The sequence below is a fragment of the Calonectris borealis genome, chromosome 12 (assembly GCF_964195595.1).
Source record: "Calonectris borealis chromosome 12, bCalBor7.hap1.2, whole genome shotgun sequence".
NCBI classification, from domain to species: Eukaryota; Metazoa; Chordata; class Aves; order Procellariiformes; family Procellariidae; genus Calonectris; species Calonectris borealis.
Window position 1 is genome coordinate 13,333,449 of NC_134323.1, and position 144,179 is coordinate 13,477,627.

At 39.0% G+C, this 144,179-nt stretch overlaps 2 protein-coding genes and 2 long non-coding RNA genes across 8 annotated transcripts; 1 reads left to right on the forward strand and 3 right to left on the reverse strand.

Moving 5' to 3' along the window:
* Window positions 1-1,364: 1,364 nt before the first annotated feature.
* Window positions 1,365-65,661, reverse strand: BEAN1 (brain expressed associated with NEDD4 1). Of its 4 annotated transcripts, XM_075161446.1 has the most exons (7): window positions 64,300-64,375; window positions 63,520-63,612; window positions 54,488-54,838; window positions 52,263-52,397; window positions 21,331-21,540; window positions 18,571-18,712; window positions 1,365-5,026 (listed from the first exon to the last, which is right to left on the reverse strand). In XM_075161446.1, the coding sequence occupies exons 4-7, from the start codon at window positions 52,285-52,287 to the stop codon at window positions 4,678-4,680; spliced, it is 726 nt and encodes a 241-aa protein (XP_075017547.1). In that variant the 5' UTR covers window positions 52,288-52,397; window positions 54,488-54,838; window positions 63,520-63,612; window positions 64,300-64,375; the 3' UTR covers window positions 1,365-4,677. The 4 variants fall into 4 exon arrangements, with proteins under 4 accessions (XP_075017547.1, XP_075017545.1, XP_075017548.1 ...); XM_075161444.1 differs by lacking the exons at window positions 54,488-54,838; window positions 63,520-63,612 and adding an exon at window positions 65,454-65,661 and having other exon boundaries at window positions 64,300-64,374; XM_075161447.1 differs by lacking the exon at window positions 63,520-63,612.
* On the reverse strand, window positions 23,917-30,631 carry LOC142087321 (uncharacterized). 2 transcript variants are annotated; one of them, XR_012675414.1, is made up of 3 exons: window positions 30,508-30,631; window positions 29,128-29,313; window positions 23,917-24,397 (listed from the first exon to the last, which is right to left on the reverse strand). It is a non-coding gene; the product is annotated as an uncharacterized LOC142087321 (long non-coding RNA). The 2 variants fall into 2 exon arrangements; XR_012675413.1 differs by lacking the exon at window positions 30,508-30,631 and adding an exon at window positions 29,907-30,276.
* LOC142087322 (uncharacterized) lies at window positions 46,544-90,313 on the forward strand. Its single transcript, XR_012675415.1, has 2 exons — window positions 46,544-46,660; window positions 88,063-90,313. It is a non-coding gene; the product is annotated as an uncharacterized LOC142087322 (long non-coding RNA).
* On the reverse strand, window positions 88,730-120,478 carry CDH5 (cadherin 5). Its single transcript, XM_075161443.1, has 12 exons — window positions 120,306-120,478; window positions 102,764-102,965; window positions 100,144-100,432; window positions 99,938-100,054; window positions 98,995-99,159; window positions 97,577-97,764; window positions 95,554-95,807; window positions 94,842-94,984; window positions 93,889-94,013; window positions 92,711-92,819; window positions 92,187-92,432; window positions 88,730-91,390 (listed from the first exon to the last, which is right to left on the reverse strand). Exons 2-12 carry the CDS (start codon window positions 102,950-102,952, stop codon window positions 90,897-90,899), a joined length of 2,319 nt encoding a protein of 772 aa, XP_075017544.1. The 5' UTR covers window positions 102,953-102,965; window positions 120,306-120,478; the 3' UTR covers window positions 88,730-90,896.
* Between the last annotated feature and the right edge of the window lie 23,701 nt (window positions 120,479-144,179).

Consider the following 144,179-nt stretch of genomic DNA (forward strand, 5'->3'; position numbering starts at 1 on the left):
CCGTTGTGAAGATATTAGGTTCATTTGGAATGTAACAGAAGACAGAATCTATAAAAAAAAAATTTTTTTAGAAGACTATGGCAAGGCAAAAGCCTGGTCATTAGTCCTAGGAGGGAAGAGGAATTCAGTAGAAAGGAATGGCCGCTTCCAGCTGTACATGCAAACTGCTGCTATTTCCCTGGAGTTCAAAAGACACAATGCTAATACCGATGAATTGCATCAGGCTATATACCTGACTCTTTTTTTCATTGCAGTTGGGCTGATTTAGGCAGAGGAGGGTTATTGAAACAATATCGATAGGAGCTGCAGGAGAACAAATAAAAGAATCAAGGCATTGGACCCAAAACATGAACGGACCACCATGGATACTTCTAGGTTCCTTAAAGCTTTAACTTTGTTTGTGCTTCTGCTGGACATGGAAGCTATTTTGCTTGTTACTTTTTCTTGCTTTGATGGAAGTGAGAATATATATGCATATGGACCTGTCTGAAATCCAAGCTGTGAATTTATCGTATGAGTTCAGTAGCCAGTGTTCAAGCATACATTACTGTGAGCTGCGGAAGAGGGAAATGAATATGAACTTTGCTAGCTGAGAAGAAGTTTTAATGCATGAGATGCTGTTGGGGATTCAGAAAACATGGATTTAGTTTCTGATTTATTTACAATTCCCACTTCACATGTAGCGCATCACTTCAGTGCAGTTAGAGCTGGAGGTGCTTGGATATAATTGTGGTGATGAGTATTTTCACTGAAAGCTTTTTGCTGTGACAATAATATGGTGTTAGAAATCATGTAGTTCTCAGTGTCACTAATGTGGTCTGGGCTAAGAGAATCCTCTTTTCCCAGAGGGTATTGGCAGAACATCTAGGGTTTGGAAAGCTGCTAATATTAAGTGACAAAAGTACAACTGCCAATTCCCAGGCTGTGAGGCAGCGTCAGACACTGTCAGACAATGATAAAGAGAGGACATGGAAAGCTCCATCTGACCTTAGTAATTTTTAGAGGTACCTATGAATGTGTTTGTGAGGGTTTCTGATGCTTCTTGAAATCCCTGAGAGTATTTCAAGGGTAACAATTTTCACTGCAGCAGTATTGCAGACTCTTCCCTTCCTGCTCTTGCAGAACTGGGCTGATCCTGGCTGCGCACACACTGACTCGTCTCCCTAAGCAGGAGAGACCTGACTGCTCTGATGGCTGCTCATTCCTGTCATCTCTGACAAATATAAAATCCAAATGTAAGTGGCTGAAGCACGGTATTGCTTAGTCAACAGTTGCTTCGTTGCCTGATTAACAGGAGGCTAAAGGCTGTAGGTAGCACCAAAGTGATACTGACGCAATAAAAAGCACAGAAGCTGTATCGAATACATGTATGTTCTTTACTAAAAGTTTCGTGTAAAGATCAGTACACTAAAAATCGAAGCAAAAGAGATGACTACAGAAATACAGTATTGTTATCACATAGCAAGAAACAGCGTGTCCAAACAGTTTCTTTCTGATACTAATCATGTAATACATGAAAGGCCTGTCTTAAGCCTGTTTTGGGACTGGCATTAAAATTATGCGAGAGTTTAGGATAAAATCTGATAAGACAATATGAATTTCTTAAGAGGAGCATCAGGAGACACTCTGTCAACTTTGCTGAGATTTATCCGGGATCTTAAATATCCTCCAAGAAATGAAAACATGTTCTTACTGCATCATTACAAGAAATCTCAACACTGTTCCAGTAGTAGCAGTGGAAGCTTTTAGAGCAGCTTTAGAGCTATAAACTTCTCTTTCTAGTATTTTCTGTTTGCAGAGGTATATGGGTTGGATTTATAAGCTTTTTTCCCACAACTTTGTTGGATATAATTTAGTTAAAAAGATGAACGAGTAGAAAATTCTAAGCCATTCTTGCAAGTGATCGTGGTAAGGTATCACTGAAGGTAGCATACTCTACTTTTAATTCACAGTTTGTTTTTCAAAGATATTTGTTTATAATGAATGACATAACCTATTTAGTGGTAACTTAGAAAAATGCTACAGTGTGGAAATGTATGTTTTGGTTGGCTTCCATGTCCGTGTGACGAAGAAGCTGGGATTATTTTGATGGATGAGTCCCTCATTGTGAACTCTGTGTAGCGTGGTAACTGGATGACTTGACTTTATAAAGCAATATACCACAAGAGGGAGTAAACAGCTATTTCTAAGTAACGCTGCTACATACAATCCAGATCGCAATGCTAAGGATGTGTAACTGTTATCAAAAGAAGACAGACTTTCATTAGTTTTCTATAACCTTAGTAATGCATTTCTATCGTGAAGTAAAATACAAATCTCCCATTTTCATCGGAGGCCTACTTAAAATTAGTTTATTTTGTAAACCACAGATAGAAAGTTAGTGGAAGGTCATGAAATCCCTGACAGGTTAAAAGCCAAGCAGGTTGAAAGGATTTCCCAAAATGCCCAGAAACTGGAAGCATCTGTAACAGAGTAGGGGCTTGCCTGCCAGATGTGAAAAGCCCTCATTGCTTGTCTTCAGAAGAACCTTGAGGTTTGCCATGTTACAGGTAAGAAAGATTCGCTTTCAGGAAAAAAAAAAAAAATCACATTTGCCTTCTAATATTTGTTTATGAGATTTCCCCCTTCACCTCCCCAGTAGTAGCCTGAAGTAAGCAGGTCTGGTCCCAGTGCCTTACCCTGTTCTAGGCAGGTCTCCAAGAGCTGCAGGAAGACACAGCTATGAAAGCATGTCCTATTCTGCATAAATAAACCTCTGTGCTTTCCTTCACTTTTTATTTTCCTGCCAGTAAAACTGACTGGTACGTTTCTGTGTTTGTTTTCGTTTCTGGCCCCTAATAGATGGTGTAGAGTTCTTCTCTTATTGCAGGATACTTTGCATACCACAAAACTGTTTACACTAGTACTTTATACAGAGGAATAGTTCTGTCTGTTAAAAATTCAAATGTGAAATATAGCCTACATTCTGGCAATGCTTGCCAACAGTTTGGCTATGCAAAATTGTGAATTTTTGTTGTTTGGGTATAGTATAGTGACAATATTGAAAATCTTGCAGAAGAATTCTGTTATTTTAGCAAAATACATACTTACTCTCATCTACTTAGCAAAAAATGCATACTTACCTTATCTCATCATGTGCATATGACTCAGTAATGGTGTAATTTATACAGCAGTAAGAACCATATAATTACTTCCCATCTAAGTATTAATTATAATTGTGTCAATCTTTGGAGTGTTGAATGATGATTACAGTTGAAAATTATTTAGTATTTACAGAAAATCTAAGTGCAATTTTAATAATTTGGATGCTGCCTTCTTTTAAACACAATTATATATTTACTATACTCATTTTTACATATCCTTCAGTGGGAGTAGTAAATTGAAGTCCATTTTATCAGTGTAAAAAATTTTTTTTTTTTTTTTTTAGTGAAAATACCTCTAAGAGATGTAGTGGAGATGAGCCTCTGATAACTCTCCTAACTAGTACTGGTTGAAGATGTAGTTTAGTCCTTATGTGGAGATAGCGTGCTTGTGTGCCATGTAAGATTAAACTCTCACATCTGCAGTTTACCTCTGCTGTTCCTGCTAGTGTGCATCTCCAACTTGTATGGATTTATCATATGAATGTATGAGAAGTCCAGGTATATGAACAAAGGCTAGATTTGTGGGTGGCAAAATTTCAGTGAAAAGGATCGTGCCTAATAAAAGAGGTTTCTGCACAAAGTGAGGTTCTTTGTTACTGTGCATGCCAAGTCCAGCATCTATTACTTACATCACATTAATGCAATTACTAGAGGTCAAGGTCCTTTGTAACACTACAGGTTCCTTACTGAAGGAAGAGATCAGTTAGTGCTTTAAAATGCAGTCATGCGTGGGAATTGGCATGAAGCATCTTCTGGAATTCCAGACACTACCCTTCCCTTGGCTGTATCAAGTCCCCGTGAAGGGCATGCAGCTCCCAGCCCTGCACACAGCTGTAGTACAGCTTCCATAGGTAAAGCCAATTGCTATTTGGGGATCCATTGCCACCTCTCCATCACTTGCTGCTGGTTTCTTTTGAGGAAGACTTACAGCAGGCTTTGCAATGGTCTGGTAAGCCTGGTACTGGCCAAGCTTTCCAAAGGAAAAATGTGACTATCAAAATATTATTCTCCTTTTTCTTTCGCCCCTATGTGGTACTGATAGTCATGTTTTGCAGGCAGTGTTCTGTCTCTGTCTACTGAAATACTATTTAGACAAAGAATTATTTAAAAATGCTTTGTTGCCAAGACACTGAATGAAATGTACTAGTGACACCTACAAGGACAACAAAATGCTCTTCTTTTTCCTTCTGCTCTAAAACATGCAAAGTATCATAAAATCAACAAGTAGGCTTGACTAGATAACATGTATCTACATTAAGAGTGGCTGATTTCAATGTGTTTTGAAATGCTTCAAAAGGTCAGATGCACTGCTTGTCACTGCTGCTTTTTTATGTTGTGTGATGTCATGGAACACTTTGAAGCACAAAGAGGGAAGTTTAGGTAAACTTTCAAAATTCACTGTAAAAAATAAAATCCCATTACATCCCTGTTTAAAGATATAAAATAGGTAAAACTCAGAGGTTTTATTCTTCCATTTAAATGTTTTTGTCGGTCTGAGTTCTTCAGAAGAATTGAAGGAAGGAGCCACTTTTATTCACATGATTTGGTTCAGAAGGGTCTGATAGTCAGTGGAAGAATTTTTCAGTACTTCCATTGGAACAAGTGGGATGGGGATATTCTGTTCACACACCACCGTCTCGTACAGGGGAGCAGCCTCCAGAGTGAGAGACGACAAAGAGATGGATGAAATGGGCTGCTGCAAGTCCTGCAACCTGACTGCATAATTGGCAGCCTGTCCTGTAGTCCCAGATGCTGCTTCCTCTTCCAGGCTAATATTTATAGATATTTCACTTCTTTGACAAGGGTCCGTAAGAGAATATGGGGGGGGATCATCAGTGGGAATATATATTTGAGTTGCTCCTGGCCCCACGCATTCATCGTAGCTGAAAGAAAAAAAGAATTTTTGATTAGATTCCTGTGAAAAAATGCCACAGTACATTATTTTCAGCATAACAGGGGCAGATAAAGTGACAAGAAAAGGATTGTCTGGTGTTTTGTTCCTCAGCCCACATCCTTGCTTACCCTGCCATGTGAGACACTCGAGAGCATAATACTTAAAATCACATCTCCATATACCTAAAGATAATCCCAGAGGTCTCAGTGAAAGTTCAGACCCCATCCTCGTGCATGAAAGTAACATGTGGCAGCACCGTTCAGCTGAGGTGCCTGGGGATAAGCCCAGCTCCTTACAGCCGGTTATGTAGGAGCGGGAGGAATAACACTGCTGACTCACACAAAGCTGTGCACGCTGCACCAGTTGCCATAGGTGCAGCACAGCAGGGCTTCATTCCTGCTCTCAGCTGCTTGTAAGTAGGTAAATTAGAAAATGGCTGGGGAAAAAGGAAGTGGTGTTGCCATTTTACAGTTATGAAACAAGGTATAGAGAGCTTTAGATGGAAGTAGAGGATCACATCAAATGCTGTCCTCCTGACTCACGGGTCTCTGGTGCTCAGCCAGCAGTTACATGCAGTGGGTTGTCTGGGTTGCAGATCTGTACTGGCAGGGGCAGCAGGATTTCTTGCTGAGGTGCAGAGCTGTGATGAATAATCTTGACAGACTCATGATGGTCATTCTGAGACTCGGCAGACTACCCATCACGTTCCTCCCAAAAAGGAGGAATGCAGGACAGACCGATTTGTGGGGTTTCCGTGAGGAGCCAGCTCAGGTCTATCCAGGCTTCGTAGTTCTGTCTGTGCCACCAAGCTAGAGCCAGGGGAGACTATTACCTCCTCACTTCACTACCATGCTCCGTGCTTGCTGTCCCGTGTGAATGCAGACAGGCACCTTAGATTGGAGCTTGGACTGCACAGCCTAGGGAGGCCCACGAGGGGTAAATAATGAGCCTGGATAGACCAGTGTGTCTTTGTGCTTGTGTTTTGTTTTCTGTTGCAGGAAGAGGATGGGAACGGACAGAATGGACATGAGCAGGCTCCACGCATTTGTACCGTGCTGCGCTGGCATTGCCCAGCCCTCTGCTAAGGGCTCTGCAAAGATTGCACTGTGGCCCCAAGGAGGTCTGAACCAGAACGGGTGAATCTGATTTGTTATCTGGGTGGTCCACTGTCTGGCTATACTAGCATCACCTGTTTGTCCACAAACTGAAGCTGACTCCACTTTTGCTATCAAACCAGCCCAGGTCTAGTGATCTGAAGGAAGGTCCTGTTTTCCTGGCTCACTGGCTACAGGCAAAAGTGAGGAAGAGTCATAATATCATGATCTTAAATGTTGGACCTGCTTTGTTTGTGGCTGCCTTGTTTAACTGTTTCAGGATCATTTTAAATCCAATTCTGAAGGAGGGAATGTTTCCTGTAAAAAACCTTCACCTACTTAGTTAACCTGAAAAACAATTCTGCTGGAGCCAGACAAATTAAGAACCCATTTCCTCAACCACACTAACTGCAGAGCTATTAAGATCTAGGATATTTCCTGAAACTTAGGATATTTAGCATGTATCTTCCCAGTAGACTGCAGGCAGTCATTCTGCCCCCTGTAATTGCATTACTGCCAGGCTAAATCCAAGCTAATAAACCCTACTTGTAGATTATAAGTGGCTTGCAGCAGGGCAGCTTGCATTGGTTAGAGTGAGCTCAAATCTACTGCAATCAACCATGGAGGCCCTGCCTTAGAAAAATACTTGGTTCTGCTGCACTCATTCATACCTTTCCCTCAGAGTGCTCCTGATGATTTTGATGGTATTGTTCCTAGTCCAGGTGAAGGAAGTGGTTTTTGAGGAAGGGAAAGGTAAGAAGGTGAAATCTTAGTACTAGGTTACTAAATAACTCAAATATCCACAGGTGTTTTTATTTTTACCTCCCTTTTATCTTATTCCTATATTCATGAGGACAATGGTTTTAAATTCAAACTAGAAAATTTTGATTTCCCTATCAGAAAGAATGGTATTTAAAAACATAACTCTGTTCTGAAGATCCTGAATAGGGCTGCTAGATACTTCAGAAACAAGTCCCAGCACGTAGGAGGTCAAATTGGTTTTGTATAGCATGTGGAAAAGATTTCAGTCAAGCCTTCACTAAGCCCACTGAAGCTTTCAAGCATACCCGATATTCTTTTAAAAGATCTTAGACCTCTGTCAGAGATCAAGGACCTGATGTCCTCAACTCTTCATGAACTCAGCGAAAGTAAAGGAAGAGCCACTCTTTGCAGGATTACTTACTATGAGCGGCATCTTTACTTAATTTACATTTTGCTTACTCAAAGCCCAGTGAATTTATTTAAAATCTTTCCACAGATTTTGACTGACTTAATCAGGCTAATGAAGAGCACCTACTGGGTCCTGTTACCATAGTAGAAGTGTTTCAGTTTCGAAAAGCCCACAGTAATGTGAGTTTCAAGGTGGAAAATTTTGAATCCTTTTGCTGAGACACAAAAGGGAAGAAGTTTCTCTGTCTCCTGGTTCTGGGCCTGGGCCCAGTGCAAAGGAAATCTGCTACAGATCTAAAGGAGAAATGGGCACAGTATCAACCTTCTACATACTGTTGTTATCTGATCATCTGCGTTTCTTTCCCTTGGACTTAATTTAATATCTTTCATGGACTGTAGCTCAGCTGTGTAGAACTAAAATGCTTAGTGGGATAAATAGCAAAATGATCTTTTGTGAAGGAAACTTTTGAAAATCAAGACAAATGGGTAGCAAATCATAGTATTCAGACCTGGCATTTTAGTGTTCAGGTCCAAATATCAATATATTAGTGTTAGGGCACTTTTTCTCCAAACTCCAGTGCAAGTAATGTTGCCCCTCTCATTTTTGGCAATTAAGTTCACATTTTAAAAATTGAATAGGGCAGTAAGGAACACATGCCAGATTTTCAATTAAGTAACTTTTTGGCACCTTCACAATTGTACCTACAGGTTGTTACGGCCAAGGAGGCAACTACAAATAATTCAAATAGCTTTTTTTTTTTTTAAAATAACTTCTTGTATTTCATTAGCAATTTATGATCTTGATACTCAGTTTCCCATATTCTCTTCTAAGCATGGTATCTTTGCTTGTAACGCTGACACTGCAAACAGCTATTGCTATGATACTAGTAATGGAGGCTACAGATAAGGTTCCTAGCGTTTTCTGTTGAGGATAGAAAGGAGATGAATTAGGGTCATACAAGCAACTTTAACTTTGTATTTTTTTCCCTAGCTTCTGAGTGTTTTGTGGTTGGGTTTGTTTTTTTGGGTTGGTTTGTTTGTTTGTTTTTCCTCTCCGTTTAACAGGCTCAGTAATTTGGTTGTGCTTTCAGAGTGCTGTTATAGAGGTATTCCTGTAGTATAACTAATGAATTATCAACACTACAAGCATGAATTTTATTTTGCAGACAGGAAAGCACAGTCTCTCCTTCAAAGAGACCATAATATGTAAACTTATGCATCTAGTATTTACCAGATCTTTTTTTATTAAAGGATTCTAAGCAAGTATTATAAGAAGTAATACATAGTTTGACAGACACCCACTGTCCATGTATGTTGGTGGTTGGAAAATCATTCCTCAAAAGATTTAAAGGATTACTTATAAAAAATTGTAATAGCAATCATTTCTTGCAGTTGATTACTGTGTATTGATGTGAGTGATACTGAACTAAATCCTTACTGTTGTCTTAAACCAAAGCTTCACGTTTGAGGAGAAGAGGCAAATGGATTCTTGCATTTTACTGCAGTGAGGTGTGTATCACAAACTAAGTGGTACTGCTAAGTTGTCCTGCAGTGTGAGGTCTGCGCCTTTGACACATCTTTTAGGTTTCTTTCTTTTTACTTGCAAACCGTGCAAACTAGAATAGAACGAAGGAGCTGCTTTCTCATCAGCTAGTATGGAGGCCTCAATACCAGAGGAGCCAAGATGTACTATGTAATGATGGCTACCACTAAAAAGAACCAGTGCATCTATAACAATCAGGAATGATGATTCCTGATATTAAAATTATACTCTTACATGCAAGTCACTTAAGTATGGTAACTAATGCTGTTGATTTCATCTGAAAAGGTGGCAGCTGTAAAGCTGTGGTTTCAATATGAGCCAATGTCCATATCATTGAAAGGAAGTGTCCCTTGCCCTGTTGCGTACTTCCACTGTATTCCTTGCGCTTCTTCCTCCAAACCATGATCCCCAATCTGGAGCTGAATAGGCAAAAAGGTTGTGTGTGTGCTGGTTTTTTGTCTGTGTGTGGCTTTTTTGGAGGTTTTTGTTGGTTTGTTTTGGTTGGGTGTGGGGTTTTTTTTTGTGTGTGTGTTTTTTCTGGCCTGGATTTCTACTGATTTAGCTACCTTCGTTGGAAGCTCACAGCAGTCAGATGGGCATCAATGCAACACAAGAGACGTATAAGACATGAAGTGAGGCAGGTCTTAGACCACCGCTCACAGGCAGAACGTCTTAGCCATATCATAAAAGTGCAACCTCAGTAACTGCTAGCTACAGGTATTTGTGTGTGTATATATATATATATATGTTTTGCAACTGAAAATGCAGGAGCATGGAGCTTGCATAAGTGGAAAAACAAAACTACTTGCTAGTCTCTTGCAAAAAATACAATGATAGTTGTTTTATCTGAGAGATTCAGTTCTGTGAAGTTATTGTACATGTAAAAAGTAGCTGATGCTTGAAGTTCAGTATGGCAGTCACAGGAGAATCCTTTTAAACAAGAAAGCAAATGCTTTTGAAAAGTATTATCTTACCATAACTTAATAATGGACCACAGGAACTCATTACACTGCATCTCATTAATATCATGCGTCTCTTTTTCATCTCTGAAACAAATCCTTGGTTGCATCCCTGGTTGCAGTACTTGTAGTGAGTTCACTTTAATCCATTATTTTTTTAAAAAATTGTATTATCTTAAGGTTCAGTGTATCTTACAGGGGTTACTGACCATGAAATGTGCTGTTGTCTACTTTTTTTTTTTTTTGGCCTTGTTTCTTGTCAGAATAACTTCATTGTCATTGTAGATGACGCTATTGAGTTTTTAAGAGATAATTATACTAGGAAAGGCAGGGAGGGCTGATGTCTATTAACATCATCTTACCGCATGTAAACGTTATCTGCAAAGAGAAGAATGCTGCTTAAAAAATACAGCAGCTCTTCAAGCTGACCTTGTTGACTCAGAGGGGTGGTGGTGGTGGGGAATAACTTCATGAATTTGTCAGGTCTTATTGCAGTAAGTATTAGGATAGGTTTGTTGCTAAGGAAACCCAAAAGAGCTTGTTTAACTAGCTATCATTCATAAATTATGACCTACTCTCTGGGCAAAGAAGGTGGTTCTACTTACAGAATTTTTTAAGATGCAAACAATAGCTAGTGAAAAAAAGGCAAATCTGCGGAATGAAGAATTCTTCTTTGTGAAATAGATGTCTCTTTGTTTACTTCGTTCATTTGTTATATGTTATGACTCTACTAAAATTCCTCCTGTTGCATTGTTTCCATTTTGCTGATGACCTACTGTCTTCTTTTAATAATGGTAAACAGAATCACTAAATCTGGAAAATACATGTGCTGACAGGTTTAAGCTATGATGAAAACAACACAAAGGATGTTTACATGATGTTGTTACTTAATAAAGAAAAGCTGACATTAGAAAAAATATACTGTAACTCTCTAAAGGATCAAAGGAAAAAAATAATAATGTGTTTGATGACCAGGTAAGTAGTTCAGCTGATGATAGTATCTCTGATTATGCAATCTACTAACAGCTGGGTTTGTAGGACAGCAGCTTGGAAATCTGTCAGTGTTTCCTTTGAGATGTTTTTTCTTAGAATACATATATTCTTTGGTGATATATAACTATCATGAGGAAATGTATCATTTTTGACAGAACTGATCTTATAGTGACATATGTCATGAGACAGGATATTTTTCTAGGTTTACTTTTGACACTGACAGCTTCCATTTGAGATACTAGGTGCATTTACTAACTATATTTTGACTTTTCTTTTGTGTGCTTTGTCAGTGATTTATTAAGCATTAGTTTAATATTTTCATATAATAACCATCCATTCCATATTACTGATTATCTCAGTCATTCACTGAGTTTAATTCTTGAACAATGACTTAGAATGAAGAGCCAAAACATCTTTCTTTATTAAAAAAGAAACACCCTGAACTGTTGGGCCATAGTAATTAGGAGAACGATGGTGCAAGAATAAGCAAATGTAGTTAAGTGGCACCTCCTATGTAGTTTCAGTCCTCCTAGTTACTGTGTTAGTATGAAATCAGAATCCCTCTGTCTCTGGGCCTGGATAATATTACATGACAATTTTTTACTATGACTGATCCCAAATTACAGTGGGTGAAGGGGTAAGCAACAAACATGTAACACCTAGAGATAACAGCCCGCAGTGTCAGCCGAGACAGGGCCCTGAAGGAATGATCCAATGCTCTATAAAATCACTGCAGTATTTTCTGGGAATGTTTTGTCACATATGTTTGAAATGCGGCTATTTAAACAAGGGGGAGACTCCCTCTTAAGGTACTCTGGAGGAACCTCTCTCTTTTTATTACCTGTAGAGTAACACTGATCTCCTAACTTAATTGACTTTTAAGCTCCCAGAGGTGTGGTAAATGCACCTCCAAGGTGCCTGCCTGATCTTGGAGTAGGTAAGCATGAAAAATAATACTGTTATTTTCTATTTTAATGTTTTTAAATAGTAAAAAATGTAACCCAAGGTATTGTTCAGGGAAACATCTAAGGCTTAAGTAACTTAATCCTTGAAGAGACAGGAAACTGGAATTAATTTTTTTTCTGCCTTTTTTCTGTTCATAGTTATTTATGGAATTTCCCATTCCCTGCAACTACAATAGAAATATTTGTGTTAATAAGCACTAAAAGTCTGGATCTTTATTCTGCACTATGCGTCAAGATAATCTTGAGGAAGTTGTGACTCTTTGATGAATAAATATTCCAGATGAAAAATGAAATTAAATGTAGTGTTTTCATGAGAACATATACCAGATAGCATTTGAAACTGATATAATACAGTTTCAACATAATTGTGCAGCTTTAAACAATTAAAATAAATGTTTTAAATAAAACAAGTCATTCTGTGATGAATATTTTATATGATACATTTCAGCCTGGCATTAATTTTATATTTAATAAGAACCACTTGATCATAAGCAGTGTTTAGTCTCTGGATTTCTGTAACCATTATACAGTAAATGACAGTGAAGCTATGGGCACTGGTTGAGTAATAATAATCAGTTAAGACAAATTTATTTCAGAACAATCTCTTGTAGTCTCCCTAGCCATGGAGTTAATCCACAAACAGGGTTCTAAACAACAATACCAATTTTTGCTTGTCAGCAGGAATGCTTAGGACCTACTAATATTTGAGGAAGTTTGCCATGTGACATGCTTTAGGATCATATCCCTAGAAAGGGTTTTGTTTTAATTATTCTAGGAATGAATTCTGAGCAGGTGAAGGAAATACTAGCTGCAGTATGCAACAGAAAGTCTAACTACTGGGAAATTAGGGAAAAATACTCCTTTTTTTCAGTACAGTTATCAATGACTTAACAGCTTTAAGTTGTGATTGTTCTGCATGGTGCAATAAATTTCTGGTTAGAAATGCTTGGTGCCTCTCTTTCATCAGATTTTTCTGCTTTCACTGCTGCAGGTTTTTTTTTTTAATATGCAGCAATAGTTTGCACTTCTAGAGTGAAACTGTGACAGCTGTATGGCTTCCTGAAGGATGATCCGTTAGTAGAAAATTGCAAGATGAAGGCAGCTTGAGGGAAAACCTGTCCATACAGCAGATATAACTTAATGGTGCTGCTACTGGTGTGGTGGCATTCACATCAGCTGAGAACCTCACTAGGGCAGGGCTCTGTTTAGAGATATACGAGAGACGTCTGAAATACTAGTCTAGATAGACTTGTTGGGATCTCACTTGCAGACTGACCTCTCAAGGGCTGGCTTAATGTTGGGCACTAAGGCAATCTCCCTGTGCTTATCAGATGGGCTGTGAAATGTGGGTGTCACGTAAAAATCCCTTCACAGCAGCGAGCAACTAACTGATCAAAAAGCAATTAACCTGTTTCTATATTTAATATTAATTAGGAATAGCATGAGGATGTGGAGGGAGGGGCTTTTGAGGGTCTAGTTGCTCAGAATTTGGAGTTGAAAGAATTGAGAGTTTCACCTCATGTCATGATTTCCAGTGGATTTAATACTGTCATATTTCCAATGGTATTTTTTACTTCACTGACTGAAAATCTCAATGAGGGTATTGAAGTGAGATCTGAACTTAACCACAAATGTCCATCTCATGCTTTGCCAACTGTCATTGTAATTGTAGCCAAAAGCTACTTACCTTGCATGCTTGCAGGAGAAGTGGCCTTGGCAAAGGAATACAGCACAATATATCAAGTTTTTATGTTAGTTTCCTGCAAGCCTAATTCTGTTTTCCAAGAAAATCTAGGAAGCTGGTTCAAGCCTTCTTTCTTCTGATACAGCTAACTTGCTTCCTCAGAAGTGGGAGATGGAAAACAATGTCTTAGGAAAGAAAGTACCTTAAGTAGTTTGATTTTTTTTGGTTTTCATATTTAGAGGGAAATTAGGGTCTGTCTTTAAGACATGCGCATTTCCTTTTGCCACAAAAAGTAATTTTAAAATGGATTTGCCCATTTAAACAATGCAGACTGAACATGGGTATTAAGAGTACTGGAATTTATCAAGCCTAAACAAGACAATTTTCTCTAGAATTGATCCTATATAGATTAGGCAAGGTGACCAAATGAGGTAGAGTGAGCACACTTAAAACAAATAAACAAAAAAACCCCCAGTGTGTTCTAATGTGAATTCTAGGATAATGGGTGACTAACAGGTTTTTATCATAGTGCGCCCTGCAGGACACATTTCAATGTGCAATACAGAGAGGACTTTTGTGGCTTCCATTAAAACTATTCCTGAAGGTAAATCCCTCCATCTCTCTCAAGAGTCATTCCTCAGTGATGTTCTGTGTTAGACAGTCATGAGTCACAGATGAAAAAGGCGATAACCTTGGTTGCCTAAAGCTCTGTACATACCATTAATATCCAATCACTAAGGAGTGAAAAAGCACTTAGTCGAGTAGGGTGAAATGCATTTCCTCTGGCCAAAAGGTGAAAAGTTCATAAAATTTCTTTCATGCAGGGAACCTCAAATCTCCTCATTGTTAGGATTTTAGAGACTCATCAAGAAAACGCAATTGTTTTTAATTTACTTGGTCCTTGATTGGTACTGTACTTCAAGCCATTTAAAACATATAAGCTCAAATTATTTTTCAACAGCTTTCTTATTACATATATATAAAAAAAAAATTAGGAAAGCTCACCATAAGTGCCTGTGTTACAAACAACTCTGGGCGCAGTGAACATGAGCACGAACTCGTGATTTCTATCTATAAAGGTATTATGCACACAGTGTCAACAGCATGGCTTTGGGATATGTAAAATGACAACTACAGCCATCTTGATCAAACTCCAGAAGACTTTTTTGATTAAAGGTCTGCTGCCTACCATATAATTCCAAATAATATTCCTGATTTTTTTTTTGATTCTTCTTAAAAGTTTAAAGATACTAAAAATTCAATTAGATTATTTTACTCATACCATCACAGTGAATATTGAACAAATTGGCAAATATTGTATTTACAGGCTTTCCAGTATTTCTTTCAAAGTCATGTTTACTATGATGATAGTTAAATTGTGGCAGGGAGATTGTTCTTGTATTTTTCCTCGTTGAATTTGTTCAAGTTTCCTTAGTTGGGGGGAGTGGAATTCTGTGGTTTAGAATTGTTGCTAGATCACCTGGATCATCTTTCTCAGATGACTGAAGTTTCTTAGAAACAAATACTTTGCCATCTCTGGTAACACAGACTATGGAACATTAACTTAACTTCCAGCACTGCTACAGGTATCTGTACGTGTTAGAAACAGGCTCTAAAATACAGACCCTTAATACCTTGAAACTGCTTAGTTCATACACACTGTGTTTTGTTTTTATATTTCCCTTCTACACCTCATGTAAAATCAATCTGACAGATGCTGACACGGATCTGAGATTCATTAGAAAGTCATTAATTATCCTAAAGGCATGTTTATGGATAGGAGCACTGTATATTTCGGGCTGTCAAGACAAATTGACTAAGTGGCTTCTCTGTAATCACCCTGCAACTATGGCAGGCTAATGATGGTATTCCTCTAAATCTAACGTAAAATCTAATGTAAGAAAGTGGTTAGTGGAAGTGTTAATGGTGATGATCAAATTGAGCCTCAAATGAAATTTGTGATTTAGATATCAAAGCAATTAAATTATTAACATCCCAAGGCATTTTTCATAAATTAATTTCCAATTAAAGCTTTTCTATAAATAGTATTTTGTATTGGGCTTTCAACTGGAGAGCCGAGAGTGGGCAGTCCTGAAGAGTTAGCTCTCCCTCAGCCATAGAAATGGGTACTCTTAACTCCGACTCTTTTGTTTCATCAGCCTTCCCCTAAAATTCCTTTTCCACTCATTTTGTGGTTTAAAGCCCAACTGTAAAATCTAATGAAAACATTTTAGACTGATTATAGTCACCCCCTTGGCCAAATAGAGGTGTTGTGCTTTCTACTGAAATAATTTCAGAAAGTATGGTTTTAGCAAAAATGGTATGTTCAAGAACACTCAGCTCCACAGCACTTAGTATGCAGTGATGTAATGCTGCTGCCTCTTGCAGGCTGTTTTAGAACAATGTAGTTAAATGAAGCTAATGCCTTGGTATCTGCCTGTGGCAGCAGGACACTAGTTTTCACTCACTGAATTCTTTCACTTCAAATATGCGTAGAGAGTTAATTTGCCAATGCAGTTGCTTTCCTCGCTGCTCTTCATTTCTGTTCTGTTTATGCTACAGTTGCGTTATTAGCTTTTGGGTATGCTAGTTTAGCTTTAAATTACATCTTTCACTGCGTGAAGTAGAAGGAGGCATTGCATTAATTTAGCCAATGCAAATTTCAATAAACCTACTCTTCAAAACATTATCATATGTAACAGGATTGATCCCAGTGAGTTAATATTTTAAATGCACAAGGTCAAGCATGTCTTGTTTATGTTTCATGGCCATGTCTGACAGTCAGTTTTCCTGCTGTTAGCACCCATCAGTCCAAATAATCTCCATGTTCTACTAATTAGAAAAAATACACTTTAGGGTTATGCCGTGGAGGAGAGTGTAAAGGTAACTATACAGAAATTTTTCAGGCTCTTACATAATGCAATGTACTCATACAATGCTTCTCAACCAATGCTTTTCTGAACAGAAAGTTACAATGGACTATATAACATATTAATAGTAAGTTTAAATGTCTCTTTACGTAGTTTTGCTTTCACTGTCTGCTAAGCTCTACTTTTCCTGAAGTTTTCTCCAAGTTGTGTTGCTAAGATGTAAAACTTAGTAAGATTTTAATGATTTGCCAAAGCTACTTTTTAAAAAATATTTAACTATGGTAGCAGTGAGAAAACAGCAAAACCATTAACAATAATCTTTACTTTTGACCTGTGATGCAGAACGGCAATTAATAGGATGAGCAGTGTTCCCTTGTGTATGCAGAGTCAGATCTGGGGCCCCTCAGGGACCCAGTCCACTCAGCCCAGAAGGGAATCTTGAGGAGGCAGTGGTTGGACACCTTTACGTCTCTCTAATCCTAGCATTGATGTCCCAGAATAGTTTCTTAGAACAAGGCAGGACACAAAACAGTTAACTTGTGCAAGGCTTATTACAGAAGTAGCTGGAGAATTTACAGGAAAGCACAGATCATCTAGTGCTATGCTGTATCACTCATATCTCCTTCCAAACAGAGAACTCCATAGAGGTTGAAAATCCTTCTTTGGGCCTGTTTCAAACTGGAAACGGAAGCAACCTTTGGTTTAATCTTAGGAGACCTGTCTGTTAAAGAAATATGTTCTCAGAGCTTGTTCACAGGAGTCTGAGCTTGCTCTCAGAAATCTGGCCAACTGCCCAGTCAAGTTGTTGCTTGCGTGTCAACTGTCTGGCTTTTATTAGTAAAGACTCGTGGGTGTGGGTCCAAAAACCAGTCTAAATTTTTAAGTGGATTTATATGAAGTTCTACAAATTTAGATGTCAGGCTCAGAATAATTTTTCACATGTCAGCTTTCTGGTAAAATATTTACACCATCTCTAAAAGCCCATTTATTATATAGTATGACTTTGTAATTCATAAAGGGTTGCTTGTAGAACACGCATAGAAAAGAAAAAGCAAAGATCTATATTTTGTGTGTTCATACTACTGACTTGCTCTGTATTGCATATGTATACAAGCAGTTGGAAAAGGGCTGGTCTTATATTGGTTTAACTCAAAACAGAGTCTGCTTAAAAGGTAGAAAAGTAAAAAAAAAGAAAGGGGGAACACGGCTGTTCAACCATTATTTGCTGTTTGTAAGATACAGCACTACAGAAAGCTTGAAGTGATGTTCTGCTTAAAATAATTTCTGTTGGCTCATTAGAGTAACTGAATTCCTTCATTTGTTAACCTCAAGATGCATGAGGCACACAGAGGAGATATAGATGGCCTAAAGTGCCACTCTTGTCACTTGTGATGGCTGTTCTTATATCCTGTGAATGCAGGCACACAAATGTGGAAGGAGCTGCTATATAATTTCTGGAATAACTGTTTTTGGAATGATGTTACCTCCCCAGGAAGTTAGAACTGCCTGATATTTGAAGGAAGCTCTTCTCCAAAGATGCTACTACAATCCAGACAACTATGGCTCTCCAGAGCAGGTTTGGGTTAAACAGCTAAAACGGTAGTCGTCGTCCTTCACAGATTACTGATAAAAGATAAACAATCCCAAACAATTTTCTACCTATCCTAAATTAGGAGGTTAAGTACAATTACTAGGTATGTCAGAATGATATGTTTTCTTCAGTTCTGCTTTCTGATAGAATACTGGGGTTAAGAAAGCTGAGAAGTGAGACTTGCTGAAAAACATGGAAAGGTTTAAAGATTTTTTGCACCACTTCTTCTCTCCCCCCCTCCCCCCTTTCTATTTACTCTGATCTGAACAGTTTCAAGGTCAGTAATAAATGTAACCTGAAAGTTCTTGAAAAAAGTATATATTTTTCTCCTGGAAGTGAAACTTTGACCTGTAAAATCATTTCTTTCAAAGAAAGATGTTCATAAGTAATTTAACTTGTGTGTTTCATTAGTATGCCATCAATATGATAAATTTTAATGTGAATATTAGTAAATAAGAATTGGCTGTACACATGCCTTTATTTAGTAAAGATATATTCTGCTAAGGAAAACTTAAACTTAAACTAAACAAAGTCTGTCTCTGTACTTAGAGTTTGTGTGACCTGTGTTTTTGTAGAGGGTATAGATCTAGCAGTTTTATTTTTTTCTTTAACAGCCTTTGCAAGTGCAGAACTGTAACACTCAGAGTCTTAGAAAAGTGCTTACCATGGAGGTGAATCGGGATACATGACGTTGACCTGAGAAAGTGTATCCAGATAGGAACCAAAATCAAAAGCTGGGGGAAACTCCTCCATGCAGGTGGATCTCAGCTCTCCAAAAGAGCCACCAAAAGAGAAGCCATCTGGAGCTGGAAAACAAGCAATTAATACTTGCTGCTCTTTTCCTCCATGGTGGATTCTCTGAGACAATATCACTGTTTATAACACTACCATAAATCAGAAAATAAAACCTATCTGAGGCAGAGGAATTACTGGTATTCTGGAACAATCAGGTTTCACAAGACATTTCTATTCCTTTAAGAGCAAGTTAGCGTCATCTGTAGGTGAACTGTGGTGTTTCAGGCTATGGCACAGGGACTATATATTTAGTGCTGCCCTACAAGATGCACGTGTCTAAAGCTCTTCTTGTGCCTCAAAGGTTGAAAAGGAGTGGCAGTTCTGCTGCATGCAGCTTCAAACATTATCAGGATTGCTGAAGTTCCCAGGAGTTGCGTACATTGAAACCTTGCCAATTCTGTGAAGGTTTTTAACGGGAGGCTTAGGTGTTTGATTGTAGGTGTGTGTCTTGAGAAAATGCTGTTCTCAATAAAACACTCACAAAAAGGGGAAAAACTTTAAAATAATAGAGAAAATCATCTTGCTGTCTGCTCCAGGGCTTTCTTAATGCTTTCACACAAGAGTTTCATAGCTCCAGAAATACCAACAAGTTAGTGCTATTTTTTGTCTTTGAGGATAGTTAGTTAATGCTCAACATTCCGGGGTAAATTCCCATAAGAATGTCCCAAATTGTGGAAATGCATCAATCCCTTCACCCCTGCCCCTGCAATTGTCTTCCAAATGAAGTGATCCCTCCTTTTCACTCCACGCATTAAAATAGCACCTGGAGAGAAAGGCTGGCTTCTAAAGTGACATCAAAGTAGTGCCTCTCTCAACAGAGTGTAAAGGGCTGGACTTATTTGAACTGCCTGTTCCTCCTTCTGGCAATTTTCACCTCTGCCAATTTATTCTCGAGGAATTTACCAGGACTAATCCAGTCTATCATGCACTGTGCTTTCCTTTTGCTTGATAAGTGAAGGAAGCCAACTTCACGGTGACTCCTGCTGCTCCCATGCTGGCCAGTGGAAGCATGCTGAGATACTAGGATGGTGTGTGCTAATATAAAATTTTCACTTGGGTAGACTGGCATAATTTAGTTTAAGATTATTCTTTTGAATTTCTCTGAAAATATCACCATGCCTTTCTTTTTCCACTTCTCTAGCATTGTTATTTCTAACAAGCAGTTTGAAAATTGTCCTTTATGGTTTTGCCTGTCTTCAGGGTTTTTAAAGGTCCTGAAATTAACATAGCAGTAGATTTAAATGTAGTGATTGAATCTTAATGGTCAGTATTTTATCATGCCAAAATATTGCTGTTCATGGGTAAACAGTAACTCCAATTTGGGTTTAACTATTTAATCCCAAATTTAGCTGCTGAAAAGTAGGAAAAACAGATGTTAGAATAATAGCAGACACTAGTGTTTTGGATTATTTTTTTCCTTTTTCCCCTCTGTACGTTACCATGCATTTCACTTGGAGTCTAAAATTTATTCCCAAAACATAGATGTTATTCACTTATCTGGATAGATGTTTCTGGGAAAGCCAAAAATAATTATTCCTGGCTCCAGGTGGACAAACTGATCCTAGGCAATGTGTTTCTTTTAGACATGAAAATTCCTGGTCCAAATAATTAAATGAAGTCCAACTGACTTCAGTGGATACTTGATTTAGCTCAGTGAAATCAAGATTTGAGCCAATGCATTTTTATGTGGCTCACTATTACTCTCTTTTCTATATAAAGAAGAAAACCTCAACAATATGCAAGGAACTGTACTCTCATAACAAACTGCAGATATAGGAGCCTAACGATAGATGACAAACATTGTTGATGCTCCACTCAATTCATTAATCCATTTATCATTTGAATTTTTACTAGCTGAAAACTTAAAATACTTTCTGTAACTGTTTTTTCCTTAAATATAGAAATGATCAGATTCTGTCATTTACTCGACGAAGTGGCTTTTAACATCTGGTCAGCAAACCCCAAATTGGCCAAAAATATAATTCTACAATTAACTCCTTCATATTCCCAAATCCTTTTAAAGGGGATTTTTGTCAGGGGGTAAGGGGATAGGAATTGGCACTTTTTTGATAGCAAATCAGTCTCTTTAATGATGATGACAGTTGTAATGACATTGATGTCATTAATGACACCATTAATGATGATGACAGTTGTAATGATATTTTGATGCCCTGTTGTTCTGTTTATATCCAGTTATTAACTTCTGTGGTTAGAAAAGAAGTAGTTGCCCAGTCATTGTTGTAAGTTGGTGCACACTGCAGAAGTGAAAAGATTCCTGGCTTTCCAACAAATAGAAACTACATTATATGCTATACCAAGGCTATAATGGGATATGAAAATAAACTATCAGGAGTCTAGTGATGGAGAAGAAATCTTATACCATATCAAGGGAAAATAAGCTCTTTAAGAAATGCTGTTGGCATTGGGATTGTTTATGTTAACCACTATGGAGCTTGTACTATGTCAATTCAGTGCCAGGATCTTTGTGCTACAAAGCTGCCTGTGACCTACTCATCCTATTTTAAATTTTTTTTTTTATCCCTTGCACAGCAGCCAGATGCTTTTTGTTGCCTGCAGCACCAGATATTAATAAAGTTAAGCATTATCTTGCTATAACTAGCTATCTTACCATAAACAGCATCTCTCCTCAGATGTGGGTGTCTTAACCGTCCGTCCTTTCGCAGACTGCCAACAATGATTGTAACACAGGATAGAAATAGCACAAGTCCGATGACTACTCCAGCTACCAGAAGGGGTGAGACAAGTAAACTCGTATCGTTTCCGTTTTCACCGTAGCTGGGGAATTCACTGGTTGGGCTGCTCTGGTTCAAGTAAACTTCTGTACAGCAGAGAGAGAAAGAATGTGTCAATTGTGAACAGAGACATTTACAAAGTGTGGTTATACAGATGCCAAAACTAAGGGCTTTCAAAGTCCTAAGAGAGAGCCTGAGACAGATCCATTGTAAGAATTCATGCTTTTATGGTCTACCTATTTATTAGACCAATTTCTGGAGCTGTTAGTAACTGACTCTGGGGGAGTCACTCGGCAATTGTTTCCCTGTTATTGGGGAATATCCTGCTGGAGTCAATGATGTATGTTGCCTAATGGTAACTTTGATTGCTTATTCCTGCAAAGATTCTTTGCATCATTAATTGATTGATGCTGAAGGAACTTCAGTGCACAAGGAGGAATGTGAAAACTCAAAAATTTGGGCTCCGAGTGGAACAGAAGAATCGTGTCTTGTTACTAGGTGTGAAAAGACTCCAAAGTTTTGCAGAGAAAGTTTTGGGCAAGAATGAGACAGAGGAGCATGCTTTTGTAGCATAGGGCATGCTTTAGTTTGTGGGATGAGTCAGCACCCTAAGAAACTGATTTGGAGCAGAGGGGGGAAGAGACTCATTCAGAGTGGGATTCTTAGCGAGGCACTGGATTTTCATCAAAGACATGGCTTTTTAGTAGGCAGAAGCTTGGGCAATATGGCGGTCCTGTTGGCCTTAACATCTAATAAATTGTTGAAATAGAAAACCATCACAATGAACACTTAAAATTTACTCATTAAAAATCTGAAAGTAAATAAACTTAATTTATTGCTTTTTGGGCTCCCCCGTATGTTTAAACAGTAACCTAAGGATGGTGCCAAACCTGTGCTTTAGTCCAGGCTTTCCTAGTGTTCAGGCTGGCTACATGCCTTGTGGAGAGGTTAGGTTTGGTGCAGTCATTCTCATTTCATCCTCCCTAGTTTGGCCTGATAGTGTGTAAGGAAGGAGCTGTGTGGGCAGGCAGACCTCACCTTAAAACAGTGTGGAAGTATTGTGGTGCAGTAGGTACGCTCTGTGCTTCACCAGATGACTGCAGACTGAGCTGAGCTCTATCTGGCTTGTACGCCTTTGTTCCAGGCAAGCAGTTCTACACAGCAATATTACTATTCTTACTTCCACCCCATTTTGATTTTTCAGTCAAAATGCATTCATATTGTATGTGGCAAAAACTGTAACTGCTTTCCTCTGTGTTAAAAAAAAAACCAAAAAACAAAACACCAAACCCAAAAAACTCTCTAGATGTATTATTTAAGTTCAATAATAAATCTGCTTAAGGGAGAGAAATGGAAACTGCAAGAATATCCAAACTATGAAAAGTCAGAATAACTCCAGTAATTTATTCCCAAGTCAAATATCCTTTTGAGACAAGCTAGAGTATCAAAAGTTAAACAATAAGTTTCCTCTAGAGAATCAACTGGTGACATATGATTATATGTGAATTAATTGCCCATAGACGTATTTATGGGGGATTGTACTGCTAATGGAGGGGAGGTAAATGTTTGAAATGATGGGATAAAGGATTCAGGATTTCAGCAGATAGAATCCCTGCTTAAGTAAAAGGCTCTGTATGTTTATTTGTGGACAAAAGCTTGGGCATGCAGTAAAGGTAAGCAAATTTGGCTTGAAATTAGGCCTTGAAAATAAGTTGCAATAAGCACCCACTTTTCTATCCTTAATCCACAGCTGATTAAAAAACAAACAAACAAACACACACCCACCCCCAAATTAAAAAGAAATCTCCCATTAGCTGCTCAGGATCAGATTATGTACTGAGTAAACCAGAATTTTTTTGATGCAAGAAATTATTGGAGATGCATATATACCAAGACTAGCTTTCAAATATGGCATGGATATATTTTTTAATCTGGCTCTATGCCAGTTGAACAGATAAATTATTTGTTTCCTACAGAAACTAAGGCTAACAAAATTTTGCTCTTTTGAATGTTCTGTAAAGTGAGTATGTGCTTTTGGAAGTGCAAGTGCTTTTTAAATGGATAGATGTTAGCAGATAGTTTTCAGCAATGTTTTCCCCACTCTCTTCCTTTGGGATATACCACTTAGTGTCTTGCAGTCACAATAAGCTTAAAAAGAAGATGATGGCTTCAAGCCAATGTATATTATCATTGGCTAATGCGTGACATTGAGAGAACTGACTAGAAATATAAAAAACCTGGGGAATTAGGATGTAGTATGTTCTCTTTTTTTTGTTAATTTTTTAGAAGCACTTGACTGTTGGCTGAGAATCTTTATGAGCAATTAAGATAGACGGCCAAGAAATGTGCTGAGCTTTTACAAAGCATTTTATGCCAAAAGAGAAAACTGAATTTTCTGAAAATTAAACTGATTCTGTAGCATTAAATCAAAAGGGTATGGAAAACTGTCTGTCTTAATACTCTTAGCGCAAAGACTTTTTGGGTGTGGGATATATGTTTGAAGGGTAGATTCTGCTGGTCTTACCACCATTGCACTAGAACTAAACTTCCTCAAAATTTACAAAATTCTAATTGTGTTTCTCATTTGTACCATTTCTTTAACTATCTCTGTTGGTAATGTGTCCAACAAGTGTGTACTCCTGCTGGCTTTTCATAGCCTTGTTTATTCAGACTTTTGCAAATTCTGTCTTTGAAAGATGCAAATATCACAGCAGTGCCAGTTAATTTAAATATCAATCACAGGGAATTGACATGTGAACTAAAAGTAGTGGTGGATACTTTATTGGTAATTTTGGCTGATTTGCAAAGATAAAAGGGAAGAATCAACTTTGTTGCCATCATGATGAGAACATGAGCCTTGGGTGCGTGGTTGCTCCATGCACTATCAGGCTTGTGGTCTTCAAATTGAAGACAAGTAGTACTGAAACTGGAGTTGGTGATAAACTTACTGTCAAGTTCAGAGAGAAAGAAAAGAGGCCGCAGTGAGTGCTTTCAAGATCTTTTGAAACTTGGACAACTTCTAAATGATCCTCTTACCAGGAAGGTACTGTCTAAAGAAAAGAAGAGTAGACTAGATTTTTTTTTTTTGGTTGTTGTTGTGTATTGTTCAGCTGTGGAAGCCAGCTGGTATCTTAACACGTTGACTATTTTGGAGATTCCTGTGGTGCCACTCAGTGTGAGCACCAATAGTTGGTCCTATTTTGCTTTATAGGAATTTAACATGTGACTTCAAATAGAAAGTACTCTCTTACAGTCTCCACTTGTACTTGAGGTGTTATTTTTTATTTCAAGACAGCCCATTTATCTAGCACGTTTTCAGGGCTTCCGTAGCTGTTTCAGATCTCGTCTATTTTATCTCTTGTTTCTTACCATCATGAATCTTTCTCTTTTTTTATGCTCTTAATCTAATTGAACCCAGTCTCTGGTAAAGACAAGATATATTGCAATATTGCTTTTGTTAGAAGGAATGAATAACTCCCCTTAGCCTAGATCCTAAAACAATATGTAGCTGATAAACTTCTCTTATGGTATTATTTTCAATTTGACACTGTGAGTCTAGTCCCCCAGACTTTACAGACTGACTTACTGCTATGGGAATTGCTCAGGTAACTAACAACTACAGAATGAGATGCTATGTTGATATAAATTCTTTGGTTTTGAATTTTTTGGGGGCAAAAGATGTTTACATTACTTTTGGCAAAGGAACATCTTACAGATTTTTCTCCTCTTATCCAAATACATCTTCTTTTGATAACCTGTACATTTCTATATGTAAAAATGCTATGTTTTTTCATTCAGAATAGAAGTATCTGGAAATTTATGTAAAACCCATAAATATAACAGCAATAGCAGAGTGCTAACTTTTTTTTTTGAGGTAAGTTGTATTTTTTCCATGAAACTGCAAATTGTAAACAATTCATCAAGTATGAATATTTTATATCTAATCCTCTAAATATGAATTATATTGGATGCACAAACCATTGCTTTTATCCAGTGATGGGAGCTGTGTAACTAACCAGACACGCACAAATGGAACATGCTGGCTGTTGCAGCCATGAATACAATGAAAGGGGCACATATGGCTGAGCGAACACTTAATTTAGAATGAGCGTACTAGTGGAAAATTGCCTACGCTATCCATTCAGTGTTAGACAATAAATTATCAACCTGCAAAATCCCTTAAATATCACATATTTTATCTTACCCATTGCTCCTGCATCTCAACAGACCAACTTGTAAAGTAACTCCACGTAACTGAAGGAGGTGTAGTACAACTCGACTTTTTTGGTGTATGTTGTGCTTTCTCCTTCTCATTAACCTGTCTTTGGAGGGACACTTCTTATCCCTTTCTAACTTGGCAGTAAGTAATGTTGAAGTTTCAGTTGGGTCAGATCCTGTCAGAGTGAAATGTCTTGGTGTGCAGATGTGTCATGGGAGCTTGGTTCATCCAAGATATAGCCCCCCTTTATTAGGAGTGGCTTCTCTCTTCTTCACTGCCTTTTACCTGCTTGTATCCCAGATGAGACAGAAGGGAAAAAGAAAATTGCTTCTCTCCATACTGAAATAGGTGTGGGTTTTTTGGTTTTGTTTTTTTTTTCTGAAGGCATATCAGCTCTAGTGAAACCACAACAGTCCCTGTAATTGATAGGGTTTTCTTTGTTCCCTTTAAAAATCAAGACATGATTTTAAGGCTGGATCTTACAAAGATAACCAAATCTCTTCCCCTGGTTTAAAATCTCTCTATAATCTTAAGAAAGATGATAATTCGTGTTATCACTGGTGGAGAGGATGAGACATGGAGTGGTTTTGTTTCCCAGACTGAAATGTACATGAACAGCTCATGAAGAAGTGCTGATGTGTACTGGAAGGTTTTTATGTGCAGAATCACAGACCTCTACATCCCTGCCAGCCTCAGTTAAGCCTTGCCTGAGGACAGATGGGCTTAGTGATTATTTGCTGAACTAGAGCTGAACCACACTGGTTGAACAATGTTGTGTTACATGTACGCCCTGGGTTACACAAGTTGTTTGGGGTTGGTGATCTAGTACCTCCTATTACCTTTAAACAGGACTGGAAATGAGTAGGAGGAAGTATAGGACAGTGCGTAGTATGTGTCTCAAACACCGAAGCAACTTAAAGCATGGTTCTGATATCCTTACTTTTTTAATACCTAGTTGGGACAGTGTTGGAATATGCAGTCTCTTTATCAAGGGGAGGAGACTGACAGATGGCCAGAAGGAGTTGAGAGGTCCCAGTGAGGCACACAGATAAGCTAAATTAGTGGAATTGATGAGGATTTTGTTGATTCTGCCTTTATGAACAGTTCCTGTTCAAAGATGATTTAGTCTGGCCAAGAGTGACCAATTGGATTCTGCACTTGCTGCTGTGCTGTGAAATGAGCCTCTGGCTGCAGCTGCTATCAGGCTGCTATCACACTGCTTATTTCTGTAGCTCCCAGGCAGGAGTTCATAAAATGCGTAAGGTAGGTGCATTACAAAAACAAGCTGAAAAAGGTTTTGGATCACAGGCGCCGGCTTTGTGCAGGGCATCACTGTAGCAAGGGAGAGAGGGATATTATTCAAGTAATTGAATGCAAAGGCCCCATAGGAGCTAAATCTTTTTAGGAAAAAAAAGTGTCTCTGTTGGATTCAACACTATTCCATCTGGATCCTGAGGAAGGCTGGAACCTCTCACGCTAGATAAATGCCGGATGTCATCTGCTTATGGGACTTACCTTGGTTATCCCAAGTATACATCAGGAGTGGCTTCAGATTGAAATCTGGCTTGTATTTGATTTACATTTATACTTTGTTCAACTCTCCTATTTTTGTGCAAACAACCTGCCAGTTTTAAACGGAATGGCAATTTAACAAGTTTGATTTTATTTTTTTAACCTTTCCAATCCCTAGGTTTAGTGAAAGTATTAAAAAAATTTCAGTAATTCCATAAAAGGAAAAGCTTTTCAGATATGATATTGAAATCAGCACATTTTCCATGGGACACTGCATAGATCTATGCTTTCTTCTGACTCCCTAGTTAAGAGTCCCACTTAATGATAAAACTGGAACCGAATGCTCCTCCCCACCCCCCTCATTATAAAAAAGAGGAAAATGCTGTGCTTTTTCTAGTTCTGACCAGTTTAGATAGGGAAGAAACTATGTTCTCCTCAAATAGCTTCTTGCAATCTACTTTTTGTCTTCTTGCAAGACTACCTTCTGTGCCTCTGGTGAAAGATTAATCTTGGCACACCTTTTGTTGAGTGCTCCATCACATAAGATGTACAGCAGCTGTGGCAACTTATTAAGGCAGGAATAACTAGGGACCCAGAAAGACTTAAAAACTGAGTAAGTACAGGGAGTTTGTAGCTATCATTAAAGTATGGAAGATGGAAAATTGGTCACTGAAGAAAGGGTTTTGTAGGTCTGGCTATGGCAATGGCTTGTGTCAAGTGTAATGAATTAGGTGGCACTGCCTTAACATTTGAATGCATTGAATGTTTGGGTTCTTGCTCTCTAAAGCAGCTATACAGTAGTGCAGACTGTCATGCTACAATGCAAACTCACATCTGTGTGTGTTTAACATCAAAAGAATAAAACCATTCAGCTCACCAGTTGTACTCGTTCAGCTATGGGAACACTGTGCATCAGATTCTTCCTATATTCTAGAAAGATACAGGAGGCAGGTAAGAACTGCTACCTTAGTATGTTTAATGTTAAATAGTGTTTAAAAGGAACATGATGATGCTAAGATCAGGCAAGGCTATTGGTGCTTTTGCATTTATCTTATTCTCTTGTAGCGAAGTTGAGCAAGTGAATGGAAGACTAGAATAATCTGGGAAACATCCTCTATAAATCAGTTTTACAAGAGCCATACAAATAGTACGGGGAAAGGAGTTTTCAGTCAGGAGGCCCAGGAGCATATTTAATTCTCTTACACTGCTTGCCTCTGCTACCTGCAGCCTAGGAGCCAGTCACGTGTTGTCTTCCTGTTCTGTTTTTCTGATTTGCACACATAAAATTAAACAGCCTCTTAAGCTACAATTGATATTCAATAATAACTGCATAGGGATTGCTTCAAACTTTTACCTTAATGTGGCTTGTGAAGGGCATCGTATGGTGTACATACTCATGGATTAAAGATTGGTTGATCTAGTTTAGCTCATGTATATTGCAGCTCAAACTTTCATCCATTTACTGCTTATAAGAGCCCATTAACTTGTGCTTGATGGTAGCTTGTCTTCTGGAACGGTACTTACCAGTTATTTGACAAAGTTGATGTATGAATAAATTTTTGCTGTCAGTTGCTGCAACTGTGACATTTAAACAGTTCCCAAAACCAGATGATATTCATTATTATTTTTAAATTTGAGGTGAAAATCTTTCTATGGTTAACTAGTCTTGCCTGATTATTGTTACTGTGGGAGATAGTTCAGCATAATCCAAATCCATATGAATGCCATTAACCAGGCAGGACCCATAAATTTAGACTAAGTTTCTCTGCAGCTCACATTGCCTCTTTGATCTTTCTCACTGCGTATATATGTTTTAATTATAATTAAAACTTTTCCCTGATTAATAGTAAAAAATCAAAACCTTATTCAGACATGAGACTCTGTGATAGGGACATTTCAGTTTTATCTGATGCACTCAGTTTAAAGTAAATTTGGAGCATACTTACAGGTACAAAAGCCGCCCATGACCTTGAGAAGCTCATCCAAGGCAGAAAGGGTGGCCTTTCCTCTGAGATATCTGACTCTGCCTTTTTATCATGTCTGCTGGCTATCAGATAATGACTTTTCTCTTCTTGCATTGACATCCTTATTATAGAGCCAGAATGAATAAGATTGGATCACCAGCAGCCTGCAAATTGAGAATGTCAGAAGCAACGAGAATGTGGCTGTATAAGGGCTCAGAAAATAAATCTTTTCAGATGCTGTGGCTTTAGGGTATTATGTTGATGTCACAGCAGCATGTATAGGTGCTGTTTCAAATTAACAGGAAAAATCTTCCAATTTTAAGATCCACGGTCTATTTGATCAACATGATAAATACCACTGCAGTGAAACAAATCACTCTGGAAGTATAACAGTCCACTTTGTGATGGACAATATATTTCTTCCCCTATTTTCTCATAAACAAAGAACTTTGAATGAATACAATTTTATAAGCAGGACCCAAACCTATTACTTTTTTCAGAAACTCTGTGTTAGGGCTTGGAAATAAGTATGATGAGAATCCTATTTTACCCATTAAAGTAAAGTTACTTTCATAGGCGCAGATCCAGCTTAGGGGCAAAAGCAGTAATTTTTTTTACTGTGATAAATTCTGGTATTTTGGCACATAAGCTTCTCGTATAGAATTTGGAAAAAATGTAGCAATATAATAATTTTTCTTTTTATTCTGAGAGGGAAAGGTTTGAAAAAATGTCATTGGCAAATAATTCTGTATTTTACCTCAGCAGTCTGCTTGAACTGTGATCTAGATGTCTCATGTCTTCTCTTTGGGAGGTTGAGCTCTGACTGAACTACATCTAATGTGACCTAAAGAGGTAGCTATAGGGCAGATGACAGCTCATGGAAGATGTAGCCCAGGCAGGAAACCTGATCTATATTGGGGGGAAAAAAACACTAAAAAGCCAAAACTTTCCTCAGAAAAGTTCCATTCTTTACAAACTTTACTTTCTACTTCCACAGAGAAAATGAGAAAGTAATGATGAAATTCTTGCTAGCTCTAACAGTAACAACTGGTGAGCAGCTGACTTGTGTTCTGTTGCCTACTATATGCGTTTATGAATCTGTAAATCAGCTATCCACTTCTGATTATTATTAAATTGGCTCAAATTTATGAGACTTTTTAAATTATGAAGTTTTGTATTTTCCTTAAGTTGCATTGAACTATTCAATAGGCTCTATTAACCAGCATCTTTCAGCAATCATTAAGCTGCTCACATCATTTGAAACTCTGTAAAAGAGCTAATAAAGATGATATCTGCAACAAAATTCTGAAATTGAACTACTAACTGAGCTGCAGGAATCATATCCACCTTATATATACCTCGAACATTCCTTCTAGAGTGCTTGTGGCTATGTGCTGCTGCTTATTTAGGACTTTTCCTATTGAAATAATCCTATTTCTTTTTCCATCCTCATCTCCAGTCTTCAATAGTAGTAATCTACTAAGAAAAAAAATATGTAGAGGAATGATTGATGTTTACTGCTTAGAAAATAATGACAACTGAAATACTGATCTAGCTAGTTATGTAAGGAAGTGGGCGCGAAGATAGAAACCTGTTAACAAATGCTGGAATCCAAAGATCTTTCTTTAAGAGGTGGTAGCATATGTGATATATTTCGGCCTTTCTTTCAAGGTGACTTGAATTTTTTTAAATAATTGAAATGGTTTTGCAGTGTTGTTATGCACTTCCATATGAATTATGGTGTTGATGTCATACACCATGGTATGACTTACATTATCATTTGTATCTGTAAAAGCGACAGCAGTATGTGCCTGCATAAATCAAGGAGTTTTCTCATACCATTAAGAAGCAATTTCATTCCCTCAGATTTTGTCTGAATAGGACTAGGACTTCTGCTTAGACAGCTGCAGGAATGTCAATAATAGCAAAACAGATATTGATTCTTGGGAAGATTTCAATCACCTAGTTTCTTTGTTGCTAAAGGAGCCACCAAAATTCAAGGACACTGAAAGATCTATAGAAATTAAATTACTCAAACATTACTATTTGAAAAACTGGGGGGGGGGAGATCCCTTTCTTTAAAATCCCTGTTGCTTACTATAGAAGAACCATTTGGTTAGAGCATTGGTAAATCGGAGTGCAGGACTTGCCATACAGCCAAGCACCATTCCATACCTATGCTGTGCAGTGTCTAGGGGCTGCTTGGTACACATCGTGTATTCTGCCCTCTCCCGTATTTATCTTTGGCCGGCAGGGCTGAGTCAGGCGTAAAGAGGAGACTCACACCACTGAAGGGCTGGAAAAAGTAACTTCCCCCCAGCAGATAGGCGGTGGTGTTTCTCCTGGAGTAGCATAACGTTCTGCTACCTTGCATATATAGCTTATTTTATAGGTTCCACATAGTTCCTTCTTATAAATAATATGTTGGTTGCTCTTCCATTTGAGATGGCAGAGGAAGGACTTTAAAAACAAACAAACAAACAAAACCCCCCCAAAACAAGTGTAGCCTCTAGGAAAGCTCATTTATTCATCTTTCTATATAAACTGTAGTGTGTATATGTGTGTATTTTAAATATAAAATGTAGTTTCCACTTCAAAGCTAGTTTCAGCATAGGGTAAACATCGATAGCTGCTAGAGATGAGGTAGCTACACCTTCCTATCTGCTGGGAAGTCGGAAGAGGTCTTGGGTTGTTCCCCAAACAGAAGACATACGCTAAGAAGGACTGATATTTACAGATGTCCTGAGAAACATCTGTGTATGCTGCACCATTTTCTCTCCAGGCAATTAGAAGTCTAGGCTGTGGGTATTCCTCCCTGTTCTTAAAACTAAGCTATTTATTATTTTCAAAGAGGATTAAAAAAAAAAAATACTTCTAAAGGAAACAGAAATTGCAGTGTGCCTTGTTCTACATTGTTACCGAATGAGATTGAGTGAGAGTAATAATAGAAAGATGCAGAGTAAGGCTAGAACAAGAACTTTGGCTTTTTCTGTGAGCACTGTTTCTTAGATTAGGCTCCATTTAAATAACTATATGTTATGGGAAAGTTGATTACATTTTGAATTACAAAGCTTTTATAAATTCCTTTGTAATGAATGGTGTTGCATGTAGGTTAGAATCTCTGCAATGCCCACAGAGCACCCTTGACAATGTCTGAACCTGGAATACTGACTGTTTTTAAGGCTGGCTAGTTTTTGTGGCCTTTTGAACAAAAGGGACCAGAAAATGGTTCAGTCCCAGAAAATAAGTGTGCCCTGCAGGGGTGGTTCTAATAAGACTACTTAAATGAAAGCTCTTTTAGAGATACTGCCTGGAACAACAGGGAGAGAGAAATACCATCCAGCTTCCACCTTCTCGCAGCAGCACTGTTCACATCAAAGACACGTGCTTTGTATGTTCAGTTTAATGTTAAAGGTCACCAACTGTTGTTCTTGCAGTTTATCAGATAACTGTGATTTAATCTCTGGACACAATTCGCTATTTCAGATGAGGCAGAATGATCTTCCTTTGACTATTAACCCACCACTGCAGCACAAACTGACCCTTGATTGTTTCCTGAGCCCTGCTGTTAACTCCTAACATGCCTGTACGCCAACCATCCTACCTCTCTTTCTTCTATTAATATTCATAGTGGAAATGTGTCTGTTGAATTGTTCCCATTTACCCACTGGAGGAAAAAAAAAGAATTTTTGAAAAAAGCTATGGGATTCTTGGTGGAGAAACTAGTATCTAGGCTGATATAAAATCCTCTTCTATTCCCTTTCAAGTGCATAGGCAAATATATGGAGACAGATATAAACAACTTGGTAATAGAAAAGGAAGTTATTTCTGTCCCTGGTTATCCAGATCACACAACTGCAAAAGGATTTTCATCTACATATTTGCTAACAGCAAGGACTTTTACAATTGTTGACTAACAAATTAAAAAAGAATCACAAAAAAAATGGAACCCCTTCTTCAGTTTCCTTTTATCTGCTTTAATTATTCATGTTAACCACGTGCTGGCAGATAAGAATTACATTGTTAGGCTCATAGTGAGGCCAAGAGGATTCACATGGTGTGGCCAGTTAAGGTGCTTCCATTCAAATTAACTAAACAGACTTCTTTCCTACCAAAAAGGTATATATTACATTATAGTCTTGCAATACAGGAGAACTCAGAATGTCCTTCAGTATGAGGGCGATGTAAGGAGTTCACATCAGAAGAATTTATCACCATCTCAAAGAGATTGCTAAACTTAGACATGTGAATTGTATGCACCTGCTCTTATGTGGAGTAATATTTGCATGAGATACCTGGATACATTGCTACTTCAATTCTGGTGTGAATATATGAACATCTTCAGTTTCTTATGCATGAACAGTCAGATTAAAAGACATTCAAAGATTAAAAGCAAGTTAAAATTTTATATCCTTTGCATTAGTAGACAATGAATTTTTTTGTGAAGAAACTGACAGCATGAAAATAGCTCCTATATTATACAACACAGTAGAAATACAATGCGTGAGCTGGAGAAAAGTGAATGCTATTCTGAAAAAGGCTTATTCATGAAAGTGATGTAGCACTAAAAGTAATAAAAGGGGAAAAATGATGCTCCAGAGTTACTAGAGAAATACCAAATCCTAGCAAAATACAATGGGATATGTGTCGTCTGTGCTGGATGCTATCTTCGTAATGACCTTGCATTTAAAGACTTGGGGAAAATCCCTTCCAACAGCGGTAGAGTCACAGAGCTTTGAAGAGCAGTAAAACTTGGTCCTTTCCTGTGAAAAAGTGCTATGGGTTTTGGAGGGGACCAAGTAACAACCATGATTGAATCCCAGGGCTGGAATTCACATTTACCCCCAGTGATCTCCACAGGTCACCTGTCCAAAGTCTGGTGAGGCACACGGCTGAAATCTGAGGCCTCCACCAAAGGCCACCAGTCTGCGTGAGTGTTAGCTGAATGAGTGAACCAAGTGAATGCCAAGACAATACGGAAGCCTTGAACTTCAATTGCTTAAAGGAGGAGCAATGCAGTGACTGATTAATTTGCTGAAATTCAACAAAAATAAGCTTAGAAAAGGTGGCTGTTTTCTCTTTAAAGCTCTTGTGCTTTAATGTAAGCATGAACTGATGGTTATCGTAACTGGAAAGTAAAATATTTAAAAAGCTGAGATGAGCCTCATTAATTATTAAAAAGCTAACAGTAAGTTTTTGATCTGCTGTAGAGACAAGATGTAAACTCAGAATTACCCTATTGCCTCAAAGCAATTTGGAAATACTACGTTACCTTGGAGTAGCAGGTGAACAGCTATTTCTCAGAATTTGTAAAACCATGGACATCACAGCATATCCTAAATATAATTGTACTGGCAAATTGCCCAGTTAGAATGGCAATGGAAAGTGGATATTTTTTTGATTGTTTTAATTATTTTTTTTTTTAATCCGAAATGCCCACTGTCCTGAAGCTTGAGGAAAAACATTAAATAGGAAAGGTTTGAAATCTCTGCATGTGTCAAATAGATCCTTTAGCGCCTCATTCTTGTGCATCACAAGGTATCTTTTGAGGGATCTTAATCAAGAGTGGGGGTGTCTTGAAACTGTACTACAGTGATATGTTGTTCATGATGTGGAGAAGGGAGAGGTCCTGCCTTCCATTGTAAATTGGTAAGAGAATGTGGTCTGAAGCTAGGTGTGGTTTTTTTGGTTTGGTGGTTTGTGTGGGTGCGTTGTTTGTTTGTTTGTGTGTGTTTTTGATTTGTAGTTTTTGTTGCTTGGGGGGGGGTTGTTGTTTTGTTTTTTTTCTCGCTACTGGAGATAAGGGACAGATTGCAATTCTTTACCAAGGAAGGTATGAACGTTATACAAAAATAAAATCCTGTTTGAACCCTTGCCGCCTTCTAGATAGCTTCTGCATGGGTATTAATTGCAGAAATGTGCTAGAAATGTTAACAAGGATAACCACTATGTTTTATGGAGCTATACCTACAGCTTCATAATGTTCAGCCTGTGCATGTTGACCTACTACGATTTGTGCTACAGGCTGTACTGAATATCATATAGTGCAGGGACTTTCACTTCAGATCATCTGATCTCCCGTGTGCTGACAGCATATGATACAAGAAATATCATGCTATTTGGATTATTAAAAGAATTGATGTATTCATATTTACTGTGTTACACGTTAATACTATCTTGTTAAGTCCTTCTGGGGATAAGATCACAGATTTTTTTCTAACTAGCAGCTGCTGCATAGTTTCCTAAAATACCAGATTTTAGGGTTGGGCCAAGGAAGACAGGGCTGATGATAAAAACAGATGGCCTCATTGCTAACAATATACCTGAGCTTGCAAGCACTGAATGCTTGTGAAGGTGTGTGCAACCTTGTTGATTCAGGAAGTGCTAAGACTGTTCAGTGAGCTTTTTCGTTCTGAAAGGAAAATCACTGCTCCTGTTAATCTCCTATGTTCCTTGGAGATAAACCCTGTCTGAAGAAAGATTAGAGACAGCCTAATAATGCGTATGTTTATTCCTCATGTTGCCCTTTATCAGTGTTTGATTACCCAAAAACTCTGCAGAGAGAAGCATATACATATCAACCTTAGAAAACTACTGTGACTGAGATAAAAAGTAATGAACAATGTATAATGCATTAATTGACAATATTTGTCAAGATGATTACTGACTGTATGAATTATGGTCCTATTTGCTCTGATTAATTTAGCACAAGGTTTCTTTTTTTATTCTCTCACTGACGAAGCACGGGTACTCTGTAATTTCTTTTGCATGACTACTACTCTATCCGAACAAGTCGTCATCATCACCAGTTCCTGAATCGTTATAGGAGGAATCAATACAGTGTCCAGTCAAATTATCTTATGCACTGGGTCAGTTACCTGCTCATCTCTCAAGTATTCCCAAACATGAAATTACGAAGAAGCAGACACTTCACCAAGGTAGGATTCCAAATGCGCAGGATGTCAGTAAAATGTGCTGCGGGAATGCTGTCTTTTTCAAAATGGCATTCATACCAGTTTTACATGTGCAGGTTTAATGTACATGCATAATAATCATTGTATGAGATCAGATTAATTATTCATCCATGCAAGCATCTATACGTTAGGAACATAACTATAATCATTATTTGCAAGCTTATTGAATTAGATTTGAAATACACTTTTTTGTTATAGTTGTGTTTTTTTCAATGAAGTTTTTATTTTTCTCCATTGGAATTTTGGCAAATTGTTTTTGATCTTAGTAATTTTTTTTTTGTAAACTCTGAAATCAATTTTAAGCCGAGAAATCAAACTTCAAGGTTTTGCCTCATCTTGAAAAAACAATTTTTAATTCTAATGAATATGTTCCTGTAAAGACAGTATACTTAATCTTCATTATTGGTACTGAATTACAAGAATAAATGTGGGAGAAGGGTGGTGCTTGAACCTTGGAATAACATGTAGTTGGTCTGTCACATTTGCTTTATATGTGGTTTCTTTAGGGTGACAATACCTTCCTGAGTAGAAGGAAGAAATCATGGAGGAGATGGTAAGGAGACGGTAATCTCATCTGTGAGAATGGGATCTTTCTTTTCAAAAACCATTTGTACCAGCTGTTCCATTAAGCTTTGTCCAAATAAAAATACATTCAACTTATTTGTCCTAGTAGTTAACACTGAAGAGCCAATGAAAACAATAACACCTCTTCCTTCTGCTCCAGCACCTTGTCTCTGCTCCTTGCACAGAACAGCTTGTTTAGAGTGGACAGGAAAAAGATGCAGCAAGTTCAGTCACTAGCCTGTTCAGTTAGGTCAAAGACTGGGTTAAAAGGATTAGTTGCCTTATCACAAAAAGCAGTCCTGGCTGCAGTGTGCGATCTGGGGCTCAGAGGCCTGGGGAGGGAGGAATTCGTTGCAGCCATGGGCCCCATCAGTATGTATGTAACATTTGTATGGAACCTCTTTCTATGGTAGGGATGTGATGACATTTGTGATGGATGTCTTTGCATTAATGGAATATTTCACTAGTCTTATTTACTCTATAAACACTGTCCTTTGGATTCTTACTCAAGATAATTTAATATGAATACATCAAACCCATAAAACCTGTGTGTCTGCCTCCTGCAAATGTGTATATACATATATTATCACAAATAGTTGCTGTGCTATGATCCCAAATCAAGATTAATATTAAATCAGTTTGCCTAATGTCAGCCTTAATCTTAGCTTCCACTTACCATTCTTTATTAAAGAGCTCTTCTCATTCTTGTTGGCAATTTCTACTGATAAAATTAGGCTTTTTTCACTGCAACTTAGCAGACTGAAGCAAGGTTTTCCTGTTTCCAAAAAGTGGTAGGAGAGATGCTGCCTTTAAGGCATGTTTTATTTCCATTTGGTGAATGCCACTTTGCCTGTCCTTCATAACTGTGGAGAAGACAGAGGAGGCAAGCTTCTCGCCCATCTGTTCCCTTCTGACTTGGATGAAACAACTGCTAAAGGGAGTGCACCAAGAACAGAACTATCCCGATATAACTCTGATGCTGCATGTGCCCCATTTTTCACATAGAATCATAGAATCATAGAATCATACAGGTTGGAAAAGACCTCTAAGATCATTGAGTCCAACCGTCAACCCAACACACCATGTCCACTACACCATGTCCCTAAGGGCCTCATCTACACGTCTTTTAAATACCTCCAGGGATGGTGACTCCACCACTTCCCTGGGCAGCCTGTTCCAAGGCCTGACCAGTCTTTCAGTAAAGAAATTTCTCCTAATGTTCAATCTAAACCTCCCTTGGTGCAACTTGAGGCCATTTCCTGGCCTCATTTCCTGTGGCAGGGCATTGCGGTTCCCTATGTAATAGGTCCCATGGCTTTTGATGGGTTACAGAAGGAAAATCTGTGGACTTATTTTGCATTGTGTTAACTCCCTGTTAGGATAACATAGTGTCCTACACAGTGGGGAGGATGTGGTGCTTGTTGGACTTTGCCATGCAATGGACAGCTACATGACTGGAAACCTACCGCCTATATATCCAAAATAGATTTTTCTGTCCTGGCAGAAAAGATGATGTATCAGGACTTGGCATCCAAAGTCTAAATGCTTGCTCCCTTTTCAAAGGGAAGGCATGGTATTAGTGCTAAAGAGTAGCATGTTACCTAACACCAAATCATTAGGATGTTAGCATCTCTCATGAGACAAGTTCATTTCTCAAGCACCAAACAATAAACTAAATGTGCACGATTTTAGCACGTCGAGACTGTGACCCTTTTTTTGGCTTGTTCAGTCACAAAATCCCATGCTGACCTCTATTAGTACAGTATGATCCAATTTTGTTAGAAGAACACTTTATTGTCTCCCTACTGAAAGGGCCAGCAGTGTTCAAATTTGCATTGCAGTCTTCTGAGGACAGATGGTTGCACTGAGGCTGTGAATTGACACACCAATGCATTTGAGTAGAGTGGCGCTTTAACTGAATGTGTTTCGTAAGTCGGCAACCAGCAACTCTGCTCTTCCTTGAACTGACTTGTGATTTAAATTAAACCCCACTGACACTTTCTGTGGCACATGACCTATGTCTTATGCTCGGTGTTAAGTCACGTTCTAATTCTGCATATTTTTACTGCACTTTCTATGACTTGTGGAAGAGGGATGAATTAGCAGCACACTGTTTCCTTAAGCTGAGCAATTACCTCTAATCAATATTACATGGGTTATGTGAAGATAGAAAATAGGAAAAAAGAGGCTTGCTATGGAAACATGGTTTGTGTGGGTGTTGTTTTTTTTTTCCTTGATGCTATCATCTCTTCTGCAGTGGGGATTACTGTGCTATTTATTCTTTATGGTGAAAGTATGGCACTTATGTCTGTTAGATTTTTTTAATATTTTGCTTTATATTCCTTAAAAAGTGGTAAATGTAAGTAACATTCCTTACTATCTTTGTGTATTTGTTTTTACCCTGATGATGTTTCCTTTCTCCAGACAACAAAAATTAAGATGTTGCATTATACCTGCCTCGTTCATGCATTTTTATCATCAGGTAAACTTCCTGTCCTTCTTGTTAACTCATGTTCCACAGAGTATTTCCAGAATGGGGTTTCTGTAGTACTTTGCGAAGCCCGTGCTGACTACTATCTCCAGTGTAGTACTCAGGGCAAGAAAACATTTGGAGTCCAACAAAAGCTTGTGGACTTACTTCACTGTATCTAATTGACGTGATGAATCTGTCTTGTATTTTCATTGACTGACCTCTTTGTCTCTGTACCAATTATGTACTTTTACATGTTTCTGCTGTACTGTATCATATACTATACTCCTAGTATTGAGAATCAGGATTCCTGCAGCAAAGTATGTATGAAAAAGAGCTAGCTGACAAGCACAGGAGTACACACTTTATTCTCTTGGTATTAAACTAGTTTCAAGAAAGAAAAATGCATCTCTGCACTGCTGACACTGAGCCAACAGTTTCAGTCTGAGGAGGAGAGAGAACAATGATATTTGTAATCCCCTGCTAAATGCAAATAAATTCTGCGTCTCTTTCTTCTGGAGATTGCTTCCCTGAGTCAGTGGAGTTAATTTACATTTTGGTGACATCTACAAGAATTTTGCCAACACAGCTTATTACTGCAAACATTGTGTCAGTTCTGACATTTCTCTTTCCTGGGAGAATCCCCAGAATGGCTGTTTTTGTTCTTAGTAGCAGACTTGTGGCTTCACTAGTGGAGACACGCAGAAAGCAACGCCAGCCTTAACCATTCCTGTCCCTCATCTGGTAGAGCACCACAGAGTTAAGCCACCACAACTTTTTATTGCCACAGTGTGAAGCACACTGTGTGAATGAAAACCTTCCCCACAACAATTTTATTCTGGAAGCAGAATCGGCACCCTGACCTTGCTCCTAGAGCAGACACAGGATTGGTCCCCCAGGCCTTGTTTCTAGAGCAGATGCAGAAACAACGATGTTGACACAACTCAGGAGAGCCACACTGTGTAGTACCTACAAACACCAAGCAGATCCAACTCCCAAACAGGCACATAATTCAACTTCAAATTAATCCAGCATTCCTGGGGCCAAACAACTGAATCCATGGGAAACAAAGGCTATCCCTGTAATTGCACTAACAGTTTTTATAAAAGGATGCTTAATTCCCAGCAAAGAATCTTTTTTCCCACGTAACTGTTATGGCAAATGCAGTGTTACAAAGATGGTGAAGGACTTATTAGCGCTTTAGGCCTAAGAAGCATCATCTAAGTTAGACCCTGAACTCTTTAGTCTTCCTTTCACTTGTCACTGGTTTGTGCATTTCTCTGGCTCTCCCATGCAGAAGAATTGAGGGGATTACTTCTCTTCTCAGAGAAAAATGTCATCAGGGTTTCATTCATTTATAAACATAATTTACTAGTTCTGTGAATTACTGTTGTTTATGAGAGTCTCCAGTGATGCTTAGTAAGATAGATCAGGAAAATATTTTGTTGTCTACCATTACATTTTTTTTCCCCTACCCTGCTTATGTACTTATATGTAATATGCATTTATTTGCCAGTTTTCTCTCTGGAACAAAGCCTGGCAGCTATAAACACTTCTCTTGCAATGTAATGATATGAACAAGCCTGTTCTGTTAGCCACTCAGATGAAACCAACCAAATTATTTCAGTCATGACTTAAGGCATATTTGAATTTAGGATTTCAAGGAGGCTTTATGCCCCCTGGCCCTGCTGACTGTTTTCTATTTGCTCTGTATTTTTCATCTTATTCTCAATTCTACTGCATATAGAGTTCCCACTATCTCATGTTTCTAAAGCTAATGTGCCAAAAAGCTGGATTCTGCTATTTATTTATAAAGAGTCTGCGGACAAAGAAGTTAGGCCTCAATTCAGGAAAGCGCTTATGTGCATACTTTACACACTGTAAATGCATTCTTGATTTTATTCATACAAAATTTTCCAATTCAGGGAGCACTGAGATGCATGTTCAAGAACTGTCACTGTTTTACCTATTTACATTGTGGGAACAGTATCTACCTAGCTGATGGACTCTTTTTGTTGTCTTGTCATTTTGAAAGTTTGTATTATAGAAGTGTTATAATAAAATTACTGAAATGTTTTAAAATAGCTTTTCCTAAAATTCGTAGACTTCATATTACAGATGAAGGAAAAGGCATATCAAGATAACTCTTGAACTAGATTAGTTTCTTGTCTGTGTTTGCGGGTTTACGGAGCAGCCTTTGGCAGGCTGCCTTGATAGAAACTCCCCTTTTAAACCTTAGCTTCTCTTCCTGAAAAAATGCAACCATACAAAGAAATATTCTACTATAAAGAAACTGAACTAGTCATTCTTTATATCCTATCAAATAATTTAGTATTTTTATCTCTACCTTGAAAATAGCTGTATTTAGCAGAATTGAGCATTTTCTAAGTTCACAGGGCAAGGGGGGTCATCATCAGAATGACTGTCCCATTTCAGGAAGACCTGGCACTGGCATCTTTGCTTGATAGTACCTGATGATACTCCTTTCTTGAGACTACTGATTTCCATTAGCCATTGCTAATTTCTCTAGCTAGGAGACAAAGGGTGCTAGAGCCATGCATGCTTGCCTTTTATGTTTATTGTATGCCAGAATTCTATGCTTAGTTATTATTTTCTAAACCCTCTATTCTTTTTAGCTACGTGCTTATGAAAAGATAAGTTGTCAAATTAAAGATGCATAATACAGATAAAAGTTCGGCTCTAATTAACAGTTACTTGAGGGCAATTTCAATTACGTCAATTGTTCATTTCTGCTTACAAAAGTTGGTAGTATGTGAGTAGGATTTTTATATCAGGCAAGATTAACAAATACTGACCCTCAGCAGGCGGTACCGTAGGCATTAAATAAAAAGTCAGCAAATAAAAGAGAAAAATAGGCTGAATAAACATAACAGCACTGGAAGAAGCAGTCTTTCAAATTAATCCTTAGAAAGGATAAATAAAAGTTGTAAGAGAAGAGGATATTGTTGTCATTAGTTTTGATAATCCAGACTAAGGTAGTACCTGAAATTTATAAACAAGTCCAGCAACAGCATTTTTGTATGCAATAGGCTGCATATTGTTGTAACAGGGAAAGAGTAGATAGTAATTTCCACAACAATCTAAATTCTCCTAATAAAATAGAAATAAATTTCATGAATGTTCCAAACTGAAATCTAACTGGAGGCCAAAGCATCTTCTTGTGACTAAGCAAGCAAAGAAGAGTAAGAAGTAGCAGTGAATTCAGAACTTGCACGATCGAGACTGTTTAAACTACCATTACAAGAAACAATTTGGTATCTTACAAACCCTGAAATTAGTCAGCAAGATTATAAGAACCGATTTACTAAAGTGCCCCCAAATTAGATGCAGACAGGTTTTTTTCCTTCCCCCCCCCCCCCCTTATCTTTTTTTTTTGGGATGCTGAAGTCTTTTTCCTAATAGAGAAGCTTGTATTGTGAAGATATTCCTGAATATAAGGAATATCATTCTGTTGCTTCATAAAAGTGCTAGGGTGCTTATAATACAGCAATTTTCAAAGCTGACAAGTACAGTTAGGTACATTTGCTAGGTGAAGTTAAAGGAAGATGAAGTGACTTCTCAGGAGGCAGTTGGCAGACACAGGACAGACTGGGTCTCTTGAGTTTGGAGTTCTCTCCTGTAAGACAGTGCCACCAGCATGCCTTCCATTTGTGTTTCCTTCAATGATCACTAAAACTAGGTTTTCCTGTTACAGTGGTGCGTAACAATATCACACAGATTAAGAGCAAGTATTCACCCACTTTTAGAACTTCACTTTGGCGCTTATTTTAGGAATCAATGCTTTCTCCCATTTGGGCAGTAAGAAGAGACTGGAATCATCTACAGGGCAGGTTGAACCCCTGTGAAATCACCTTCCTGAGTACCTGTCCATCTCTACTGACAATCTAAAGTATGTAAACCTGTACTCAGAGGGTCTGTATACCTTCCCTGAGACTGTTTGCAAGGACTAGGAGAAGCCTGGATACAAATTTGCAAGGAGATTGTGAAATGCCAAATTCCTTTTCTTCAGTTGGAGTAACTTTAAAAGGACATCTAATGGACTTAGAATGAATGGAAACAAAAGAATGCATTCATTAGGTTAAAATTTAATATTTTCAATGACTGTCACTCTATTATCTCAAGCGCTGTTATGCTCATGTAATAGTTGTTTAAATAACAGTACCATGCCTCCCTTGAAATCTGCTTTTCTGACAAGAACTGTCCAAAATCAACATCTGGATAGTATTCAAACATACTTTCATCAACAGTTTTATGAGCAGATTATGTTAACCATCCTGGTTGACTCGAGGCAAGGTTATCTAGAGAGAACTTTCCATAGGCGGGATTACCTGCGTGCCTCTATATAAAGCTGCATAGAGTCTGATGGAAATTATTAATCCAAATGGCCTGTGGTACTTAATAGAAAGGCAATCTGGTATAGAAGCAGCTTTTAGAACAAACATAAACCTGGCCCCTGTTATTATGAACCTTAAGTAAAGTCTTCATGACAGAGTTATCTTACGTTTTTGTGCAGTGTTTAATTACTTCAATAATAAAAAGAGAAGTATCAAGTGACAAAAAGACATTTAATTTCTTTGGTACAAAAGACTCCAGTCATGTAACCCTTGGAAGTGGGAGAATGATCGCACAGGTTATGACTATCTTTGGCTTCAGTGGGGCAAATTCTTTCGTTCCCATGAAATTATATGTTTAAATCTGAAGCAGAACTTTGGCCTTCAATACTACTTTCTTATGGTTTCAGAAAAGTCTTTAGATAGATAATACAGCCTTCAAAAAAAGGCACATAGGTAATTTGAGACACTAAAAGATAGCTAAAATCTTTGTGTGCGTGTAAGCTTCTATGCTAAATGGTTGGCTAGAGGACAGGAAAAAGAGTAGGTGAAGGCAAGTACATCTTAAGAGCTACAGGTCAACACTATTTTGCTGAGTGTATTTTCTGAGAAACGTATGGTTAACCCTTGAGCAAAGATTAGACATTTGATTTCCTGTTACAGCAAGGGAAATATTAGCTTGTTTTCTCAACTGGAACAAATCCATGTATTGCTTCTCAGGGCAGCTTCCCTTGAGTACATGCAGTACAATGCTTTTGTTAAGACTTAGCAGTGGTTCTACTTCTGATTCAAGAGGATTTAACAGTGAAAAATCACTGTCAGTCAAGTTAAGAAAAGAGAGCCCGAGAAAGAGCGAGGAAGAAAGATACAAGAATGCATTTTTGCATGTGGTGATTCTGGTTGACTGATACAGGAAGGAATAGGCAAATACGTTCATACTTGAAATACACTTTAAATAGTTCATGTTCTTTCCCATTAGGCTGAATTTCATGGTAGCTGCACATTAAATGAAATACTTTTATATCAGTGTTTTGCTTCTTAAATGCTAAAATTAAACTCTCAGAGTAAGCTAAGGAAGTAACTATTTTGTCTCTGAAAGCCAAGATAATTATGGAGGGTAAAAATTAACTGAATTGTGGGGACTTATAATCCTGCAATATGAAATTAATTCCTGTTTTATTTTTTCTTTCTACATTAAGGCACCTCTTTTACAGAGCTGTGTTTATATATGTGTATGCACACATCACCTGTTGGTAAGCATGCAGTGTTGGCTGTGTAAGAATCATCTCTATGAATACACACACATAGCTTGTCAAGCTGTTACTGATTATTGTGATGCCATAAACAGTCTTTTAGGAATATCAGAGCTATGGCTCCACACACCGACTGGTACTGTTATTCTTTACTTATCTTACCATAATGCCTAGAAGCCATAGTTAGGAAACTGGATGTGTGAGGTGCTACAAAAAGAACAAAGATTCCCTCCTCTCAAAAGAACTTCTCCTGCATTCTTCTTGTTCGATCCACCACTTTGTGAGGCTTTTCCTGCCAGAACTAGACTATGGTTTGCGGCAATAGCACGGACGTTTTCCATCTTGTAGCAATATGCTAAACGTATGATGGAAATCCCTCCTGGAATATAGCCTCACTGGAAAGACCGCTCTTACTTTCAGCAGATACTGTGGATGTTGGTTGTGAGGACCCAAGATTTTCCCGATTCCCTTCCCTTTCCTTTCCTGAAAATTCACTTTACCATGGCTAGCTGCAAAGCTTTTCCCGTACATGCCTAGGTCTGAAAGGATGTGTAAAATACTATAGCCTGTCTTTTCTTTATAACCACCATTCTGTGTGTAAGCCCTTTGGAATCTTTCTCACTGTCTCAGATAGGAAACGTTGAATGTCTCTGCCATTTGCTCATAACTGGACAAGTAACAATGTCAAGAGTTCCTGTGTGACTGGACTGCCCACAATAGTGGTGGATATCCTCAAAATACCATGGCCTCATTCTTGTCTTACAGCAGTGGGCCACAAGAGATTTCAGTGAGCTACATGATAGTAAAACTGGTGTAATATGGTTGAGAAAGAGCTATCAGTTTTGGTTTTCCCCTCTCCTATGTATTTATTTCTGAACTCCTTTCTTAGCTTCTCTTTTTCCTTTGCCCTTGCTGTTTCTGAGATCCTGCTTACCTGCATAGCTGATACAAAGCAATCTCTTATTCTAAATGAGTACTGAGACCACATGGTAGTGGTTACTGGTACAGAGAGCCCCCATTATAGACACTATTGTATCTGATTTTATAAATGCTAGAACTAAAGATTCTCATTTTATTCCCTCCCAACGCCTAAGAACGTGAATCTGGAATGTTAGGTTAGGCATTAGTGACACAGTGGGCAGGAGGTGATTTGAAAGTCATTTCCCTTTCACTCTATCATTAGTCTGCTTCCGTGGTTGATGTACGGCCGATGTTTTAAGAATTGGATCTCATGCATTCCCCTTAGCTACTGACAAATCCAAAATCCCCTGGAGTGAATGTACGTGCATAGTGAGCACATATAACAGACTGAGGAACTTGGCCATTTATTTCTCTAAAGAAAAAAGGCTTTCTCAGACCACAAAAGAAAACTGTTGGACAAATAAACTTCTAACAGGTATACAATGGAAGAGCTTTTTGTTTTTAAACCTGCACAAAGCTCAACCTTCCATGCTTTTGGATTCTATAATCTGAAGTTGTGTGTTTGTTTAAAGGCCTGAATATTCATACCAGAGCTCCTAGTTTAAACCTAACTACCTTTAGAGAGGATCTAATCCAGTCCAAAGCAAAAAACCACCATGCTTCTGTGATGCATTTTTAAGAACTCTAGTGTTGATAAGAATGATTGACCAGTTTTCAGATTGATGGGATAATTTTCTTGGGGCAATAGGAAAGAAATCCCTTCCTTTTACTTTGGTGGCTATATTTTATCCCGGTTTGTCTGGGTGACTGTTCTATTATATTAGTTGATAGCTGAGACGGAATTGCTGTTTTATTCCAGCTTTGCCAAATGAAGTTGCATGTGATCAGCTTCCCTGGGAATCCCTGTACAGCTGTAGTCCACCAAAAATTCCGTGGTCTCAAAAGCTGATGACAGACTTGCCTGTGAGTGGAAACAAGTAAGTACCTTAGTCCTGACTGTAGGGATTTACTGGGGAGTGAACTGTACTGCTTTTCAGAAGCACCTGAAAAGGTTCTCATTTTCCAGTTTGATGCACGTTGATGTATGTTTGAAAGTAAAATTATTGTACAGAGTTTTCAACATGGTTCCAAAAGATATGTGTGTTCTTTATGGTATATGTGCTGCGTAACCACTAGTTGTCATATAGAAACAGTATTATTACTGCTGTTTCAGTTTTACTAAAAGGTATCTTGGGTTTCTAGAAAGCCAGAGGTGGGGGAAGGAAGCGGAACAAAATTAAAATAGAAAGAGCAAAACAAAATAGCACAGTAAAGCATGTTATCAGCATTGAAAGTCTTTTTGGACTTTGATAAACATTCCATATAATGAATTTAAGAAACAGACCTCTGCACGCTATGTGACAGTATCACCAGCCACTTGGCAATGTAATTAATTGATCTTATCACAAAAGTGCTGTGCTAATTAAATAGAAAAGAGTCTTGTGAGTAGTACTCAGAGGGTTTATTTGGTGTCCTTTTGAGTGTTGTGCAATATGCTTGTATGTTCAGTCCTTCCATTAGAAGCAGAGATTGTGATCCAGCATTTATGGATACTTCCCTCTATATATAGTATAATATGTGGACCTCCTGTACTCAGGAATTTTTAGGCTCGGGAAGTAATCTTGAGTCTACTTCCTCAGGGTTAAGCTTTCAACAAGCTTCAACCAGAACAGACACTTGTGAAGATACTACCATCTTCTCTGTGATAGTTTTTCTCCTTTTGCTAGGGGTTACTCTCCCCATAATTCTTGAGGTTCACAGGAAACTTCCTAATAAGCTGCTGGCAAAATCTGAGGAGCTGATTCAACCCCCCTATTTAAATATAAAGCTTCCTAGCTGGTGTTGTCTTCAGCACAGATTAGGGAGCACTTATGTTAAGTACTCCATCAACTGGTTTATGAGGATGATTCCTTCTAGTTAGTGTGATGGCATGATCTTTAACTGACAGAGCTTGATCTGGAGAAGAGAGCTGGTCTACAGCTGCAGGATACAAATGCTAGATGAAGAACTGTACACCGTGGAAGACCCTCTCAAATCTTAGTAAGATTTAATGCTAAGTGCTGCTTAAGCTTTTCACTGCCCTCTGCATAATTTCAGGCTGTAAGCATAAAATCATCGATGATAAAAACACTACTCCAACAACTTACTTTCAGCAATAGAAAGGGATTTAAATTCCAGCATATCATGATTTTCAGTTTCTGTAACTAAGAATAATTTTGCAAGAGCTGTTTTCACAGACAACTCAAAAGGTGGAATATGGCTTTATTCTGTTATTTTTTTTTTATGCTGAAATTATTCATTTGTAACATGATAAAAATGGAAATTTTAACCTGTCTATATACTAGTTTTACATTATGATTTATTTCCACCCCAATGGAAACTCATTTCAAAACATCTGCTTAGCATCCATTGAGGCATTTTCAGTCAAGGAATACCATATTGCATGGCAGAAATTTGGACTATAGCTTTTGTTTGGGTTTAAAAAAAGCCCAGACAACAGCTGTCTTTTTCCTCCTTCTTTCCAGTTAATTCACCATAACTACAGGTAGTAATAGGCTCTATTGCACGCTAGTAATGTGCATTCATAAATACACAGACTAGTGATGACACTGCTGACTACCAGCATTTTGACTCAGAAAATATTACGTCAGCTTTTGTCCTTGAAGAAATAGAAATTTAGCAGCAGGTCAAAATTTTCACTGGGAATTTGTGTGCGTGAGTGTTGGGGGAATGCAGATGTGGCCTCTAAACATATGTAGGGAAATGATGGCCATACATTTTTTACTAGTGATAGTTTGATAGCTGTAGCTCTATAGTACACTACACTTGCCTGTTGTTAAAAAACAAGTTTAAGTGACTTAATGCCACTTATCAAAAGGTTTTTAGGTTGTTGAAATGATCATGAGAGTAAATTTCTGTTTTTTTTTAAAATACATACATATAAAAAATAGAAATCCTTTTCAATTACAAAAAAAAAAGTGACAATCTCCATGTCTCTGAAAACATCAAAACAAGAAAACAGCATTCTTATGTGATAGATCTATTTGCATTTTTAATCAGTTTCCTTAAAGAGCATGACAAATTGTCCAAGGACACACAAAGTAAGTAATGGATAGGTTATATGATTGAGACAAGCTTTAAAGATGTCTATTACTAGTGCTTTAACAGAAAAACATGCAATAAGAGAACTACACTTCCTTCTTGTTACCTGTTTTTTTACTATGTATGGGTTTCATATGAAGTAGATGAAGTTTTTCTTGGCCAAAATAAAAAGAAAATTAAATTTCTGAATGGAGATGCCATTAACTGTAAAGTAAATGTAACAAATTTAAGATGAGAAAGAATAATGGTAACTAATATGTAAAAGCCTGGTATTTTTAGTCATGCTTTATGGCTCAAGGGTGTAGTACTTTAAATGACCATTGCCTTCAGTGGGCATCATGGGTTTTTGGATCCTGCCAGGAAATTCTAAAATGTATTAGGATGAAACAGACTGAATGAACAAAAGTATTTTCTAACCTATGGGCTAAATGTTTAGATGTTAGTATTACAAAAGCAGAAAGTTAGAAGTAAGAACAATAAATAATTCAAGTGGAGTGCCTCTATCTTGCACATATATAAAAAGACAAAGAATACAGATGATACATACATATTTATATATATACACACACCCTTATATATGTATTATATAATGTTACCTATAGATTAGTCACAAAAGGATTTTTTTTTATACACAAGCACTTTTTTCATGTGCTCATTTAGCCACATGTTCAGACATGACTTCCCGATGTGAATGCTAACTGCATATGGAAATCTATCTGTCAGCTTTTGAATTCCATCTAGCTCTGTCTCTGCCTTGTCCTTTGTTACTAGGTAGTGCTATTCTGGACAGTATGAGACTGAAGGAGATGGTACACCAGATTTAATTGCATAGTCGTTCTGTGTAGATTTTCTGTTAGTGCTGATCTAACAGGTCTTGCCGTTCTTCAGCAAAACCAACATATACAGAGGTGCTTTGGCACTTGTCTTGTCTGAAATGTTTCTGTGTCTGTGAAGTATATATGAAGTGACAGATGTTAGTGCCTCGCTGAATGACACTCTGCTCTCAGGTTCATCTGTGAACAGCAAATCAGTCTTTCCATTGAAAAATAATGAATTTTTCCTCTAGGCAATTTCTGATTTGTGTGCGCTTCTGTAACCATTGCAAATGATCTGTTGGTTTTGTGTTTTTGAACTCTTGACTACTGTAATTTGTTCAGAGCAAACCTGTGACTATTTGACTCTGTTTTGTCAGTTGTCATTGTTGTAGTTTTTTCTTATTAGCACTGAACTGACAGCTTTGCAATTAGAAAAAATACATATTTACATATATTAAAAAGAGTTTGTTGCCACTCACTACTTACTTTATGCACACCTTTATAGAAGGGCAGAAAATAATGCATACTTATGTGCGATGTAAGTTGCTTGACCCCAGCTGGCAACTGAGCACCACAGAACTGCTCGCTCACTCGCCCCCAGTGGGATGAGGGAGAGAATCGGAAGGGTAAAAGTGAGAAAACTCGTGGGTTGAGATAAAGACAGCTTAATAGGTAAAGCAAAAGCCGTGCACGCAAGCAAAGCAAAACAAGGAATTTATTCACTCCTTTCCATCGGCAGGCAGGTGTTCAGCCATCTCCAGGAAAGCAGGGCTCCATCACGCCTAACGGTTACTTGGGAAGACAAACGCCATCACTCTGAACGTCCCCCCCCTTCCTTCTTCTTCCCCCAGCCTTATATGCTGAGTGTGACGTCATATGGTATGGAATACCCCATTGGCCAGGTTGGGTCAGCTGTCCTGGCTATGCTCCCTCCCAGCTTCTTGTGCACCTGGCAGAGCACGGGAAGCTGAGAAGTCCTTGACTCGTGTAAACACTACTTAGCAACAACTAAAGCACCAGTGTGTTACCAACATTATTCTCATACTAAATCCAAAACACAGCACTATACCAGCTACTAGGAAGAAAATTAACTCTATCCCAGCCGAAACCAGGACATTGCTGAAAGGTTTTCATGTGATCCAGGCAAGATGCAAGATTATCAAAACTGATGTGTTCCCATTAAACCTTTCACAACTACACCCAATATGTTTTCTCAGAGAAAAAAACAAACCACATGTCTAGCTCTAATCTCTGTTGATTAGATTAGGAATTAAGAGCATAAGAACCTGAGGTCTTGCCTAAATTCAGGTCTTGTGTGTCCTCCCGTGCATGTTAACTGTAGCCCTTCTGAATTCTCAGTTATAAACTCATAACCTGTCATGCTCCATGGATCTGACCCGAATCCTGCTCTACTTAATGGACTATGATGAATTCTACAGCGTGCTTATGTTGCATGAGTGCTTGAACTCCACCATAAAGCCAGGTAGCGGGTTTTGACAAGCACAGATCTGTAGACTAAACAGTTGGTGTTGAGGGCCTGCTCTCCATACTATGCATGTTTCAGAGGGTTTTACTTTGGATTAGCTCTATCTTGCCTCCATGCATCTGAACGCCCATTAGAGGATGCAGTGTACTAGGCTCACTCCTGAAACTCATTTTTTGGTTTACTTTCATCTGAAGTGTATTGCTAGTAGCTGTCAATCTGCTCTCCCTGTTGTAACTTCTGGTCTTTTTGCAAAATTGTGGCTATGTTCTTCTGTGTACAATGTTGTGTTAACTAAAAACCCCAAGTCTGCAAATACTTCCGGCAAGTAATTAGTGAAAACAGTATGTGATCTGTTCTATTTATGCTGTGTAGAATAGAGGTCTAAAAGTAATTTGCCCTCTTAGATGTTGCTAGTTACAAAATGGGTATGTTAAAAGGAAGGTTTCAGAGTTAAAACTGTAGCTTGAAATTAAGAAGTAAACATAACGAGCAAAAAGCAGGAACAGAAAAAGCTGAGATGGTTACATCACTAAGTTTGCTAATAAACAGCAATTGCTGAGATTACAACACACTTTTGTTCATCAGAAATCCTCCAATGCATCTTTCCATGCAACAAATGCATTTTGCAACAAATCTGGTTCTAAAACAAATGGCTAAAACGATCTGCACTGTTTACAAAAGTTACCTTATGACTCCTTTAAATAGACTGGATATCTCTGACTTGACAGTAATTCTTACCTCTCCCCTGCCCAAGTATTATTTTAATCAGCTGGCAGTTTGTTTGTTTATTCACATCAACATTTTTTTTTCCTTCTTCTCCCTGCTCAACTGGCATTTCAGAGCAGCAGCCTGCACAATACGTTAGTTTAATCTTAATGCATCTTGAGCTCGAACAAATCTTCCATTCCCACTACTGCTGATGTTTGTCTACTATTCTACTTGAAATCAGCATGCACTATAAATGATTTAGACATATGAATAAATAAACCTTTAAATATCCACATCCTTGCAACAGCAAAACCAGATTAAATCTAATGTTTAGAACAGAGTATTGCTACAAACACCAATTCGATGAGCAAATGAATTCACATTCGTAGTACATTGTGTCATGATTTAGGAAAGTGAAGGGTAACTCACTTGAGCATGTTAGTTTGATGGACATGTAGTCTCTGCCACAGTCCTTCTTATAGTGACAGCGCAGCCAGTTTAAGAGGCAGAGTCCATCACCACATTGTAGTTCTTCTTTTTTACACGGCAGAATGCTCTGTTCATCTGAAAGGAGGAGAAACAATAGATGACTTTGTGTAACAAGCAACTCCTTCCTGAGCCACAAAGCCACATGTCTACTGAAAGTCAATCTTCCTGCTTTTGAAAGCCCTGGGTGGATGAAAATACTCTCTCCTCTTTGTCAGATGTGAAAAGGGTCTCGGACTCAAACAAATATTTCCTATACTGTTGTTGCTGATCATTTAAAGTGTTGGAGACAGATGAGGTCTAGGTGAAGCATACCAAAGAAATCACAGAAGGCACCTAGCCTTCTGACTGACTTACATGCTTTAACATCCAAAACAAAACAATCCATCTTTGCCCCAGCTTAACACACAAAATGGATAAATGAGGGGAAAAAAAGCGATCTGCTGTCTTGCATAAACCTGAAAGACTGGATTAAAGGCTTCTTAGCTGTAAGTATAAGTCTCTCACAATCCCTTTCCAGTTTGACAATTAAGGGTAGGAACTCAGTCTGATAGAGTGGGGAAGGATTTTTTTGAATAATCTTAATAAAGCCTTGGGTAAATTTATGGAGACATAAACTCAGGTTTGGTTTGCAGAGACATTAAATCCTATATATTAGGGTTTGCAGCTCTGCATGAAGCCAAATCTTTGACTGGCTCCTCAGCTGAAAGATTGCAGCCACTTCCCAGTACTACTGTTGATTCTTGAGGGCTGAGTAGAAAAATGAATCACTCATCTCTGCCTAGATAGAGGAAAAAAGAGTAATTTTATCTTGTCCTTTGATAGGGTAGTATGGTTCCTTTTATCTTTATGCATACATACATGCACGAACAGAAATTTCCTACTCTCAAAGGAGAGATGATACCAGCCTAAGCCCTGTAACTTAAGAAAAGCAGAGTTCCGGGCCATGCTAATATTCACCTGTGCAAAACATATTTGCACAAGAAATGGGAGTGCTGGTGGGAGTATCATCACCGGTCGTATGTGAACAGGATCACCCCTTCCTAGTCCAAAAGTTCTGAGGTTATGCCTGAGGAAGAGAGTGGTCACTGCCAGCAAGCAATAGATATTTAGCTTTCACTGGCCACTCAAAATAGCTGTTTTGTTTGAAGTCCATAAACATTCAAACAGCAGCTGCATGATACAAAATTTAAAAAGGAGTTGGGGAATCTCTATGCAAGGAAGAGTATGTCTTTTTTTTTTTTTTTTTTGACACGTTAACTGCACAATACAAAATATCCTATGCAATGCCAGTGACCAGCCATACCATCTAAAACACACTGAGCAAATCATTGAAAGAAGAACTTGTTATGTAAATGTATTCCAGTTTGTTAGGTTAAAAATCTATTAACATACTATAAGGAACAAACAAATTCATGGAGATCAGAAAGTCAGAAAATTATCCAGGAAAAGATGGGAAAAAAACTCCTACATTATTCAAAGAAGGGTGGTTTTTTTTTTGGTTGGGTTGGTTGGTGGTTTTTTTTTTTTTACATTTCACCAGTAGTGCTATTGAAAGTGGTCTTGTTTTGATGGTAGATAAAAGGAAACTATTTTCTGAACAAGTGCATCTGAGCGCACAAATGGATACACTGACATCATTTAGTTGCATGGTTTTGTAGGGCCTTCCAATAATGATAAAGAGAAGTAGACAGAAAATAGTTCATTAATGACAGAATAAAAAGTTTTTAAGTTTGGCAAGGAAGGCCTTTGTGCAGAAAGACTCTTTGGAAATCAACTTTAAATTTCATTAGAGTACTAGAGCTGTATTCAGGTTACTTTATGTGAGCAATCTAAAACATTCCAATTACAGGCAAATAAAAGTTCAAGCCCAACTTGAAAAACAATAGCTCTTGAAAGTAAAGGCACAGAGGGCTGGTGTGCAAATCGGTACGCAGCAGAAGACAGGCTACATCACATTTTTGTTTGCTTTCCAATATTTTTAATTTGGAGCCTTTCTGTCATCCTTTGTAGCTGCAAAATCATGCAGTTTGGCGTAATTGTTCATGATTTCCAATTCTCCACACAGCTGCTCCAGTGGAAGATGTCAGTACCACCAAATGCATTTATAAATATCACCAGCATTGACAACATACTGTTATAGTAAATCTTAGATTGTACGCTTGTACCTGGCAGCTCTGCAATCTAGAGGCCAATAATCAGCTCATGTTGTTTTGTACTTTCAGAACATCTTGTAATACGTTTCCCAAATGGCTGTTGTATTTCTGGTAGGCATCTCAGACAATTTTGGGGCAATATGGCATAGAATTCCCAGCAATTAAAGTTATGGGGATTCCTGTCTGGGTTGGTTTTTTGTTGGTTTATTTTTGTTTTTTTTTTTAAGAGTAAACTACTGTAGAAGAGGCAGCTAAGCAATAATTACTTTGTGGTACCAAACGTAGTCATTATGTAAATGGGAACAACTTTTCTTAACTTTAGAGTGGTTACACAGTCATTGCAAATATCAAAAAGGAATTCACCTGCAAGAAAATGATGCAAAAGCAAAAAAAAAGAAATTAGCGAATTTATTAGAGTAATTGGTCGTGGACTGCATCTCACATATTTATATCTTCCATAAAGTCTGTTTAGTTCATAATCTAGTTTGAAGTTGCTCTAATTATTTTAAACCTCTTCGAACTTGCTCCAGTCTACACCCTTTTGTATCTTTCTTGTTCACTTTTTGGATTTCGATTTCACGACTTTTTGGATACAAGAAAGTTTTCCACAGTTCCTGCAATATAAAATTCTTGTTTTACTTTTCACCGCTTTACTGGCTCTACTTTGAAGATCACTCAAAGATAAGCGCCTCTTCTCTCTCATCCAGAAAGTAGTACTATGCTTTCTGTTTCTGCTAGTTGTTGTTGAACTATGTAAGTCACTTTGGGATACGGTCTTTATGAAAATGCTAGAAAACCACTGCGATGTTTTATTATCTTCAGGGAGAACCATTAAGATTGTAAGCTATAAGAAATTATAGGGGCAGATCCAATTTTTTTGGACTGAAAAGCAGTGGGGGACAATGATGGTTAAAAAAAAAAGGGTGTGTGTAAATCTGTCCCATAAAGCTGTATCTCCCAGATGTAACAAGAACGAATTGTCTTTTGTGAATCCAGATGATACAAATCTTCCATCTATTCTCAAGGGGAGCTGCAAAATAACCAAAAAACCATGAAGACTAAAAATATGTAAATGCTTTTTTGAGGAAGAAACTGAGGCACAGGCCTATAGTCATGCAGCAAGCAGGGACAGAGGTAGGCATCACATTCTGATGCCTGAATGTGGTACTGACTGAACAAATAACAATGTTTAAATTCTATGCAATGAAAATTTTTTTGAGACAGATAGTTTAATTTGTGAGAAAATGCATTATTTTCCAACATGATGTTTCTATCTCAGTAGAGGCTAGCACAAAGTATTTTGTCTTTAAAGTATGTTTTACCCTTAGGTAAAATTGATTTGAAAACAATTTTACTACAGATGATAGGGAGCTAACAAAGTCTCTTTTGGAGAAGCACTTCCCAGTTCTAAGCTCACCTGTTCCCAACCGGAGCGTGCCACGCAATGGTGTGCTGATGGTTTTCAAGATTTGTATACTAAATCAGCACATCCATTTGAATGAATTTATGAAGTGAAAATTAGTAATTTAAGAACATCAAAATGATCATATAAAATTTAGGTTAAGGTGCAATATTCTATAAACGTGATGCATAAAATTAATCCACAAGTTGAAAACTAACTTGCACCATTAAAATACATATAACAGTTTACAGCTATTGTACATTATCTAGATTTGTATTTTCCTATGTTAGTAGTACCACGATTTTTTTTTTGTTCAAATGACCATTGAATTATGTATCTGTTAAAGTGGGTACGCACTTCTTGCATCAACCACTGAGTCTGATAATGCCCTGATCATCCACCAGCAGGAACTATTCTCTGCAACTTTCTAAAAATCAGTCCTCATTCTTGCCTGCAGCCTGGCTTTGAAACCTTTGTAGCCAGCTGCACGAAGGTAGTCGTGGTGAAGAAGGATCCTCCAGTGACAGAGGGAGCTTGGTGAGAGGATGAGAGAATAAACAACACATGGCACATGTTAGTTTGATGCTTAATGCTCGGCTGTGCTTATATGATTTAGATGAGCATGACACAGAAACCTGTGCAAAACACAATATAAGGAAGAGAGATTCTTATCTCTCTAGTGACTTCTTGTGCCCCTCAATTCCTTAGTATTTTTGCATTGAAGGCAACTAAAGAAATTTACAATAACCTTAAATCAGAGGACAGACACAAGATGTCATTTCTATGCTATTAAGGTACCTTGATACTACCTTTAGCCCTGCATTTTACCATGCTGTCCTTGGCTGTATTTGGAAATTACAGTTTTACATGTTTGAAAATCTGGGAAAAAGTTCTTATTTCTACCTCTATAGATGCTCCAGCACTCCTGAAGCATGGTCTTATGTCTCCATCAAATGTCAGCCAATTTACGGCTTGCTTCATTCAGTAGAAACATTTTTTTTTTAACCAGAAGCACAGAAATGTAGCTCTGAACATAGCTTTTTTTCTTTTTTATTTTGGACTTCTATCAGGTTTTTAGACATCTTTCAGGTTGGCTAATAGGATCAAGTTGCAAAAGTACAGTACAGTTTCCACTCGTTTCCATTTAGGATTGTGCTGTTCTAAAAGCAAAGTCTTTTCTAAAAGTGTCTAGGTATATACAAAATCTTTGTTCATGGTATTCTGATTTTGTGCTATCACTAAACATTGGGACAGTTTCTGATTGGGAAATGTACTATGCAGCATGTACCCCAGCACACAATAGCATGAATACGTTGTAACTGCTTTTTCAATCTATTATTGAATGTCCCATATTCTTTCTAAAGGAACATCCAATTCCACAAATGTGTTTAGTGTGAGGAGCATGATTATTAGCGTAGTTTAACACACTTTTCAAATGATGCATGAAAGTCATCCCAAAAGCTACTCTTCGTTGCTCCTGTTTGCAGGGTGTGTGTTCTTTCTCTAGTATCAATTCTAGGCCAAAACAGAAATCGCTTTGGATTCACGTTCCTCTCCTGACGTGTCTCTAAGGCAGAGTTATAATTACAATACCAAATGACTAGATATTGTTGGACTACTTGTCAACATGGCACCTGCGATAAGCCAGGAGTGTTAATTTGTCATTCAGAGCTTTTATTGTCTGTTCAAGTCTGCAGGGTTTTTACATTTGTTTGCTGAACAGGGAATGAGGATTGCGTAGTAGGCTGCCTAATCGCTGAACCTTTAGAGGCAAGTTTCAGGGCAATACGTTAAGATGACAACAAGAAAACATGGTTTACAGATTTCTAAAAACTCTAGTCTCTTCTGTTCTGCGTTGGGCTTTCTATGGCCTACTTTATTAATAAAGTCTTGTACTGCTTGCCAGTTGTTTGGGCCAATGACTTGCTTGCACACTGCATGTGTTTGGAGAGTGAATATGGCCATTGTGTACCTCAGTCATCTAAGTTGTAAATAATCATAAAGGGCAGCATTTAGCCCAAAATATTGAACTCTGCTAATAAGAGGAGATGGTTAAGTGTGAATTAGAAGCAAAGTTCAATATGAGGTTGTCCTAGTAAGAACTAGTCTTCCAACTGGGACTCGCAATCTGCTGGGTGCTCTGCCATGTACTGTATTACTCCCTCCCTCAGAGGATCTGGGATCTCTTTTATAAAGCTCATATCTTTAAGATCCTGAGTCCTTGCTGTAGAAATCTCTGCTTGAACCCATTCTGTAAGTTTGGGCCTGTTTTCAATGTTTAAAAATTGGAAGCAGCCCATTAAATCATTTAGAGTGACTCAGAAAGCTGTTCTACTGACTGAAGTGTTCAACATTCTGATGCAAAATATGTCATTTCTATGTATCTCTTGGGTTCCCCAGTGGAAGGGAGACCTACCTGTATTTGCGATCTAACTAGAAAAACGTTACAGGCCAGATGTAGTTACTTTTCTGTCCTAAGTAAGTGGGAACTGAAAGTTGAGGTTATGTGTAACTTTAGAATATTTCTCTCTATCAAGTCTTAGCCTGATGGACAACAGGTTGTCTGTGGACAATTAATTCAGCTACATAAAATAATCATATGAAAAAGTAAAAGTAGAATAAATGTTCTGGAAACTGTCTTGCAGCAAGTCTGTTCCTTCAACCCCAAGAACAAAGACAGATATGGGATTGGACAAAGATGGAAAAAAAGATGCTGCAAGAGAAAATAGCTAGTGCACTCTCTTGTTAGCAAGAGTCAATGCCAAGTAATGGACAGATACCAATCCAGGAGCCAGGAGAGCCTTGCCTTCTCCTTAAATTGCTATGTAATCTAAAGCAATTAATTTTTCTGCCAACTTTTTTTTCTCTTCCCACCTTTTGTGTTATCTAGACACCTGCAATCTGGAAGGACGATGCCAGTTACTCTGTGCAGGACCTAGCACGATAAAGCTTCAGTCTTCGTTGGGTCTGTTAAGTGTCCATGGTACTGGTAGAAGTAATATTGTAACAATTTTCCAGCTAATTCAAAATAAAGCTAGGATTCTGAAAACTCGTAAAGATCAGATGCTTACAGAGCTGCTTCTCTTAAACCATGTAACTAAAAAACATTACTTGCCAACAGGAGATATTCAAAAGTAAAAAAATTTAAAAACTGCATGTATTTCAGTATGTCTTTTTATAATGCTTCTAATGAAGAAAGAAAACAATTGCTGAAAGGAAAATCCTCATTTTAATGATAGAAGTAAAGGGATTAACACACTTGTAACTAAAAACATCAATTAAAAGATAACAATTAGAATTAAAGAGGCCAAAGAAACAAAGTGTCATAGAAGCACTATTTGCATTAAGAATAGACAGTGATCAAGTGGCTTTGGCTGGAATGTCCTCCAGTGAATTATCTTCACACAGGTCCTTGAAGACTGTAGGTGTCTCAATGTCATATAATGTCATTATTTTTAAAAAACAGTCTGAGAGATTTCAGGAAGTTCTAGCAAGATATGTGTTAAGTCTTGGAGCTAAAATCACTGTTTGCATAAATGCTGTCAAAGCCAACTGAATTGCTTGCTTCTGCCAGCTCTGAATTGGAGGCCAAATTTTCAAAGCATCTGAAGATAGAGGCTCTAAGTAGGCTTCACAAAAGCTCATAATCAATTAGGTGTCCACCTCTCCTTGAAAGATGCTCTGCATAAAGGCATCTAGGCATCTACTGCATTTGTACGTGCTTGAATATATAGCTTAAATACAATTTCATTATATAATAATGAAATGTCAGACTGCAAGAGTTAATAGTACTCAGCACCTCTAAAATATCTCTCCCCTACTCTCCTCTGAGAGGTTTCTCAGTATGGCTGCTTGTACCACTTTGATGAGATCCCCTTCAAAACATAAAGCATCATTTCTATTTATTTGATAGGGAGCAGGGTTGGACTCTAATCTGTATTTTTGCATAGTAGTTGCATAGGAATCGAGTCTAATCTATTATTCTTCCACTAAAAAAAAAAATCACGTATGGGAGGTAGGACTTGGGAGAAGCTGCTGAAACTAAAGCATTAAATCAGTAGTTACAGTGGAAATGAACAACTTGGAGCTGTCAGCCTGCATCCTCATAAATGAGGATGAGAAATTGTCAGGCTTGGAGAGAAATTGATACCTTCCTGGTGCAGATTCCAGTCTAATAAATGAAAAGGTGAAAAAATCATCATTGATGTAACTGAGATGATTTCAAGCCATCATAAAATAAATTGATGGCAGAAAGATACTGAGCAGGATATGACTTGTTAGGGGAGAAGAACAAAGAATTCTGAGGTGTGGTTCTGGAGGTATTTGAATAACCTTCCTTCTGCACAGCTGGAGTCATTAAAGGCTGGAGTCATTAAAGCCTGAAGTGCAACGTGGAAAACTAGGGAGAGATGGGTGCCTTCAGAAAACATCCAGGAAAAAAACAATCAGTGAAGGAAAATAGAGAGCAGATTATTCTGGGGATTAAACTTTGCTGTGCATTTAGAGAAGAGGGGGCAACCAGAGCATGTGTTTCCCTCACTGCCTGGCATCACAGACGTACATTGTTTCTGGCATTTGCTGTTAGAGAAGAGAGAGACTGGTAATGGGTTGGTGCTTTGATCACTGACACTTCTCAAGGCATCCCACAAGTGCAAGGGAATATACCCCTGCGGGGTGCAGAAGTCTTGGTGCAGATCTATCAGTCTGTCTCTTAAACTTCCTGGCATAAGGTACTCTCTCCAGGACACCAGCTCACAGCAGAGCTGTCACGCACAGGCTTGAAGCAATCTCTTGTCTTTCTATATGTCTCAAATCTGGTGCAGCCAACAGAACCACTGTAAGATACTTGCACAGACCCAGAATCACTCAGTTTCTTCACCTGTTTGAACTGAGGCAGTGGGTTCCACCTCTGCATATGAATGTGAAGTTACATTCATTGAGCACGGGCCTCTAGGCAACTGTTAAACTGGTTGAGTTTGGAGACCATTCTGGGAAAAATACAGGATTTGCTATCAAGAACAAGAGCTACAGACTTCCTAGTCTGTAGCACTGGAGACAGCATTTTATTCTTGCTGTGTACAGAAAGATTTCCTTGTTTATGAATAGAAGTTTGTTTGACCTTCCACCGTTGTCCTGGGGTCTCAGAGCACACTTAGCAGTGCTGTAGTCAATGACAACACAGCTGGCAGCCAGCTGTGCCGTTACGGTCTGTGAGCCGAATGCTGAGGGACAGCATCCAACGTGTCTACTCACGAGCCTACCGATTTTAGGATCAGGATTTTCTGCACTTTTCCTTTGTAGCAAGTATGTCCCTGTGCCTGGCTTAGGTAGGTTTTCATGCAGAAAGAGGAGAGCGCCACAGTCTGAATGCTTTTGTTCCTTCTTGATTTTGTGAGATAATTCTGTTTAGTAAGTTTGTAAGATCTATAAAGGTATTACAACACAGGAGTCTTAATGCTGGATTTTAAAATGTTGTCTGCCTATTTTATAGTTTATTCTTCCTGATTCATGCATCCAAATAAACATTTTGCATATCTCTGGACATTCCTTGTGCTCTTAAATGTAACAGCAGAGACATAGTTCAATACGGTTACCATAAAGATTTACTAATATTTAAATACATAACTATATAGTCACTTAACAGTTGTAAAATAACTATCTTTTTATAATAGCTGATATGTATTGGCAAGCTGGATAATTGATTGAAAAATCAGTTGATTTGTTTGCTTTTACCTGTGCTTAAAATCCGTTTCTCCAGAGGTGAATCTCAGAACTGCTGGGGAGGAGGTGGAGGAGGCAGCAGCATGCAGGAAGGGAAGGCGGTTTGGGCAGAACCATTTGTCTGTGTTTTTACTTCTCTGACAGTTTTGGGCCCCCTTCATTTAAGTATTACAAACACTGACTGAGGTTCATGACTTCTGATTAATAATGATTTATACTCGCTGTCGTCAGTATTTTCTAGAGATAATTTTGACTTTTTCTTTAAAAAACAAACAAACAAACATACCTGACCAAAAGCTAAAAACACTTTGCAAAGAAAATCCAATGTTTCTCTCAGAAAGAAACATCTAAAGCAACAAAGCTAATAGCAAATTTTATTTCTGATCAGAAAGTTCCATTAAATGCTGGAACTGTCAACCTGCCTTGGTACTGTGTGGTTGAAGTCACGTAGGTCCGTTCTTGAGTATTAGCTTGCCTGGACTTGGCTTGTGTGACTTTAGCCCTTTGTCTTGTACAAGATGCAGTATCCTTGAGGCACAGCTGACTGTATGAGAAAAGCTGCAATCCTGCTCCTGGGCCTTTTTTGCATTTGCTTAGGAAATTCAGTGTTGGGGGAGTAAACAGGTCTAGTACGTGGCATACATGAATTCTGCAGAGCTGAAGAATCCACTATGTAGTCTCCTTCCTATAGTACATAGTAACAGCCTGGGATAACACCAGTCTCTTTCCATGTTCACTATAAAAGCATAATACAAGCCACAGTTTGGTTTGTTGGGGGTTTTTTTTTGGCTATTGCCCACCTGGTATTGTGTTAATATTATCTGTTATTGTCAGTGGAACATTTCACAGTCTAGGCATTACAGTAATTAAACACGATGGCCCTTGTGTAGAAGGCCAGAACATCGGGCCTGGCTGAACTGTACTCAGTTAAGGCCAAAGTAAAACAAAAATATTGTCTTAAGAACACTTAATTTTTAAGAGACTTAGGCACCCATTTGGAAATTAGGGCAATACTCAGACTACTCTGAACTGTTTGCTGCAACAGTTCTATTACAAAACTCCACTAATCTAAAGTTAATGCAATACAAAGTTGTCTTGCCTTGAAGAAGTGGTCTCTCTGGGAGGGGCAATAGCAGGGGAAAATCTGAGCTTAAGGATCAAGGAACATGAAAGCGAAGAATGGATAAGAAATTATATTATTCTGATATGAATCCCCAAACTAAACGTACACTGGCTACATATGTAATGAAGTGCTATGAAATGTCATTTCATGCATAATGTAAAACCAACAGTTCTGTGCAAAAATAATCTAAACAGTATTTTTGCAATATTAACCTGAAACAACATAAGCACATCAAGTATTTTTTGCCAAGTCTACAGGCAATTCACTAATAAATGAGTAGACCACCACATGTATACTAATGTAAGCATTTACAATTTTCTGTCATTTTTGTATTGTTATTATGTATTTTCTATGACTTAGGTGATGCCAGTTGGTCATCTATTAGGTAGCCAGAGAGTGAACAATTTTAATCAGCAGCTACTAATTTTGCACTTGCTCTTGAGCCCAACTTCACCATGTTTTTTCTAGGAGTTTAAGGGATCTGAAAGGCAGCACTTTGCATTTACTTGGTTTTGCAGTGTCTTCAGCTTTACCAACCAAACTCTGCTCCTAGTTACCAAAGTTATCTTAGGGTTAGATCCTACAAATACCTAGTGTTGACAGAAGCTGGTCTTTGCACTATGAATAATTTCTCCAAGTTGGTAGGTTGTGGCAGCAAACATTAAGCTTGATAGTATTTCTAGTCCGCGAATGATAGTAGCTGCCCGACTTTGTTGTTCCTTTATGTATGTTCCAAAGTAAATAAGATTACTGCTTGCCTGTTCTTTAAGCTTAAGGTTTAATCACATGATTTCTTACCCATGGTGGGCATCTTAGCTTGAAAGTTGTTACCGAAGTCATAATGTAGTTACAACATTTCAGCATGGCTTTTCTTGAGCTGCAGCACTTGCTCTGAGAGATATCTTCGTTATTTTAATTGTTGTGCATATATTTTTATCATTATGCATTCTTTCATCTAAGAGATCGGATATGCTACTCTGCTTCCCTGCATACATGTGGTTTTCTGCCAAAATAGGATCAGTAACATGGGCAGAATTGGCTCCTATAATGTCCTTTTCAAAAAACTTTCATGTAATAACTACAAAAGTCAGTCATAAAAGGGAGAATAGAAGGAAGTCAAATGTCAGGAATTGTTTTATTTCAATGATTGGAAGTAATTTTTAGCGACATTTCTTTCATTAGTGAGTGCCGAAATGATAAATTTTGACTGATGTCAGTGTGCTCAATTTGTAAAACAGTTTTAGCAACTATGTGCTAATTTGTTGTTGTGGGAGAAAATGCTGAAAAGGAGGATTTTTTTTTTATAAAAAGGAAATATTGTACTTGTACCTGACACTAAATTTTATGGTCCTCTATTTCAGACAATTCTCTCACTCATTTCTGAGAGTTTTGTATGTATAAAGATCACAAGGTTAAGTCAATTTCTGTTAACTCAGTTGTTTTCTTAGTCAGGAAGCTATTTGCTTTTTAATGGATTGATGTTTATCTGCTAGAGGACTTTAAAGATAATATTCCTACAGCTGTACATGACTGCAAGGCATGCCATTAATGCAGTTTAAAAAAAAAGAGACTACTTACAGAGATTGGAATAATTGCTGCCTATTCCAATACGGATGGAGCTTCCAGAGATGAGAGGAAGATGGAAGAAAAGAACTAAGGAGGGAAAAATGGAAAAAAAAGGTCCTTAATAGCAGTTTGTCTTTGTTTTGCAACCAGATGTCTGTTGAAGACACATTGTGTGGTTAACGTGTACCCACTCTCTCTGGGGCAGGATTACGTGTTTCAGACTCTGAATATACACACAGATGTAGCTTGAATGGGGGCGAAAAAACCAAACAAGTCATTGCTTCGTATTTCCAGGAAATGGTAGTATATATGACTTTAATGCCTCTTGGATTCAAAAATCCATGTATAAACAAGAATGTGTTATATAATTATGCTAATTATTGTTGTTAAGTCATTCACCAGTCTCTGAAACAGGCACCTACCATTGTAAAACAAAATAACTGTTTCCTAATTTGTTTAAGTGCATCTTGAATACATTAGGCACGTGTGTGTCAAACTGGGTTGGAATAAATTTATTCTAAAATTTGATACACACACTCCCCCTATGCATTTAAGCTTTAATATTTATAACTTGCACTTCAAAGATTCATACCTGCAGGCAATAAAATGCACACAAGTAAAACATGTCCTAAATAACACAATGTTTAGATTTCTTAAAAGATGGGCTTGTTTGCTCCTGCAGTTGCACCTAAAATATGAGCCCCTGATAGTCAGTCGGATGTCATACAGCATTTGTACAGTGTTTTCCCTAGGCTGTATTTACATCCAGATGAAGCACGCTGTCCCCCGTGCCCTGTGCCACGGGGATGGTCCCGGCTTCTGCTCCTCCAGCCGGCACCTCGCCGCCGGGCTTCCTCGGCGGGTTGTCCCCCCCGACTCTGGTGCTTCCCCGCACAGCACCGCTCCGCACCGCGCTGAGCGGCCCGGCGAGCGGGGCCCGGCCCGGCGGGGGTGCTTTTTCTTCCTTGGGAGGGGGTGCCCGAGGGACAGAAAGTTTCCGCGGAAACCCTCCCCCGCCGCGGCACGCCGCCGCCGCCCGCCCCGCGGCGCCCCCGGGGCAGAGTCCTGCCTGGCTGCGGGCCGCCCCCCGCCCCGCCGGGACCCCGCTGCCCTCCGCGGCAGGGGCGGGCGCCCGGCGCGGCTCCCGCCGCCTCAGCGCGCCTTACCCCAGCACACAGCGGCGGCCGTTGTCTCCATGCGCCTCCACCGCGGCTCTCCGGCGGCTGGCGGGCGGCAGCGGGCGGCGAGGCGGGAGCAGCCGCCGCCGTGAGACGCGCCCCGCCGCCTCCTCCTGCGTGCGGGGCCGGAGCGGCGGCCGCGGCTGGACAGAGCCGGCGCCCATGGGCGGAGGGCGGGGGGAGGCGGGTGACCTCCGCCCCGCGGGGGCCGGCCGGAGCTCCCCCTCCCCTGCCCTGCCTCCGGCCGCGGCGAGGAGGGTCGGAGCCGGGGCAGCCCGGCGGGGCGCGGGCGGCGGCCCGGCCTGAGGGGAGCGGGGCCCCCGGGGTGCGGGGGAGCGGGGCCCGGAGGCGGCGGGGCCGGCGCAGGCCGCGCGGCGGGCCGGGCCACTCGCGGGGTGCTCGGGGCTGCACATATGTGGGGGCCTGACCCGGCCGGGGGGTCTCCTGAGCTCCCGGGGCCTGGAGCAACCCCGGCTCCGCTGCTTCCCCTCCCTCTGCAGTCCCTGGGGAAAAGGAAGGAAATCGTTGGGGACGCTGCGGGGATTTGTAGCTTGGATAAGGAGCTGTAGGCGGATAACGGCTCTTGAAAGCCGAGTCCAGCCCGGCACTTCGGTTAAAAGGGAGGGGACTGCCTGGGGGTAAACCCGTGGGGATGGACGGGATTATCTGAGCAGTGCAGAGGAAATAACTCGCTGTGGCTGGATGGGGGCCAGGAGAAAAATGTAGTCCAAGTAAGAGCTAAAACCACTTTACAATCGTAAGATCTACTTCTTACCAGGGATCTTGGAAGCATTTCTCCTTGTGAGTGCTAGAGCCAAAGACGATAGGTTTGCAGCGGGTACTGAAGCATATAAGCTTTCATAATTGGTTGTTTACCTCTAAGAAAAGCACGTCATTAGCTGCTTAGGTAAAGAATGTAAGAAATAAGGCCTTTTTTGGCATATCCTGTCAGCAGTTTGGAACTTTTTTTTGGAACCAAGTTATATTGGCAATTTCTTTCTCCTGTGCATGCATTAGCCCTGCAGGCACTTGCAGAGTGGTCCCACTGGTATTGTTTGTGAGTGAGGGAAATGGGAATGGATGCTCCACGAGTACGTAGGCAGCCTTCTTTACTTCTCTGCCCCTGGGTGGCTTTGTAGTCCGGTGAGCAAGTTCTCTCACATTGGAACAACTTTACCATCAATATCTAGGCTGTTTAATTTCTCTTTGGTTCAGTAGTGATGGATTCAGAGTTATAATGAAGTTTGGGGTGGATGTAAAGCTTGTGAATTCTCTGGTCTTTCTGTAAAGAGTTTCCTGCTGTCATTGATCACCTTTTTTCTTTTTTCTTTTCTTTTTAAATCCAGACAAGCATTAAATGAGTCTAAGGCGGTTGAAATGAAGGTTTACTGGAAATTTACAAGTACATTTCATTATGGCTCAGAGATACCTGTACCTTTTGCTAAAGCTATAGTACCTTGGTTCTTAATTAACGCATCTCTACCCTAAAATCTCTCAAAATGCTGCTGCAAAAGTTATCTTGTGATTAATTTCTTCAACCCCTCAGAATATTTGACTCCTTGAAAGACTCCTTCTCTATCATTTCAATAAATGGAAACCGTATGGCTTCGTTTTAAGGCTCTTTGTTGTTTAGTTACGTCGTGAAGGTGTGAATCTATATATGCATCAGAAAAGCTGATTTTCTGTGTGTTGTTTTTCTGGGTATGTGCCCCCTTGGCCTCATTCTGCATGTGAAGAGTCATGTACGCATGTAACGCTGTACTTAAGGATATTAAAATATTTTCTCCACTTCACATTTCAGGAATTTCTAATGTTTAGCACTTCTGCAAATTTTGGTGATGGCATCTTTCCCAAATGGCACCTTACGTTTACCTGTAGTATCAGTATTAACTTTAATCCTGACAGACTTGGAGTCTTATGTTTGACTGGAAAATCTACACTTAGACTATTACATAAGCTGACAAACTGTGGAAAATATAGAGGCCTTTGAATGCAGGGGAATTGCTTAGCATTTGGTAATTCTGAAAAAAATCCCTATCTCAGCCTGGCTTTAGACCCCTTTCTGTGACAGTCTTGTCCTTTATCTCCAGTAGGAATTGGAACTTCTTCTGAGACAGAGAACATTTGTTTCGGGGTCAGACAACACAATGTACAACATATGATCTGACAAAGCCTGCAGAAAAAGTTAACGGTAACTTTCTTGGTACTTATCAGTACTCAGCATGCTCATCTTGAATCTACTTAAATGTTGTAGGTTTTGCTCACCCCACTAATTTCCAAATCTGCATCACATGTGTATGGAGATGGGGCAGTTTTCTACCTTTTTATCCTGTGTGTTTTTCAGCTTTTAGGGATTCCTGTTTTTCTCATTCAGTTGTGCACCTGAATGAAACCTGGATGTGTTGCGGAATTCAGGCCAGACTCTCATTTGCACACTTAGTGTAGTGCCTCAGCAGTGCTGTGTTGTGTCAGGATGATATTATGGGTAGTTTACATTGTTATTTGTTTCTTTTTGTTGCATCTGCTTTTCTTTTTTGGTAAAATAGATTCATATTATAGAAAATTTTCCACAAACAAATAATTTATTATGTAGGAGTTTGCTTATGGACTGTATTTGGGAGAGCTGGAACAAAGATAAAAAATATACAGAGTTTCTGCTGCTCATATCTATTTACATTGGGTTAGCTTCTCTTTCTCATAACATCACAAAACAAGGAGGACCAAAGCAGCATCTATCTCTGGTGGTTTATGGCCTGTGTGTCCAGTCTGAGTTCTGTCACTTTCTCAAGAAAGTTTTTTCCTAGTCTTTAGAAATAGGGAGCCTGACTGACTAGAAGCTCAAGTACATTTAGGTAAGGTTCAGAATGGCATTCCTTATGGATGGAACTGTACAAAGTTGCCATCCTCAGTGGGTGTTTCCCAATTTACTGTTAAGGGAAAATCAGTGAGAAACCCTTGCTGAAGATAATTTTATTCTTGGATGATTTTTCATTTTCTTCAATCTAGGGACTTCATTATAAAACTGTACCGATAGTGCAGTCTGCTGAAGTGGCAGGCTTCCTCAACTCAGCTGACCATCTCCTGTGGTTTCATTTGAGATTCTTGGAGCTCAGTGCCGAACGGATGCTTAAGTGTGATAGCTGCTATGCTACCTGCGTGGACTTTTTGTGACAGCCAATTTTTGTAAGGTAAAATAGATTTTATTGCTATAATGAGATCTCTTCTTGACTGAGAATTTTTATGTATTAGTAATGAGACGTTTGGGGGTTACTGTTCATCACATCTTTTTTTTTATAGAAAAGGTGGTAATGAAATAAATGTCAGTTGGATTATACAATTAGTCTTAGATAAAAGGCCTCAGGATAAGCAAAATTGATTAATTGTTGTTTATGGGAACAGGAAAGTATTTTCTGTGTAGAAAATTTTGTGCCTTGTTGGTGGTAATAGTATTGATCTAGTAGCAGTGAGATTTCATCAGTGCTAGCTGCTGTAGGAGTCTCATCACCAAATGCATGCAGATACATTTGCCTTCACATTACTTGGCCAGGTCTTACGCCAGCTCAGCTAGCCCTGCACCTGTGCTAGACCAGCAGTGCCAGAAGTGCTGGGCATTCCCAGTGCTCTGCCATTTCTGGGCAAGCTGATTACACCAGGCCCTGGGCTAAGGTAATATCTTGCTGGGAGTTTCCCCTGTGTAGTGGACCAGGCTGTATAAATCTGTGCTTGCTGCTGAAAGCAAAAGAGGTCAGGAAAAGAGGGACTGGAATTTGATAGGAAGCATCTTATGCTTTCACAGCTTGCAGTGTTCTGAAATGTAATAAAAAGAATCCTTTGAAGGAAAATTTTTCAAATTATTCTCTTTTGAAAAAAAACCCCAGATGTTCATTCTGCTTACTCAAAAATTTACTTAAAATATGAAAAAAGACAGTAATTTTTGCATGGAGAGTCTTAATGCCTAACTTTATTTTCAACTTAATTTTTGTGAAAAGCCTCAAAATTTTTGGAAGTGTTTTTCAGATATATTTAACATCATTTTCCATTAAAGAATGGAGCAGCAGTACAAACTTGATATTTGTAGGCATAAATTTGTGCACTGATTATTTTTCTGTCCTTGCTCCCATCATTCAATTGAAGACCTTTCCCATTGATCTCACAGAGCTGTGGAACAGCGTAGGTTGGAAGGGGCTTCTGGAGGTCACCTTGTTCATCCTCTGACTAAAAGCAGATCCAGTTAGAGGAGGTTGTCCAGAGCCTTGTCCACTTCAGTCATGGGTATCTCCAAGGTGGGAGACTGAAACCTCTCTGGCCCCTATTCCCGTGATAACTATCCTCATGGTGAAAATTTTTTCCTTATATCTAATCCTCGTTGTCTGTGTTGTAACATGTATCCATTGCCTCTTATCATTGTATCTCTGGAGAGAGTCTGTCTCCATCTTCTGTCTATCCTCCTGATATGTAGTTGAAGGCAGCAGTGGGATCCCCTTAAGCCTTCTCCAGGTTGAAGCATCCGATATGGTCAGTCTCTCCTCATACAGAGACACTCCAGTCCCCTAATTATCTTGGTTGACTGGGCTGGCTCTGGTGTATCAACGTCTGTCTTGTATTGGGGAGCCCAAAGGTGCCCATAATGCTCCAGATGTGGTCTCTCAAGTGCTGAATTGAGGGGAATAATCACTTCAGTAGAAGGAGGGCAGGAATCCAGATAGCTACTTTTTGCATATCACTTTTCTTAAGTGATTTTTTGACTCAGCTTCAGTTTCTTATTCTCACAGGAGAGGTACGTTGTGTTTGTATTGGAACCTGCTTAGATGACCTTGAGCCCCTTCTGAAGAGGGTTTTAGAAAGTCTTTTTTCTGTTAAATAACCAGTTTCACACTGAGCTCATTTCTGGAAGTAAAGACCCTTTTAAATTTCAATATAACTATAAGCAATATATATTTTTTGATGTTGTTGCAATGTAAATTGTTTGATGTTAAGTACTGTGCTTACAGTTCATGAGCCCACTCGCTGCTGAATTTAAATGGAAGAGGAGCAGTTCTGGCTGATTTCAGGTTCAAGGCAACTCCTATTTGCCTTATGCAAGAAATTGTTTCACTGCCTATGGAGCTACTTGCATGAGTATAGTGAGCAGGATTAGCCTCATGTAGGCAAGGATTTTACTTTATTTTAAATGGGAGAGTCTGAGATATTATATACATGTTGTAGCTTGGAATTAGCACAACTGCTGTATAATTCCCTTTGTTCAGGCCAGTCTGCATGTGATACTTTTGGATTGTACCAGTCTCTTGTACGAGTGCCCACATTTTCCTCTTCTCATTTTCATTGTTTTTTTTTCCATTTTTATGCTGTCTTTCAAGCAGGTGTAATGGGAAGCACTGAAACCGATTATGGTTTTGGGATCTGTTGTGAATGGAATTCCTGAAGGGTTAGGATGGGTGGTTAGGTTTTTAAATTCATTTGTTTATTTAATATTCACTAAATCATATTTCTAAGAAATCTTAGGGTGAAGATAGTTTCCAGTTTTCAGGTTAGCAGTTTTCAAGCAATGGATTTAAATATGATCAAAGTAAAATGAATTCCCAGCAAAATCCTAAAGATTTTTTGAGCTTGGGCATATTGTAGAATTACTATCAAAAGGAAATTCCTCTGTGCTAAAAGCTGTTTTAATGAAAAGGATGGAATTTTAAATATGTAAAGTTACTGTGTAACATTTTTCAGCTAGCTTTTATAGGACAGGTAAATTTATTTTGAAAAATATTTTCTAGAGGTTTAAATCAAGTAATTTAGTTCTTTAGGCATAAAATCTGTCAAGAGGAAAGATAATTTTAAATTATTAATACAGATGAAACATATCAATAAAAATATTTTACAGCAGCACCAAAGCCCAAAGGCAGAAGTTGCGTTCTTTAACATGCCATGTAAAGAAACGAGATCCAGAGTGAAGAGGCTCTTCATTCTGTTTCTATAGTTGCTATGTCAAGACAGTATTCTGTAGGAATTTTATGTCATGCCCAAATTCTCAGAGGCTATTTTTCTGATTTTTAAAACTACCAACTCTCTTTTTCTGTGGAACAAAAGATGCTCGTAGGCTTTGGAATGGGGCCAGATTTAGTTTCTTATTTATTCACCTGCTTGCAGACTTTGAGGAAGATGGTGAATTATCCTGTTGTAGCCTTCTGTACATATATTTTTTTTAAATATGTATGTATGCGCTAGGAAATAATTGGGTCCAAGATTGTTGTTGAAAAGCCAACTGTGTCTGTCTGTGATTTCAGTCTTCCTGATGCCAACTGATGTAGAATGGAAAATTTGATCTCAGTGTTCTTTTCCCTCTCATTCTATGACTCCTTAATTAAATTTATAGTTAATTATGCAATTTATTTTGTGTTGACCTTCCAAGGACCTTAAAGCATCTGACAGTGAATGCAGAGTCTCAGTGTTTATTTCCATGAGTCCTTGTATGAATTTATCATAAATTCTAATGGTACTTTTGGAATTAAAGATGGCCAATGGATTACTAACAAATAATAACATATGTGTCCCTGGAGATACATGACTATAAATATACATAAATATATAAAAAGAAAAACTGAATTATGTCATACACAGCATTTAAAATTAGGTAACACCACTACCACCAGTAATAATAGTAATTCTGCATGTCAGAATACTAGAAAACATTTTGTATGTTGTAGGCCCACTCTTTGACATAGGTATCCCACTCGGTGCTAAAAATCCTGCGTTTGGATGATGAGATCCACTTGTAGTCCCATAAAACACTGATACCTGTTCCTAAGGCAAGTGGATCTGTGGTCTCGGGGGGGACCATACTTGAAAGCTGGTTCCTCGATGCAGAGGTCACGTCCTGTACAGGCAGAACTTGGCAAAGATGCAGAGCCCCACTTGTGTGCGTCAGATGTCATGGGGAAGGAGAAAAGTAAAATGAAAGAAAGTTTCATACTACAAAGTAGTTTCTTGACTATTTAAAAGATTGTGGTGAGTGTAACCCTTGTGGAGGTTAGGAGTTTTATGATTTATTTCTTATTTTTTACGGCTGGACACTAAAGTATTTGCCATTTACTATCAGTAATTTTTTTAAAAGAGGCTTTTGATAGAGAGCTCTTGGGGAAAAAAGGCATACCGTATAGTATTGTTAGTGTAGGCAAGCATATGAATCTAGCAATGCATTTGTTAACCTAAAACAAAAGTACAAATGAGAAAAAGCCAGTGTGGCAGCAAAAGAAACTATATATGTGACCCCAAATTGATTTTATCTTTCTGAAAGTGTTGTGTACTAGCAAGAAATACTTAGTGCACCTTGGCGAGGTACAAACCCTGTAATTCATTGTCTTTTGTGTTTTACCAATGAATACACAAACCGGTATCTCTGCATTTTATTACTATTTTATTTATGAAGTGTTTGTGAATCTGTAGGACCTCTGGAAGATGGTAAAAAATTTATAAATACGCAAAAGTGCAAACTTCCTCACTGGAACTGGGAACGTTTTTCATAATAGGAAGAGATGCAGACTGGAGATCAAAATGCTTGGGGACGTATCCTCAGGCTCATGAAACCCGTGTGCAACTCAAACCATGTTTCACTGGCATTGTGCATGAAAAGTGAGGGTAAAATAAGGCCCTGGAAGTAATGCTCCGTCTTCTGTAATGATGAGGCTCCTGCATGAGAGGAATTGCTGTGAGAAGCAGAAACCGGTGACAGAAAAGAACTTGCACAGAGGATGACTCAAATGCAGCCAGATTTTATATGAAACGGATTAAAAAAGAAGTATCAGCAACCTCCAGGTTGTGTTTCTCCCTGTATCCTGACAGACTGGCACCACTTATGAAGTGAGACATATTTTTTTTATAAACTATTAATGGTTAAAGTAAAGATGTAACATACTCTCTTGTTTAATAGTTCTAACCTGTAGAAATAAATGTGTAGTAGGATAAGCAAACTGGCAATTAATTTAAAACCTCAAGAGCAAAGAAGTTTACTTGCTAGGAAAGAGAAGATAAATGATTTGGAAAGGTGGAAACCAGGGCAGTTAAGTGGCTTATGCAATTCATTTGCAAGAAATGTGAGACGGGCTTGGGGACAAAAGGAACAGAGCAAAGCAAAGAAAAAGGAATGGACCCAGAGGGTTTTACAATACAAAAAGATTGTACTGGGATTTAGGATAAAATTTTGTCTCCGACAGCTTGGGCATGGTGTTTAACGCAGTGGAAAGAGCGAATAATAGAGTGGCACAAACTAGTAAAAAGATATCAAAAAGAAATCAGATGGGTTGCTGCAGCACTTGAAAGGTTAGTGAGTGAGACCACATTTAAGAGATCAGCTGCCTCAATTTCTAGTCAGCCTTTGCGTATCCTTTTGACAAAGCAAGATATTCTCAAAATTGTGGATAAAATTATGAAGGAGCAGTTGTGAATGACCACTCTCGGGTATATGTGAGCAAAAGCCATTAGAACTGGCTTCTGTCTGAAGTGGGAAATTATGATTAAGTATCAGTGGAGAAAACAGAAAGGAATTGAAGGGGAAGGAAGCCGTGGCTGCTTGGATTAGTGACTTGTAATCACGAAGGACACTTTTGTATTCCTTAGTACTTAAAAGGACAATTGACCTTTATCAAAAACCCAATAGAAAAAATGAAATGGTATGAACACATGCACCTGAGTTGTGTCTCCACCGCTTTTCCTGTCATTACTTTACATTACAAGCTGGCCAGATGAGCATGGCTTTACTATTAATCCAAATTTGCTCCAAGCTTAACTGAAAATGTACTGACTGTCAAACAGAGGCCAAAGCAAGCAACTGGGCTTTATTGGGGTTTTTTTGCCTTTTTCATTGTTAGCTTGAAAATTAACTTTTTTTTTTAATTCCACTATATGCTTTGTACTTTGTTATTTGGAATGGGTTAGTATTTTAGGGACTCCTTCATTCAGATTGTTGAAAGTTCTTATCAGTAAGTAGCTGTCATTAAAGATTAAAGTATATACGTGAACACAGTGTGCAGATTCTGACCTTAGTGTCAATTAGTTCCAATCCTACTTTGTTTCAGAGGTCTACAACGTGTCTGAAGATGAGCAGCTGTTGAATACTGTAAATGAAGTATTCCATTTACCCTAATAGTCTTCAAAATTGAGCCTTGTTGTCATGGTTTGTTAAAAGATTACTTCATTTCTGGAATTTTTGGCTACATGCCTCTTTTTTTTCTGTATGATCCAGCAGTTAGCTTTTCAGATCTGCTGAATGTAAGCAGATGTAAGCAAGTGCACTAGGAAAAATAAGCTGTTGTCCCAGATGCCTGTATTTTTCCTTCCAGATCATCCGGTATCAGAAGCAAGGATATGATCTAGTGTTGACACGACTAGGAGCATAAGGCACCAATAATATGGCATTTACTCATGCATTTCTGTTCTGTAGCATGAATTTGATTCCAATGCCTTACCTGGATCTCTTCCCAACAGATGAAGCTTGACTGTGAGGAAAACTAATGAGGTCAAATCCTCTATCCTCTCCTTCACTTTAGGTTTTTCACTACCACTAATAATATTTTAGCTATTGTAAAAGGCCTTTGGTCTTGGAAGTGTAAGGATGGTTGTCTTGGTAGAACAGAAAATGGTCCAACAATGAAGATGTGAGGGATGTGGTCAGAAATTTTGTCCCTTCTGTTTTCTCTCCCCGTTGCCTCCCCTGGTATTTCGCCAGGCTGTGTGTTCTGGTGGTGGCTGCAGCTGAGTACAGGCTTGTGAGTGATGCCTTCAGTCAGCATCCCCAGTCAGCATCATTGTCTTTTCCACTAGTGGTTACCTGTGTTTAAGAATATGAGAATACAGAGAGAACAAAAATAAATAAAATTGTAGTTTGAACTGCTGATTTCCAAACTAATCTAAAACTACCTCGCGGTATTCCCTGCCTGCACCAAAAAAACACTCAAGAGCCCATTTTATTATTTCTGAGAGTAAGTCACCTTCGCTCAACCCATCATTACAGAAGAAAAGGACTCAACCTGTGCTGCCTTCTGCTTCTAGATACTGTGTGAGACACTGTAAATGAGTCTGAGAGCCAGGGTTTTTTTGTGTGTGTTTTTTTTTTAAAAAAAAAACAAACAACACAATTATTCAGGCTTTGGAATATATTGAGAAGGTTGACTCTTGCTTATTCTGGGGCACTTGGATTGTTGATACCACCCAAGTAACTGTAAGGGTTTTTACAGTGACACACCAAGAACTACTGCATTTTACCAAATTAGGTTCCAAAAGTTAAGATAGTGTGTTCATCTATGTCTGTTGGTTATTTCTTTGTATCCGTGCTCACTATGGATAATGTAAAACTCCAGGTTCAACTCGTTTGAAGTTAAGGCATACAAGATTCTGGCAGTATTTAGGGGAAATCGGCAGCAGTAATGTCAATAGTAAACTGATTTTGGTGCCATCTGCTGTATTTTAGCTGCAACTGCCATGTGGTGAATGAACAAAGATCAAGTTTAGCTGATGCACAAGGAAATGTAAATCCTGTTGTGTTCAGAAGAAGTTATTTATACAGTGGTAGACTTTGGTATTTTCTACGTAATAATTCATTGCATGTCAATCTTCTAAGTAATATCTATGGCCAAAATGAAGATAACACTTATTTTAGTACTAAAGTAAGAGTCAAGACCAAAACCAAATAGCTATTAAATCTCACCATTGAAAAGATTTATTTATTTTTTTATATATATATAAATGATTCTATATGATCTCTACCACCAAATTTTGAGATAATTGCTATGGAGCAATTGTAGCAGATTGTACCACTGGAAAGATTGGTTGTAAACTCCCAAGGTTTAAGAAGGAAAGAGAACATGTGGATTTTGAAGTTCCAGATGCATTTGCTGTCCTGACAAAGAAAATGCATTTCTTGTCTTGTAAATACAACAAACATTAATAACAGAGAAAAAATAAATACAGAGAGTGCAATGTCCATTTATCTAGCCAGTTTCCAGTGACCACACTTTAAAATGGAAGAACATGTCTCCACTCTGCTCTGAAATGTCATATTAAATTGACAAAGATATTCCCATGATAACTGTCCAGAAAATAACTGGTATCACCACTCTAACTGCTGCTTTTTGTTGATTTACTGTCATTTTGGCAACATGAAAGCCAATGCCAGCTGACACACATGTGCATCTGGCATGGAAAATACTGATAAAAGATTCAGTGATGGGGCTTCATATTCAAGTCAAAAAGAAAAAAATATCTGTGAATATATAGAGAGACTGTCTCTGAGAAAGAAGAAAGGTATGAAGAGAGTTGGTGCATGCTATAAAAAGATAGGAAGCCCTTGTTTATGTTTTATATATGTTGAGATAACATTCCTTGCAGTGACAAAGATAGCAGACTGACCATAGTTGTCGCTTGCTCACTCTTCTAGTGCAGCCACCTGATGAGTAAGAATGTGGACTACAACATGGTTGTTGCCCAGAGTCCAGTGGGGAAACCTTCCTAAATTGTAGAGTCCATGAGACTGCGGTGTTGGTGCAGCATCAAGGCCCTTGTTTCCCTGAATACTGCTAGTTCTTTGGAGTTTAGTTTAAGTCCCAAGTGAAGCAGGGAGAGTGCATCCGAAACTCTCCCATAGTGGAAATTTTATGTATTAGTGATAGCTTCTCAGGGTGCACTGAAATCTTCAAAAAGTGTATGCACGTTGGCTGTGAAGCTACTAGAATGTGTTATCAAACAATAAATTTAATGCTTGAAATGATCACATATTCAGTAAAAAGCACTAGGGAAATGCATTATTTAACACATTGCTTCTTGATGGTGTTTAGTCTGGAGCTAAATACAGCTTCAGTTGTAGTTATGTATGTGCTTTACCGGTGGGGCTCCCATAAATGGATTTCAAAGCCATGCTGAGGACAGTGTTATTACACTGATTTTCTGTTGCTTTCAAAATCATTTTGTTTCTGACAATGTGAACTGACAACAAAATGAAAATGTGTCTCACTCACTTAGGGTTTTTTGTACATGATCTTTCTTTCTTTTCCCTTTAGTTGCCCCATGTGAAGGACTTGATGTAGATCTTACACTTACTAGAAACCAATATCCCGTTGCATTTAAATTACTGCAGATGTAAGCCTGTGGGGCAGGAGCTCCAAGATGAGAGAGAGTAGAGAAGAGCACTCCTTCTATTGATGGAAAGGGATATGTTGCTGAGAAGTTATTTACAGAGTCTGTCTATCCTGAAGTGGCTCTTAGGCAGGCTGTACATGAACTTGGATTTGGGAACTGCGTGGTGTTTCCCTAGAAGGTCTTGTAATCTGCATGGATGAAATGTGTGCGAGATATAGGGAACCCGGGTACTTCACTGCCATTATTTATGTGGGCTTGCATGTGACTTTAGAAGCTTATGCAAGGTACAGTAAAAGTATACCTTTACGTCTGACATTTAATATTTCAGGTTTTATTACGTAAAGACAGCCAAGCCTAGTTAATTCACTCAGAAATTCTTATCGAAGATATCAGTTTATGAAAATTATCTTCCTGCCATTGAATGGAATTAATTGCTAATGCAAAAAAAGAGGATGTAACGAGACACAAGACAATATAAAGCTGTCATATGAATAATGTATTTTTACTCTGTTTTGTTAAGTTAAGAAAAATTCAAGTGATCCGACCTTATTTTTTCCTTAGAGAAATATAGGCCTACAATCATTACCTATGCTTTAGAATGCTTTATTAAAAAATAATCAATTAATTGAGCAAATAATCTACCATTATTTGACAGATCATTAGGCTGTTACATGAAATACAGGATTACTCATAAGAAAAATCAGAACCCTAGGGAAGCTGTAGCTAGAGATGGGATTAGGCAAAATGTCAATATTTAAACATGGTATTAGAGGCTGAGGATAAATGGCAGACAATTGATAATAGCGTTTGTATGCAGATTGGCTTAGATCATGTCTTGCCATTGAAGATGAGTCAATCTGAACCTTAAAGCTGATTGACAATGAATAGATCTGTTCTTTGCAGGTCAGATTTGTGCTATGATGCTCAATTCTTTTACAGGAGGTACTGCTGTCACTGGCACTTGTGAATTTTATGTAGACAAAGTGGGCTTGATTTCCCTGTAGGGTCTATTGCCCTATCTTCAGTTGTAGAAAGTGTCTCTTTCTTGAGTTAGGTGACATGAAATAGAATTGTAGAAAAACAAGGCAGATAGGATTTTATGAATTTAGGTAGGAACCTCATGGTATTATTTGTAAAGATGTAGGGAAGCGTGAGTGAGAGAATAGTTTGGGTGGGTAAAGGTGTGACAAGAAGATGGGTTTGGGATCTTGTTTGGAAAAGGTAGGGGTGTAAGCGAGGAGAAATGTGTGTGGGAACATGGATGGAGGGAACAGTTCCTAGTTTGGGAAAGTAGGATGAAGGGAAACAAACATGAAGCAGAGCAAGTCCAGACTGTGTTCTAAGAGGAGATGCCTCTCATTCTTTTTTTTGACATCCCACTATCTGATGCCAGGGCTGGGAAAACTGTTTCTCTAGGTGACCCCCACTCATACTGTCTTCCTTCCTTTGGCTACTTCTGTGGAAATATCTAGTGGGTATTTCATTTTCTCAGGCTTCTTGGTAGGATAGGCGTTGCAGCTCTTTATTACCTAGCAGAAAAGAGTTACTTGCGTGCAGTGCAATCACATGCTCAGCATTCAATAAGAACCCTTCAGTTTCCTCAAATAAATGAGATATGTGAAAAAGATATGCTTATTTTAGATTGAGTGAGGCTCCTCTAAGCTGAATCTGAAAATCATAACTAACTGGAAATGGCAGAAAAAAGGCAATTGTACTTTCTAGAGATAAGGGCAACTGATAGGTGGAGCAGCAGGAAAAAAACTATTAAAATGAGTGCATTGGAAGGAATAAGATCAACTGCTATGATGTTTTCTATGTCGCAGACCTGCTATTGCAGCTTGAACTGTTCCCATTACAGCAAAACATTATTGAAGGGACTTAAATAGGTTGCCTAGCAGAGCAGCATATAGTAGTATCACTATAATTAAGCTTCCACCAGCATTTCTATGATAAACATATCTTCAGGGTCCTATAACCCAGCTTTCAAATCTTTATTTGGTGCTTGCAATATACGGTGCTGTGATCTAACATTTGTCCAAAGATTATAATGTGAAACTGTGCTCTCATAGCAATGGAGCCTTGTTCAGATCAGAGGCGTTTAGAGCAATATATATGTTCCACAGTCCTATGGACAATGTTGACTCTTTGCAGACTGTCCTGCCTGTGGGGAAATGGGCAGCTGAACATCTGGGTATAATGAAATCACAGCGTTCAGTAAGAGCCTTATCCCTGTATGATTAAGTAGTTGTGCAGTGCTCGGAAGAGGGCAGGAAAATCACAGTGGACTGATAGTCACAGTCTGATTACTATTTCATCTCCTCTGCTTGAGGAGGAATGTAATCAGCGCTAGTCCCTTTCTCTCCATATGAGTACTGGAAAGTCTCTCAGGGTTAAGAGAATCCAACAGCCACTGAATGTGCATTAGCACATGTGGGTGGGCAGAAGTTTGGGTCTGCACTCAAAATACTTCATCTGATAAGGGACCTAGAGAAGATTGCTAGTTCATTGCAGTGAGGAGACGAGAGGGACTCCGTAAACTTCAATTTCTGCACGTTCTGGGTGCTTAACAATGACTCAGGCAGGTATCCTCTTTATGAATGTCCTGTCATTCTTCAGAAAGCAAGGAAGCCTCAGGAAGACTTTAGCTTCTAAAGGCGGCATGTTAACAATACTCTTATACCCAACGTGTGAATTGCAAGGATGCTTCCCTGGGCCATTGAAGGTGCTTAGCATTTTGTGCTGTTTCTGAGAATCGGTGGACGTACAGTTCAGTTTTCCTTCAGGAACTTGGTGCTATCAGTTTAACTACCCTGGAGTTCAGTCTCTTCCATCTCCTTTGGGGTTAATATAGATATTTCAGAGGCCCAACAATAAATAAATAAGGTATAATGTTCATTCAGGGTTTTTGCTAGCCCTAAGTCCAGAGACTTAAACTAAAGTCTATAGCAATTCTGGACTAAAATTTGCTCATTATTTGGCTTCATATGAACGCTGGTGTGAGAAGGCCTCTCCTTTCCTAGCAAGAAAGAAAAGTTTTGAGACATTGCCTCTTTAATACTGCCTGCTGTAAGCAAGTCTCTGAGACGAGTATCCTGTAAACAGTGCCTGTGTTGCTGTGTGTTAGGGGCATGTCATAGCGATTCTTTTTAGTAGCTTATGCAGCCACAGCTCCTATCACTTCAGTGACGACTAGAATTAGGTTCTGTTTATAGTGATGCAATTCTAGGTAACTTTGGGAAGCATCGAAATAAAATGCACTGCTTAAACACGTACAGTGTAGAACCTTGGTTGTGCATGTTACTTTTCGCTCTCTACCTAATTGGAGTCCAATTTAGCCCCATTTGAAGTGTGTCAGCTCTTAAGTTTAAATTCTACATGCGAATGCTTCCAAGGCTGATCCCTTGGACGTTAGCCCAAACAGCTGCTGTCATGGAAATGAAAGCTTGTCCAACTGTTCAGCTGTTCTTCGGGCTCTTCAGAACTCTCCTGGGATGAGCTTTCTGTGGTCAAAGGAAATGTTAACTAGAGGTGAGTGTGTTTCATGAGTCCTTTCCTGTGCTGTAAAGGATTTGAACCAGAGGGCCTCTGAACCTGGTGACTAAAAACATCAGAGGTGGATAGAAATTTAAAAAGCTAATCTTAGAACTATGCAAGAAAACAGCTGAGTGTGGATTATTTGTTGTAGTCTAAAATGGGCTAATTTGGGCAGCTACAATAAAGGTCTGATGTAAGTAGTATGAATGGCTAAAATAAACATGTTTCTTAGAGGCAGAATTGAAGTAATGAAAAGGCACTGAAACTTGAGTCCCTTGACTAAATGTAAGTCTTTTTCCATCCCATGTGGAGCCACATGAGGTATGTTGGTCATACATTTAGCATCTCATAAAAATAAAACCTGTGCTTTATTTCTCACCAGTGTTTTCTGCATGCAATAAATACTCTTTTTGGCTATGCCACAGATTTTAAAAGCCTGACATGGTAATTTTAACTTCCAGATGTGTACATTAACTGTGTTACCCATTACTCTTGCTCACAGTGACCTATGAAATGCAGGTTCTACTCATGGCTTATGCTATGAGTTCTCTGTTAATTGCAATAGGAATAATACTATATACATCATGGAGAGCTGTAAATATGTGCAGGGGAAGGTGTTTTAATTAAAAGTCTTTGCAGATCTTCCCCACATCATCGCAAGGGTTATTTAAGGATGAAAGCTTTAGGGAAGTGTATATGGTTGCTATGGTACATGAAGGGGAAGACAATGGCCAGATAACCTTTCAGAAGGGAGTCCCAATTTGAACACTTGATTTGTAAAAGCAAAACTCTGTGCCTACATGACGTACCTGAGATGAAAAGGGAAGTCTGTGTCACAGCTAGGATACGAGCCCAGAGTTCTGCTCTTGCATACAGGCTTTATTAGTGCATGTTGTTTGTAAGTCACAAATTTCCTCCTGAAATTTGTCTACATCAAAGGCAGTCGGCTTTGCCTAGGCCTGTTTGGTGACCATTTAATGTTCTGCCAGATATCCTTCTCTTGGAAGGCCATGTGGTGCTTCCAGTTCACTCAGAAGTAATGTATGTGACAAAAGATGGATTATACACAGCACTGCCCATAGAATGCCTTGCCTGCTTGTCAAGTACTTGCATCAACATCCCAAAAAAATCCAGATGTTGTGACAAAATCCAAGAAACCCAGTTATGATTAGGGTTCATGCTTAATCATCTATTTATAGGAAGGAATTAATTGTGGAGATTGTTTTACCAGGATTGAAGAGAATCACTTAATTTTTCTAGCTAACTCAAAGCTTTTAGTAAAGGAAGATGAGGAGGATGGCTATGTTCTAACACTTTTTACGGCTCTTCAGTAAAGGCTTACTTGCTCAAAGCAATCTGCCTGGCTTGATGAGCAGTTTTGCCAGATCCATGCAGGTACTGAGAGACAGACCTGAGTCTGTTCAAGACATGATTACTCAGTCAGGTGACAAGTGGTCACTGCCAAATCAACAGAATGAGATAATGATTTTGTGTCAGCATGAGATATAGCTCTGCTGCCTGGTATTTCTGACTGCCCTGGGTCTAGCCCTCTGCTAGCTTTCTAGGTGTGTTCCTTGATGCCAGCTCTTTTGCACGGTTGACTTTCTCGGTGGCTCCCTGCTAGCCCTGCCTTCTGCTTCTGCTGTCGGTTGCTGTTGAGTACTAGAAGGCAACAGAACTGGGCATGTTTCTGACTCTTGTCCGGGCTGCATTGGTCACAAAGGTTGTGGGTTTTGCTGCTCTGGATCCTTACCTGGCTGCAATTGCAGAGTTCATGTCGTTCTCAAGCATGGTACTGTTAGGAGGGCAGTGCACAGCTTGGGTCTGCTTGCTCCCCATGTTTGCAATGGCAAAATACTCCAGGTTTGGGAAATCGTCAGGCAACCAAAGCTGGAGTAGTTAGCAATGACATTTGGGAAGTTTCAGTATCCATGTGGATGGCTCTTACCCAACTGAGTGGTACAGAGGAGAGCTTCGTACTCTCCCCAGCTGTGATACGTACTCGTATAATCTCTATCCATCCTTCCTCCTGTTCAAACAGTAATTTCTCAACCAGGAAGCCTCCTACTCTGCTGTACACCAAAGCATGGTAAATCACAGTGGCAACTTCACTGACATTCATGCTGGCTGGTCTGGGAAGGTGCACAAAACTTTCCCTTGCTGCCCTTTGAGCAGGCCAAGGCTGTGCAAGCAGGGCTGCCTGCAAGTGGTGCAGGACCTGCTGACCTGGGTGGAGGCTTCAGGTTGTCACTTCTGCTCGACAGTCTGCCAGGACTGCAGTTTTAGGAAGAAATCCTCGGCTATTGCCAGCTGCACGTATTGGCGAAATGCGCTCTGGTTCTCTAAAGGAGAAGGAGGCCTGGCAGGATGGGCCCTGCGGTCAGTGTGTGGTTTGCTGGCAGAGCCCTGGTTGCTGGCTGTGTTGTACACAGCATCTGTGGGAGCAGATGGCAGCAGGATGGGACCCACGTGCGTCAGGGGAACAGATGTTTGAGCTGAACAGGCTGAGGTGCCTCAGCTGCTGCTGAGGAATGAGGAAGCTGCGTCCCTCAGGCTAACCTCTGCTTACAGAGAATTTGCTACAATTTGCTACTTGTATATAACATAACTTTTTGGATGAGAGGGAGAAATAATTTCTTTTTTTCTCTCCTGTTTTTGACCTATAAATTCATGTGCTGCTGTCTTTCTCTTTCCTTCTCTCTCCTCATCCTAGCAGGATTTGCTTGCTATCAGGGAGCTGTTTTGGGGCATATTCTTACGCAAGGTTTTGCAAAGTCACCAGGCATTCAAAGGGAGGGGTGGTAGTGGTAGGGAGTGCAGTGGGAGTGCTGGGGCTCCCAACCCTCCTGCTGTGAGTGCATTGCAAACTGTTGCTGGCAATGGCAGAGCATCAGGCAGAACGTTGTGTTTGGAGAATCAGGTATGACATGGATGCGAGAGCTCAGTCTGTAGCATGGGAGAAAAGTAATTAAGGAGTGATTGAAGTGGGATTGGAGAGGTGGTGGCTGCTGCCAAGTCCGTTGTCGTAGTGCTGCCAATATCAGTTGTATAGGTGCTCAGAGGTCTGTGCATTTCAGCTGGGTCATTCTGCTTGTTCCTAAGGGAGGCTGGCTCTGCGGAGGCTCTCAATCAGTGTGGTGTCAGCGTAGTCCAGCACAGCTTGTATGTGGTTATTTGGTGTTGGGGATGACATGAAATAAGGAGCACCAGGCTTTTTGCAGAACAGGGGCGACATCACAGCTGCCACTGTGCAGAGAGGGAGGAAGAGAGTGAGGCTGGAGCTGGTTGTAGGAGTGAGAAAGGAGTGACCAGGAGAGGTGGTGGACTGAGAAGCAGCTGCTGAAGATACTGTGGGAGGCACAGCAGATTGCCAGTGTGCACAATCACTTACTCTGCTGTAAACCTTTATCATAACCTTACCCCAGTAAAATATTATAAACAGATTTTAAACTGGTATAGGTGTTTTCTCCTATTCTTTGTGACTGACCAGCTTGAGTTCATCCTGAAGATCTGCAGTCAGCATTGTTTTGGGTCCCGAAGGCAGAGCCTGCCTCTCCTACCATACTGCACACTGAGATTTGCAGAGCTGGTGGATCAGCAGAGTTACGGTAATCTGTCTAGAAGAGTAGTAGTAGGACAGAAGATGAAGGCTGATTAAATTACTGATTACAAATACTGAATTAAATCCACTTGCAAGGAGTCTTTGACTTTCATGAAGCCATTAATCTGTAATTGTGTGACAAGTGATTTCTGTGAATACTGTCAACATTTAGGCGGTCACTGAAAGGTTCCTGGTACTTTTTTTTGCTGGTTTGTTTGTATGACTTCTTGGGAAAGTTTTGCTGCATGGTTATAATATAAAAATAATGCACAAATAATGACTAGTGGACATGCATGTGTTCATACACAAATATACTCATTCAAGGCAAAACCCAACAGTTTTACAAGAGTCACTGAAAATAAAAATTATTTGGTGTTGCTTGAGAAAATCCTGATTAGTAGTTGCAGTTTGGTTTGGAAGAAAAAATATTCTAAAGAAGCAGGGTTGGACATCTTTATCATCAAAAACAGATTTCAATGTCATATGACAAACTAGCAGGATTTAGTATTTGACTCTTTCTGGCAAACAGGCAAACATGCCCCAAGTAGGGTGATCAGGACAGACGTTTGAATAAAGGAGACATCTGGAGCTTGCATCCTTTCCCCGAAGCTATCTCCCTGCCCTTTATGCCCTTCAAAACTCCTGCGTGAACAAGATCACTGCTTTTTTCTTCATAAATTCAGGCTTTGTAGCGTTTCTGGCTTCTGGAAAGGTCTGCGTATTTTTGTGAAGTCAGTGTTAAAGCATGAAACTGATTGAGTTAACTTTCTGGAATTATTGATTTTATTGAACAGAATAAGATGTTCGTGTGAGCTGACATAGCAGAGAACAGAGGGAGAAGTCAATAGAAAAACCAGATGTGTGAGTAGGAGGCCGAGGCGCGGTGGAAGCGGCCCTTGCCGGAGAGCTGGGATCGAGTGCCACCAGGCGTTCGCTTGTGGCCATGGCAGCCAGTGGTCCCTGCAGCGGGAGGTTTGATTTCTCCTTAGTTCAGTTTATGAAGTACTGACGGCATTAATTCATGCTAAATTCGCTTGTGATTTTCTGCTATTGCACTAGCGTGCGTTTTATACATCTGTGGTGTGGGACATGCTGTGTGCAGTAAGTACAGCAGTAAAATCTGGCGCTTCAGGTTCTTTTCAGGTTTTTGGCATTTTTAGGTTCTTCAGGTTTGCCCTTTAAATGGGTAGAGGAAAGCATGGACAGCTGTTCAGAAAAGACATTTTAAAATTATGGAATTTCATTCACGTTCTGTTTTCTCTGTACTGCCCCAGTTGCAGAAAAGTCGTTTGTAGTGGCTAGACATTGTCCCAAGAAATATCTGCAATGTAGGAAGTTTTCTGCGGGTCAGAGCAGCAGATGGCTACATGATGCCTCCTTTTGAACCTTTCCATTTGCGAATGTACTGGTTTGTAGAGGGCATTGCGGGTCAGGCCTTGAGCTCTAGTGAGGCTGCCAGAAGAGCTCCTTGGACCATTTGCAGAACAGCTGTTATTGACTTTCTGGAAAACCTTATTTGGCTTATTTTTTAGATGTGTTTAGATGGTGAACTCTGGCTTGCTTTGTTCTGCTTGTTTTGGTAACTTCATTCAGAGCACTGGCTTTCAAGTAGATGTTCCTTTTTAAGGAGGAATGAAAGAATTGCAGAAATTTATGATTGATTGTGGCATTGATGAAGGGGTTAACTAGAATGAATTAAGAGAGTCTTGTGGGAAAGCAGGTGGGACAGCCCCTCGCTGGGGGTAAGTGGAAGGAAATGCTGTTTTTCCCTTTTCTTTCAGGTCAGGCAGGAACAAAGTCAGAAAGCTGGGAGAGGTCCATGGGTTTTTATTGCTCATAAAAGAGTTTTGCTGGTTTTGTTGTCTCTTCCTTTTTCTGATGCAGACTAAAAGTGTGTCTTTGCTGTTTCGTTTTCTGTCATGCTTTTTCTATGGATTAGATTTAGGCTAAATCATCCACTTTGATCTGATCAGACTCTTACTCAGTTCCTGATAAGACTTGGTGACTTGTACTGCAGTAAAATTGTGGTAGTTTCTTAAATGGGAAAGATACCACCTTGGTGATTTCTTTCATTCCAGGAAGCATGTGAAGGTAAAACCACAAGAGTTTTCTTACTCCCTCAAACTTGAAACATTTATTAAAAAAAAAAGTAGGAAGGGAGAATAGGTCAAGAAAGATGGCGATTATTCTTTTTTTCTGTCCTAGCCCTACCTGAAATATAACGGAAATAACTATTATTTCTAGCCAAATAGATAGTCTATCTGCATGTTTATTACCACCATGAGCATTTCCCCTGCATGTGACATACAGAGTGAAAACATTTAAAATAAATGTATATAGGTGGATCTGTACTCCGAACTCTAAGCTCAAAAAACCAGTGTGGCTTTATGTGACTTGCTCACTACAGTTAGTCCTGGCTGGATGACAATACCTGTGCTTGAGCAGGTCTGATTGCCAGGTTGGCTGGTCCCTTCTGGTGCTATTCTAAACCCTTGTTGCTGAAAGGAGAAAAGGAAAGAACCCACTAATTGAAGAACAAGAACTCAGAAGAGATTTTTTTTCTTCCTTTTGTAACTAATCATTCTGTTTTCACTGGATTTGCTGTTATATTCTTCCTGACAGTGTATCAGTAGGATTGGACTGGAATTGGATAATACCTGATACAATTGTTCTTTCTTTCTCTGAACAGTGGAAATTTGTTTTGATAATGGGACCTTAGCTCACCTGACCTATCTGGGAAGTGCAGCAGTGTGCCAGGTGTTCATACTCAAACAGCTTTTCATTGCTGCTTTGAGATGTATCAAGGATTCTGATCACAAGTCATTATTTCATAAAAATTTCTAAGGGGGTGGGAGTAAAAAACCTTTATTAAATGGCATGAACTTCTGCATCTGAATGTAATAAAATAATAATTTATGATATATTTTTAGGGATAAGAGATTAAAATGCATATTAATTAAATGAATAATGAAAACCTTTATGAGACTCTCTGCTACAAGTTGCAAGTAGCTGTTTAATCAAATTCTTTCTATGGAAAAATGCATTTCATTATAACATAATTAGCACATCTATTGTGTTTTTAATACAACTTGTGCTAAAGTTTGTTTGATCTGGAGTTTGCCCATGATAATTAGCAGTGAAGGGATTGAACTTTTTAGCTCTATTCCAGGCTTTGTAAATTGTAAGTGCCATATCTGGGGAAAATTGATGTGATTTTTTTAAAGCGCAAGAATAAGCTTGGTAATATATTGGGAGAGTCATTATTAGTAGCGAAATGAAATGTTAAGAAACTGTGCTATCTAAAGCTGCAAATTTAGGGGTCTTTTTTTTTTTTTCCTGTTACAGGTGCGTACTGTTCTGTCATGTCCTATGTAAATCCTGGACTGTGAGAAAGCTGGAGCTTTTTGTGTACTACAGAGTAATCCTGCTTGCATATGTCTGTAGCAGCAGATCAGAGAAGAAGAAGATAGCAGGCCAGGTGCTGGGGGTGTCATCCTTTTTTCCTGTCGAGGTAACACTGATAGACCACTCAAGTAGTGGGCATATGTAGGTGGTATGTACGGACCCAGGGTGTTAGCACTTTCTCTACTGCAGTATGTCCTTTACCGTTGGAGAGGAGTACTTTGCCAGTAGGAAAAAGGGCAGGATCTCAGTAAACACGGTGGTTCAAAATCACCCTGATGCCTGGCTGCTAAAATACCAAACATCTGCTCAGAAACTGAATGCATCCTGTAGCACTGCAGACACGAGTCCTCCAAAGTCAGAGGGTTCAACCTTACCAGCTGCTGAAACCAGACTGCACTGTTGGGTCTTTTCTCTTCCTTACCCCAGGAGCTTTACTGACAGCTTTCCAAAGAGTGTGAGAAAACTTCTTTTACAGAAAGTCCTCTGGTGAATTTGTGTCTAGTTTGAGTTCATTTAGAGTGTAGATACCAGTGTTTTTATGGTTGAGTTCACTGTGGTACAAAGCCTGGTGTTGTCTTCTGTGTGAAACTCATTAATGCACAGAAAATCCAAACTTGAGATTGGCTTTTATGTAGTTAAAAAAAAAAAAAAAAAGTACAGGAATATAAAAAGAAACTATCCAGTGCAAACATCTTTATACAGTGGAAATTGATACAGTGTTCCTTAAAATAGCTTTATAAAACAGGCTTAAAAATAACGATTACAGGTAATACTATCTGGATGATGCTTACCAAAGTATTTTACTTACTGCACTAAATAATTTCATAACTAACTTTACCGGTTGATAGCCAATACCTTAGTTACTGATGAAAACCTTAAACTGTAAGTATTATTAGTTAGCATTCTTTATAATATACTAACATGTGGAACCTCAGTAGCATACACTGTTGACTGGATTAAGCAAAACAGAAGAGAATGAACACATTAAGAATAAAACCAAGGCTGTCATCCCAAAATGTACTTCTTTTATAAAGGATGTGATCCAAAGCTGATTTACTGATGGGCAGAATTCTACTTAGTTTTTCTTCAGTTCATATTTGAGTGATTGCATTATTGATAATAGTAGGCATTAGTGTCCACCTAAGCATTGTATTGGACACCTTTTTACAGTAGTGAGGACTAGTGTGAGACCATATTATAGTGCCTTGCTATTTCCTGCCAAGAAAGCATTTTGGGGGAAGGGAGTGTAAATTAGAGATGACATGAATAAGTGAAAAGCAAATTTGTGAGGTTCCACTATACTGGTTTAGAAAAAAAGAAGATTTAGTGTTATTTGGTTAGCTACCAAATTTAAATAATCAAATCAACTAAACTAATACATACAGCTCGAACACAGATTCTGCAAAATTGAGTATCTGTGTGGTAGGGCTCTGTTCCTGTTGAAGGCAATGGGAATCTGCATTGCCGGAAGCCAGAGACAGGCCATTGTCCTATATGAGACCCGCTTTTTACAAAATGTATTTGGCTGGGTAACTTCCTGCATGGGAAGTTTCATTCTGTTCATTCTGTGGCTCTTCATCAGGTGAGAAACTAAACACACGCTTACCAGGGACACAGTAGTTGCAGCTCCAAAACCTTACTTGTATTTGCGTTTTTTTTATGCAGACAAATGTGTGGGTGTGTAGCATTCTGGTTTGGAAGTCTACAATATTTTCCTAGGTGGAAAATACCCGTTTTACAGTACCTGCTTAGAAAAAAATTAAAAGAGTTTCACAGTAATGAGGCCCTTCATTTGTTTGTCCCTGAAAAAATACAGTTGCTTTAATAACATTGAATAAAAAACCTATTCAACCTCTTTAGAAATCTAAAGAGACCTATGTTGCCATCTAGAGAAATTTACAGTATTGGATCTTAACATTCCCCTGATCTCCACATTTCCTGCCCTGCAGGATATGTTCCATTGAGTAACACTGAGATCCTATTTACAGAAAGAAAAAACAATTTTGCTGCTAGCTAGAGCAAATTCTAGCATGCCAGAAAGGTGCCTGAAATTATCATCAGGCTGTTAAAAATGACAGATGAAACCAGATTGTGCATCTAAAAATCCTGTCTAATTTTATCTTTAGTAACTCATGTATGTAGTAGAAGACTATAAAGCAAGAATAATTAATAGATTGAAAAGAAGGAAAAATCATGCCTCTTTTTGAAAGTGATGGAATAATTTCTAATATTAAGCGATAAACCATATGTTCCTCCTCTCCTCTGCTGGGTAAACATAAGCGTGGAATATCAATAAAGATGTTACAAGAGGGCCAGGCAAACCAGCTGGCTGGAGATACAGGAGGTTATTCAAAACATTCCTTCCCAATGCCACCGAACCTCTCTGTTCCAGCGGATGGTGACCTTGAGTGCATGTTGATGAAAACAGTACAGGAGGAGAGGAATGAAGGAGAAACTGGGGACAAAACCACTTTTTAAGGAGAAGTGTCTATCTGGACAGGGAGAGGAGTTGTGTCCTAGAAGACTCGAGCAGGTCCTCGAGCAGCAATTCTGGGGAAAGAACTGAATGTTAGCAAGGATAGCAGTGCTGGGGGAAGTCAATATACATGATCTGCGTGTTTCTTTTTAACTCTACTGCTGTCAGTTTTTTTTTTCATGTCTGTTTGAAATCTTAGTATGGCTTGGGTGAAGAGCTGTGAGTTCTTCTTTGGCCATTGGCAGGCTCTTGATGTCTATCTGTAGTGGGAGGGAGAAAATTCATGGCTAATTTGAACTTAATACACAAAATCTTCATTTGGTTCTGATCCATACAGCTCAGCTAACATTTTAAACCTGGGTCCCCAGTCATTTAGAAAGTCATAATCAATATCTGAGTCTGAGGAGCCTGATTCCAAAGAACTGAGAGATTCTGCAATGGACTCGGCACCTTCGTAGCCATAAATGTGAAGTGTGTCATATGGCAGCAAATCCCTGTCATTGTCGGCTTCATCCTTCTTAACCTCAATCATCATTTCCATTTCTCCAGCACCAGAAGTTATATTTCCAGGAGGCTTTTGGACTTGTGCATATGGAGAGGGAACTGCTTCCGGCTTTATACCATTCTTGCGGACAGAGTTGAGTACAGATACATCATAGCTGGTGGTATCCATTTCACCACCACCTTCTTCATCATAAGTGACAAGCTGCTCATGAATCTCTGCCACATTCCTCCCAAGACCGCTCAAATCCTTCTTGTGTCTCTTTCTTAGAAGAATTAGCAATGTGATTACTGCAAAGAAAACTTAGATGTGTAAATAGAGAAGTAAGGAAGTAAAACAAATTGCATTTAAGATAGGCAATACAGTCTGAAGTGTTTTTTTTCCGGAGTGAATTTTTTTTAACACATATTTATTAAAAAGATAATTTAAAATACTGTTTAACTGTAGGATTTGTATGTTCTCAAAGCAGTTCAGTCTCTACAACTGACTCTTGAGCAGGAATCACAAGTACAAATGCATAGTGTCACAAGTTCATTGAATCAACTGCTGTCTTGAACTGGTAAATCTTTTAATGCCAGGCACAAATGCTACTTATGTGGTAATTGCAAAGGAGGCCTCTTCTCAAGCAAGAAAAAATGTTGCCCCTTCTCTGATAGATTACAAATACAGCAAATGTTGTATTTGTTACAGATTTATTTATGTATATATGTTCATTGTACTGTTTAAAGGGTTTCCAGACTAGATCACCGTTTGGAAACAGGAATCCTATTGTTCTTGCCCCAGCACAAATTTCCTGTTTTCTAGCTGCATGTGAGCCTAGTAACAGCAAATCAAGTATATTATGCATACGTGCAATAACCTTTCCAGTGCCTCAGCCTTTCCAATCGAATGAACAGCTTTGTAGCTGAAACTATTCTAACAGGCCAAATAGAAAGAGCAAGTGAGATGAATCAGATAGTTACAGTATTTCTGCCTTTGTGACCATTTTATAGTCACAAAGCTTTTGTAGATCTCAGTTAAGAAAAAACAAAACAAAACAATCCCCACATTTTAAGTCAGAGAACATTACAAAAGTCAAATACTTACCAATGATTGTGAAGATACAGATAAAAATTGCCACCAGTGCTTGTATACTAACTCCAACTTGTTTAGCTCTTTCCTCACAAAAAGTGAAGTTGCCTTTTTCATTACACTTGCAGACACTGATGACAAGTGTATTTGTGCTGCTGAGCTCAGGATCACCGTTGTCTGAGATGATGACAGGCAGGTAGTGGATTTTGGCAAGTTCACGATTAAACTGTCCATATTTGACAGTGATATTAGCTGTGTTATCTGGAAGAAGTAATGACATCTAATTAAGTGATAATCTCCACCAGATTTTCCTTATAGATTAGCAGTCGGTTGGTACATCTTCCCCTCAGACAGAGCCAGCCTGTAGTGAACCCAGTGAAACTTGGGTGGCAACAAGCAACTTTTTTTTTCAGTAAGTTAAGGCTTTAAAAATTGTTACTTAGCTCAGCTAGACCAAGGTCATTGCTACAGCTTTTCTCCCCTGTGTCCTAGTGTCTCACTTTGGCTAGCTGAGAAAATGCATTGCAGGGATACTCTACCGTAGTTCTCAACCAAGGAGAAGTTGCTATCTTCTGTGGCCAGGGAGTATTTGAAGAAACCTCTAGGTGATATTTCATCCTTGTCAGTAGCTGAAATCCTGATGATTACCTACAAAGGTGGAAGAGGTCATAATTTTCAGTATACATTGCCTCCAGTGATGAAACAGCTTACAGTATTTAAGTTAGAGCTGGGCTGTGTATCCTGTATAACCCTTCAGTAAAGGGCAGGACAAAGATATCTTGTGATGTTCCTCTTCAAGTTCTTTCAAGGCAAGTAGTTTCCTTGTACATCTTCAAAAGGAGCAGTCTTGCCCCTTCATTCACAGATGGGAAACAAAAGAGGAAATCTTGTGTAATTAAAGCATAAAAAAAGTCTTATGCTCAAAGACGTATGGCTCATTTAAATACCTAAGATGACTGTCTTCTAAAGCGTTCAACTTACTTAGAAGTATGACTTTCATTCACTGAATGTCATTGAGACTGGCACTCCTGAATGACATGCTTCTTTTTGAAAACCTCAACCTGGGGTAGATTAGATGTATAAAATATAAAAAATGTGTATGATTATGTCCCAAAGGTATTTTAAAAATTATATTAAAGGTGAAATAATACCTTGTGGGTTCTAACAATTCCATCAGAGAGTCCAGTCAGACAAAGTCCCGTAATTAAACAAACGTTACATGTATGGGCTAAATACTTGTGTCTGAGGCCAAACATCTAAAACCACAAATACTAACAAACACTATTTGTGCATGCAGATACTTGCACGCTGATGAATACTACAATAATGTTACATGCAGCAATGTTTCTTTTAGTATTTTGGAATGGTTTCATTCTCAGTATCATGTATGAACATTTGTGTGATAAAACTGAATTGCTAATTATTGCTCTGCAAGGCTTGACTGTAATTCACGGTTCAATTGCTAATGCACATGCATACTTAAGAGCCTGGAGGGAGAGGAACTGTGCAGCCCATGTGCATAAGCAGATAAAAGTCAATATTTCGACAGTGTAAAGTCCTGACGAGATTTCTGACTACTGACATTTTGGAAATCAGTGAAATGATCAGGTGCTTGGTTATGAAAACTGAGACTAACTTTTAATAAAAGACATCTTTCACTTGAGCTTGCAAAGTAGATTATTCAGGTTTAAGGGAAAAACTCTCCCTCCTGTCTCACCTTTCCTGGTGCAGCATTTTCACACACTCTGGGTTCCTCAGGATAGACAAGTTCTGGAGCATTATCATTTTCATCAGTAACTATTACGTGAACTTGGGCATGTGATTCTCTGTCAGAAAGACGGCCTGAAATGACAACCGCAAAAGTGCAGGTCTCTGAGATGTCTGGAATCTCAGTGCTGTCTAGCCCCCCCTTTCCACTGTTAGTGTCCACCTTTGTGCCTCCTGCATGACGAATATGGAGAGTTTCTAGCTCCATCATTAATTTAAACTTTTCCTTTGACAGATTCAGATACTTTCCTAAAAACTCCCCTATTGGGCTAAATCATCAAGGATCTATGAGGAAGAAAATGACAATTGCTTATGGCTTCCTGATTTGTCATGCTGTGTGGCTATGGGATCCAGCATCCTTCTCTGGCATTAAGGCAACAGGCACAGAACAGGCCATGTCTATATTATTAAATATCTTTCACCCTCCAGAAAAGGCTGGCCTCCCCCAAACCAATTTGGGACTGGCCCCCTGGCCTGCCCTGCTTCCTGAACCCCAGCGAAGCTTTGCGGGGATGCCTGTGCAGCAATGCTCCCTGGGCGGCAGCATGGGAGAGGGATTTTGTAACTCTAAGTGGGTGAAGCTGACTGGGATGTTTCTGCTCTAATCACAGGCTTAGCCCTGTTTCCCAGGCTGCTTCCTCTCCTTATGCCCTTTTCATTCCTCGTAACAAACTGAATGCATTTTCATAATAGCTAGGGGCCAAACCTTAAAACTGTATTTGGCCTGTTTGTAGATACTCATTTGATTTGGAAGATTATTGTGCAAACCCTGCAAGCATCCCTTTCATTCGTAGCTTAGTGGAACCAGGCTGTCAGGTTGCAGCTTTCCTTTCTGATAAACTACAGTCCTGCTGTAAAGTTGTACACTGATTTCTTTGAAATAGGGAAGTGGGTAGCACTTACCATCTTCAAGGATTTCCTGAGCTGCTACAGTGATGTTGTATGAGGAACTGAATTCTCTGTCCAGGGGCTTAGGAAGTTGAATAATTCCAGTATCGGATACCCTAATATAGTCTCCATTAGGACTAGCCCTTCGTCGAATAAATCTGGTTTTTGTTTAAAAAGAGATATGTCAATGCAAGGGTGATAATACTGTTTCACTTCAGTTCTTCATAGTGGAAGGTCAGAGAGTTCTTGTGTGACAAATTATGTTAATATCTTGACCAGGCGGTCTCAGAATATTTCCCTAAAATTATGCAAGCTGTGAGAGCGAAATATATCCATTGGAAAAGTTTCCAGATTATTGTCGTTTGCTGTTTCAGAAGTCTATTTTCTTTTCAAAGCACATGCTTGAGAGAGTTATTACAATAAAAAAAGTAACAATAAATTATAACCACCTAAAGATATCCAGGATTATGTATTTTCCCGTAAGTGTGGAAATCTTTTATCAGTAGGTTTATGTGGTAATTGCATGGGTAAATGTAATTTATGTTCATATTTGTTGGTTATCATATATATCCATGGCTGCAGTGCCAGAAAAATCAAACTGGATTTTTTTTTTTGGCATACAGATTCTGAAATATAGGGCCAAAGTCTCAGTTCTTTGTCAAATTCTTGGAATCATTAACGAATTCTCTACTTTAAAATAGAATTACTAAAGCTGGCGTCATGTTACCTGATTTTCCGTTTAGCTGCATCAGGGTCGTGTGCCCAAACTGAACCAAGTGTTCTTATTTCTGGGTCATTTTCCCTTACTTTAAATTCATATGGTAGTTTAGTGAAGACAGGAGGCTCATCAACATCAGTGACTTCAATGGTGACTGTTGAAATGCTCCTAGAGCCACCGGATTTAAAATAGCGAAGATCAACTGTGGGATCTGTTGCTTCAATGTCAAACCTGTATTCTGCTACTTTTTCGAAGTCCAGGGGCTAGAAAAAAGACACAAACAGATATTCTTCCTTTGGAGATGTCTAAGTAAACCTTGCATTAGCTATGCAAATTTAAGCCCTATGCTCTAATTCATGTTTGGAAATATTACCAAATTGCATCGTAGCTGGACTCTTGGTAGAGCATTTCCAAACTGAACTTCTCTTTCATAGAGTGGCTTGAGCAACTTCTGGTTTTGAACAGATTCATCCAGTATTCTAAGTTCAGCAAGTATTTCTTGGTTGAAATAATTTTCTTTTTATAATTCTGTAGCTACCAAAACTAGTTTAGCTCCTTTTTCTCAAAGATTGGGGACCAGATCCTCCTCTTCTTGGCTAGGCTTTCTGTTCTAAAGTCATTCAAGGCAGACTTCATAGCTGCACTGACTGATAGCTGGGGCTTTTAGTGATAAATGACATCTGCTTCCTTGTTTTTCCCATTGACTGAGATTAGAAAAGGAATCACACAATGGAAGGAAGGCCAGGAGCTAGGGCAGTAAGAAATGCCCTAGCTCATTTCAAAGTTTGGGTCCCTTTGCACTATCGCCTGAGATTATAAAAGCACCGTGAAATACACAATAGTTAATTGTAGTGACTCTTGTTTTTTCTCTTTGAGTAGTCATTGCAAATGGAAGCGATAGTGCTTATCTAGCAGTTGAAATTTTATCTCACGTGGCTGCATATTTAAAATCATGACTTGTGCATGGCCAAAAGCATGTTACAAAACAGGGGGGTGAACTTTGCCCACTGCGTGTTAAAATATGAGCTGATTCCAAATCGCCCAGTGTGTGTATGTGTGGGGTCTCTTACTGCTCCTCCTCTGGGCAGAAGTTGCAAGCAATGCATTCCTCAGGTCCTGGAAAGACCAGGGGGAGGGCTGCATTTGGTGGAGGAAAGGTGCTTACACGTAGTGTGACCACAGCTGAAGACTTTATTGCTGGTCTTGGAATACTTGGTACTTTTTTTCCTTAAAGTTTTCTCTTCTTCTTAATGACATTTCTAGTCTTAGCAGTTACAGAGAGACATTTGGAAGTGAAAAACACATTCCTGTCAATCTGAGGATTACAGGAGGTGATTTATAGTTCTCCCTCCTCTTTTTTTTTACTGTAAGTCAATGAAATCAATGAACTCTTGGCTTGCCAGCGCTCTGCATGACACAGGAATGTCCCTTGGTACAAATCAAGTAGGTCTGAGATTAAAAAACAAAGAGCAACCAATAATAAAGGCTTTGGAGAGTCTGGGCCCTCTTAAGAAGTTACAAGGAATTAGTGGGGAAGCTCCGAAAACACCCTGAGGAAAGTAAGGGAGCTGTGGCTCAGATTGGAGCAAGTGCCAAACTGTAAAGAACACTTTTAGAAGAGTGGTCAGGTGGACTTGTTCACATTTTCTACTTTGGTTTCACTTGGGCTGCAGAAGGGAAAAATTCTTTGACTTGGTCAGTTGGTTCAACTCTTAAAATCACTGACTCTTTGAAGCATCCAAGCATCTGAAGTTTGAGAGGAGCCTGAAGTGTGTAACCTGAATATCTGGCATAGTCCCCATTGCACTCTGCAGTAATTCTAGATTTGCCTGGGACTGGCAGTTGAAACGGACTGGTAAATCACCAGCTCTTCTTCTCACAGAGCTTACAGAACAGGGTTTTCAGGATGAACGTATTTCATGCTGACTTCCACACATTTCCATTTTTTCCTGCTGCTAGTCCCAAACTGAATCAACCACTCTTGTTACACATGGAAAAACAAAATAATCATTTTTGTTACTGGGAAAAGTACCTTCTTTGGCCTAATGATTCCTTCATTTGTAAATGGATTTGCTACAATTTCAAAGGTGTCCCTGTAATCTCCTCTGACAAAACTGTATTTCGTATTTCTATGTTGTGGTTCATCAACATCTTCTACTTTGACTCTGCCAACTTCTCCTCCTACTGAAATGTTTTCAGGAACTTTGAAGTGAAATAATGCTGTTAAAAGAAAAACAAAACAACAAAAAAGACAAAGAGTGTGTACATAGAATCATAAAGGTTGGAAAAGACCTCTAAGTTCATTGAGTCCAACTGTCAACCACCATGCCCCCTAAACCATGTCCCTAAGTGCCTCATCTACATGTCTTTTAAATACTTCCAGGGATGGTGACTCAACCACTTCCCTGGGCAGCCTGTTCCAAGGCTTGACCACTCTTTCAGGAAAGAAATTTTTCCTAATATCTAATCTAAATCTCCCTTGGCGCAACCTGAGGCCATTTTCTCTCGTCCTGTCCCTAGTTACTTGGGACCCACAACACCCACCTCAGTACAACCTCCTTCCAGGTAGTTGTAGAGCACGATAAGGTCTCCCCTCAGCCTCCTCTTCTCCAGATGAAACAACCCCAGTTCCGTCAGCTGCTTCTCATAAGACTTGTTCTCCAGACCCTTCACCAGCTTTGTTGCCCTTCTCTGGACACGCTCCAGCACCTCAATGTCCTACATGTAGTGAGGGGCCCAAAACTGAACACAGTATTCGAGGTGCGGCCTCACCAGTGCCGAGTACAGGGGCACGATCACCTCCCTGCTCCTGCTGGCCACACAATTTCTGATACAGGCCAGGTTACTATTGGCCTTCTTGGCCACCTGGGCACACTGTCGGCTCATGTTCAGCCGGCTGTCAACCAGCACCCCCAGGTCCTTTTCCTCTGGGCAGCTTTCCAGCCACTCTTCCCCAAGCCTGCAGCGTTGCATGGGGTTGATGTGGCCGAAGTGCAGGACCCGGCATTTGGCCTTGTTGAACCTCATACAGTTGGCCTCGGCCCATCGATCCAGCCTGTCCAGGCTGGATGTTCTAACATGGAGGTTAGAACTTAGTTAAAAATTGTCCTTAGTTTATAGAGGTATAGAAAAATATTTCTTTGAGAATTCAGCATTATATATCTCTACAGACAGCACTTTGGTGTGTTTTTTATCAAAGTATAATTAATTCTCAAAATTGTCAAGATCTTGTACAAAGTGATGAAATTAATACTGATTTTTATTTTCTCCTCTAGTTGTCTGTCACCCAGGAAACGTAGCTAGGGCTGAAATACAGAAGACCTTCTGAATATGTAAGATTCTTTTGCCCTCTTTTAAGAAAAGTTGAATTGTGATGAACTCTGACGTAAATTCGTTATAGTTGTGTCAACCCTCGGTTTCCAAATGATACAGCACTTGCATTATACTTACGGTGTTTGAATACTGGGAAGTTGTCATTGATGTCAGTTAAAGTGATAACGACTGTAGCTGTGCTTGAATCCCCAGAAGACCCTGGCGCATCTTTTGCTTTAACAATAATTTCATATGTTGATTGATTCTCTCTGTCTAAATCAGCCCTTGTTGTAGAAATCACACCTTTGAAAAAATAACATTGAATATGATTAGATTTTTGAATATGATTAGCATGTCCAACATCTCTTAATTTTGACAGCAAATTTTTGTCTTATGCCACACATTCAGCTTTAAGTAGCATTTTTACAGTAGTGTTTTTCTAAGGTTAGAAATGTTAGAAATCTTTCTACATGCTGGAATGTTTGGGAGATTTTGTTCAATACATTCCTTTAAACTGATCTTTGCTGCTTAGCAGCAGTCTAACAATGTCTAAACTTGGTTGCTCCAGCATCTAGAGAGTCTGTCTGAGCGCCTCTTTATCTGAGTAATTTGCTCCAGAGGACCAGTATGGTTACAAGAGATACTGACATTATTTTTAAAACTGGGTGAAATTTGAACAAGAAAGTTTAGGAAAGCGAAGGGTTGAGTTATTGATTATTGAATGCTGCTTCAGAATTTATGTATTCCCTCTTCTTGTTTGTTCAAAGGAATGGTATCTATGCTAAACTGAAAACATTAACTTATATTAGCTCCTAGTCAGTCTATTCATCAGTGGGAAAAAAATGACCTTTTATCTTCTCATTTAGTTCACGGCACCTGATATCCCGACTTTATTAGTTCATTTCCAGATGCAGACAGTGGCATTGTGTGAGTATGAATGAAAAATCTTTCTAAATTATGGTTAAAATTATATTTTTGAATTATTATCCCCCTTGTCCACAACGGAAAAGGCTTAAAACTGCATTTTCTTCAAAGTGTAAGGTAGGGACAAAGTGTAAGGACATTTGCGTATCTGACCTACCAGAGTCATCAACTGTGAAGTATTCGTCTCCTTTAATGACTTGGTAGGTAACTGTGGCATGACCTGTAACTGTTGGGTCATCAGCATCTACAGCTGTCACTTTGGTGACTGAGGTTCCTAGAAAAGGATTTTCAAACAGCATATTTAGTATAAATTCTGCTTTTTAACCAGAGACATGAAGGGAAATGAGTGATGGAAGAACGTACCTACTGGTGACATTTCTGGGACAGATCCGTTGAATACTTTTTGTACAAACACAGGGACATTGTCATTAATATCGTAAACCTTGATAATGAATTTAGATGGGGGTTCCAGTGACTGGTTGTTTCTTCGGTCAATAATGAGAGCTGTCAGCTCATACTCTGCTTTCTTTTCTCTGTCTAGCCTCTCAAATGCATATACGTCACCACTGGTTTCTTCCACTTTAAAAATGGTGTTGGCATATTCACCTTCAATAATATACTTAGCGTTGTTGTTCCTTACACTTGATGTGATCTAGAAGGAAAGTATAATTCAAAGAGATAAAAGTGAGCTTTGGCATCCAGATGCAACACAGTTTCTACCAGAAGATACACACAGTCAGAACTTCTTCAGACTCAGTCTGAAACCAGAATAGCCATCAAGACTTTTTATGTCAGCTGGAGTATTACTGAACAAACAGCACCTCAGCAGCTACAACCACGCAGGGTTATGGGATGAAACTTGCATCCTGACTGAAACTTGCTTGCTTGTATATCAAGAAGCACTTTTTTTTTTTGATCATATTTCATATCTCCTAAAGATATAAATTGTTCGTGCAGTTAACACATACAAATCATTAACCTCATTATGTCTGAAATAACATGCGCCACCAACGTTCAGTTTGAGCTACTCTTGTTTGCAAGTAACTGTCTGAACTTAGCTGAGATTTTGCTTAGATTTCACAGAATTACAGAATCAAATCTACGTTCACAGCTACTGACATTATTCAGCATTAGTCTCTATTACTTAGCATTTAGTAGAATTCCTGCCATAGCTGACAGCTTTCTTGTGTTTAGTCACATGCAATTTTTTTATAGCCAGTCTTTAGGCTCATGCTATTGACAGTAAGATTAAATTTCCACCCCATAGATTTTAAAATTTAAGATTATATGCAGTGAAAAAGGTATGGGGTAAAAGGAATGAACATTCATCAGTTTTAAAATGTAATTTAATCCAATCCCAAATGGTTTCGCACATTATTTAATCTGCAGATAATCTGGTGATTCTTCCCTTTCTACACCTTTACCCATCTAAGGACACTGATAGAAGGTTTAAAATACAATTTTCCATGCACTATATCAGCATTCTTATTTCAGCAAGCTATTTATCAATAACTGCTGGGTTTGACCAAGAATTTCTAGTCTTTTGTTACTGATGTTATCATAAATTGCAGCTGTTTGGTATTCAGGATTTGATTTATCCCGTAGTTGTCATTTACTGTTGAACATTCTGTCATTTCTGTTTTCTATTTTGAAATGTGTCATTAACATTTTCTTCCCTCTTTCCACATACTTAATCATGCTTCTGGCTGCTGGGGCTGCTAAAGAACAGTTTACAACTCCGGAGATGTGACTGAGAAATAACCTCACCCTTGTCTCAAAGATAGTATGGTCTGTGCCTTCTTTCTCGATTTTTATTTACTTATTCAGTGTAAAAGATACAGACTTCCAAGATTGCCTTTTCTAAAACTGAGGATGAACATACAAAGGAAAGCATCCAAGGTCATGAAAGATAAAATCAAAATGTATCAGCATATTCCTGCAGCTGTCACTCAGGCATGCTGCCGTGGCCTTTTTTAAAGGGTTTATCAAGTGTTCAACCCTGCAAATGCAATGCACTGAACACAGCCATTGCAAAAGTAATCAGAAGCATTCCACTGTTGAAAGACCACAGAGCACAGTACAAAGTGAATTACTCTTATTTAGGACAGCTCCAGGAATAGAAGCGTTCTCCTCAATCTGCTACTGAATTGGTCTGAAATGAAACAGAGATACCCTGTGTTAGCTGAGAGTACCCTATGGCCTCTTTTCTCTGTCTCTCGTGCTTTCTGCCAGTGAGCAGCACTGATCCAGAAAGGTCTGTTTCGCTTTGCCGAGACAGCCTTGACAGATGCTGATTGTTGTACCTGGGAGGAAAACGTACAACTGCATTTATCTGAAAAGTGTCAAAGTAGTTCAATTTGAAAGACTAGATTGGAAGAACTTTTTCTGGGTGATACGCAGTTAATCATAGGATTTTATGAGCACTGCCCTGAAGAAAATGAGTTTGCAAGCAGTCAATGCTCGTTATTATTTTTAAAAATTATTTTCTTTCACTTTGTGAAACGAATTTTTTGATTGTGTAACAGTATTCCTAAACATAGCACTTTTGTTTTGTATCCAAGCTGAGATATGTAAACTGTATGGTTTTTAATGCATATGTTTTTATTAGCTTATCTCCTAGGTTTTTGAAAGAATCTTGAGCTGCCAGAAAAATACTGACATACATCAGCCGCCAGACTTCCTTCCTAACTGTGCACCTGCATGCAATGCAATTGTTTCTGCACTGCGGATGCTCCATACTTGCCATTCTCTGAAATATTTTTATATTCTTCAAAGGAATTAGAGTCCCTTTGACATTATTCTTGATTTATTCTGTGTCCACATTCTTAAGATTTTAACATGTTAGTGTGTCGGTATTAAGTCCCATTTCTATTTCCTTTTTTCCTCTTCTATTCTGCCTAGACTGCAAACAAGTAATACTTTTCAAGAGACTCATTTGCTGTCTGCATTTCTAATTATTCATTGCTAACAGACTGCTATTTACCTTGCCAACATGGTGTGGTAATGGTGTATCAATCTCTTCTTTGATATGCATTTGGTTCCATATCCAGTCTCTCTTCAGTCGCTTATGACTGGCATTTTTTGAAGAAAAGTTTTGGTTTGTTTTCTGACTTTCTTTGTCAGCAAATGCTGGAGCCAAGAACAATGAGAAAAGTAGAATAAGGTGGTTCATCTTCTTCCGTAGCCTAGAAAGTAATATAAAATATGAAAACTATATAAATAACAACAGAATCAGATTAATCAGAGAGAGCACACATAGAAATGCAAATGGACTTTCCTTCTATAGGAAAGATTGATTACTTTCTGCATTTCTTTTCATCTGCCTTAGCATCAAAATTTGAAATATCAGGCTTCTTCCTTCCATGAAACAGTTTTAACTAGATGACAACTGTAAAAAACAACAAAAATATTTTAGTGAAAGAAAAAATGTGTAAGTTTGAAAGCTAGCATAAAAGCCAGCACCCACTTGAGCTACCATAGTTAATCTGAAGAGAAGATTCAGTAGCGACGATCACCCATTGTGCATTACAGCAAGTGTAGTCTGGCTGCAGAGCATAGCTCATGGGGAGAGTAGCCATGGGAAGCAACACCAAGGCTGAGCCAGACCAAAGTTTATATTAACTCAACTTGAAATGAAATGTTCCAGCTTGACAAATCCAAATGCAATGTTTTGACTTGCCCTGACACAAAATATACTGTAGTCAATATCTTCATATGGAAAATTGATTTTGAATAAAATCTGGTTTTTTTGGTGGAAAAAATGATTCATGTGAAATTTTCAATCAATTCCAAGTACAATGTAGCAAATTATCTTGCTCAGAGAGCTCATTTATTGATTCAATTCCTTGTCTTGAAATGTTTGAAGACACATATAAAGTTCCTTTATCCCCTATTCTCAGATTTTACCATCTACAAAATGATGATTTGTGAAATTATTCTCATATTTTTGCACCATATGTTAATATTAGCAAACTTTAGGCCTGACTTTCATATCAGATTGAGAAGTTATTTTAATGTAGCAAAGCTGATTATTTTTCTTATTAAATTTCCCCTTCCCAATATACAGGACTGTCAGGGAACTTTAACACTCAAATAATCAGACTTTAAATTACACATATATGGCTTTCCATTAGCTTTTAGGAGCTGTCAGCATGCACATCAAAAATAAAACCGTTAATTGTGATAGAAAAGTTGACATCACACAGGTTGCTAGATGCGAGATTAAATTAATATTTTCGGCAGGAGGGTGCTGAGATATTTCCAAAATTACTCTTTGGTAACTAGGCAATCAATGTTATCCCGTGGTGCAGCGTCATTGTCAGTAAAAAGATTTTATTTACCACGAAATTTTGCTTTCCTGTACTTTTCTCTCTTCTACATGGTTGTACATAAGCTGAGGAACGTTCGTTCTTCTTCGTAATTGTGTAGAAAATGACCAAATAAGGTGGCTTTGAAGTTGCTTTTTAATAGCTAAGCTGTGTTTTATACAGTTTTATGGATTCATATAAAATTTTGATTTAGCTAGTTTTTTGTATTTTATGTGCTTACTTTGGCTTCAAATATTTTTAGAAAAATGAGCAAGATTTAGTTGTTTTGCTTTGTTTTATTGTGAACATGAACATTCTACAACTGGAAACTGGAAGGCATTGATATGATTCTGTTGTGATTGCATAAGTCTGTCTTTTATTCATAAAATTACAAAACATGATAACCAAAGGAAACCAGTTGGTTAACATCAACTAGTACAGGCTATAGTTTTGGAAAAAACACACTGTAGTGTTTAAAAAGTCATTTTTTCTTGTTGCTCTGGTACAGGGGAGATCTGTACTGCTGTAATGAAGAGATTAGTTGGGAAAATTGAGGACAATACTGCCCACTTCAGTTGCCATTCATTTCACTGGAAGTGATACTATTTACAAACATCCTTGCAGAAAGCATTTTTAACTTAAATAGTCAAATCTCCATGAAAGCATACTGGTCTCAGTATAAATCTACTTTGTAAAGAGAAATTTTGTGTCTTCCCAGTAATGTTTTCCTAGTATTTGCCTCTCTGTTTACTAATGCTAGTTCGGAGCCTGCCATGTCAAACTCCTCAGGGTTCTTCTCTTCCTGTTGCTGAGAGTGATTACTAGCAACAGCAACTCTGGGATCTTTGGTATCCTCATACAGGGGCACTGCTTATCGGAAGTTGAAGGCTCGAATTCATAACGAGTGTACAGTTTATCTGTATAGGAGCTCTGGGACTGTGGTAATATCCTGATTATTCCTGAGGATCCATGCAGCAGATGCAAACTCTCCTTTGAAGTAGGTGGCCTGTATGTGTTTCACAGTTCAGGCCTTGTTTGAAAGCTTGGTCGTTAATACAGAAAGTGCTAGACTGAATCTTTTTAAATATATGCACATTTCAGCTGAAACTTAAGCTACCCCTTCCACTCAGCAGATCCATCTTTCTGTTCTTAGATTTTAAGGTGGCTTCACTTCCTGTAACTCCTCATTAGTGGATTCCTTGTTAATACTTGTCCAGCCTACTTGATAAGTTAACAATTCCTTTGTGAGCAATTTGGTGGAGTTTGGTCTGCCCTCTGGTATGCACCGTAGGTCGAACACAGACCGAGATAGAAAAGCCTCTTGCAAAAAATGACTTCTGCTTTGTCTTCGGCATCTTTCAAAATTTCTCATTTTGGTAGAAGTAACACTGCACACTCGAGCACTTTGCTTTGTCTTTTTTAGGGACATTTGATGTGCATTGCTCCATAGGACAGTCTGGCTCTGAGAAGGCTTCCTCTATGATACCATGCAAGTTTTTCATGCGGCAGCTGGAAGTCCATTGCTGTTGAATCCGTAGCTGAATACTCTTCTTTGGCAGCACATACAAACGCTTCAGAAGCAGGACCCTGCTGAGCAGTAACTGATAGGGGCACTGTCCTGGTGTGAAGGCCACATTCCATGGATGTTAGCTCTTGACAATCTGTACTAAATGCTCGCTCTTTTTCTGGCCATGATAGTTTTCCTTTCCAGCAGATCTCATGTGAAATGCCAGAGGTAGCAGCAGAAGAGAGATATTCCCATGCCTGAGCAGGGGAATGCATTCCCATGCAGCCAGAAGCAAGAAAGTTTCTGAGGGTTGACAGGTGGATGACATGTAGGGATTGGCTTTTCGTTTCTTCTCATGCCTGCTGTGGCAGCCAGGACTGAGAAAAGGAAATAAGATGCACCATTTCAAGTAATGACTCCCGCAGCCACACGCTTCTGGAGAAGGGGACAGCACAGCATGCACTCCGACCAATCTGTCCCCTGCGTGGCTCTCCCTGGCATGCTGCCATGAGGTCCCATCGCTGGTCTACCTTAATGTACATTCTCCACTTACCCCTCTGTCTCTAAGTGATTAGACCAATAATTCAAACTTTTTTTCAATTTAAGCAGGGACCATAAATGTCCCTTAAAGTTAGCAGCAGAATGGTTTATTCAAATAGCTAAGTTTCTTGCTTTGCTTTTAAATTTTCTTTCAGTAAATGATGGGTTTTTCCACCAACATTATTCATTTTATGTGTTGAATTATTTTAGGAAATAACGCTTGGTCTGCAGGGTACTTTAGACAGTTAACTGAGAAATTCTGGTATTCGAACTGATTTATGGGACACATGACTCATACGGTATAGTTTCTTCTTGCAGATTGGGAATAATTATTAAAAAAAAGTCAGGTGGAGATACAGACAATACTGTACTAATTAAAAGTTTGCATTTTACAAGTTGGTAAGTAATCAACTGTAAGGTTGGTGAGCAGCTAATATAAATAAGGTCTCCGTGTAATGAAAACACATTTGATGAAATATTCTTATGAACATTTGTGGTTTTTTTTTTCTGGTATTTGCCTCTTATCTGGTTTACTTCTCACTTTAAAAATGTATATTAATGCTTATGCGAGGTTAGTTTAGTTAGCAAAGAAATTTGTTCTATGCTTGCATGTTAAATAGAAGTTAAACCAGGTTTCTGTATGGAGACTTTGGTAAATGAGGAGACAGTTGTAGCTGAGATGATGTATTTTTCTGGTTGATCGGACTAAAATCTTATGCTATTCTTTGAGAATTTTTGTTTTTCAGCATCTAAAAAACAGAAATAGTGATAAGGAACATCCTAAGAGAGAAGTTTGCTTAAAGTGGCTATCATACATCAGAAGAGAAAGACATTTTAAAAGGTTTGTGTCCATATTGTTCAGATAATTTGCATACCTGATTGTCAGAAAAGCTGGAAATGAAATTATTATTGATGATTGAGCTGGAAACTTAATGATTATTTTTGCTTACAGTATCTTGGTTGGAATCTGAACAATGTAAATGAAAATAAAAAATCCCATGCAAAAATGAGAGTTTCATAAAGCAGAAAATATTAACAAAATTACTAATAAATCAATACTATAGGACATAATCTATTCCATTCCACACTACTGGAAATTTTGCTGTTTCTGGTTATTAATCAAACCTCAGCTGTCATGCCTGCAGCCATGTAAATGTAGAGGAATACTAAATATCTGAAATACTGTATTCAATCAATTGGGAGAAATATGGATCTTGAAGGAGGGCATTTGCTCAGCTTAACCTGTCCTTGCTGTGGCTGTGGGCCCTGGCCCTGCGGTGTCCCGGGTGCTGGGATGGGTGCGTGCCTGTGGGGACACGCTGGCTGGGCTAAAAGAGAAAGAAAACTAAGAAAACATTCTTCACGAAAGTTTTTTCAGAGAAGTTGTCTTTGGATAGCTTTAGTTTAGTTTAATAAGTACTTTTAGTTTAGTTTAATCAGTATTTTCTGACTATCTTTCCCCCTCCTGTCTGCTGCACCCTTCCCAGTACTCCTAAGTAGTTCTTTGCAAAAAGTTCTGTTGAATTTGCAGTGGATTAAACCCTACAATACCTAGCAGACAACACTTCAGAATTTTTTTTCAGATGCAAAAAATTTACTTTGATACACCATCTAAACACCTCCAAAATTATTATGCTCAGTGAAGCCATGATAGATATAAAGAGAGCAGAATCTGACCCAGTGTCAAGTAACAAAATGACCCTGAACAACCCTGCCATACAGAATCCATTTTTAACATTAATTTCTCATCTGTATGATGTTTAAGACCAAAAGTAAATGTGTGAATGCAGTGAGCTTTAAGAAATAGAAAGGTAACATACCAAACACAGGAGGGGGATAAATTATCTTTTTCTTTGCAATGCTTGTAGTTTTGGTAAGCAGGCAAAACATTATTAAAAGAAAATAGTCCTACCAATACTTAATGCTGCCTTTCAGGGACCTTAAACGGCTGTGCAAACATGAATTGATAAAGCCTCCTCATTTCTCTGTGGAAAGTACTCAGCTAGATAAAAGGCAATATCCCTTTCAAAAGGTGCATTTGAAGCACAGAGGACTTAAATGTGTTTGCTATCTCCTGACGGAGAGAGACCAGCTCAGGAGTAACAACAGTCTCAGATTTTGTTTTCCCAGTTTCTTCACCTCATAATCAGACAAGAATTGCTCTGACCAGCTTCTAACAATCCCAGAGAAACATGGCAGCAAAGTAATCACATAGGTATAGTGTTACCTTCACTCCAGTTTCTGCTTGGCTTCTAAGTTGCAAAACTGTGATCCTCCTTTGCTCCCTTGAGCTTACAATGTGAGAAAAGTTGAGGGCACGTAGTGACTACAGTGAGAACTGGAACTAGGGTAGGTCTTCAAACTTTAGTAACATCACTTAAAAAAACTAAGTAAATTGTGCAACATTGGACTTGGAGCAATCATTTTTTTTGTTGCATTTTCAGATATAATTTGTTTTGGGTGGTTACTCAGTGTTTCTCTTATTTCTTATTAAAGCTGTCTTGTCACATGTCCTCAACAGTGTACAATGATTCATTTTAAAGTAGGCCTTTCCTGAGAACACAGTGCTGCTTTTTTGTTTCCAGATTATTGAACTGATTTAAATGGGCCTAGTGCCTGACTACCTGGTATTATATTTTTGATTGTCCTTATGTCGATTTTATGCATCTGAGAAGTGGTTTCCACTGATGACTAAACAGTCTGGAGTGCAAATGCCTACTGAAAACTGATTATAAAATGACTTTTTATATGCATGATAGTACTTTTGAGTAAATAGCCACTTTGATGACTAAACAATCCAGAGTGCAAATGCCTGCCTGAAACTGATTATAAAATGACATTTTATATTTGTGATAGTACCTTTGAATGAATAGCCACTTCAGCAATATCTTAACTAAACTTGCTACTTAAAAAAACCCCCACATGTCACTCAGTATTGTGAGAGCACTCTTGCCTGCATTTGGTGCTAGGTTCTTGGTGTTGGTGCTGCAGCACTGTATATCAATATAGCTGAGGAGATAACTCAGCACTTCTGTTTCTGGCTCTGGTTTTGGCTCCTCATATTTTTTCCAGGGAAAGAGAGAATAATTCTAATCTGAAAGTTCTTTGTGATTTCAGCTCCAAGTTTCTAGTAGGTCTGGGGAAAATGTATTAATGACTTTTTCCCCTGTCTCTTCAACTCACCAGAAATTTCTCTCCTGTATGATACAAAATAAAACTTCATCTCATGGGTGGATAGAATCCTCAGCCAGGACAGATGCCTCTTTCAGAAATGAAGAAATTTGCTTGTAAAAGATCTATAAATACTTACTACGTATACGTTAAAGATTCATTGACTGGTGGAAGGCAGGCAGCCAAATTGGTCTCCCTGTCTTTCTGTTATCTCAGATACAGAACTGGCTAAAAATGGGGAGGCAAGCACTTGTTTGGCTTCCCCCCCCCCCCCCCCAAAAAAAAGAAACAAAACCACCCTCCAAGCTAGTGAGTGAGAGCTTCTGCACTGAAGACGGATGAGCAGCAATAATGAAATCTACCTGAATATCCTCCCAGAGCTTCCTGACACCCCTGCTTGCATTTTAACAAGTGACTTGCTGACTTCGGGATTAAAGTAAAATGCTGCAGTAAATACTGAGAGAAGGGCATATGAAAAGGCTGAGTGTGAACTGAAAATGAGAGATGTATGGTCTAAGAAGACATTTGCTGAAAACAGAATGATTTTAGAGAAATGAGTGAGGAAGAAAGTTGTAAGAGGTCACAAAGATCTCCTTTGTTCCTTGCCAAGAAGCTTTTATGGAAAAGGGATGTATAGATTTGCAGCTTGTTTGCTAGAAGTCACCTCATCACAGATCTGGAAGAGAAGCAGGATGAGTCGGGTGCAGGATCTGATCTTGCATCAGTAAATTCTCCTGACTTTACTGTAGTTTGTTTTACATCAATGATGTGCCTGATAATATTTTAGCTGGGTAGATTAACAAAAATAAAAATTTGGCGTGACTGGGGAAAGACTAGCCTATAGCAGGCTTTGCTTATTTTAGTCTATGAATAGTGCAGTACTACAGATGCAGTCAGCCATCATAGTAGGCCAGAAATACTGTGCTTCGTGCTCTTGTCCATCTTGGCTCTGAATTGCTCTGAATCTGACCCATTATATACAGGCATGACCTCCGGGACAAACAAGGAAATAATTTTGTTGGTGGTGCTACTTCAGCTCAAACACTGTTCCTTACAGCACTAACCTTCAAAGGTATCCTGATAACTGTATCAGTAGACTCATAACATTTACTGCCGGTTAACTGGGTGTGCAAGACACAATCACGATCTCACTTTGGCTCACAAAAATCCTTCACTGATAAATGCTGATTTAGTTGAGAGTTCAGAGGCAAGTCTATTGGACAGTCAAGCACCAAGGCCCAAAATCTCAAAGGTAGGAGGACATTTAACTGCTGTTGATTTCTATCAATTTCTAGTTAACATTATCGTAATGTGTATTTTCCAAAAACTTACAAAAACATGTTTGCAGTTTGGAGAGTGCTGCTTACATTCCTACATGACTCCTATCTGATAAAGAATGGATTAGTTATAAAACTATTGAATGTGTGTTGCTGGTGTAGGTTCAGATTCAATTTCCTGTTCACAAATACACATTTGTTTGGCTTAGATCTTGATTGTACGTAACACCCGTACAGCTCAGAATCGGCTCTGAATTTGGCTTCTGTTAGAATTCAAGAAAACCTCAAACAATATCTTTTTCTGGGAAAATTTGGAAGAGATAGGCTGATAGATTGTGCCTAGTTGTTCTGTGTTCTTTAGGGACTGGTAGTCTTTTGTGGATAGTGTTAATTTAAGTACGTCTGGGGATCTGAAACATTTCTGTTTGTGAAATGAATCCCATACGTGATCTAATAAAACGTGACTGTATTTCTATGTGCCTGTATAGTATGTACAAAAGTATGCAACTTCCACATAGGTCGAAGAGAAGCTAGGGGTTTTTTTTATGCAGCATCTCAAAAATCTTACATAGTGAAGTTATCCAACCAAGAGGGACTGCTTTTGTGTTTCATGTGCACGAGCTATGATTCCTATTCTAATATTTAATTAAATCATTTTTCTATTGATCTATAGTGACCTGGTTTTTATCTGAATTTCTTACTTGCAAATCTGATAATTGAGAAGCAAATTAAATACATGTTTTAGTTACTGGGCTGGTCTCTTCATGGACTTTAAGGAAGCATTATTTTTGGACTAGATAAATTAATAATTCTGGAATCACTTCTGTTGTTGACATGACTGCATTGTTTAAGTGAGGATTGTTTGCTGTGGTGAGGATGACATATGTGATGAAGGTAAAACAATAGTTTGAAATCATTAAAATGAGTGGTGAGAGCACTGACTTTCTCCTCTTCTCATCAGATCAGTTATGCAGTCTAATTGTTGTTTTAATGGATGACTGTTTTGCTTTCATATGGGCATCCTGGTATGTCTAGCAAGTAATCCACCAGTATTAGTAAAACTGCTGGCCTTCTACCTTGTCCAGGAGAGAAATACATATGAAGGTCTATCAGAGCCACACTGAATCATTAGGTGAGTTTTAAGAATATTCCTCATTTCACACTCTCAGCATGCAGATCATGTATCATGCCAGGTATAGAATCAATGTCTTTACTCATTTTTCACCATAATATTATTTGTTATCACAGAGGCTGTAGAGATACTTGAGAGCTGATGATAACCAATTTGAAACTGAACAGATATAGTACCTGAAGCACTGAAATATATATGTTCTGGTGCTGCTTAAGAGTTCTTACTCTGGCTGAGCTGCTATAGTCATATAATTCTTTACTATACTTTCCCTGAAGTGACCCCAAAGTGGATTAGAGTGCTTTAAAGAAGCAGCCAGTGGTATTGTCCAGTCTTTCCATGCATAAAGCCTTTTACTTCACATACAAATATGTTAGTACAAAATATAACAAGGGATAAAATGTGCTTAAGCACAGTGCCCAGTATAAACCCAGCCACTAAAATACTTTGAAGCTCATTTGTGATTAAATTATTAAGCCAATTTGTGACACTGTTTCATAACAAATAAATATATTTTAATAAACAGAATATTTTGGCTTTCTTTTAGTTGACAGCATGGACAGCATTGAGTTTAAGGTCATAAGCTCCTCTCCTATAGCTCTTTACAGCTTCTGAGCTTTGGGAGCACGTATATGAGGGCTGAATGACTCCTAAGGAGCAGGAGTATTCTGGTGTTTAGTGAGTATGCTCAAACCCACAAGCAGAGTTTGGGTTGAATATTATCACCTCATCATCATTGTGTCAAATCTGTTGATTTAGAGCGTTCCATTTTTTAAAATCAGGAAGCTCATAGTACCTATGACTAGTATGATTTATTCGCTTTGCAGATGTTGCAGGGGTGAAACTAACAATTAAATGACAGAAAATTTGTTCTTGGCCACACGTTTTTTGATGACAGTTACCAAATGCTGTTGAAATCTGAGCTCTTTTGGGGGGTTAACTTTGCATTAAATACAGCCCTTCTGTTCTGAAGTGAGCTAATAAGATGAGTGGGATAAACCCTGCATGTACAGTTTGGAACTGCAGACATTTTCCCCTATGAATTCTTTGTCCAAAATATAAAGCTAAGAGGGAAATATCTCCCATCCAGATTAATTATTGATAAAGACAGATGCTAAAAATAGTGATGAAGTGCCAGTGTTACAGACAGGCAAAGAACTTGTTCTCTTCCTTGTATCCTTGACCCCCCTGCAAAGGGTCTCATTGACTTTGAAGAATGATTGAGGCTCTGTCAGTCTCAGTGGCATATTTACACGGCTGTAGATCCAGCTTCTTTCTCACTTGCTTTGAGCCAATTTCCTTTTGCTTAGCCCAAACCATGGTGGCTCTGGTAGGAGAGACAGAGGTGCAGGTGTCTCAGCACTGAGCCTCCCTCATCCCCCGCACCTCCCACACTCAGACGGTGTTATTTGATTTTTGGGGATCAGGGGCTTGGGTGAGAGGGGGACAAGGGAATCCTCCAAAAATTATTTGGCTCATCCCAGTGCAGAAGTGGAACAGTTCGGTGTTGGAGGTGTTTGCGATCACTAAAAAGATTTCTCAAGCATCTCTAACCAGAAGCTTTCCTACAATAAATTGTGTGCACATTTCAGAATTGATCTGTTTTGATACTGCCCCCTGGTTAGCTCTGCTGTACACAGAGATTAGCCGAAGCTGTTGCTGAATGGTTGGCCAAGCTGAAACAAAATAAGGTACACTTTGAGAATAATGTATTATAGAGCTTTTTCCACTTCCCCTTTGTTTCCAGGTAAAGCCTTAATATCAGAGAGGCTTCCTAGCACAGAGCTCCAACTGAGTAGCTTTAATTAAGGAAAAGTCCCCATCCTTTGAGGAACTGCATGCAATAAATGTGATTTTTTTTCTAAAGTACAATGTAGCTGTGTTTACAGCAGATAAGATTTTTTTGACATTTTCCTTCAACAAAAGCTCAAGAGCGAAAGTGTCTGTCTCTAGCACAAGCATCATGCACAGGTCACGGTAATTGATATTTATTGTCCTAACAGTAATCTGAAGCAGAGAAACCATGTTTAGCTGGCTGTGTGTTCTGATTCCTTTGTCCAGGTTATTCTACTGGGTAACTGAATGCATTAGTATTTCCTCTGAAAATTAATTTTATGGCAGATAGAGAAAGCATGTACATATACATAAATCTCTTGTTTTCTGGCTGGGCAAGAGGCTAAAAAACCAGGGTGTGTCTGGATATGTTTTGTTTAGTAATTAGTATTCAGTATTTTTCTCCCTTTTTAAAATGTCTGATTCAAATGTCAGTTCATTCTTCTCTGTTTCCTGCCCTTATTCAACTAGACTTCCAGACCGGGCTTAATTAACTTTAAGACCTTTTCTGCCCACCCCTATAGTTACAGTCTTTTCCTGGAACATTTCCATTGTTACAATCTCCATGTGTTGTGAGATGATACAAATGATATTATTACTGCTCTTATGAATTTACAATAAGCCTTTCAATATTTTTACTTACAGCTTAGCTCTTGTCAGAAAAATCTCATCTGGAAATCAAAATAAAACTAGGGAAGCAAATTTCCAGCTTACAGTGCTGATAAAAGGAAGCTGGAGGGCCTGAAAATTCAGGCCTCAGACACAGGGAAGCTTAAAAAGATGAGGAAAGCTGTTGTAAGTTTTGTGACTTTTTTTAGAGCTAGACTTTTTTTTTGTATGGATTTGTTTCCATGGGGGAGTGATTGTGATTTAACACAGTGTTGTGTTGTGTTTTGCTCCATTATCTATTCACTGGCTTAAGCAAGTCATTAGTCTGATGAATTTTACAACCCCGGTCCAGAGGCAATGAGGGAACCTGCAAGGTTCCCAAGGAGAGCTTGCTTCATGAAACAGATTGCAACCATAGTAGGTGCTAGTTCAACATGTAAGACGTGACTGCAGGAGTGACCCTGTTTCAAGGCAGGACATGCTTTTGTTTACATGTGGTAAGAAGTTTTTGTGAAAGTGATAAAAGTGAGAGCTGGGGGCTTTCAGCTGGCTGACCCGGGGACATTTCTGCTCACAGGTCTTCTCAAGCCAGCACCCAGGATCTAGGCTGGTGGCTGCTGCTGCTGCCCTGCTGGGGCTCAGTGCGGTGAGCACTGGGGAGCAGCCTGCATCCCCCCGGGAGCTGATGGCTTTAAAGTAACCTGACTGTTTGGGAAGTTCTTACTCACAGCAGTGCTACACTTCTGGGTTTGCTGCCTGAATTCAAAACACAGCTGGAGATACTTCTTAAGCTGAGGCGGGAATTTTTTTTTCTCCATAGTTAGTGGCTGTGTAAGTGGAACATTTATTTCTCCCACAGCTCGTATTTTAATCATGGCCACTGAAAACCCCTTTATTGTGTGAATGAAGCCTTTCTCTTCATTTAAAGAAGCCTAAGATCAATCCATATAAGGCAGGTAATACAGCTTACCATTTCACAGCAGGAAAATGACGCGCTATATTCCAAAGAGAAATGTGCCCCTTCCTTCCTTCCTTCTTTCTTAAGTCATCTCCAAGTGCAATTACTGGAGGATTCAGCATCTATTCTAATCCTAAACTTTTACCAAGGCTGCTGCTGGCAAATCTAATGTACAAAGCAAATGTGTTTGTTAAATGGTGCTACAGATGATAGGGCTCTGCAATAGCTTTGTCACTGTCAAGTTCACATTATTGTCTTTGTAAAATGAACCCATTAGAAAAATCATTCCTGCTTTTTGTGCTTTCTACTTTCTGCCCTCGCTTCTTAATTTCTGTGCTGGATGCTTGTTTTAGGTGGAGTGCATTGGTAATCTGGATGATACTAAAATTTGCATAATGTAGCAGTATTTGTTTATGTTTTAATGACAGCCTAAAAACCTAAATTAACAGTACTGAGCAAATAGACAATATATACTATTTCATTGTAGGTTTGGATTCAGAGATTAGGTGGTGAAAAGTCTGATACCTTAGTAGTAGTACTGATTGGTTGGTCTAACCCTGACATGAGTAAACTGGTTCTCTTGCAGACAGATCATATATATCTGAAAGATTATGACAATAAAAGCCAGTAAGGTAATGCAAATCTCCTCTGAATTCAGGTCTAGGACTGGAGGTAGGGGGAGGGAGTATCCCACAAAAAGAATGGAGAAGCTAACCTAAAACTCCGTGCCAGTGGAAATTCTGCCAGTGAAGCTGAACCTATCACAGGAACAATTCCTATCAATGACAGGATTTCCTATCATTTGCATGAGAGCAGCATTAGGCCCTTAGTCTCCTCAAGCAGTGTGCTGTAAGGTAGACTTCGGACTCCTAGAGGATTTCCAGAACGCAGATGGCATCATAAAAGGAAGGGGAAAAGGAAAACTGATCCTACCAAAGCATTGCTTAGAAATGTGGACAAAGACAGGAGAAGGAATTCAACTGTATCCTCCAGACATACTGTGGAAGTGGAATTTCCCTTTACACTGTCAAACACAATAAGGACAAGGGCCTGTGTGTGCTGCCGATAACCCACCTTGCGCCCTGTGAACTTTGCTGGGTGTCAGGAGGACCATTCCAGATGTTGCTGGTGGGCTGGGGAGAGAGGATGATGCAGAGAAATAGATGACTTCAGTGGGGGCAAAGCCAGATGGGCTACTGGTAATTTGTGGAGACTGATAAGTCTTTTTAAAAGAATGTGTAATAGAAACAGAGGGCTCTTTCTCCTAAAGTTTTGGCAGAGGATGGTGGTGAAATCCCACAGGAACAGGAGGGTTTTGATGACAACTAGACTGGGACAATAAAACTGACCTCTCTGGATTTTGAAAAATGAAGAATTTAAAACATTTCTGCTTTTGGTGTACCTCTAACTATGGTGGTGCTCTGTAACTCCTTGCATTTCAAATAACAATGTTAGGGCAGAAGAATATCTTTCCTCTCCACTGGTCTTTTGGAAAGGTCCCCGTACAACTTCTGCAGCGTGTCCCAGGTAACCATGCTTGCCTTTTCTCTAAAATATCAGTGATTTTTCACTATAAGTTTTGAACCCTTTCATGGATGATAATTGATAACACTTTCACATTCAGCTCCTAATCTTTTGTAAGACAGTTTTGCTGTCTATCTCATACAGAAGTACTTGTCTGGAGAAAAGTCTGCCAGAGCGTCCATCCACCTGCTTGACTCTTTCTGGTTTACTGATTGTAAATCCTTACTCGGATATACTCGGAGTACCAAAAGTGTAGGCAATGTGAACATCTGCAATGGATGGATAAGTTTCCCCTCTGCCCTTCCTCTGTCTTTGCCCAGCCCTGGAAAACACAGCTCTTGAACTATTTCAGGTCCTGTGAACATCCATGGGTTTTAACTAGCACCTAGGAGGGCTGGGCCCCAAATCTTCTCACTGCCTGCCCAACAGATGTGTATAGCAGCATATGTACAAAATAGACTCATGGCACAAATAACATCCATCTCAGAAGTATGTTACAGAGAGAACTTACTTAAAATATTCAGCAAAATCTTACATTCAAAATATAGCTAGTTCCATGCTTATTGACAAATTTGAAATTCAGATCAAGATGAGTGAAGCTCAGGTTCTCATTGAATGAAAGGGCTAATTTGTATTCTTGGACTGAAGAACTGTAAACAAGTTCTTCACAATTTTTTGTTAGTTTTTTTGTATTTCAAGATCAGACTCATTGCAGAATTTAGGAGGTGGGTGGCACATGGGTTGGTGAGTGATGTGCATTCATTTTGCACATCATTATTCCTGGCGTTAGTCCTGTTGGTGGGATTCCTGGATTTGCAGTGGGCTCGGTACTTGTGCCGAGGACAGGCCCTGGAGCAGCATGCCTGCAAGTTTTTGGCAGCAAAAATGGTGGCTCCTGATCATGACTGTGGCACCAGAGTGTTGTCTGCTTTCTGTGTTTGCAGTGGAAATATACCTGCATAGGCCCTTCGAAGGGAGTAGGGTGCTGAACTGAAGTCCACAGATGGATCAAGCAAGCTCTCATCATGGATCAAACTAGTATCCAGTTCTGGATTTGCTAAGGTCTGTTCTCCTAGTTCAAATTCTGATCAGCTCTTCAAAGGCATGTGTGGGGAATTGTTTTACCTTAGTGATTGTGAGCTGGGCATCTCTCTGTCCTAGCAAATCTCCAGTTTACACAAATAATCGCTGTCTGCTGTGTTCTAGGGTAGAAGGGAAAGCAGTTGTGTCAGGGCTAAACTTTGAGGGATTTTTGATTTGTAAACCCACAAGGATAACAAAGGGAAAGACATTTGTTTTACAAAAAAATACACCAAAATATTTTCATTACCAACAAATTTCTCACAAAGACAGAGAACCTCTTATTTTCTTCTTGGCACTAATATTTGAACCTCTGAATTAAACTTCTAGAACCTGGGCAAAAAATGGAGTTATGAATGCATGACAAAAATAACATGAAGATTCCTTACAGAAAGCTCAGCTGCTAGAAATAATCAGTTACCTCTATTCTGTGAAACTCTGCTTTTTTAGAAAATATAAAGTATTAGCTGGCCTGGTTTAAGCCATGTACCCCAACAAGAAAAAAGAATTTTAAAAAAGTTTTTCTATTTTTCTTTTGAAATATTAATTGAAGTAATTGATTTACAGATGCACAGTGAAGTCCTTTGTTTCATAAGTGCTCTAAATCAGAGGAGCTTCTAAACCATCCCCAGTGATTTTTACCTATATCCTGTTTTCAGTTCTGTTTCACTCAACAGAGGCAGGATGTGAAGCAAACCTGGCAACAAACCTGTTAACTGTTTGGGTGGAACTTTCTCTGCCTAAGCTGCCTATTTAGCACTAAGCCTCCATCTAGTCCTCTGCAAGCTGCAGATTGCTGAGTGACGTGTAGCTATTTCATGGCATAATTTCAGTTCTAGCATTTGTTTTAAAATGTTTAAGAAACAGTTTTATGATCTTATGTTAAAGAGCAAAGCTTCGGGAAAGACTTCCTGTTGCAATGCAGTGCAGCTGTAGCACTCTGAAAAATAAAGCCCAGGTTTGTGGACTAAGCAGGAATGATTTGTTAATTGAGTTTATCTTTTGCTTTCAAATGAATTTGTTTTATTGTTTGTAACTTCACATTCTTCTCTATAGTATACTGTACTATTCTAAGGTTTTCATAGGCTAAATAAATTCTGTGTCCTTTTCTCCTGTTGGTCACCCTTTATTTAAGAATAAAAAGTAACTCCTGGAGATGCTGCAGATAAATTGCAAGTCAGCATTTCTGTGATTTGTTTCTGGTATATTGGTTGTTGTTACAAGGCACAAATTAACCTAAGATGAGAAGGTTTTGTAAATCATAGGAGTATCCTTGCTTTTGTCTAATATTTTTTCTTACATGAACATCTATAATACTGTATGCTTTTACAAACGCTGATATAATGATTTATAATCAGTGGAGGCAGGAACACATTGATTAACTATACCTTTGTTAACTGCAGTAGCAACCAACTTTTAATGTTTTCGGTAGCTAAGAATGGAAGAGATTTTCTCACAGAAATTAATCTTCTTCCATATCTTTTTTCCTTGCATTTCTTTCCTTCCTTTATTATTTATTACAGCGTGACAACCAGCACAGTAAGGTACTGTTGTCAGGACAGTCCCACTATTGCAGAATAGAGTTCTTATAGAAAAAAGCAGTATCAGTTCATCTCTTATGCATAAATGCTTTGTCTCTGCAAGCTGTACAGCAAACTTTGTCTCTGCGAACTGTACAGCTCAGGGACTTGCTACGCTATCTTTAGGATAAGATAAAAGCCTTTTCAACCAACTTTTTGTATCAAGCCACTGCTCATAAAATACCTTGTCAGAAAAAATGGTTCTTTTTGGACCACTGAGATCAAGAAACTTCTGAAATAAGAATTGCTGGTCTTTTAGAACAGGGGCTGTAAAACCTGGTAGTCCGGGGTTAGGGTGCTAAAGTACCTGGGCCACTTTAAACTTGAGATATAGGAGACCAAGTCACTGACGTGTTTATGTAAACTTCCCTCTAAGCCTTAAACAAATCTCTTAGCAGGAGAGATATGCCAAAGCTGGCTAATATACATGGTGGCTTTCACCTCCTCTTGGCAATGGTCACAATAAAGCCGTAGCATCTTAAAGACAGATACCAAGTCAACCCCACTTTGATAAAACATATTGCATCAAATCATAGCACGGCCTACACTTCCTCAATCAAAACAGTACTAAGCCTGTAACTCTCCACACTGCAAGTGAAATCCTTTCCTAAACGGTATACAGGTGCAATTTGCAGTATCATTTCTGTCCCTTTTCCATTATGAATGACCATCGGCAACATAATCTAAATATTACAAAACAGAACTATAAAAAAGCGTAAAATGTCTCTTCTTTTAAACAATCTGGGAATATTGTGGTATAGCCCAAGAAAGCTAGAGATTTTCCTCTTCCAGCGTGAATTGTAAACAGCTCTGCTGTTGTCTGCACTTAATTTGGTTTAAGTGCCATCAATGTTGGGCCCAAAGGATTCTATGGATATGTATAAAATTCATACCTGTCTGCTGTTATTTCTTAAATTATTTAAGACATTAGAAGAGATTTTTGGTGGAGATAAAAAACCTTTGAAATGAACTTCATAGCTGAAGGACAGCAAATACTGTTTATCCCTTACCTGAGACAGAGTTGGTGGAGCTTCGGTTTGTTCCCAAATCAGGCAAACTAAAATCAACAGTATCCCAAAATATTAAGCAGTATACAGAGAATGAAGATCAAATAGAGAAATCCACTTCTCTTCTCGTTAAGCAATACTGGGAGTGTTCAGCTCTCCAGTCACCAAGGTTTTCCAGCTGGGAGTCAGCCTTTTCCCATCCTGCATCCCGGCATCCTGTTATTGTTCCAAGTCTTAGTAATACAGTGAGAAAAGGGAGTGGAGGAAACAAGATAAACTTAGCCTAATTATTGCTATACCTACTTATTTGTTGCTGACTTTAATAAGGGAGCTGAATAAAAGGAAATTGGCTCTGAGAGAAACACAAAAGTTGGTATGTTATTTAGTATCGTTTATAAAGAGTTTTAGGAGTTAGCAAACATCTGAATGGTACTTTAAAAGTGTCTGATATTTGATCAGCGCAGACTATGTCTGTTTTGTACAAACAAAATTTTCAAAGCAGTTTGGAGATGTCCTATCTATAAGGATTTTTATACCTGCAAGTAAAAAAGCTAGAGCTCTCATATGAATGAGACCAGGTTCTCTGGTAAAGCTCTGTCAGCACTGGATGTAAAAATGAAATTTAACAGTATTTTTTCACAGGTGAAATTATGACGCCAGAGCAAGACAGTGTAGGTGGGCCTTCCAGAAGGAGAAAATGGTTGTAACATCTTGTTTATGGTTACTTTTAAGTCTCGAGACCACTCAGGGCATACAGAAGGGAAAGATTCAGTGTTTTGTTACATTCCTGAGGCTGACTTGCTGGGCAGTGGCAGCCTGGGGGAGGCTCACCAAAGTGCAGGCATCAGTGTCTCTAATACTGCCACCCACATAAAACTTAAGTCAGGATATTGTTCAGGGAGCCAGTGGGCTTTTCTGCAGCCTGTCCTGGGTACCCAAGCCCTTCTGTGGGACTGTCATGCATTCTTCAGTGCCGCCTGCCGTTTTCTGACCCCTATCTGCATGTTAAAACTGAATGCAAAGGTGTATCTCTGGCGTCGTACAGTACAAATGGAAGAGGAATTTTTTTTACTAAATAATGCAGAAGAAAATCTGAGAAGTGTGGGACTTAACTCAAAACTCACTTTTTTTGAACCAGTTGTAATAAATGTAGGCAAATGTTCAATGTATCTTAAGTAGGTCTTTAAATAATAATGTTCCACAGTTAAATGCTCTCTTCCCCCTATTTGTCATCACAGTCCAGCACAGGTGATGGCATTGATTTCCTGGCTTGCTAGAAGGCTAAGGTTGGTTAGATTGTTTCACATTTTTATGAAGTACAGCAGCAAAGATGAATGGCTTTTTAAAAAATTTGGTACATTAATTATTCACAAAAGTTAAGCAACTAATGAGGAGACATTTTTCAAAGTCTTCCATAAGGAGACCAACTAGAGTTAAGTTTCCTTACAAGAAAATAAGCCGTTCCTGTGTCATTGCTGAGAGAAGAGCAGGGAGGATGTTGACAGGAGTTTTCCAGGGAACTGCAGTTATCTGGTCAGGATGCAGCTCTGATAATCTGGTACCCACAGCAGACAACAGTCCCAGATATGATTTACTTCTGCAAATGACTTCGGTTGTATTTACAACCGTTGCATAACCTTTGATGTTCGTATCTGTGGACTTGGGAGTAAGCATGCTATTTAGCTAATCTAAACAAAGGATGAGGATAAGGGAGTCCTTCACGTCCACTGCTCAGAAAAGGAAAAGAGAAACCCTTATGTTCTCTATATATGCCTTGAGGCAACAGGCCTAGATTATCAAGGTCTGTTTTGATGCCTGCTAAATAAGCTTTGTATTAGTTGACTTGTTTTATCTTTACTGAGAAGTTCAAGGAAAGAAGTGAGAAGGTTTCTAAAGGCATTTTCAGCATGCTCTGTTTCAGAGCTCAGTAGAATAACTGAAAACCATTTTATAAGCTTGGAGGAAGATACTTTCATTTAAATTTTAGAAAACTGATTTAATATCTCAAAACCTTCCACATTATGGTTGTAGATATCATCTCTGCTGAACTGATTCTTTAAGTCCTCTTTCTGGCTATGAGGAAATGTCCATTGAGATTTTACCGAATGAAGAACCTATCTTTGCAGCCCTCTCCAGCAGGCAGCAAAGCTCCTAATGGTTCAGACCACCCCACGCCCTCTGGTTAATCCCAGACATTTGCACTGCTGTGCTTCCTAGGCAGTGAATTTCATCACCTTTTCAAAGCTGCTGACTCAAAATGCAGGCAAGGTTTTCTTGTAGATCTTAGACTTTCAGACTTCTTTCTCTTTATCATTAGGGCCAAATCATAAGACTTTGGAAAAATTCCTTGGTGACTGGTGACTTTTGCAAGCAAGGGGGTAATGTTTTAAACCAAATATTATTAATTCACACCAAGTTTTGCTAACGAGAAACATCCTGTGAACGATCAGACAACATTGGCAGGTATACTCTCCTTTTAGGTGCCTCATTTTATGTATGAAATCTTTTTTAATAGTCAAACTTCTGGAAGTGAAAGGAATAGGTAAGAAATGAATAGAATCCTTAACATATAACAACTTTGCACTACTCTGTGTGACTCATGGATGGAGCTGGTGGCATGAGTAAAGGGTGCGATAATTATTTACTTGGCATTTCACAGTGTTTGTCTGCTGTTCCTTTTTCCAAATGACACCAGGCCTTTTTCATTGGTCTGTTCAGAACTGCTGTATAAGTTTTCTTCCATGTTATATCCAGCTGTCCCTACTGGATCATTTGCTTTTTATCCCGAGGTTTTCCCACAGATGTTCATTAGCTGCTATTTTTTGACTTTGTGGCACCTGGGTTAGATGTATCTGGTTCAGATCAGCATCTCTTTCTATGAAACTTTATAATGTTAGCATGTGTTATTTAAATGCTGGTGTCTGAGCAGTCTTCCAGACTACTTATGCTAGTAAAGTTTAAAATAGTCTTTCTTTTCTTGGATAAGGAGGGTAAAACTCAACTTTGCTTTGAAGGTGCTTGTGCATAGTTTGAATTTGACATTTCTGGGAATCTAAAGTAATAACTGTCATCTTGCTACTGCTGAAAGGAATAATGTGTTATAATAGGCAGAAACAAAGCCCTCATTTACTATGCTAAATCTATTAAATTTGACTGCTCTCACTAAACACAGATACCCATGAGTGGGTTAGTATAAGTTAATGGAATTGATAACTGCACAGAATAAATGAGAGATTAAAGCTTGCATCTTTCATCAGAATTATATTTTATCTGTTGCTGAGGAGATTGGTCAGGTGATCTGAAACTCCAATTTCATTACTTTCTGCGTAGCCAGCAAAGCAGGGTGACTCTATGATAATAGCTTTTGATTACACCTTGTTTCAGTTTTTCACTGTAGTGCTTGTTCACTGTCCCATCTGATCCATGGTCTGTGAAGTTCTCCTCAAAGAATTCATGGAAACCATAGTTGTAGGAACAAGTTCATTGCTTTCCTAACCAGCACAAATTCCAGAAAAGTTGACAAAACAGCCCATGCCTTTCACTGAGTGACCATGGATTTTTTTTTTTTCTTTGCAAGTAATTCTAGTTACGGTGAAATTTCACATGATAAATAAGCCCTTCTCAATAAGCACAGTCATCAAAACCAAAGAGAGCTGTGGATACAGCTGCAACTAATGATGTTTTAATTTCTCAAAAGCAATCATCCTAATATTCGACTCTCACTGGAGAAGGGCTTTACACTTGGCAATACAACTCAAGAATGCTTTTGTAACAGTTTGTAAAGGTTAGACCTACTAGTCTGTCTTGCTAAAACCAGCGTGTTACAGGCATGGTGCAAATGAAGGTCTGCCAAGATTTGAAATTCAGTCACAGCAGTAATACTTGTGTCAGTATTTTTATGACCAGCTAAGAATTATGGTAGAGGAGAGCATAAGCTTTCCTTCGGTTATAAAAATAAACCTGAAATGCTAATTTTGAACAGCTCAGATAATCATTGTAAAATCCCTCCCATTTTAAATGTGCAATTGTATCTGACCGTTGTCCGAAGCCTCTCTGGAAGAAACATTACTGAAAGTTTAAAAAAAAACAATTTCTGCTCCATGTGGAAAGCATAATCTATGCAGAACGTTGTGTTATTATTTCTGGGACTTTTAATCAGGGCAGTGCAGTGCTCTTAGTCATTTCCACTTGGTAGCTGTTTTCCTTTCTGTCACAGATTGAGTGTGTATCCTGGAGTGAGTCTGACTCAGCTTCCTTTTGTCAGGTTTGTTAAACAAAAGAATGTAGCTCTGAATTTTTTTTTAATATAAGGTGTATTTAAAAAACTGCTGAGGAATTTTAGTTAAAGCTGGTGGAATTGGATGTTTGCTGGGGACATGCGATAGCATTTTTCTGAAATGTTTTCCAGGCTACTGTTATGGCTGCACCATATGCATTTCATTAAACTGGATCTCTCATGGAAGGTTAAATCCTCTGCTCCTTAATCAGGCAAATCTCTCATCATATATGAGACCTCTGGCTGCATAAAGACTAATGACTGCAGGATTTGTGTCTAAAATGTTCAGCAGGGAATGATTGCAAATGATCTTGTTTCCTTGTTTGGAAGTGACAGTAAAAAATAGATAGTAGAAAATGCACCCATATTGTACTAAAACTCTTAGTAGCACTCTGAGCAGGAGCTGTAAAATGAAACTGCCTCACCATTGAACTGAAAGAAAGGAATCATGAATCCCTTTGATTTGTTCATTGAAAACACAGTCCACAGGGATTTAACAAGCAAGTCTGCAGGCTAACTCAGGCACACTAATCTTGATAGGTGATTTGAGTTTGAAGAGCAAGTCTAGTACAGAGGTGTGAAGCTGATTAAAAATTTTCCAGAAATGTTTTTGATAAACAATCTTGATTGGGTGAAACTTTTTCACCCAAATAACATATCTGCTGAAATGTCCCTTAAAATAGAAACCCAAACCAACACAAACTCTTCTTCTCCCACTTAAATAAAAATGATGAAAATCATTACCTTTCATTCATTAACACTGCTGATTGTTTATAGAAGCAGCCCAGCTTTCACCTCTGACTGGTAATGTAAACGGGAAGCTCATGTTTTTGTGTAGAAGAGTTTCTCTCTTTTATGCCAGGTCTGAACTGAGAGGGATAACATCTATCTTGATTTTTGGTAAAGTTTGCAGTGCAAATGCTCTTTATGTCTGTGGCATTAATTTAAAAAATAAACAGAACCAGAGTCTGCAGTAGGTGATGGAGAGGTAGTGCTGTGGAGCTGCTGGGGCAGGAGGGACTGAGGAGGTTTCCCTCTGTTTGAGCCCTGTCTTGTGTTTCTCTGGACACCGTGCTCGTGTCCTGACTGTGTGCTGCGATTCCTTGCTCTGTAAGAGGTGCAGCGTATCAGGGAGCTGGAGAGAAGCAGGGATATGGCCTCCTCTCTTTCCTTCCTACACTATTTACATAACTGATATGCCCATCCTGATACTGGCTTTCACATGACATTCTCCCCATTGGGTCGGATGTTGCCAGCTGAAATGCTTGGCTGCAAGCTCCTGACTTTAGTGGTGGGGTGACCAAGGGTAGCGGATCTTGGTCCCTGCACTCAGCAACACTGGCTGTTTGACTTGTTCTGAAGTTGAATGTCTGCTAGGAAGCTCTAAAACAGAAGAAGGTTATAGATAAACTTTAAAAAAGGTTGAAATAATGTTGATTTTTCTTTCAAAACAGACTGAAACCTGATTTTTCTGCCTCTTACTGTTCTGTGAGAGCCTCAGGGGAGATAAAAAGTCAGATTACTGCTTGAACTGCAAGCTATATACCAAATAACCACTCCAGACATCGGAGAGATGTCATCCCAAAAGCTGCATCACACAAATAGCTCTGTGATGCTGGGATTCGTGTGGCTAATCAAGTGCAGAAGGAGTTTTATCTTGAGAGTAAGATTTTACAGTATCGCGTTGAAAAGAGCAGGATGCAACAAAAAGTAGGTCACGGACTTGGGGTTGCTTTCAGGGCGATGTTGAGGTGCCATTCACCTCAGTGTCTTTCCCGACGCTGATGCACCGTATCCACTTGTAAACTTGCCAGAGAAGAAATGTGTCTCATTAGTGCTTTGTCTGTGCCAGATGAGTCTGCGAATAAACAAGTTCCTGGAAGGGAAGCTGCACTGGTTGTTTACAGGACATGAGCTGACCCGTATCTTAAATGCTTTCTTTGATGCCCCTTCAAGTCTCTAGATTTTCCTTTTATCTTGTTACATTGAACTGCTGGCACTCTGGTCATTTAATCTCCATGCATGAAGTCATGCCATTGACGTTAGCGTCTCCTGCACCAAGTCACGGATCATCCCTCCCTTCCCCCCAGTTTCATCACGCAGGGGTGGGCAAGCGCTCTGCCGCTGCACTTTTAGCATCTTCCAGCAATGCTGTGCTGTGCTCTGTTAAGGCACACGCACACACACATGCTGTCTTGGTGCTGCGCAGCCATGGCCCCGCTTGGAGCACGGTGTGCCAGCCCTGGCTGGTTGGCAGCTCACAGTTGCGGCTGGCCAGATCTCTCTGGCATATGGTTTCATGGAGTGGGAGACAGGCTGCGACACCCTGCTATCCATGCGTGAGGTGCCAGTGAGGGGATGGAGAAGTGCGAGGCGTGGGGTCCAGGCTCTGCTGCGCAGCACAGACTGTGTGTGAGACTCTACAGGCTTCTGCGACAGAGATCAGATGGACCCGAATCTCAAATTGCTGCCACCCTTATCCCAAGGGCACAGGATTTCAGTCTGGGGTTTTGTTCTGTTAAAATAGCGCATGGGAGAAGGGGAGGAGGTACATGTGCTTTCTATAAAAGCTGTTCATGGATCTGTCTGCTGGGCTGAGCGTGTCAGAGCGTTTGCCAAACGGAGGGTGGGGAGAGTTGCTCTGAAAGAATTCTTGCTGAGGGGTTGAAGTCTGGGAGCCAATGCACTAATGCCTTGTAAATTGCTTCAGTGACTTTTACTCATTTATATGCACTCCCTTTATTATACCTCCAGACCTAGGCTGCCTTATTTCTGGTTTTGCTGCCAAACGCTGTGCAAATGCAGATGGTTTAAGTGTATCACTGACAGTCCCCCATGTATTGGTCCTGTTCTGCAGTCTGCATTGTGCCTCTTTTAGCCAGTGAGTGTATGTGTAAGAACTCCTAATGGCTCGGAAATCAGTCAGTATAGTTTTTTCCCCCCAATCCACTGAAACTGAGCCATCCGTGTGGAGGCAACAGCAGCTAGTATTTTCCTTTATTTAAACACTGGAGGCCATTCTCTGCTGTGATGTTGTCTCCTTCTCTGCAGTGAAGTTGCTCTGATTTGCACTAGTTTGAATTTAGGCATTGCAGTGGAACGTGGAATATAAAGTTTCAATCTTTCCCTGAAGAGAAAACTAGGACTGATAAAATAGCATTTAATTTTTAACAGAAGAAATATATTTATAATTGCAGAAATAACTTCCTAGCTTCCAACAGCATAGGGACAACGCAAATCTGATGGAAATCCAAAGATTTGGATTTGAGTTTCCTTGTTTGTAACTTTGGCATAAAGAAGTACCCTGCAAATAGTCAGGGAAACTAATCACAGAGGTTGAAGGGCTTGGTCTATAAAATGCCAAATTTCAGTGACTGTGATCTTTGCAATGCAGTGGAAAAGTAATTTTTAATTTTCTGGTTACCTGTGAATTGCTCAGTTTGATAGCGCTGAGGCACGGGACTGGTCTCCTCAGCTACATGCTAACACTTCTGAGCTGTAAGTATCTCATTCCAACTCCGCTAACTGAGGGAATAATGCAGGATGAAAAATGTGTAATGAATAATGAAAAGACTCAAGCTTTAGGAATTAATGATTCATGCTGAAATATATCTGCCCTGGACAATTTTCTTTTGCTGATATTTCATCTTGAACATACAAATGGTTATGCCGTGCCCATCCCTGTGCACTTTAACAGAGATTAAAAAGGATAGGAGTTGGTTACTAACATCCAAACACAATCTCAAAGGAGAGAATATGTATATTTAAAAGCACAATGGAAAATTTAAGACAGTTAAATCCTTGCTTTGACTTTTCAGGATTTACATTAATTTTGGAAATTCAGCAATTTGAAAAATTATTGATCTTGCTAGTTTGCAAAGGTTGTGCATGAAACTTCTATTAGGATGTATCTTCCTGAGTGTGCTCCTGAAAAATAGGCCGCTAAGTTAACTTATTGTGTAAAGATGTATTTACAATAAACAAGAGGAAAGATAAGTGTTCATGAATTACTGCAAGTAGATTTGCAGCTATTTTGACTTGTCACCAGTTTAATGCAGCAGAAAATTATGCTGATTTAACTTTAAAAATTTGTTTTGATGAGAAAGCAAAATTTTAAAACACTTTTTCAAAAAAACCACCTTTATGTATTATTTGCACACTAAGTGCAATATTTTTAAATGTGCTTCAAGTATCTGTGAAATAAAATGGCTGGTAATTAACATTACTTGTGTTACAGAATAACTCATAGCCTCCTCTGAAGGCTGCCTGAGGTTAAACGAGAGCAATAGATCCCAAATCCAGGCCCTTCTTTGGCGGATGGGGCAGTTCAGCCAGAGCAGGTCTGACCCAGACCTTGACCCTGCCCTCCCCTCAAACCGAGGTCTGTGGCTGTTTCTGTGCTCTGAAGCACAGAACGTGAGGATCTGGCCTGTTTGGATATTGGACTGAAATAGCCAGATGTTAGTGCATTTATTCCTCAAAACTGTATAGAATAGAATAGACTATTTCAGTTGGAAGGGACCTACAACGATCATCTGTGTTTGGATTCTGCAAGGCTGAGCTAAGATCTGGTTAGAAGAACTTTCTTATGACACTTCCAGTGTTTCCTGCCCATGTTCAGATGACAAAGGAACTGGCTTTCTTGAAGAATTTTGTTGTTTCCTCTCCTGACCTTGGCCGGCGTCTGCAGGTGTACAGCAGCACAATGAGAAACGCCTTCTACGTATTTCCTTTAAATCTTCAGAAAGGTTGGTTTAGGGGAGGCTTGGATGAAATATAAGCCATTTCTAATCATGCCTGTGGAACATTATGACAAATAGGGCACGTAGGAAACAAGTGCAGAAGTGTTCTGAAATTCAAGCATTAAATATGAGCAGATTTTAAAAATCTGGCTTGTTGGAAACAAAAAGGCACCTAACCCATTAGCAGTGAAATGCAGTGACTCAACAAGCTGGAATGTGCTGTTGGCTGTGGGTGATGCTCTTTGGTGGCTTCCATCTGGGTGGGGGGAGAAAATGCGTGTGGTGTGGCTCTGGAGAGAGCGTTTCAGTTCAAGTGGGAGGGAGTCCTGACTACGCAGGATTTCACTCTGGGTAAAAGATGCCTTCTCCAGCCCAACACGGGACAGCTTGTCTAGCACTAAAATAGAGAAGCACATCTGTGTGTTGCGGAGTATTTGTTTCACATAAGCACTCTCTGACTGTCACAGCAAAGATTTTCTGTCCTGTCTTAACTGGAGGAGAAAAAAAAAAAAAGATGTTACTGCTCTCATTACAAAAAGTAGCCTTATTTTAAAAGAGGTCAAATTAAGACTAAAACGATGGGTACCTGACCGTGATTTGACAGTGGTCCTGCATCTACGGGCAGGCTGAGATATTTAATACACTACATGAAAGCCTGTAACAAAGTACGGGTTTTTTTTATGATGAATCAGTTTACACTATTGGAGCAGACTTGAGCTCTGACAATTATACAAGTTCAAATATAAAGAGCTTCTACTGAGGCTGTAAACAACAATTGTTTAAATACTTTTTACAATAACTTGAGTAATAGTTGAAAGTGTGGATTTACTTCTTTACCAGTGATTGACGAGTTCAGGTGTCTTGGGTTATATTTGAAAAAATGCCGTGCTTTATTTTGACTTGACATTCTGCAGGTAGAGAGGAAAATGAAGAGCAACTGTTGTCACGGAGTTGAACTATTCAGTAAGGGCTTAATGCATCACAAATCAGGAAAATGAGAAATTCCAAGTTTTGATTTGACTTTACAGAGCAAGAGACCAACCAGCGTATGAGAAAATGAGACTGCTGTGTCGCGTGCCTTTGTCAATAAATATGAACAAATATAGTTTGCAGCATAAATCTGCGGTTTGTGTAACCAAAAGAATTTAGTGATGGAACAATCTTTGCTTCATTCAGCTTATTGCTGGAGGGTCAGAGACTTTCTTGCTTCTGTGGAAGTTGTGCCTGTTGGGCAGAGCAGCATATTTGCAAGCACCTTTATTGATTAGGTGTAGCCAAGAGCCTGGGGTGCTGGAGAGATTCCTTGGCTTGTCGTAGTGTGGCGTGGCGAGCTGGTTTGAAGGGAATTGCTGGGACTAAACAGGTGGTGGTGGTTGGTTGATTGCAGAGATTCCTGTCACAAAGTTGAGAATTTATTTTTTCTTTTGCTGTTTAGGGATTCCCTTCTCACCCCCACCTTTTGCAGCCAGCCTACTGCATTTCTGCCTTTTTCCCTGCCAGTTCACATGCACTCAATATCCTTGTCCTGCTCCTTCCTGCAGCTCCTCCAGTTTTTCTCTTGCCCTGCTTTCTTCTGTAGTGCCTCCAGATTGTTCTGTACTGCAAATGAAACCGTGCCCCTCAAACCTCTGAAGAGCAAAAGGGAGCAGTCCCCCTGCCTGTGATACCAGGGAATCCAGGGTGGTTGAATGTGGCTCTCCTGCTTTTCTGATTTTGCCCAGCAACAATAGATACGGCCTATTCAATGCCAAAAATATCTTCTGGGATGACTGGATATGTATGCCATAAGTCACCCTACTACAGTGTGGTGTGGGAGCTTGTACTGCTACTACATGTTTCAGGGCTAAAACACCTCTTTTTAGCTTCATTGATACAAAAATGTGTGCAGTACCACAAACAAAGGTTAAGACCTGCTAGTGGGACCATTTGCTGATGAAGTTTATTATGATGTCCAGAATGAAATAGGGCCGTGTTGTGCTGATCATTACGCAGACGGTTTATTGGTTTGAAATCTTCAGTTCAGACTTGGCCTACAAAGTGCTCTTTTCTCCACTCCTGCAAGGGGTTGAAGGCACTAGGGTAACATTTTTATTGACTTACCCAGCTGCAGCTTAATTAAGTTTTAAAAGTGGGCTTACTTTAAATTCTATGACTGAATATAGATGACGCCCCCAGAAACAAATTTGTTTGTGAATGAGTCAAATATTATTTCCTGTTGATTTCCTTATTGATTTCCTAGTTTTTGCAGATCGTATCTCTTTAAGAATGGCTTAGAATTTTCATTCTGGATTCTGATCTATGACCCAGAATTTTATGATAATACAACTAACTGTGTACCACATGTTGGGAAGAATTGTCCCATTTCTTTTAATAGTACTGCTAGCATGAGTAAGGTGATCTGAATTTTGGATTTACTACTGCAGGTTGATACAACCTGGAAGTGTATCTTTCTAAAGTACTAAGAAATACAACGGTGATTTTAAAGGCTTTTATTACCATTTAAAATCAAATGCTGCGTTCATTTTCTGGAAAGCAGAAGCTGACTTCTGATTTTAATTGGACCAGTAACATCTTGCATTTTGTTATATGCATTATATAACTCTGTAGTGTTAGCTACTTTCAGTTATATAAACGAAGCAAATACTCACAAAGCACTTCATCAGCAGTAAAACCTAAACGGGTGATGCTGCAGAGGTGTATACTGTACAGCTATTGGACTCTTAGCTTCTCTTCAGGGGACGCCTGCTTGCTATCAAGGGTTTCTTCTTCATTCTCTGGTTTACCAATCATTGTAGGGACGTGTAGGGCCAAAGGATCTCTGAAGCTCATGAGAGCAAAATGTGGAACATACTAGATGAAGTCAGGTGTGAGGTATTCTTCTGCCTGATGACGTCTCTGTCGCTACCTCGGTCCATCTGTCACAGAGTGAAACTGGGTTGATATTGCCAGGAGGTGCTGTGGAGTTCAAGTACCCCAGGCTAGTATTTCCCATGATATTTGTTGCATGTGCTTACTTATTGGATGACTTATGAAATGTCCCCCCTCCTTGGTCACAAGAGGAGATTTTTTTTTAAGAGAAAATAAGCAACTAATTTCTCAGCTTTTTGAAGGCATTCAATTAAAGACACATATCGTGGTACAAGGGGAGGATGCAATCTGGATGCCAGTAAATGCTATCAAATACACTTTGAATAGAATAATATGTGGGAATGGGAACTTTTTTCTTCTTTCTGAATACAGTGGTTCTGGTTTGTTTTGACCCATCTATGCTTCTATCGAAAGGATTTCCGTTGTGTAACAAAGGTTGGGACAGGAAGCACATTGTGTTTGACTTTTGCTGAAATAAGGTATAGACTGTTGAAAAATGTTAAACCTGTACCTTTAAAGTGGGCTTTTCTCTATTGGAATTGTTTTTTTTTTGCACTTTAGAAACTGGCTATTGGGGAAACAAAGCAAAATTTAAGGAAAAGGAGAAAACTGTTTTTCTCTGTTGGTATAGTATTTTAATGCGAATAAGTTTTAGAAATAGGAGATCTTGGAGGAGGGAAAAAGAAGAGTCCCATTTTAAAAATAAAACATACTCCCTTTGCTGCATATATCAGCTTCCTACAATAGATATGGGTTGTGTCTCACCTTGCCTACATCTGAAATACCCTCCTGAAGAGTTATGGTAACCCAAGAGATGGTAATCACCTTGCATGCTGATCTGACTTCAGCAGGCAGACATCTGCCTTGTTACTGTCTCTTCTGTGGCTGTGACATCTGTCTGTCTTTTTTCTGTATTTAAGGACAGTTTAAAAAAAAAAAATCATTAGCATTGGGCCATTAAAATCAATGATAGCACTGGTAGATTAAATAACAGATAATGTAGATTAGTGATACATGAAAATCAACAGCAGTAGAAAGATTTCATCTTAGGGTTTAATTTTTTTCTGTGCCAATAGTGCAATGGTGCTCTAGGTCTGAATTCAAAATGTGTTCTGGCATTTTGCATATATAAGCAACCTGAGTTTTAAAACAGTCGGTTTGCTTATGTATACAATAGTAACTACCCCTATAGATGAAAACTACGTTCTTTGAGTTTTGTGACCTGTCCCAAAGTCATAGCTGTACTTACAATAGTCAAATCTTCCATGACCGAGGACTTTTTAGTAAGTATGAATATCTGTACTGTGCAAAGGCAAACCCTGTTATTAATTCCCTCTGATCTTAAAAGGAAATTTTCTCAATAATCTTATGAGTAGTTTTGTTATTTGATGTGTGTTAATTACATCCCAATTCCTTTTGGTTGCAATGTGAAAAGTAAATGGTGAGACATATCTTACAATGACATGTATGACTTCAGTTGTAGTGAAAGCTGGTCTGTATTTTCTAAAAGATCTTCTTTGGCAGTTATATGGGAGACTTAAGAGGATGAGCGTTGATACCATGAAGCAGAAAATATATATGGAGAAAAGAAAAGTAGTTGTCCATTAAAAAGTTATGTGGAAAATACTTGTAATAATTTCTGTCTATGAAGTTGGGTTCATTGTGTTGACAATACTAATCCAGGCTGTATATTGAGTAGTTTTCTTTCTGGGTGCCTTCCCTGAATAGGCCTCAAAGAGAGAAAAAATTCTGATTTTTTTTGGGTGATGTTCCAGGTTAATGTTAATAATCCTTAATGCATCATAATAATTAGAACACCAGTTGAGACTTACAGAGTTTTTGAGAGGGAGATGCAGTGTCTAGTAGGAGAGGTTTGTGTGCACTTCTCTGGACTTTTCCTCAAATACTAGCCCAGATCTGTTTTCACCACAGTTTTATCTTTCATGCATGCTGTTTTGTGCTGACCAGCTCTCATTCCAGTGCTTAAAAAATGTACCCCACCTAGTGTGATGAATGAATTGACTTTTAAGAACAAGAGGAAAAACACATTGTATCCATCACTGGGCAGAATCTCCTGGGAAGCTGGGAGTTCAGGAAGGATGCAAGAATGAAAACTGAAAGCCAGAGCAATCTTAAACACACTTTTTCAATCTTGAGAGGGTAACATTTAAGGTTACTTAGTGGATGGTTATCTGTGGCCAGAGGCTACTGAATTTCTGAGCAGACCACACTGGCCATGAAACTTATTACGGGGGTAGGTCGGTACTAAAGACAGAAACAAGGGTTTCAGCTTCTGTTGAGAAAGCTTTTCACAGAGCGCACCAAGCACAAATTTGTACAGCATACAGCCTAAAGCGGCTAACTGTAAACCAGCGTGTTTTTATGTATAATCTTTAGAGGTTTTCCAATCCGAATGATCAAATAGCTCAGGATGTTTGTAATGGACTGTGGTGCTTTTCACTTGTTCTAGCATGTGGCTGAGGAACAATGTTCAGTGCCCAAGGAAAAAATGGTTTCAAGTATGTGGGCCATGTAGCATGTGCTGAACCTGTATTGGCAGCCTTTTCAATGAATTAAGGGACAAATAGGGCATGGTGGAACTTGAGCTGTTGTCTCTCCGTAAAAAGAAGGCTGTTTGGGCAATTGCAGTTTTCCTTGATGAGTGAAGAGATCTTGGGGCTGACATTCCTGAAACGTTCAGAAGCTCAGTCAAAGTTCAAGCATTAGACTGTGGGAGATAAATTTGCACCTTTATCCAACATTTAGCTCACTTAATATGGAAAGAAGAAAGCTCTGTTTCAGTGTGAAGTGCTGTGTAGTCAGGGTGATATTTAAAAAAATTAAAATAGTCTCCTGATAGGTGGAGAAGGCCTGAAATGCATCACTGAAAATCTAACAAAAGCAACATTTTCTCCCCCTTCTACTATGAGAGATGTTTCTGTGAAATGGCAAAATGTTTACAGAACCAAAGTAGTTAAACCAGTGTCGTTCCCTCTTCTGACATTTTTGAAGCCTTGATAAGAATCTCTTCCTGAACATTTTTGCTTAGCAGCCTGTCATTACTTTTTGGAAGTTCTGTCACACTGCTGTAACAGTGAAAACATACTTCATTTGCAGGCTGACACACTCGTATAATTTATTCTGGTTTGTATTAAAACTAGTCCCTTAATCACATTAAAAAGAGATGAATTACAAAGTTTAGAATTTGTAGATTATCCTTCATTAGAAAAGAAATTTAAAAATTGAACGCATCCCACGTAGGTCTGTTGTTGCTGAACCGCTTCAAAGCAACTCCTTTGAAAGGGTAAATCAAAGTCAAGATAATAATTTCTTTGCTTCAAATATCATGCAACTCTAAGCATAGTTCAAGTCCTGGTCTAAAATGCTGACAACTAAAGAAAATACTTCGTATCTTGCACACAAACAAAACTTGTCTTTTGGTAAACACAGCACAGGTAAACTTAAGAATTATGCAGGCTTTCTGAAAAGATGAGAAATTAATCCAAGATTTGTTTTGACCTGTGTTTTTAAGCCTTTTGCTGTCCTGAACTTTTAGCTTATTTTTTTAATTTTCAATTTTTGGCTTGTTTTGTTTTACATTCACATCCTTTTTACATTTACATCCTTGAGTTAAAGGATATACTAAATGATACTGACATAAAATACAGTGCAGATCAGTTTAAGACCTCCAATTAAGAGATACTAAATGACAAGACATACGAATGAAGTAGACCAGGCACTGAATGCAGCAGGCAAACTTAAACTTGTTTTTCCATTTTCAACAATGAAAGATTTAAAAAGAAATAATCTTTAATAAATGGATTTTAGATTATAACTTAATATATATTTTATAATTCAGATGTAATTATTTCTTAATATTAAGTTAAACTTAGATCATAAAGTAAAATAAGTTACATAGGAAAAATAAGATTCAGACAGCTTATTCCTTAACACTTTGGTGTGAAAGCACAGCATGGGAAAGTCATTATCTGTACTTGCAGTCAGCAGCTGCTGGGGGCTGTGTAGAAACCAAAGTCAGTCCTCAGCTGTTTCCACTTGAGGTATTCAGCTTCACGGCAGCTTAAAGTGATCTAAGTCTGGGCTACTGTGGTCCCATGTCCTGCCCCTCTGATCTCTGGCACCTCCACAACGTGCACTGAGTTGGTTCAGGGAAGTGGCCTGACTGAAAACAGTTCACCTCTGCCAGTACAGGTGAGTCTAAGAAGGAATTCCTGTCTGATGCTGAAAAAAGAGTTGTCTGCCTTTAGGCACTGTGAGAGTAACACAACAGCAGGTCGTTCAGATGTTGCATAGAAGTCACATCAAGAGGTATCCCACTAAAACCTGGAAAATGGAATAATGTTTTACACTTGCTAGATCCACATTCTGGTATCTCAGCTGACTTTGGGTAGCCTCATAACTGGTCCCATTTAGTTGGGACTGTTCAGGAATTTCAAGAGACTAATTTTCCATATGAGAAGAGAAATGGGTCCCATAATGCTGTTTGCTGGTGTTACTCATACAGCTCTAATGGTCTGGATTGGTAACTGTTAAATCATTGTAGCTCCATCATCTTTACTGATAGATTTACTATTAATGTGACAGTTAAGTGGCACATTAAATATTATAACCATTATTTCATCTTCTTTTTAAAATATAGTCTAGCTTATTAAGTGTAATTTGACTTCAGCTATACTTGTGTAACACATTATGCCAATATAAATGGCTCTGCTGCAGGTAAAACTGAACTCTTAGTGAGGTCAAGATGTATAAAGTTTAGCTAGCTGTCAATTTTTATGAATCTGTTCTGAAACACTTAATGCCCACAGAAGGGCAGCCCTTCAACAGAGAACAGAATTTACAGCTTTAAAAAAAAAAAAAACCTGTAACCAGAATATGGCAATGCTATCCTTAATATTGGAAACTTAAGAATCTGAAAATTAAAATGTGGTAGGTTTGCAAAGGTATGAACAAAATGGTGTTGCTGTTAAGAAACCAAATGAATGTAATGGAACTTTTATCCTTAGAAATAATAACAAAACCAACAACAACAGTGATAAAGGAATATTCATATTGCGTCTCGCATTCAGGAATAGTATGCAGCTTCTGTGGAGGACATAAGATAATTGTTATCACAAATGCTACTTCATTTGTAAGTAGAAGATAGTAAGTACGACTCTAACCCATCAAATCCTGTGTAGTTAGGCATTACAACTATCTGACATAATTACTTGTCCTCTTTTAGTGATGTCATCACAGTAACTCTTAAGTGCGTATAAATGCACCAAGAGCTTATGCCTCACAATACAATTAGGAGGTGGATAAATAGTAGCAGTCCTGAAATCTCCATTTGGACTGAGAACAGCTCAGTATTGATCACAAAATGGCTTGGGAATGACCAGACTGAAAGATTAGATAAAGGGCTAATTTAAAGCTTCTGAAATAGACTGAATTTGTATGTTTGGTTGTGATTTTAAAAATCAAATAAAACCACACCTCTGCTGCTAAAAGGCAAATTAAATTAAATGATCCCAGAAAGAGATTACTTTGGTGAAAATGATTTTCTAGAATGAATGCCATAGCTAAAATTTAAAAAGCTTTACCTATAGTTACTTATTTCTCTAAGAAACGAAGTATACTTTTTGTGAAATGGCATTTCACTTGAATCAGTTATTCCATTTTGAGGTCAGACTGCTTTTACATTATCATCACCTCTAAAACATAATGTGATATACAGACAGTCATAAATTGCCTCTTGTAACATGAGAAATAAAAATGTAATGGATTCCCTTTGGATTATAAATGGCAGTGGTAGGAAGACCTTCATAATTTTGTGGCTTTACCACATATGAATTATAGGCACGATCTCTCACTAGCAGGATGCATATAAATATCTATAATCATTGTGCATTCATTTATGTATTCTCCGTTATGCTTGTAATGTGTCTAAGGTAAAAAATACGGCCCTGTAGATGACAGCAGAGTTCAGCAGAAAAATATTTCTGACGTTTGTGCCGCTGTGATTTGTGCCAGGAGAAGCCTTTCAATAGCATCTCGCTGCCCTCTTTGGAGGGTTACCCTGACCTGCGAGGGACTGTGGGCATGCTTAGAAACACTGCCTGCTCCTCACAGGTAGAAATGTAGGCGTGAAGATTAATGAGCAGGCAGCAGTCATTGATTTACTGGCCCTGCCACTTCCAGCTCTCAGCTTAAGGATGTTTAAAGAACCTGGTGAAAGCTCCCATCCCTTTGGCTTTTCCATTCAGGTTTTCATGAATCTTATGTAGAAACAGGTGATTATTGTTCAGTCTGAAAAGCGATAAATTGTCAAAATGAAAAAATCTACGAAGTTGAAGCAAGTCCACGACTGCTATTGAAAGCCTGGTTTGTAGTTAATCTCTTTGCTGGGTGCTGATGCCCAGTAAGCACTAGATAGGAGTTTGCTAGGGCTCACACTGTCCTTGTGGACATGTGAAACATGTCCACGTTTCAGTGGAACTGGAGACCAGATACGCAATGTTTATAAGCTTGCCGCTGTTTTGAAAAATGTCACCCGGTGTAATTCAAACAAGGCGATGTCCCTGTAGCTGTCAGCACTAACAAAGACCACCAAAATGTTACAAAGCTAGAGTTTCTGTACCCAATAATTTTGACACATCCCATTGCTTCTTTTATAACCTCATGTAGGGAAAATACGCTTGCCACTCCTGTGCTTTCTACACGTGGTGCGACCACAGTGATTCCTGCCGTGTATGTTATAACTGCTGATTAAAATACAGGATACTTCTCTTTCCTTCTCCCCTTTTTTTTGTGCATATATCTCATTATCATCAGCTTTGTATATTTTAGCTATTTTACCTCGAGAAGACAACACTGAGCTAGTAGCTATTAAAAATAAGTTCTTAAAAGTGCCCCATCTAACAAAAATATTGCACCCCAAACGGAGGCAGGAAATGGTGTTTGCTCATCGATGCCAGTGGTGGTGGGCTTTCCTGGGGTCTTCCTCACTGTGGTTGCAGATCCAGTTTCCCCTGTGCTGGCTTATGAGTTCTGACAGTTCTTTCTGCCCCAAATGAACGAAACCTTTTCTGCGTGCTGACAAGATGAGTTTCTGGGTCCAACACCACAGTCCACAGGAACATGGCATTTTCAGTTCATTTCCTGCTCTTGTTTAATGAGCTTCCCTTTACAGTTTTATGATGGCTTCAGTGTTTTCAGTAACATTGACATATCTGGGTGAAATGACAGTGCAGACTATTGTATTTCCAGTCCGTTAAAGGTTCACTCCAATATGAAAATCTGGAACTAATCTAGTTATAAGTACAAGAAAATTTTCTTATGGTGCTTACAAGAGCCATAGAACAAAATGGTGTGCAGTGGATACTGCTGGTTTGAAAACTTAAAAAAACCTGGGACAAGAAAATATTGCCCTCTCAAAAGGGGGCTCCTGTTTTGTTCTAAGTGCTTTGTTAAATCTCCACTGTCTGAGGATTTATTTTAATGCAGTTACCTGTGGAGTTATATAAAAGCACTTTCTGTTGCAAATCTCCTCAAAAGGATTCTGCAAGTGTTACACTTAATTATTTCAAAGAATGAAAATGACCTTTAATGTGTTCTCCTGCATTAACCTTCTTCCTTGTAGTAAATAAGATGGTGTGAAGTATAATTTTCATGTGCTGGACATTGCATTAAGCAAATAATAGATGAATATTTCTACAAGTTATACTACATAAATGTATTACAGCAGGTTGCCACTTCAGTAATCTGGATAATGTTTTTTCCTTACTTTTGTGCATATTACCGGCAATTGTTTGGATCATATAAGCTGTATGTCCTTTGCAGCTAAGATAGGCAAACATTTATTGCTCCTATTTACAATGAAATTATTGTCAGGATTTGATGGGAGGATAACATTGTGCCAAGACTCGGTCGTCACTCTCTGAATTTTTTTTTTTAAAGAAATACGCTGCTGCTGTTTGATTCTTTGAGAAAATACTTTTTTTTACGTAAGAGATCAAGTATAACCTTGGTTTTAGAGAAAGACATATAAAGGGTTTTTTAAACTGAGCCTATGGGTCCCCAAGTCTTTCTCCAAAACCAACTCCATCCCAACAACCTCTCCATTTGAATTTTCAACTAATACAAATTCTGCTGTTTCCTAAGTGCTGTTTCCACAGACCCTGACATTTCTCTGCTTCACTACAGTTGGGAGGGATGTCTGAGTACATGCTAACAAGATCAGACTTTTGTTTCTGTATAATGGCGAGTATGTGCTCATTATGTAGCACAGTTGTGTGAGCCCGAAGGCCAAACGTTCAGGGACTGTGGAGCAGCATGTTCCCTGAAGTGACACCTTTAACTGTAAGCCTCAACTCATTTAGCAATTTTAATTCATGTCATTACTTCGACTTTCTTAAATAGTGTAGAAGTGCTTTAACGGCTCATCTTTTTTCCTGGAATGATTGTTGTTTAAATGATACCTAAGACCAGAAGACAGCCTTTGGAAAGCTGTCCTCTGTAACAGTGGCTGGGGATTTGCAGGCACAAAAGATGAAGCGCATGGCCATCTTCTGCACCTGCTGAGTGCATGCCGGCATGACATCTTTGTCTGCTCCCTCGCACTGCCCTATTTACTGGAACTGCACTGACTGACTGCATGCAGGGATCTGGGTTATGCGAGGTTGAGGGGTGAGCAGTTGAGTGCAGGGATTAAGCAATTGCATGTGCAGTTTTGAGCATAAAAGCTAGAAGCTGTGGGTAAAACTGGCTGGAAATATGATCATTAGTAACTCATACAGTTAATAAACTATATAGATATGCAGTCATCCAGCCATCTGTCTGACTGCATGTACAAAGTCCTCCCCAAAGTATGTGATACAATACTCTCAAAATCTGTGTCATTAAGGATACTGCAATATTTGTAAAGCCATTCAATTTCATATTTAATGCCTTCCTAAATAAGACCAATTAACTCTGTGGATAATATAATGAGAAATCATTCTGTGATAGTCAAACTGAACCAAACCTACTGTTTCTTGAACTTAGCAGAAACGTGTTCCCATACAGGCCCCTGTTATTCTGTTCCAGCGTAGCTGCTCGTGGTCTGAAACATTGCCTCAAAGATGAGGAAATGGTTTCCTCTAGAAGTTTTGGTGAGATTTTAAAAGTAGGTTGAGGAAGGCAGAACTTGGACCCCTAGTTCCTCCTCTTAGGGATCATTTATGTAAATCACTTCCTCAACCTGGGAAAACACTGGTAGCCCTTAATAAGGGTCAGTTAAATTGTAATGACTGAATGTAGGCAAGTGTGTGTGCATGTTAATTTTGTATGAGCACAGTTGCTGGTATTTTCAGTCATGAATTTAAATGCATGCAAATCCATCTAATGCATTAAATTGATAGTTTTTGGAGTCTGAATTTCAGAAATAAATCTGTCATGGAAATGAAATGGTATTCAGAGATGATTTTCCTCTGCTGTAGCTATAACTTAAGATTTTTTTTAAACTATCATTGTCATTCTCCTATTAGCTAAAAAAAAAAAACCACCACCAATCAAGTACCCTAAAAGTAAACAAAACATCCATATAAAATAATTAAATTCTGAAACCTCTGTTAAATGGTATAAAGTTTAAAGTTGAGAAATAAAACTGTCAATGCAATAAACCTGATTGCACCATTATGTGGTCTTTGATGATTTAAATGCTGAGGATTTGCTGTCTACCTTGCATTTTTGAGTTGAAAGGTTCACTTCCTTCTTTTTCCCTCCAACTTTCTTCAAAGTTCATAATTTCTATTCCTAACTTTAAAACTTCGCTGTTTCCTTTTTCGTGCAACCAAAAAATAATGCATAGCTTTCAGCTGATCGGAATGCTGAGAGAAAATTAGGCATATTTTTTTGTCAGAAATTGGACTTATGCTTATTAGGTTTATGAGTCTTGAAGAGTTTTTGGACAAATTGCCTGCCAGAATTTCATAGCTAGCTGCTAAAAGTATCTGAAAAAATAAGGTAACATTTCCATGTAAGCAATTAGATTACTAATTTGAAGTACTATTTCAGCGCCTTTCATAGTAGCCTTGCAATGTCTCAGGTTGCACGTACTGCAAGTAAGTTATCAAAAATGGAGAAAAAATATTGTTGTGTAGAAACATTCTCATTGGACATGGGATGTGGAGGCCTGTTGTAGTTCAGTAGTATGCATTTTATTTTTTAAAAGTTCTAATCTGGTTTAACTGAACTTGATCTTTTAAGTTTGTCTTGGTCTCTTTAAGCACTCCAGGAATGTCAGGATGATATTCTGCCTGCAGATAAAATATCTGGAGTTGATCTGGTTTCCTGACTGTAAGGAATATGTTCAGGTTGTTCTGCCTAATAACCTTGAACAAAGGTAAAAGGTATCCCAGTTTAGTATGGTACTACTTAGTGTTCTCATTAGAACCTCATATTCTTTCTTCTCCAGACAGTATTGAAAACTTAGCTTATCACCAACATCCTCTGTGTGCTTTTTAAAAATATCACAGCTTTATTTTGAAAGAAGGAAGCATGGATAATTTTCCTCGAATTTGCCTCAGGCCTTTTTCCAATTAGAAAAGTGAGAGGGGTAAGGACTTAATCTGTGTGCTAAATCAAAAGTAGTTCGCACCTAGAAGTTGTGCAATGGGAGAAACATAGCATTTGTCAGTAACTCAAAATAACGGAGCCACTGAAAATCATCAGAGCAGGATGAGCAGGAGGAATGGCCTCGTTTTCCTAAGTTACTCACTGGGAAAGACTTAAGCTGTGATTGATGAGATGCCTTAGAAATGCTAACAGCATCAGTCAGCTGGCATTTTGTTACTGCTGCAAGCAATTGCTAAGACAGCTCAGGACTATGCCCCAGGGAGCATGGTGGAAGCATGCTTTCTTCCTGCATAATTCAACCATGGTTTTGGTAGTTTCATTTTAGTACCTTGAAAATATATGCTTTGTGCTTCACCCAGTCAATGCTCACGTTGGGAAGAATGGCATCAGACAGCAGAAGTGAAAAAAGAGACCAGACATATGGCAGTCCTTGGAAAAAGGAAACCTTAAGCTGCCCTCTTAGTTTCATTTAGCAGAGTTCCTTAAAGAACAGTCCAGAATGTGACAGAATGAAGTAAAGTAACAGCCAAGACCTGATCTGCTCATCTGCAGAGGGAATTTAATTACACTTTTGTTTTGCTTATGTAATTTCCTTCTTCTTCCCCTCCTGTCAGGCTCTGTTCTCGTCAAGGGATATCTGACAAGGAAAAGATGTGAATAGGATGCAGCTGAAAGCTTTTGAGCTCTTGGGACTTAGGTAGGGAATGCAGACTCTGATCCAAAGCCTCCTCCTCTCCTGCTGCCGGATTTCTCTCTGCCTCCTCAAGAGGAGAGAGGGAAGATGGCCAGGAAGGCACCTCCGGGGCACAGAACCAGGACAGAGGCAGCTTAGTGTGCCTGACCCTGGTTTCACTGGAGAGAGGGTCTCGCACTTCCCTGTGTGCTCAAAGAGAAAAGCAGTTAGCCTAGTGCAGCAAGGCTGGGAGGCAGGTAAGCTTCACCTACTTTTACAAATTCTCTGCATAAGAAAAAAGAAATCCTGCTTATTCCACCACTACTGGCTGGTGAAGAAAGTGGCCACAGCTCACAGCAGTAGAGACGTCCATTTGGGCCTCAGCTGCAGAAATCCAGCTCATACCCTGAGGAAACACAGACCATCAAAAGCTGCCCTGATCTTGGATTGCAGGGTTACCAGAGGATTGCACAAGCTAAACTAACTGCATAATGTAATAACTGTTTTAATCAGCCTTCTAGTTATGCTTAAACATTTTTTCCCTATTCCTAAAATAATGAAGATGTCTATATCTCCACAATGTGTGCTAAGGCTAGGGAGAGGATGTGCTCTTTGGACACATTCTGCTGCTCACTTACCCAAAAACTCATTTGCTTTCCCTTCCCTTTCAAACAAGCCCTTTCTTTAGGTGGTTTGTGTCC

Bases quoted from the DNA above. Each gene is read 5' to 3' on its own strand.
- BEAN1 (XM_075161444.1), bottom strand. From the start codon at position 65,484: ATGGAGACAACGGCCGCCGCTGTGTGCTGGG. The intron at 64,375-65,453 runs GTAAGGCGCGCT...TTCCCTCCTTAG, and splicing joins GGCCGCCGCTGTGTGCTGGG to TTCTTTTCTTCCATCTTCCT. The intron at 52,398-64,299 runs GTAAGTAGTCTC...TCCTCCTTTCAG, and splicing joins CAGCAATTATTCCAATCTCT to ATGAACAGAGCATTCTGCCG.
- CDH5 (XM_075161443.1), bottom strand. From the start codon at position 102,952: ATGAACCACCTTATTCTACTTTTCTCATTGTTCTTGGCTCCAGCATTT. The intron at 99,160-99,937 runs GTAGGTCAGATA...ATTTTTTCAAAG, and splicing joins CTTCACAGTTGATGACTCTG to GTGTGATTTCTACAACAAGG. The intron at 97,765-98,994 runs GTAAGTATAATG...TTCTTTTAACAG, and splicing joins CTTCCCAGTATTCAAACACC to CATTATTTCACTTCAAAGTT.